The sequence below is a fragment of the Hydra vulgaris genome, chromosome 12, assembly GCF_038396675.1.
Source record: "Hydra vulgaris chromosome 12, alternate assembly HydraT2T_AEP".
NCBI classification, from domain to species: domain Eukaryota; kingdom Metazoa; phylum Cnidaria; class Hydrozoa; order Anthoathecata; family Hydridae; genus Hydra; species Hydra vulgaris.
Window position 1 is genome coordinate 56,291,800 of NC_088931.1, and position 144,179 is coordinate 56,435,978.

The 144,179-nt window shown below is 28.2% G+C and overlaps 4 protein-coding genes and 1 long non-coding RNA gene across 5 annotated transcripts; 4 read left to right on the forward strand and 1 right to left on the reverse strand.

The window, feature by feature from the left end:
- The first annotated feature begins 1,552 nt into the window (after positions 1-1,552).
- On the forward strand, positions 1,553-18,502 carry LOC101238080 (uncharacterized). Its single transcript, XM_065813791.1, has 6 exons — positions 1,553-2,037; positions 2,113-2,309; positions 2,386-2,512; positions 7,192-7,283; positions 17,555-17,972; positions 18,128-18,502. Exons 1-6 carry the CDS (start codon positions 1,827-1,829, stop codon positions 18,424-18,426), a joined length of 1,344 nt encoding a protein of 447 aa, XP_065669863.1. The 5' UTR covers positions 1,553-1,826; the 3' UTR covers positions 18,427-18,502.
- A 9,324-nt stretch (positions 18,503-27,826) lies between these two features.
- LOC136088848 (uncharacterized) lies at positions 27,827-30,622 on the reverse strand. The gene is made up of 2 exons (XM_065813792.1): positions 30,050-30,622; positions 27,827-29,598 (listed from the first exon to the last, which is right to left on the reverse strand). The coding sequence occupies exon 2, from the start codon at positions 29,344-29,346 to the stop codon at positions 28,690-28,692; it is 657 nt and encodes a 218-aa protein (XP_065669864.1). The 5' UTR covers positions 29,347-29,598; positions 30,050-30,622; the 3' UTR covers positions 27,827-28,689.
- A 24,631-nt stretch (positions 30,623-55,253) lies between these two features.
- Positions 55,254-56,208, forward strand: LOC136087836 (uncharacterized). The gene is made up of 3 exons (XR_010642115.1): positions 55,254-55,294; positions 55,531-55,571; positions 56,149-56,208. It is a non-coding gene; the product is annotated as an uncharacterized LOC136087836 (long non-coding RNA).
- Positions 56,209-67,433: 11,225 nt separating this feature from the next.
- Positions 67,434-95,902, forward strand: LOC105850855 (glutamate receptor ionotropic, NMDA 2A). The gene is made up of 6 exons (XM_065813793.1): positions 67,434-67,837; positions 81,960-82,492; positions 91,782-91,996; positions 93,714-94,504; positions 94,940-95,103; positions 95,174-95,902. Exons 1-6 carry the CDS (start codon positions 67,532-67,534, stop codon positions 95,697-95,699), a joined length of 2,535 nt encoding a protein of 844 aa, XP_065669865.1. The 5' UTR covers positions 67,434-67,531; the 3' UTR covers positions 95,700-95,902.
- Positions 95,903-107,981: 12,079 nt separating this feature from the next.
- On the forward strand, positions 107,982-111,041 carry LOC136088849 (uncharacterized). The gene is made up of 3 exons (XM_065813794.1): positions 107,982-108,249; positions 108,821-108,965; positions 109,326-111,041. The coding sequence occupies exon 3, from the start codon at positions 109,445-109,447 to the stop codon at positions 110,906-110,908; it is 1,464 nt and encodes a 487-aa protein (XP_065669866.1). The 5' UTR covers positions 107,982-108,249; positions 108,821-108,965; positions 109,326-109,444; the 3' UTR covers positions 110,909-111,041.
- Positions 111,042-144,179: the final 33,138 nt, after the last annotated feature.

Below are 144,179 nucleotides of genomic sequence, written 5' to 3' on the forward strand. Positions count from 1 at the left end.
TGACATACGAAAAAAAGAAGACTTTTACTTTGACCAAGTATAATATCTTGCATTTTCTATTTTCTGTTTTTTAAACATAATTAGTATATTAAAAAATATGAACGTGAGAAAAGTTTAGGTTTTTGTCTAAGATGCATAGACTGTTTGTTGTTGTACGATCGTGTACTGTTTGATAATAATCTAAAGATTACTGATCGTCAAGATCCAAATCAATCTTTTCAGATAGACAAGCAACGATGTTAAACCTAAAAATTTATATCTATCATGACTCCTACTATTATATGACTATTACCTAAAGCTAGAACAAGGAAAACAATAACCAACTGAGGTGGCAAAAAACTTGCCTCCAGCATTTTAAAATACTTCGGTGACAGAATCTTTACAAGTTGATCAAAATAACGCAAAGCTAATAAACAAAGAATTAAAGTAATGATTAAGAAAGTCAAAAGAAAAAAGTATCAAAAAACGAAATAAAAAAGCAACAAAACAAACAAATTCGAGTCGCAATTTTTTGTTTGTTTGTTTATTTCGCCGTTTAATAACCTTTACAATTTAAAAATATATAAATATAAACATTGTCGGGGCAAGAAGAAGACATTTTTTTGTATGCTTTACAAATTATTTATTGAAAACTATAAATGTAAAATAAATAATTATTTTAAGATATACTTAAAGAACAATACTTATGTTAAGAGTAATAATCAAGTAAACAAGAAAAATTGAAAAAAAAAATAATAATAATAATGATAATAATAAATAAATAAATTAAAGAGAACACGTATTTACAAGAACCGTAATATATACGTATACTTTACAACTATTTTATTGAAAAATATAAAAGTAAAATATATAACAGTTGTGGTTGGTTAAGTAAAAGTTTTAAAAACAATGTTTATTTAAAAAGTAACATTCAAGCAAATAACGAAATATTATACAAAAGTTATGATCATTCAGACATCTTAAACAGACTTATATCAGCATTTTTTGTATTTTCAGAAAAAATTAAACGAAGTTTTTAAAACTTATAATAAAATTTATAATTATTTCATTAAAAACTTTTTACTTTAAGAGGTACACTCCGAGAAAAAAAGTTAATAGAGAAAAAGGGACTAAGCTCTAGAGGATATTTTACTGTTTAAATAGAAACTTTGAACCTCCAAAAAAATAAAGTTAAATGTTTTTAATACATAATATGCAAAAATACAATTATAAAGTTTTTATAATTGTTACCATAGCTGCCATGATAAAATTTATTGATGTTGTTGTTTGGAGAACTAAGTTTTTTACATTCTATAAAGTTTACAATTGTTGTTAATATAATTCAACAGGAAATGTTACAACTCTAATTTTATAATTCTGCTAGAATGTTTTTACAAATTGCATACTGTTTTTTTGTAAAAATTTGTGTACTGTATACTTGTCTATTCCGTTAAAACTTTTTGAATAATCAAAATTAATCCCTATAAAATTAACTAAAGAAAAAGTCGAATAACTTACTCGTTAATTTTTTTTTAAAAATATATATAAAGACTTTAGATATGTCACATGTGACAAGTTATAATTAAATTATTTCTTTCAAAACAAAAGTCGCAGAGAATTTTAAATAAAATATTCTCAAAGTAATCATTTTAAAGCAAAATTTAACTATTAATAAATAAATTTTTAAAAATAAATAAGATATACAAGAATAATCTATGGATTAAAAAGTTTAAATATTAAGGTTAATCCAAATTAAAAGAAATTTGTACTTAAAGATTTTGAAAACAATCAAAACAAAGTCAGCCATGGTTTAAACAAAAACTATTAAGTTAAAACATTAAACAAATATGGCAAACTGGAAAATATTTTATTTTTTATTAACTTATGTGAAAAGTCAAACGTTAATAGTTAATCGGAATTCTACTGGTGATACTCTTAAATGCGATACTAGCGTTCGTTGTTCAGAGTTGAGCGCTAAGCAAATCAGCAAGAGTTTATGTTTGTGTTCAAATTCAGGGACTATTTTAACACCAAGTAATAGATGTTCAACAAATGGTGGTAACAATATAATTTTTTTTTAGTTTTATGTTTTATTAAATTTTAAATGGAAGTTTAATTTTAGTTTTATTGCAGGTTGCAAGTTTTATATTTATCCATTAAAGACTTCCATTTACACTATATCGTATAAACAAAATCTAAACGCTGTTTTGAAATCTAGTGACACCGTAAACAGTGAAAAGATTACCTCTGTTCAAATTTTAAACCAAAACATGGAATGGGAATATTTAAGTTTTCACGGTTTTAGCTTAGTTCGTGGTGGTGCGTTAATGGTATGCATTTGTGTTTTATTTTCAATGCTTTTTTGGTTTTGATATAACACATTTAAGTCTTCTTTTTCTTATTTAGTTAACAAATAATAGATATAGTAAAGGAGAACTTTTAAAAATTAATCTCAATTACAAATCAAACAATAATCAAAGTGATGAAAGCTGCGTTATGATAAAAATTGAAGGGGATCGTTATTGGAAAAACTGTAAGTAGAAATATTAGATGAAACTTTTATAAAAAATATTTTTCTGCCCCCAAATATGTATATCTTTTATCAATATCATATCACACTCTTAAACTATTTTTTTCTGTGTGTAAATATACTATACATTTAATATTTATGAAATTTAGTATATATTTTTTTAAATTTATTAAATGTAGTATATTTTTATTAAGTATTTGAAGTATTGAAGATCACTAGCGATATGTATATACATATGCATGTACATATTGGGTTTTTAGTTAGTGATTTTAAAACAATATGTTGGTTATTACATATCATAACTTTGTAACATGCTAAAACATAACAATAAATTTATAGGTTGTCTATACTGCAAGCAATTTACACCACATCTTTTTAAAACATATTATTATTATAAAAATTACAATATTAATATAATACAGCATTGAATGAACAAGATATACAATAATGTAATTTTTTGCTAGCTTACTTAGCTAGCAATCCTCGTGGTCAAATCTCTTTATTGTTACGAATATCGCTAGCTAGTCGCTAGCCAATATCCCACCGGGTGTAAGTTATAAATTAGCTTTTACCATATCTAAAACTTGGGCTATAAATTAGCTTTTATCAGACATTTGTACTAATCACACTAAATGATTCGTAAGGACTTTTGCATTACTTACATCATTTTTACAAGTAAATCAAAACTAAAGTTACTTATTTCAGTGGGGAGAGACACTAGAAAATGTAATACACTTTTGAATTTTTATTTTTAAAATTTTACCTTCTTTTTTACAAAAATTATAAATAAAAATTTGGAGTTTCACGAGGTTACAAAAAACTGGATTTTGCGTTTGTAACCTATTTAGATTTATACTGGTTTAAAATAATTCAATATGGCGAATGTACAAAGTTTCTTGTTACTACATAAAAGTTATCTTATTTTTATGAAAAAAAACAGCAAGCATGTCTTTGAAGATACTTTAAGTATCTATAGATACTTTAGGTAACTACAGTAAGTAATTTAGATATAAGTAGCTATAAAATACACAGGTTGTATCTTTACTAGGTACGGTATCTCTTTATGACTAGCTTTAATAGACGGTCTTAATCCGTCCCTCTTCAAGGCTATCTTTATAACTACTATAACTCTTCATGGCTATCTTTACTAGCTATAATACCTCTTTACCCCTTTACATCAAACCTTTTCGAATGATTGCTCTGATGTTCTAAATATGAAATATGTTATAAAATGACATTGGACTTTAAAAGTGTTTTTGCAAAAATATCTTTTAAGTGCACGGCAAAACATCCAAACTTCAAATTAAAAAAAATTATTTTATATGTTAAATTTCACAAGTTAATTTAAAAAAATTTAATTTCTATTTTAAAATTATTTGCCGAGCCAAGTGAAAATAAAAAATTATAAGAAATTATTGAAGTATCTTGGTGAAGAAGTTTGTATATCGAGCAAAATTATAACAAGCAAAATAAACACGCAAAAAAAAAAAAAATGAAATAAACTATATTCAATTCTAAAGGTGTCCCTAATAGAACTTCCGGCCGGATATTTGGGTCGAGTATTATACTCAGATACCGGATATCGGAAAATATACATACTCAGTATGTATATTTTTCGATATCCGATATCCGGCCGGATAATAAATTAATTCGGCTGGTTACGCCGGATATTTCATGTTAATAAATAATAAGAAAAAAATTTGTTTTATCAATTGCCCCAGGAAAAAAAGTTTTATAGAAATTCTATAAACTTTTGGAATATGGTCTATAGAAATTCTATAGAATTCTATAGAATTTCTATAGAACCTCTGTTTATTTCTATAGAAATTCCAATAGAGCTTTTTTTTCTACTTTTTATTTTATAGAAAAAAAGTTTTATAGCAATTTCTATAGAAATTAATAGACATTCTATAGAAATTCTATAGAATTCTATAGAATTTCTATAGACAATATGTCCCAAAAGTTTACAGAAATTCTATAAAACTTTTTTTCGTGGGGCTGCAGTCTTAAAGATACACGGAATAGATGTGCACATCTTTTCTAAATTACAGATTTTTCTCATTCATATATGAATTTATTTACTCAACTATGAATTTATTATAAAAAAGGACCTGGTCAGTTTGAAGAATACTACCTGGAAACAACTTCAAATTAAGTGAAGCCTTAAAAAAAAGAAAAGGGTCTAGAACATTAAGAAAGGTGATTGAGTGAAACAGTCGAAGCATGGTGATTAAGTGAAACAGTGCCAAGCAAAAGTACATAAAAGAATAGTCAGAGAATTCAAACTTTCACTTTCACTTTAGGTAATTTGACGCATAATAAAACGCCCAGCATAACCATAAAACTTAATGTCTCGATCCAGGGTCATTTTTCTAATAAAGGCAATAGTTTTCCACGATTGAAGCTCACTGATTCCTTATTTAGAACAGATCATACCCAGTAAGTACAAACACGTGTTTAAAACGTTTAAAAAATAGATTTTATAGATATGCTAAACACGTCTTGTGCTGATTAACTTCAAAAAAACGTCAGCTATAAAACGCATGATTTTTTGGATATTACAAAAAGTTTTTTTTAAATTATTAAAGCCAAAGTTTAGTGAGAATAGCTATAAATAATGATAAAAACTTTTACTTATCTTAAGTTCAATAATTGTTTAAAGTTAACAACCGCTCAAGACGTTGTTGTAGATAGTTTTTAATGATTCTAGAAGAAAAAAAAGCTATTTTTAAAATAGACCAAGGTCAGCAATGCAATTTTTTTAAAGTAATTACAAGTTACCATAACTTTATACGGTGATCATATATGATCACTGTATAAAGTTTTGGTAACTTGGTTTTTTATTATCATTATATTACTTTTTTATTACTATTATATTATTATTCTTATTATATTTTATATGTTACTCATTAAAAGATTCACATATATGTATAATAACATGTATGCATGATAGAATGTATGTATGATAGAATATATGTATGATAGCATGTGTCTATGGTGGCATGTATGGTAGCATGTATCGATAGATACATGCTACCATACATGTTTTCATAAATACATGAATATATCATACATATATTCTAGCATACATATATTCTATCATAAATACATTCTATCATACATACATGTTATTATACCAATATGATCCTTCTAATGAGTAATATAAGTTATATTTAGACATTAGATAATTGGTATCGTGTAAGTTGATACCAAGAAGAATGGTCTCGTATCGCGAGGTATCGCTTATATACTAATGTCGATACTATTAGTATTGGTTTGATACCATACAATACTAATATTAAAAAAAATCGTATGGTAATGATTATTCGCATAAGAAAAAAAAAAGAAAGTATGACCTTTTGAATTTATTATTAACAAAACACAAGAAAGATCGCTTTTTGGAGGTTTAGTTAATAATATTTAGTTAATGAGGGTATAAAAAACTTAATAAATGATGATTTATTGTTAGCTTATTTAAGTTTTAGGTTTTATTATTATTGATAGTTTACTTTAGTTATTAAATGTTGAATACAGAATAAAAGGCCATGCGATTAAAATACGGAAGCGATGCCACATAATTAAATTAAAATAACAATTCCAGATAATAAATTAAATTACGGAAGTCATACCACATAATTAATTGAATTGCGATACTATTTGAAACATTAAATGATAAATATGAAGTCATGCAATACTATACAATCCTTGAGAATTTCTATTAAACTAAATGAGTCAGTTTTATATGAAAGAGTGGGGAGAAGTGGGATGCAGGAAAAGTAGGACATCTCGAAGAATCCATTTAGAAGAGGTCTTTAATCAATATTATCTATTGTAAAGTATAAAATTTTTTTCCCCTTTATTTAGCAAACATCGTCTTGTCTCCATGTTTGTGGGAATAAATCACATTATTGAAAAGTACTTCTAAGAAACGATTTTTTGAGGGGTGAAATGGAAAAAATAAAATTAAACGATTGCCTATTTCTCCCATATCACTTTTGTAATTATATTATAGAAACCACTTGAACTTTTGAAGATTGCGTGATTTACGGCTTTAATAGTTTTTAATTAATAATTTTTGTTAATATGTTGTTAATTACTCGCTTATCCCACTTTACCCCATTACTGTCCCACTTTACCCCAATGGCACAATTCCTCTAAAATCAAAGATATATATATACTTTAGTATAACCTGCTGTCAATCTTAGGGAATGGATTCAGTGCCCAAAATGATGCTTTATTTGTTAAAACTTGTTCGGTGCAATACATATATTATATTAAAAAAGATTTAAAGTTATCTTAGCAATATTTTTTAATGTTTTCTCTAATCTCCCCTACATCTCTATTTCAAAAGTTATTATATAAGTTTACTATTTCAAATTGCTAATTGTTTATAAAAATATAATACAAATTCTCGTTAAGACCCGAGCTGCGATACCAAATGTTATTATCATCGGTTTTAAATTAGTACTATGTAGTGCGAATTTAAAACCGATGATCGATGTGCAATGATTGATGCTTTTATAAACTATGTTTTTATATTTCTTTTAATGGAACTTTTAATGGAACTTTAACATTTTTAAACTTAACTAGCTCCGATTTAATGCCACATTCTGCTCCTCGCTTCTTGTTTTTTTTAACTATGTTTCATTTATCTTAATTTGTATATAAAATTATTTATAAAGCTGATCTGGCAAAACCAATATGTGGCGCAGTGGAGAAACCAACCGCATATACCATCGCAAGGTTTAATCAGACGGAAAAAACAACAATTTTTGTAAGTAAAACAAATAGTGTTGATTTTAAAAAAAAAAGAAACAAATGTTGCACTCTCTAAATTAAAAAAAAAAAAATGTTGCACTCTCTAAATTAAAAAAAAAGAAATATTGCACTCTCTAAATTAAAAAAAAGAAATGTTGCACTCTCTAAATTAAAAATAAAATAAAATATTGCACTCTCTAAATTAAAAAATAAAAATAAATGTTGCACCCTCTAAATAAAAAATACTCTCAATGAAAAATAAAAAAGGGGAGGTTTGCACTCTCTAAATAGGTGTAGTTTATTTATTATGTGTAAACCTATATGTAAAAGTGTAAAATAAACTTTGAAGATTTATTATGTTTTAGATTTTAAAGAGTTTGATAAACATCTCTCCCACAATTTTTTTTTTTTTTTACGATAATAATTAAAAAACAAACCTGCGTGAAGAAAAAAATCACTCTTTCTTACAAATACAGAAAATAAGTTTACATAATTATAGTTAAAGGATAAAGCGCTGCAGAGAGAGAGAGAGAGAGAGAGAGAGAGAGAGAGAGAGAGAGAGAGAGAGAGAGAGAGAGAGAGAGAGAGAGAGAGAGAGAGAGAGAATACGCTTAAACACATTATGTTGATTTTGATTTGAGCAGCCGTGATATGTTAATTATGATATGAGCAACCGTGGCGCAGTGGTAGCGCACTTGCCTCAGAAACAAAGATCTGTGGTTCAAACCCAACCTCCGGGCAAGTTTTGTGACATCAGTTAGGAAGGAGGCGTAAACTTCCAATTAAATGCTCATCCGCGGTGCTCTGTGATAAGACCGTAGGGACTTCTTAGGGCACCTAAATAAAATTAAAAAAAAAAAAATGTGTCGATTGCTCCTTGAGTATAGCGTTTAACTAAGTTGAGTATAGTGTATATACTATGTTGTCTACGTTTTAAAAATCCATTTCCTTATCTTTGCTTTCGCTTTTATCTTTGTCAAGGTTATGTTTTACATTATTTAGCAAAAATAATTTGTCATTATTCATTAGCATAAATTATTATACATTAGCATAAATAGAGAATACTTAGTAAAGAGTAATGACTAATGTGATCATCAAAAATAATGAAACCAATAAATTACAACTACATATCAGGGTTCTTTTTTTAAACCTTTAACAAAAAATGCCAATCATTGGCTTGAAGGTGCTAAGCAGACATATATATTTTTATTACGTTTGCCTATCACCTCAATTTTTTTGTATTTTATAGTCATTTTTTTCTTAAAATAAATTAATGACCATACTTTGCATTTCCTTACGCTTTAAAAATTTGATTTAAAGCCATAATCCCAATAACGCCATAATCCCAATGACGCCAACGTCAAAATTTCTAACAAGGCTGCAAGCAACCACTAATAGGATTGGAAGATACTGAAAGAGGAAAGATCAAGTTTATAAAGTAAGATAACGATTAAAAGACGACTTAAAAGATTGCAAATTATATGAATCAGGAAAACAAGATGAAGAGAGTGAGTTCTAAAGAACTGATGTTTGAAGAAAAAACCAGTCGAATAGGAATTTTTGGAGCTCTTAGGAACATTCACAGTAAAAGGATGAGACTTAATTGATTGACAAGTACCACGTGAATAAGTTTTAGTTGATGATACAAGAGACGCTAACTGTTTAGAGCAGCGCCCATTATAGTATTTATAGAAAAGAGAAAGAGAAGCAAAATCACGACGATGTGACAATATTTGAAGGTTGGCTGCAAGAGCAGGTCCAAAACGCGATTACAATGCATTTTTACCACCGTTGATGTGAGAATTTTAGGGAGATTGTCAATGTAAATTAAGAAAAGTGTAGGGCCTAGGATAGAACCTTGAGGAGCCCCTGAAGTTACAGGAAATGAAGAAGATTACTATCCATTGAGGATAACTTTCATAGTACGATTGATAAGGAATGATTTAATAATCTTAAAGATGTTACCTGATACGCCGTAAGAAGAGAGTTTATAGAGGAGACCAGCATGCCAAACTTTTTCAAAGTCTTTAGAAATATCGAGGGCAATAGCCTTAGCCTCTCCAAATCTATCTAATGCACGATAAAACCCATCAGTTATTACTGTTAACAAATCAGCAGTAGAACAAGAAAATCAAAATCCATATTGATGATCAGAAAGTAATCTATTAGATTCAAGATGAGAGATTAAGTGTTGATTAATTAAAAACGCAAAAACCTTGTTCATGGTAGTAAGAAGTCTAATGGGTAGTAAGTCTTAATGGTAGTAAGACCATTCAGATCGCTCTCCAGATTTTTCGAAACAGATGCCACTTTCCGGCAGACTGGAAAACAAGACTCTTGTTTATTTTTGTCTTATTTTGAGATTGCAATTTAATTAACCATTATACTACCCTTTATTGTTTAATCGCAATATTTTTGATACTTCTGCGTAAAGAAAATATAGTTTTTTTTCATGAAAAATGATTTTTTGAAAGTAGTAAACAAATTCAGATAAATTTTTAATTGGATTTCCTTATGACTTTACAACCATTTTATTGTAAACTCATATGTGTTAAGTGTATGATAAAGTTGTTTTTTTGAGTTGGTTACAATATTTATAGAAGTTAATGGCATCAATATATCAACTGTACCTATTGGGGCACATTGATCATTAACTAGGCGGGGCTCACTGATTGGATGATCAAAGTGCCCCATATAACTTATATTATAAGACTTAAATATTTTATTTAAATTTTATACATTTGTACTTATGACAAATAAAAATTGTTAAATAAAAAATATAATTTTTAACAGTGTTTTAAACAAATTTGTAATAGTGTTAAAAACTAACATCAATTTTATTAGTTTTTAGTTTTACGTAAGTTTTACTATTAGTTTACATTATATTATAATATAAATAGTTTTTTTTTAAACAATTATTTTATTTTAAACTTTTTTTTTTAATTTTCAGATCTTAAATTGGTCAGGTAAAAAAAATAAAAAAACAGACAGAGTTGCTATACCATGTAATACAATGAAAGTAGCTGATAATGAAGTTTTAGAGGGCAGACCAGTAAAATGAAAAATAAATTTGCAGGGATTGATTGGTTGCAAGGTTTTATGAAAGACAATTAGAGTGGCCTTTATGAACACCTGAGGCAATTAACTTTGCTCGATCAACCGCCTTTAACCGACACATTGTAGGAGAATTTTTTCAAAGTCTCAAAAAAGTAAGAAAGCAATATAAATTTGATCCTTATATCATATAATGTATTGATGAAACTAATTCCACAACAGTACAAAAGCCAGTAAAAATTTTAGCAGGTAAAGGAAGTAAATAAGTCTGAAAGGTCGTCTTGGATGCGTGGAATTTGTAAATCCTTCTGGTTGGATGAATTCAGACATTTTTATAGAATGGATAGAACATTTTGTGAGGTATTTAAACTGTTTTTATGAATCTCCAGTTTTTTTACTTTTGGGCAGCCTTAAAAGTTATATTTTTGTTAGAGCTTTGGATCTTGCAATTCAACATGGAACTAGAATGCTAAGATATCCTCCCTATTGCACACATAAATTGGTACCATTGGATAGAGCTGTTTTCAAACCATTGAAAAGGTTCTACAATGTTGCATGTGATAATTGGATAGTCACAAATGCAAGACCTATGACCATTTACGATATTGTTTCAATAGTTCGCGAACCATTTACAAAAACTTTCTCACCATCTAATAGACAGAGAGAATTTCAAGTAGCTGGCATTGAACCATTTAATTCAGAAATTTTTGAAGATGATGAATATTTACCATCATCAGTTACAGATTGTGCTGCTCCAAATGAAGTAATTCTTGGAACCTGAAATGAATGTAATACATGTTAAAGAATCGAGTCTTACATGCCTGTAATAATCATGAAACAATTTTTTTGAACACAGTGTCACTAAGCATTTCTTCATTACTCTCACGCGAAGTTTTGAAACATTACCTGAAAGCATCGGCTAAAAAAAGAAGTGTTAAAAGTAGGAAACTAAAAATTTTGAATGATACTCGAATCAGAAATGAAATTTGTTTGTCAGAAGAAAAGAAAACCCTAAACCAAACTAACCAAAATCACTCATCAAACAAAAAAACCACTCATCATAAAAAAATAAAAAAAGGGGAGAAGTTAAACCTATTGCTTAGGAATAAAAAACAATGTAAAGTAAAAGCATGACTTGACTTTGACAAATGATGATAATATAAAAAGATAATCTTGTAAACTTTTAATCTTAATAAAAGTCTTGTATGAATCTTATATATTCTTTGGAAACTTAAAATACTGTATTCTTATAGACTTTATAAGCTTCAAGTTTTGAAAATCTTTACACATATATATGTTAGTAGTATATAACGGTCTTATTTTCATTCAGACAACTGTCGTAATTCTTCTAATGAAAAATTTACTTTAAAACTTTATAGACCAGTGTATATTAAGTTGTGATAATATATATATTTTTATAATAATTTTACTTTTTTTTAGATGTTCACTAATACTCTTCAACTAAAGCGTTTATAGCACTTAGATAGAGCAGTATTAAACACGTAAATAATGTTACTCATATAAGATCAAAGTCAGAGATCATAGTACCCCATTGCATAGGGTATTTTGATCTTTTGCGAAGATTGTTGTAATGTTAAATTATATTATTCTCATCAATTTTTTTAATTAAAATATCTATTTTTACTTAAAGACAGATTGTTCTAGTTTAGCTTAGTAATTAATAAGTTTTTATATCTATATTGGGTTGTTCGCAGTTTACAAAATACTGCTACGGCGATCAATGCGCCCCCATCTCCCGTTGGACGAATGTCGAGCAATGGATCAACCTGTTATCTTTATCATGTAGAATGTGATTAGTGGAATCAATAGATAAAATTGATAAAAAGTTCTTAGCAAACAATTCAGCTTTATCTTTAGGTGAGATGAAAAAATCTAAACCATTGCAAGAGAGGTGGAATAACAGATTTGCCGTTATTGTAGATACTTTTAAAGATTCTCCAGAAGTCTCTGGAGTTTTTGAAATGAAATACGAGGTTTTGTGACCTGATAATAGCAAACTTTGACGTTAGAAAAATTTTTTTTACAATGGTTTCTCGCAATAGTAAACACACGCCTGTTTTCTGAAGAATTATTTTGGCGATAGATATAGAAGAAATGGTTGCGATTACATATTGCAGCAGCACAATGAGAATAAAACCATGGAGAAGAGAGAGGCTTTACTTTAAGGTAGTTGTAAGAGGTACAATGGTAGGGGGATCCTGATGATGATGAAGAATGAGATAATAGTTTTAGAAAGATTAAACCGTAATCAGAAGCACCTAAGGGTGAATGTGGAGAAACTGAGCACTGACAAGGATCAGAAGCAAGACATAAGTTGAGTAGAGAAGATAAATGATTCAGATTGTCTGGAAAGCGCGTTGGAAAGTTGACTATTTGTGTTAGAGATTAAGAAAGGTAAAAGTTGTGAATCTTAATACCTGCAGAGTCACTGACACTAGAACCAAGCCATTCAGTGTGATGAGCATTAAAATTACCAACAACAACGATATTGGCTGAAGAATGAAGAGAAAGAGCTTGGTCAACCTGATCATAAATAACATAAAGAAGAGCGATATAGAACAAAGAAGAAGGTAATAGAATAGTTAATTAATAGAAAATTAATAGAATGAAGTGGTGCTAAACAAAAGCACATAAAAGAATATTCTGTGGATTCAAATCTAGTTTTCCAACAAATGGGTGAGTTCTTTCAAATGTAAATGCCTAGGCCAAGTATGTGACTATTAAAGCCTTTACAAATTAAAGGAAGATAATCATCAACACTAAGTTCATAAGATAAGACAGCTGAACTCAAATAAGTCTCAAAAAGAACATAGGTCTGGTGAACAAAAGATAGAACTCAACAAAAGAAAAATTACTCCAAAGACCACGAATATTAGTGAAATTTAGAAAACTTGGTGGTGACGATAGTTTTTTGTGTATTATAGCTTTTGAAAGTATCATATATAGTCATTTTTCAAATTGGTTAAAGAACTTGATTCAAAGCAGATTGGTCAACAGATTAATGAAGGTGCGAAGCTGGTCAACAGATTAATGAAGGTGCGAAGCTGGTCAACAGATAGAATTTGTTAACCTCTTAAGTATTACTTTTTCAGATTAATGTTTTGAAAATTGTTTAAGATTTTTATTGTTAAACTGGTTTATCAACCATTTAATTAATTTATTGTTTTATTAAATTGATTTGTTTGACTATTTGTAAAATAAATGTTATATATTGTGATCGTGATATATAGTAATCGTGATTGTGATATATAGGGATCATGATTGAGTGTGATAAACTAACACAGTAATATTTTGCAAACAAAGAAAGTTTATACAAAATGCATTATAATCAATTATGGAAATCATAGCTGATAAACTATGTATAAAGTGTTGCATAAAGAAAAATGATCAATCATTGATATAAAATGTAAAGATCAGCTTTAATGAATTACCCTTTGATTCCATCTCCAAATAAACATGTATAAACTGTTGATGGAAACAGTTATAACCTTTAAACAAACTCAGACTCATAAGAACAGCAAGTTTAAAACGAGGTTAGACATAAATGAACGGCAACCTTTAAACAAAGTTTTTGTTATTACTATTTTTACAAAATTGCTTTCGAGCAAATGTAAACCAAAGTGCCAAGAAGTTGATCCTTCTTGCATTGATAACAGCTTATTATGCACAGATATAAATAATAATTTAACAAAATACAGTGAACGCTCTATATAAGCAACCTCTCTAGAAGCAACATTCTTTATAAGAAACCTTTATACAACCATTTTTTTTCGTTCAACTGTTCTGTATAAGCAAATTATCTTTTTAAAGCTAAATATTTGAGTTAAGTTCAGGCTAATTCAGAAGTAAAATTAGCTTTTTACAACAACATAACCTCAAATTATACAAAATTATGCTATTGGAGTATGTTTGTGTTTTTTGCAGCCAGTATTGAAGTGAATTTCTGTTAAATAGAATAGTTACTTGAATTTTGTTAGTTTCTGTTAGGTAATAAATTAAATAATATTTTTGTGCTTTAAATTCAACCATAAAATTTGAATCAGAAGAAAAAAAGACGTTCAATATTGCTAAAAGATAAACTATCCATTTAAAAAACATTGAAAATGGTGAGAAAACAAAGGACATTGGTAACGAAGTTGATAAATTTACAATAAGTAGAGTAAAAAAAATAAAGAAAATTTAGAAGAATGTGCAACCAAAACGTATGTGAATCAGAGTAAGATTAAGCGAATGAAGACAACAAAATATAGTGAAATCAACTTTTCTTGGTTCTTGGAGCGGCGACAATTAAACAATTTACTTCTAAATGAAATGATAAAATTATAAGCACTCGATATAAATAGATTACATAACGAATCTGAAACATTTTTTGCAAGTGATGAATGGTTAACGAAATTTAAAAAAATGCCACGGTTAACAGATTTTCTCTGTTTGTGGAGAAAGTATGTCTTGCAATGTGGAGTTAGCTAATTCATTTAGAAAATTTTTTTTTAATTATATTGCTGAAAATGGCTTTTTGCCTAAACAAATATATAATTGCGACAAAACTGGTCTCGTCTATAAAAACTTGACCAATAAAACCAATGTTACAAATATTTTGAAAAATCCGCTGCTGAAAGAAAAGCTATGAAGGAAAGAGTAACAATTATGCCATGCGTAAAAGTATGCATAAACTAGATTTGATGATGAAAGGGAAATCAAAATCTTCTCGTTGCTTCAAAAGTATGAATTTGCCAGTATATTACAAATCATCCAAAAAGGCTTGGCAAATTTATACATTTTTTAACCACTGGTATGATGATATATTCATACCTTCAGTAACTCGACACTCGGAAACTAAAAGCTTTCTTATAAAAGCCTTACTCTTAGTAGATAGTGCAACTTACCTTGGGTCTGAGAATAATTTTATAGGTTACCCGAATTTCAACCACTAGATCAAATTGTGATAAAATCATTAAAACAACGCTATCGCAAACATCTATTTGGATGTCTTGCAGCCTTAGGTGCAGAAGATGGAATAGTTTCAGCACTGAAAAATATAAATTTTAAAGTTATTTATTTAGCGGTGCAGGCATGATATGAAATTCTCGAGTCAGTTATACAAAATTCATTTAAACATCTTTTTTCGTCAAGTGATGAAATTTAACACAATATTCCTTCCGATAACTTTTCAGAAGAACATGATATTTCCTTGGCAAGATTGTATAATTCCATATTTAATTATTGTAATTTAATAGATACTGAAGTTATGGAGTGGGCAAGTGGAACAAGCGAAGCAAATCATTTACCTTGAAGAAAATCACCTTGACGAAAATCCCGAAGTAGAAAGTGAAACTACTCCTGCTGAAGATAATGAAAAAACGTTGGATGACTCCAATAAAAACATCAATGATGTTATAAATTCTTTTTAATTGGTGATAGAATGCGCAAAAGAAATGAGGTTCTTTTGTTACTATAAATAAGAGAAAAAGCTATCATGAACAAATATGTTTAATTGTTTTTGTTTGTTTCGACAGTTTGTGCAGTACAAAACCAAAGATTTAAAACTTGATTGTTTAATTTTTTTTTAATTATTAACTACGCTTATTTGATAATAATAATAATAATAAAATATTTTCTTTTTCAAAATAAAACTTAATTTATTTATTCTACACGGTTTAGTAAAAGAAATAACGGTAAATACTTTCGTACTCCATTTTTCCCTATTAGCAACTTTTCGCAAGAAACTTTTTTTATTGATATTGGTTCAAATGAGTTGCTTATATTGAGCGTTCACTGAATTGATTATATTAATTGAGCGTTCACTGTATTTTAAATATAGATGTAAGTATTGATGATCAACTTTTATAAAGACTTTAGAAAATTGGTTTCAAATGCCAAAAGTTAAATAACAGTAAAACACATTAATGTATTGTTTGTTAAAATATTACTCTATTTTGTTGTTGTAATTCTATAAAATATTCACTACTCTTCTACATTAGATAAATTTTATTCTAAATAAGGTTAGATATAAAATATACAATGCGAAAAACTTATTTTTGTGCCCTCAAACATTATTTTCATGTTTGATTTGATATAAAACGTCAATATTAGCTTTTCGTGACTATAAGTCACTAAAATATTGCAAATAATAATAATATTAGGGCATGTTATTTAACCCTTTATTCCCTTTTCTTGGTAATAAATCACATAGTCAGCTTTTGTACGCAAATATTTCATGGATCAGCAACCGCAAAACGAAAATAATAAAATTATAAAGTCTGCAAAACCATGCAGTATAAAGGCTAATTCGCATTTTTTTGTTAAAACGGCAAACTAAATTGCATCTTCTCAATTCCTGTCGTGTATTTTAAATTTTATAGTACTCTGCAACATGTTTGTATTATAATTTTTGTAAATTTTTACACCAAATAGTTTTACAAACTTTATTTAGTTAGTGTATTCGTATTTTTATTGTAAAAAAAAATTACATTTCACTAAGTACACTGTAAGGGCTCTTTGAAAAGATTGTGAAATAATTCTTACCTATGTTTGAGTTTATAGAGGAATTTAAATATTATTACTTTAAATTTAAAAATACGACTATAATCAGCGATTTTAGGCTTTTAGAGCCCCAAAATGACTACTTTGGATAAAAAAAATTAAAGGTTTATTACCTGCTTTAGGTTTCTACAAGTAATAATAATCGGTTTAAAATAATCTTGTATTACTTATTGGCAAAAAAGAAAAAAAACCATAAAATGTTTCTAAAAGGCAAATTTTCACCGCTTTTTGACGTGAATGGAAATGTATGGAAATGAACGGAAATGTATAGAAGTGAACGAAAATGTATGGGCGAAATTAATCTCAAGACCATGTTTCGCATTTAAAATGCATACTTGATTATTTTTCCTTCCATTTCCCCTTCTTGCCGAAAAACGGATATGGCCTATAATAATATTTAAAAATAAAATTATTTCGCATAAATTATTTCTGCACGAGTTTTAGTTAATACCTGTTAATATGTATATATATATATATATATATATATATATATATATATATATATATATATATATATATATATATATATATATATATTTATATATATATATATATATATATATATTGTAAATAATTTTTTTTTACAAAGACATTTAAATAAAAAAATTTTCTTTTGTAGACTGACCAGACTCCCGTTTTTTTTATTCTAATATGCAATATTTCTTTTAGCATACAAAAACAGCTTTTGCAGAAAGCACGACAAAATCAAAACCGAGTACGCAGCCCAGGACATTAAATCCAAATCCAGAAACACAAACTACAACTGCAAGTTCAACACCAAATACGAAAATAAAGACAACAAGTGCAGACAAACAGTTTAACAATATGCCACAAAATGAAACGCATGACACACAGACAAAATCAGCAAGTTTTACAACAAGCATACTAGCAGAGACAGCTACACCAAGTTTGCATAATAAAGTAGCAAGTACATCAAAAGTGATTGGGTTGACAGTTACAGCAGTTTTTTTATTGATAATAGTATTGTTTGCAACGTTGTGCATTGTAATTTGCGTAAAGCGTAGAAAAACCAAGCCTTCTTTACAAAAATCCTCTGAGCCTGATATTCAAGAGGAAAGTCCATACGGTATTCTAGCTGCTTTTTTAAATAATGAATTATATTGATAACTATTTGTTTAAAAAATTAACTTTCATAAAAATAATTTTGATTTTTTGCATAAATAAGATCTCAAAAAACTTTTTAAATAAAACTATTCTTGTTCTTGATTCAAAATATTCTAGATTCAGCAGAAGGATACACAGCATTTCAAAATCAAAATTATCTCGCTTCAATTCCTTTATGTGAGCAAAGTAAATTGAAAACTGAAATAAAGACGAATATCGATGAAAGGCAAAAAAATCAAAATGTCGATGAAGGCGAATACAGCACTCTTTTTCAAACCGATTTGCCGAAAAAAAATATGAATAAAGAATATTTTTCTCTTGAAAATAATTCTTCAAACTATTCATCGTTAAATGATAATAACGAAATTACTTCATATACTTCACTGAATCAACCGGAGTATCAGTGCATAAATTAAATTATTACATATAATTTAAAAATAAATAATTTTTAACTGCTATTAATTTTTTACAAGATTACTTACGTACAAACCACACAGTGTTTTGGTTTGGGCAGGCAATCTATCAATTTAAAAAAGTATTTTTTATTTTTTTTTTACGGGGTATTTTTTTCTAGGTGATTTTTTCTTATTGGGATTTTTCCGAGGGGGAGGGGGGGTTGGTTTACAAGAAACTTTTTCTGAGTGCTAATAAATGCTGCAAATGATTATAAAGTTTATTTTTTTTGGGGGAGTTGAAAATTGGGTGACATAAATTATTGGGGGATGGGGAGTTGAAAATTGGGTGAAATAATTTATGGACAACCCCTAAAAAAAATTTTTTGACTGCTAATAATACTTCAAGTATTCATAAAAACTACTTTAAAACCAAAAGTTTTCATTAAAGACATAAAAGAAACAATAATTTTGATCCAAAAAAAGTATTATAAAACACAGACCTTCAAAATCACATATGCAACATAGAAACATCCCATGGGATGGGCGCCCATTTGCAACGTTTTGCTTTTCAATGAAAAAATGTTTGGTTAATAAAAATATAACTTATATCATTAGGAAATATACATTTTTTTAAAATTATAACTAAATTATTTTGGATTTAGCCTTATATTATAAGGCTAAATCCAAATTATTTAGTTAAATTTATAACTGCGTTTTTAAAAAAACTGTATATTTCCAAATGATAGAAACGTGTTTTCAGATATTAGTTTGTTTTATAAAAAAATTACCCAACCATAATCAAATTTCTGAAATTTTCTTGTCAACTGTCATCTCCATACCTTTTTATACAAACTAATCAGCAATCTTTTTATAGTTTGTATGTCTTCTACAGTTTCTTTTATCAGCTTTGAAAGATTCAGAGGCTTTTTTGAAGCTGGGAAGGATGAAGAGAGATAAAATTAGGAAGGGTCCCAGCATAGCACACATAGGTTGATAAAACGTTAGAACAATGTTGCGCGTTGCGTTGCTCATGGTGTGCCAAAAGTCAAAATTTTTTTTATTGAATTTTTGTGTAAAAAACTACTATTCAATGAACGTAACATATTGGTTTACATAAAAACATAAGGATTGTAAATCAAAAAATGCGCCTTCACTAAAATTCTTTAATTTTATGTTGTCACCGTGAACAATATTTTTAGCGGTCAAGCGCTTTTCTTAAAAAGTTTAGAAAAATATTTTTTTTATAAGTTTTGCCATTTAATGTTAAGTAATTTATATTACTACGAATTTGAATTGTAGTTTTAATACATATATTGGCTATCAATTGGCACTTCTGTTTATCTTCTTGAACGTATTTGACTCATTTTATGATCAATCAAAGATAGTGTGTTCGAAAAAATTGCGTTTTTCTTTTGCTAATACTTTGCTTATATTTTTTCGGCCATGTTTGGCCAGGATTTTTATGGCTGATATTAACTGAAAAAAATATATTTAATGAGTTAAAAACAGTTTTGATTGCAGATACTTGCAGATGTAGACTATGTAACTAAAACATTACACATGATTTTATATCGTGAAAACTGTCAATGAGACATTTTTTTTAATATTACTATATGTAGGTACGTAAAATTCCGCGTTTTACGGAACCGATATTTGTGCTAAAATTCTGTGCCACGCTTTTTGAAGTTAGTATTTCGCCAGTGATGAAAAAGCATATTTTGTTGTTTTAATTTATTGAATTATATATTAACATAGATATTTTTCAGAAACTAGAGGAATTAAACTTTGTTAACCTGTATATTTGAAATACAATAAAGATTATTTTAATTGGATTTTTTAATAACAAAATCTTTGTTGTACTTCGTTCATTAAGTAAATGTTGAAGATATGCTCACTTTTTTTTCTAACCTTTCACTAAGTTAAGTTTACATATTTTCTTTACATCTGCCAAATTTATATATATATATATATATATATATATATATATATATATATATATATATATATATATATATATATATATATATATATATATATATATATATATATATATATATATATATATATATATATATATATATATATATATATATATATATACATATATATATATATATACATATATATATACATATATATATATACATATATATATATATATATACATATATATATATATATATATATGTATATACATATGTATATATACATATATACATACATATATACATATGTATATATACATACATATCTACATACATATATATATACATACATATATATATATATACATACATATATACATACATACATATATACATACATATATACATATGTATATATACATATATATATATATGTATATACATATATATATATATATATTATATATATATATATATATATATATATATATATATATATATACATTTTTAGATTTCATTTAAAAATATTTTAGCGTTCAAAAATTATGACCATATAAAGTTTAAACCCCCCTCAATTTGAGGGGGTTGCTTATTTTATATAGTAATAATTTTTAAACGCTAATAGATAATACTATGAAACTTAAAATTTATCGATGAATATAAGTCTAGTTAAGAATAGTACAAAAAATACTTCATCAACTTGTTGCTCTCACGTTTGGGGCAGGGGGGCGAAAATTTTGGGGCTTTTTTGTTCCCAGCCTCCAATCATCGCAATTTTTTGCAAACCCTCATTATTTGACATAAGTATAAACATATAAATGTTTGGAGTTTGCTCCATGTCTGGAAGTTACCTATCTCGAACACCAAAAAATTCTTTCTACGCCTCTGTATATACGTATATAACATAAACACTGTAACATAAACACTGTATCTTCAATTTTTTCATCATTAGAAAACAATGTGTTATCTACAGTAAATAATAAATCTTTATTTTCACCAAGCCAAATTGTAAATTCAGAAATTAGGAAGAATTCAAGAGAAAAATTAACTCCAAAAAAAAAAGTTAATGAATAGGTTGTCTTATTTGTCTTCAAAATTAGCTAGCTCTTCGAAAGAATACAAAAATAAAATAGATTTAGTAAAGTCTAAAATGAAGACCATGCCATATAAGCTGAAAGTGTTAAGGCAAAGTGTCAAAAGAAAAGAAGGTATTATAAAAGCTTTAAAAGAAGAAGTTAGAGACTTAAAACGGAAATTGCAAACATATTATTACAGTAGGCGTATTCGCAACCTTATTAATACAAAAAAAGCTGTACAAATTAAAGAGAAAGAAAAATTAAGGCAAATTAACCTCAAAAATAATAAAATTATTAGGGAAAAAAAAGCATTAGCTAGTTTAGAAAATGGTATAATCCAGATGGAGGAGGAAATTATAGCAAATTTAGTTGCGTCAGAAGATAGCAAGTCTTATGCATTACAAACTAGATTGTTAATTTATTGCATGTTGTTGTCTAATGTGCCAGCAGGTAATATTCCATTCCTATTGGAGAAAATTAAACAATATTTTGGTGTTGATATTTTGTATATTCCCCAACGCATTACTGTTGAGCAAATAGCTCGTGAGCTTGGCAGTATATCTGACCTACAAGCAGCAGAATGGGCCTTCGGTAACAAAAATCTAACTCTTAGGTTTGATGCAACAACACAAGAAGGAGTCCATATCAACAGCATTCACTTGACATCAAAGGATAAATGTCAAGTCATTACTTTGGACCAATTACCTGGAGGTACATCAGATGATTATCAAAAACACATATGTAACGCAGTGGATTATATGGCGTTAATTTATTCAGATTATCACTCGTTTTCATTTGACGAATGTCGTAAGTCAATTATCTCAAATATATCAAACACAATGACAGACAGAGTTGCAGCAAACCATCTTACTATAACCAAAATATGTGAAACCTGGTGTAAGAGTTTGAATGAGCTAAACTGTCATTTGCACCCACTTGACACAATAGCTATTTCCTGTCGTTCGGCATTACAATCTCTGGAAATAGAAACTTATTTGGATATGATTGTATGACCGTTAGAATTGTTTTAGCAATGATCAAATTGAATACAACTGTCATAAAAAAAATGTGCGTGCTAGCAATATTTTCCAAACTACTTACTGGACCCTGGATGAAAACATTTTATGTATCAGCTGACAAAGCAAGTTTTGATCATATTGCCGGTATCCAGGTAGTTAAAAGTGTTTTGCAAACAATTAAAAGTTGCATTTCTAAACCAAGTGCACCGTTAAAAAAAAAAATGATTTTTTTGGAAATCCTCTTAAACCAAATGTATTAGAACCTATAAATAATTATGCTCCATTGCTCTATATATTATTATAAATAATTATGCTCCAATGCTCCATTGATGAGGAGCTTGTTGGCATGATTAAAGCTTGTCTTATTGCGGTAATGGATGTTTTGAAACATCAATATGAGAGATATTTCTCCCTTTCCATTACAGGGACACTCAAAGAGGATACAGCTAGTGCAAGGCTTCACAACATAGATAATGAAGAGTTAATGGGTATGTTTAGTGAAGTTAAATGTAGATCCCCTAATGCAACAATATGTTAAATATCTTGCAAAATAAGATCAAAAAAGATTAAGACTATGAATTATTTAGTTAGTCTTGACCAAGTATCTAGGGAAAATGTAGGTAAGTAGTCAATGCAAGCAGCTCGTAAAAAACGGCTAAACAATTGGTTAAATCATACAGCGTTACGAGCAGAAATTTCAAAAAGAAAGACATGCAAAAGGCAGAAAATGGATGAAAAAGAAAAAAAAAAGCTTGAACGAGACCTGCGTCAACTATCTTTTAATGATATAAAAAAATTTATACAAGCACTTATCTACCAAACAACTTGAAAACTTAGGTGACATAATGTCAGAAAGAATTGTTGGCAGAGAACTCTGCCATGAATGGTTTGTAACTGATAAGTCTGTCATGTATGATGGACAAGTAGAAAAAGTAAATAAAAGAAAAGAAGACAGAATTTATACTATTTCTTACTGGAAAAAAGATGAAAATGATTCAGAAGCAGTTGACTATTGTATGAAAAAGTTTCAGCTTGCTGCTGATGTCATAGCAGGAGAGTTGAACTTTTCATAATTTGACAATTATGATATAAAAAAGGGTGACTTGCAAAAAAGTACAGCGAGTGGTGTGACTTGCAAAAAAAGTACTGCAAGTGGTGTGACTTGCAAAAAAACTACCGCAAGTGGTGTGACTTGCAAAACAGGTACAGAAAGTGGTGTGGCTTGCAAAAAAAAGTACTGCAAGTGGTGTGACTTGTAAAAAAAGTAATGCAAGTGGTATGACTTGCAATATATTTGATAGACGGCTCTGGCTTACGTTCTCGTCATGTCTATCATAAAAAATGATTGCTATTAAGTTTCATTAATGGAATTTAAATTTACAATCATTCACTAAAAGCCAAGACACAAATTACTAATAATATTATGAAAGAAAGGATACACTTACTTGTCTAGAAATGTGGTGCATATGTTTTTACATTACTTCGTATCATTTAAAATAGTCTTTTCGATTTTTTTTTATCTTTTTTTGCGCTCTTTTTGGCCCCATTTAGCCCCCTTAATACATCAAGTGGTTAGAGGTCAATAAAAATTTTCATTATATATTAATTGTATCAAAATTAGAATATCATTTTGTATATAGAAATGACTAATTTCACAAAAAAGATGCTCTACAATGGACGAACCATTTTTGGCAGCGAGTTTGGAAGTTCAGTACCCCCTCTAGCCCCCTGGATACTACCTGCCGTTAAAGTCTTTTAATGTTGTAAAATATGTTTAGCTTATATCTAGAGTCTTGTAATGTGGTAAGATATTTTTTTATGTTAATTTCTTATATTAATTTTATTTATTTTTCATATAAAATTCTATACATAATCACATTTTATGCCTTTTTTTTACTTTATTTAGGTTGGAGGGGGATGGCACATACCCTTTTTCCTAAATCAATGTATTCATCACTAGTATATATTGTAAAGTAGTAAAATATGATTTTTATTTATATCAATAGATTTCCTTTTTATTGTAAAGATAAAAATATTTATAAGAATGAATTGTTTTTGATAATAGGGTGTGTTGACTATCTCCTTCATATCCATCCCAACACAAAGATACACCTTTTATTATAATTTGCTCCTACACCACCTGTGGTGGTGGTGTAGGAGCAAATTATAATAAAAGTTATATAGAAATGACTAATTTCAAAAAAAGACGCTCTATTATGGAAAATAAATGTTTTTGGGTGGTATAGGTGGTGGTTCGGCACACCCTCTAGCCCCCTGGGTAGGCCCAGTGAGCAGAGGCCATTTTAATTTTGTAGCCCACTGTTACACCTATCTTATGATACCAAGTTATAGGCTTTTTGATAATAATGAGCAGAATTATAACAATTTAGGTAAAGAAAAACTAAATTTTGACCACAATTTCTTCAACAAATCCACACATCAAAATTTTGGTACTAAAAACGACATAACTTTTTGCTTAATTGTTCGTTTTTTATAATTTTTTCACCTTTAAAATACTGTATTAAAGGGCTTTCTAATGATATATAACATTTTAGTATACGATTGTTTTAAAATTTTTATGCTATATATATTTATATACATTATATATATATATATATATATATATATATATATATATATATATATATATATATATATATATAATATATAATATATAATATATAAATATATATAGCATAAAAATTTTAAAACAATTGTTTTAAGATTTTCATGTTACGTACCTACTATATGTAAATGATTATACAAAAACCAAATATAAATAGGTTGCTTAGATATTGTTAGTAAATTAATCGCCAACTGTATTTAACTTATATTATATTAGATTATGCAATATATATATATATATATATATATATATATATATATATATATATATATATATATATATATATATATATATATATATATATATATATATACAGTATTGGACAAAACATTTGCAACCAACATCGATTAATGCTAAAAAGTGTTCCTAATTTTACATGTCTTAAAAACGAAACGAACTATACTACCACAGCAAACAGTTCAGGAGTCTGGAGTCATAGCATGCCATGACATGAGCAATCAGCTGACAGGTGAAGGCACACAGGCAGAATTTCGTTGACAAGTGCAATTTTGAAGCGGACAAAACAAGTGCAACTTTTTTGGTTTGTTTCATTTTCTTAAGTCTGGTCCGTGTCAACGTCACGGAAGTTTTTTAATAGTTAAAGGAAGTATCCAGAAGTTTCCAGAAGCATGCTGAAGCTTCCAGAAGTTTCCAGAAGAAGCATCTGGAAGCATCCAGTAGCATCCAGAAATATTCAGAAACATTCAGAAGCATCCAGACGCATCCAGAAGCTTCTAGAAGCATCGAAAAGAAGCATCTAGAATCTTCCAGAACAGGTTCACACAGGTTCTATATAAGAGACATGTAAATCGACATGTAATTCAGTCAGTATATGGAAGTCAATCAGTCAGTATTATCAAGACAGTTTATCGAAGGGAATTTTATCAAAGTGTTTTATCGAAGAACGTCAATACAAGAAGTGAAATACAACAAGTGTTTCATTACATCAATACAGTCCACATCCAACCAAGACGTTGTGTTCCACAGAGCATTATTGTATCATCACAAGGTAAATGTAACACGGTAAGCCTTGAGAAGCGTGATTATTTATTTTTATTATTTTTATGACTTCAAGTGCAAAAATGGCTCCCGACAGTCTTGGATTGGAACTATGAAAGAAAATTATTGGCGATTACGTAAGTGGAATGTCACAAAAAAGTATTTGTGATAAATATCGCGTGAAAAAATGGATCGTATCAAGACTATGTTCCAAATATCGTTCTACTGGGAAGTTGGCAGCAGATAACAAAGGTGGAAGACCGCATTCTCCCACTTCTAGAGAGGATTCTATCCGTCATATCCGTCAGATCCGTCAAGAAGGATCCCTGGATATCATCAGTCGAGATACAAAAGCAATTATAGCTGCCTGTATCGGACCGAACAATCAGATGACGTGTTGTTGAAGCCGGATTGTTTTCTCAACGCCCTGCAAAGAAACCGCTGATTTCACTAAAAAACCAGAAGAAAAGACTCCTGTTTGCTACATCTCATATTGACTGGAATGTGGAGAAATGGCGAACTGTCCTGTTTAGTGATGAATCGAAGTTCAACATCATTGGGAGCGATGGCATTTGCCGTGTACGTCGATCGGCCGGAAAACGCCTCGATTTACGTTACTGCCATAAGACCGTGAAGCATGGTGGAGGCAATGTAATGGTCTGGGGGTAATTTTCTGCTCAAACATCAAAGCGATGGAATAATGGACCGTTTCATGTATAAAAATATCCTGAAAGATGTTATGTTACCTCATGCTGAATGGAATATGCCAATAAAATGGGTTTTTCAGCAAGACAACGATCCGAAACACACTGCAAAAGTAGTCAAGCAGTGATTTCAAGACAACCACCTATCGGTGATAATTTGGCCGCCTCAATCTCCGGATCTCAACCCTATCGAGAAGCTGTGGGAGATCGTCAACCGCAGAATTAATCGTGAACGTGTTCGTAATAAGGATCAACTGTTTGAACAAATTCAAAAAACCTGGGCAGCGATTCCACAACCTTTCATTGATCATTTGATCGAATCTATGCCTCGAAGATGCAAGGCTGTGATCGACAACAAAGGATTCGCCACGAAATATTGATAGCGAAAACCAGCTTGGTCAACATTTTGTCGAGTTGCACATGTTTTGTCCAGAAGAAAATCAACTTTTTTTAAATATTTTTGATTAATTTATTAGTTTTCGTGTACAAATAATGAACTTTGTGATGAATAAAACTTAAAGAACTTTGTCTCTAAACAGTTACATAGTTATTTCTTTAAATTGAAAAAATGTAGCACTTTTTTATAAAAAAACTAAATTAGCATTATTTGGTTGCACTCGTTTTGTCCGATACTGTATATATATATATATATATATATATATATATATATATATATATATATATATATATATATATATATATATATATATATATATATATATATATATATATATATATATATATATATATATATATATATATATAGGGGAGAGTTGCCTTAATTGGAACACTTTAGGAAAAAATATTTATTAACCAAAGATGGCTTAACTATGAAAACATTTATGAATTAAATAATATAGATATACAACCCTACTATGCTTTTATTAATGATTCGACTCTATTGATCGCACCCTTATTGGATATAAACTTTGATTTTTCAAGGCACCATTTTGTTCCAATAAAGGCAACTGGTCTCCTTGAATGGAACACATATATTCTTTAATTAGAACAGTTCTAATATTTGAATAAATTACAGGTATAAAACTTATGGCTCAAAGGAAAAATTAATTGATTAGCTTTTTAATAAAAGATATTTAAAAGATATAATAACAAATAAAAATTACAACAAATATTTAATCCTTTTTTCGCAATTCATAAGTCTTTTTTTCTTGCAGCTTCTGCACTTGGGATGGTAGTGGTGATATGTGGTGTGCTGAGGTGGCGATGGTGATTTTATTTGATGTGCTCAATTTCATTTGGTCCATGGTGATTGAGTCAAGTGCTACTTTGCTTTCCTGTGGTTTTTGCAATAGTTTGGCAGTTATTGGATTTAGTGTGAGCTTTTTTTTGTAGATTTTTTAATTTGTTTGGAAGCTATTTGATTTAGCGTGTGCTTTTGATTTCTTGGTGTAATTTCTAGAGCACATCTATATGGGGAGCTTGTAAGATCAGCCGCCTGAGTTGATCCTGATCTTCTTTTTTTGTTTTTTACTTCAAGTGAAACCACTGGCAAAAGAGACTAAATTGAAACTGAAACATGACATTTTAATTTTTTTTCACTTGATTTATCTGTAGATAATTTTGTCATGCCATCTATACTTTCAGATGACTGAAGATTGTTTGAAGGACCAACATCAGTAAATGAAGAGGCTGTAAAATCAGAATCAGTGAATACATTTATGTCCAAAGGCCACAACCCACTAGCCTGAAATCCTTTCATAGCAATTCTCAATGATGCTGCCTGACTATATGCGTCACCAAATAATTCTGCAACTTGCCAAGTTGTTACTGGTTGTGATATATGTGACCGCATCCATTTTCGCATAGCTTCATCATAGTATGTACCAAGTGGTCCAAAGAACGCAACGTCTAATGGTTGCAGTGTGTGTGTAGTATGGGGAGGTAGTGATACCATACGCACTCCAGCATTTCGTGCTAGATATATCGCTGCCAATTTTTTGAATGTGTAACATGACCATCAAGTATCAACAAAACTTTTGATTGTGTTAAAGGTTTAACAACTTTAATGAAATGATTGAGCCAATCTAAAAAACCTTCATTTGACATCCATCCTTTCTCTTTAGTACTAAATACAGTTCCTAGAGGTGCACCATTTGTTATTTCTGGCTTCATTCTTTTGCATTTATATATCAACATTGGTGGAACATAAAATCCTGCTGCAGATACACAAACTACAGCTGTTACTGAATTTCCTCGTTCACTACTAGTCATAATTCCAACTCGTTTTTTGCCCCTTGCACTAATAATTTTTATCTGACCATCTTGTACTGTTGATAAACTAGTTTCATCCATATTATAAAGTCTGTCTGGAGTTAACTTTTCTTCCATGTATAACTTTGAAAGTAAATTAAAGAAAGATTGCACTCGCTCTTTATTAAAACCTTGTGCACGTGCAATTGATGTTGATTCAGGCCCACGAAGCGACAGTTGTGGGTGCCTTTGCATAAATGCATAATACCACTTTTTTCCTGCTATTCGTGTTTGTTTGTTAAAATTATGTGTGATGTTGTTAGCTTCCGCAATATCAAATGCTAGACGACGAAGATCATCAATCCTTAATCCAAAGTACATTGATTCTAATAATAAACAGTGATCAGCTAGTTCTGTTTCAATTTCATTAGGTAAGGAGGTAAGTCGACCATGAAATTTCACATTTGCAACAGCAACTTTGTTTTTTTCATTTATATGCCTTGACAAAGTTGCTTTTGGAATACAAAATTCATAAGCGGCTTCATTTAAGCTGATTTCTCCTTGTTTTATTGCTTTAACAGCCTTTTTCGAGTTTTCTACTTTCCATTTTCCATATTTTCGTGGTGTTTGTATCTAAAATAAAAGCAAATTACTATGAAGATACATAAGTAGAGTTTTATAATCTTATTACAGGCTTATTTTTTCATATATTTATTTGTTATTCATATATGATTAAGTTAATTATATACTCATTATATAATCATTATTTTTCATCATTTTTGTTTAGTTAATCATTAACTATATAAATCAAAATCTATATAAACTATATAAAGTTTGCAACTTTATATATTAACTTCTATATACAGTAAAAAACTTATGCTGGGTATATACTTTGTGTTGTCTTACAAGTTTATCCGTTAAATAGAAATGTATAACTTTTGTAAAACTTTTACATTTTATTTTTTACTAAAAGATAAAATGATTTGTTAATTAAAGTATACGATGTTTACAGTCAACTTTATATCCTTAGACTATGACTAGACTTTAGACTATGAAAAAAATTTTGTGAAAAATCATTTCATACTTTAAAGCAAGACTAAATACCAATTCCAAAAAAGCAACAAATGTCTAACAATAATACTATGTCTATAAAAGAAATTCGCTTTAAAAAATATTATACAGTCGGACTAATGAAATTTTCTGATAATTCGGACGTCAAGTAGCGTGTTATGAGATGACATCGTTTCAATTACGGCAACTTTTGAAGTTCCATTCTGGGCAACATAGGACCATGGTGTTGTAGCAAAATATTTACATACAAGTAACAACTTACGATATAAGCTCTTAATATCACATAGACTTGAAACCCTTAAAATTTAAAATGTAAAAAAAATTATCATCAAACTCAATATCGTTAAGCTTCTGTAATCGTTTAAATGCAACGATAAAATTAGATCGCAAAAATTTTTTTCTTTTAAAAAAAGTAATTTTATTCACATACGTGCAGTTTTTAAGTTTAAATACCAGAAGTTTCAAAAAATAAAGAAAATTATTTTCTTTACAAGAAAAAATATTCATGAAAGTAGAATAAGTTCCAGTTTCTAAATAAAGCTAAGTGTTCCAATTAAGGAGCTGTTCCAATTTCGGCAACTCTCCCCTATATCTGGCCTAATCGGGAAAGGCGTGCGATTGCAATCTGATCTTGACCACGCATACAATATTTAGTTGTGACAACTTGCCCACGACTTCATAGATGCTTTGAGAACATTTCAAAAACTAATCAAGCGCAAAAAAGTTTAACTGGACCGATGAGAAACAATTACAAAAATTAAAAGCTGCCTGATTAAATTGTTATAAAATAAGTTTAGAATAATTAATAAACTTCGTCTTTTATAATTAAGCGACACTCTTTTATATAAAGTAAAAACTTACTATTAATAATTGTTTAATAAAGAAACAATTGTTATTCAATTTATCAAAGAGTTTAGTATAATTTCTTTTATTTGAGTACTTCTGATTTATTTCAACAAGATTCTAATAAACAAACGTTTGTTGATTTGTTTAATAAATAAAAAAAGTCAATCTTTTTTTAACGATTTCGCGCCTTGCGTAGTTGGCCTGTTTTTACAAATTACATACAATTCTTTGTAGTACGACGAACAAAAGAAACAGTTAAATCATTCAGTTACTATGACAATGTAAGAACATTGTTTTTAGCAGAGTAATTCCACGTCAAAACAACCAATTTTTTTAAACATGTAATCCTATGGCCTTAGATTTTTTTTTATTTTTACCATAGTACATTATAAATAAGATAAATCCCAAAATTTCAAAGTCTAACTCCCAACGGTTCGTGAGTAATGGTTGTTTTAATTTTGGCTACTATTATTGTTTTGGTCATTTTCCGCCATTTTTAAATTTACATTTCTCCTTATAACATCAAGTCTATAAACATGTGAGTTCTAAAAATAAGTGACTTAGTTAATTTCTAGGTGAGGAATTTGAATATATAAATAAAAAACTCATTTTATAACTAATAAGTACCTAAATATCAATTATAAATGTTAAAATAATGGACACCTGCCCCAGTAAAATTTTTAGGTGTGCAGTAAACTTTTTATGTTTATAATTTTAAATTAGATCATTATATGTTTGAAGAACATTGTGTAAAAAATTCATTTCTGTCAAATACATAGTTTAAAAATTAAATGAAAACTATTACAAAAATAGAAAATATTGCAGATTTCGCTTATCGCATCATCCAAAATAAATAAAAATGATGCATACTTGAATTGATATACAATTTTTTATAATATATCCATTAAAAATTAATGATTTACAAATACATACTTATTAATTTTGTTAAAATCTTTTTTTGAAAGTTCATATTTGTCTGATATTATTTTTGGTGCACTTTTTAATGTTATTACATTGGTGATTGGTATCCAACAATAATCATCCCTTTTCGGCCAGAAAAACTGTTAAGATAGACTGTGTGGATGCATAAAATCTTATTTTTATATCATTATATTCTTCATCTTTTTCTTCGACTACTGCAATCCACCAAAACGAGTCATATGTACATGCGTAATAATTGTATTTCTGCAATAGCTCAAAAGTTATTAAACTTAAATTTTGGTAACTTGATTTTTTAGTTACATTAATAGATTTTGGATTTATATCGTTACTAGTTTTTTTAAATAACATAGATGTTTTCGAAACTGGTATGCAATGGTGAAATCCTCGACTTCCTGATATTGTTTTTCCCTTCTCAAATCGTTTATTTTATGTAGCTCTAACATTAACCATAGTTCCTTTATCAATTTTAAAGAACTTTATTGTGAGCATTTTTTGAGTGCAAAATTCAAAAATTGCATCGATTGTTAGTATTTGATTTTTCTTTGGACGTTCTCTTGCTGTTGTTCGTATTACTGTACCACCTATTGCGTCACAAGAAGATTTTCCATGACTGTTTGCAAAAAATGTCCATTCAGCTTCCAATAAAAAATCTTCTGATCGATTGCATAGATTTAGAAAATTTTTATAATTTTTATACTGTCCTCCTCCACATACATCAGAAAAGCAATACAATTTGAAAATTAAAGAAGGGTTTCTTCAATATAATTACATAAAATATATTTGAAATCAAATTACCTTTTATTTTTTTTATTTTTTTATGCACTTTATAAGCATTACAACAATTGCCATTTTTCTTTTCAAATCCTATTCCAAAGTAGTGAAAATGGTGATTACAAATGCTGAATAGTTCTTCACAAGCACACAACTCGGATCTCCATAAAATGTTTTGACGAGTATCAGTGTCTAGGTCATGAAGTAAAAAAATCTCTTTATGTCTAGAATATGAAGTTTTATGGCATTCTGACTTCAAAACTTTACCAATATCATATGAAATCATTTTGATAATGAATTAAATGTTATACTTGCATATTTAAAAATGCACAAGTTTAATTACATTATTTATGTAGAATTAATTGCAACATTTAAATTAGATGAATATATCTGAATTCAGCAATTAAACTTTGATAATTGGAAAAGACAAGGAACCAAGGAACGAAAAAGAAATAAAAAAATACATTAAAAAAACTTTCATAACTTAAGAACCACTTCGATTTAGATAGGAGTTATCATTTTTTCCTAAAGTACTTTGGCGAAAATTGAAAAAAAAAAATCAGAGAATTTCGGGTTGTATTTTAAGTAACTTCCAGTTAAGTTCTATACTCCAAACCTTTGAATGTTCATACTTATGTCATTTAAAGATGTTTTGCAAAAATTTGCGCTACAAAGAACCTGGGAACAAAAATACCCTAAAAATTAGAAATCTAAAACGTGGGGGAAATTTATTTTTTGAAATACGAATTCTAATATCCTAAATTAGGTAGAAATTTCTTTAAGGTAATAAAATTTCATTGAAAAATAATGATATGGAAAATAATGATTTTTACAACCCCCTCGTTTTGAGGGGGTTGTAAACTTTACATGGTTATACATTTTGAATGCCAAATGACTTTTTGACAAAATTTTAAAAATATGTACAATTTTTAGTCTTATTAAATCAAGTAATTTTTCTGTTTGGAAAAATCAATTCCCCTCACGTTTGGGCGGATGATTTCTACTTTTTAGGGTATTTTTGTTCCCAGGCTCTTTGCAGCGCAATTTTTTGCAAAACATCTTTAAATGACTTAAGTATGAACATTCAAAGGTTTGGAGTATAGAACTTACCTGGAAAGTATTTAACTCAAACACCGAAAAATCGCGGTCCGCCCCTGCAATTATATATACATTTTTATTACAAAAGTATAATATTTACAAAACTATGCATTTGGCATAAATGAATTTTTCACACAATGTTCTTCAAACATACAATGATCTTATTCGAAATTTTAAGCTTAAAAAATTTACCGCACACCTAAAAATTTTACAGTGGCAGGTGTCCATTATTTTAACATTTATAATTGATATTTATGTACTTTTTAATTATAAACTGAGTTTTTTATTTATATATTCAAATTCCTCACCTAGAAATTAACTAAGTCACTTATTTTTAGAACTCACATGTTTATAGACTTGATTTTATATGGAGAAATGTAAATTTAAAAATGGCGTAAAATGACCAAAACAATAATAATAGCCAAAATTAAAACAACCATTACTCACGAACCGTTGGGAGTTAGACCTTGAAATTTTGGGATTTATCTTATTTTATAATTTTCTATGGTAAAAATATAAAGAAAATCCAAGGACATAGGGTTGCATGGCCTGGTTGTTTTGACATGGAATTACTCAGCAGTATCTTTAAAAATGTTAAAAACAATTCCGCAATGTGCTAGACCCCTGAATTAGCGGTCTATAATGATCAGTATCCAAACAAATTACATTCCAAATGAATTATATTTTTATTTTTTATTTTACTAACCAAAATCAAATTTTAAATACGTCAAACTATGTGAAAGCATTTTTTATGATTAAACTCAAAAGGTAGAAATAAATTACGAGGAGGAAGCGGAACTGTTTTACCACTGATTATGAATAGTGAGTGGGCTTTTTTTTTTATTTTTATTTTAATAAGTATTTAAAACAGAAATAAGGAAATTTAAGTTTAAGTATAACAAATTTGTAAGAATGACATCTGAAGCAAAAAAAATTAAAGATAGTAAACCAATATCTAAGAACTTAAAAACTTTTCTTTCGTGGGGGAAAGAATCAGTTATTGGATACACGGAAGAAAATGGCTTAGTTGTCAAAATATGGTGTAAGATTTGTGCTAGGACCAAACTGAAATTTTAACGGATGCTTTAGTTAAAGGAGTATCGAATAATTCTTTGACAGCGTTTACGGAGGAAACTTGTGCGGTGACAAAGTATCAGGTAAAATTAAAATAATTAGCTTGTTCTTAATTTGTGACTCCAGGAATTAATTTAAACATAATTTTTCTACCATTATATAACTTATAACTGTAGTTATCTTATAATTTACTATATTACTAAGTGAATAAATTTTTTAGAGAATTGCTTAATTTGAACCGTGATTTTTTCTTTGATAATAATAAAGGTTGATCGCCATCTTAGAGGGCAAAGCCATAGATTAGCGGTGCTGATTGATAATGGTAACTCAGAAGATCCTGGAAGTAGTTGTGTTGCTAACCTCGATATGGAAAACTTGTTACCTATTACACAAGACAACCGCGAAGCGTTATTAAAGATGATTAGAACAGCCTATGAAATGGCTCTAAATCCGAGCATGCCACATAGCCATTTCAAGACACTGATCAAATGCCAAAGACTCAATGGTGTACTCCTTTTAGAAGGAAAAGTCAACTATAAAGCAGGTTATTGATTTTTAAGTTTAGTTTCTTTTTCGTAATTTGATAAAACAATTTAAATGAAAAAATCAAATTAAAGTTACGTTACTATTATAATGAAAGTTTAAATTTTTTTTTCAAGATTTTACATCCGAATGGTCTTATCCTTTTGATTTATCCATTTGGTTTTATAATTTGAAAAATATTAGTTATATTATTATTTTTTTATTGTTTTTTAATTTCATTTTTAGCACGTGAATATATCTCATGCATTGCCAGTGCCATTAAAGAAAAAGTTGCTAAAATTGTCAATGAAACAAACTTTTTCTCCATTCTTACCGATAGTTCTCAGGCTAGAAAAACAAAGGATGAAAAAGAATTGATTCTTGTGCGCGTTGAACGCGAGGGGACCCCTGCCTGTTTTGTAGTTTCTTTAATTGATATGAAAAATTTGGGTGGTATGAGTGCCAATACCATTAAAAAGGCTATTGATAGCATTTTTATTGAAACCAGTAGTGTTCCTTCAACTGCGTCAGCTTACAAATACAAACTTGTAAGCGCTACGGACGACGGAGCTTGCGTTAATTTTGGAATTTATAATGGCGTGTTAACACAATTAAAAAAAGATAGAATGTGGCTGATAAAAATTCACTGCGTAAACCATCGTTTAGAATTAGCAATAAAAGATGCTGTGAAAGATATTTTCCCAGTATAAAGAGTGTGAACGTTTTTACATTTCCATATTTAATTTATTTTGCAATTCTGGAAAACTAAAATGCGCAGTTAAAAAAGGCTTTGAACATTACACATTACACCTTGCCTAAAATATTTGGAACGCGCTTTATAAGTCACAGGAGACGCGGCTTTACAAAACTTTAACATAATTGGCCTTCACTTAGTGTGGGTTTCGATAATGCTCTTGCTGATCGCGACACTAAAGCAGATATGCGTGCTAAACTTTCTGGATTGTCCAAACGGTTGCATGACTACAGACTATTACGTATGGTTTGTAGTTATTTGGACATCTTAGAAAAGTTATCACCATTATCATTGGTTTTTGAAAAACAAATGTTAATGGTGAATGAGTTAAAACCAGCGTTTTTTGATCTTTGAGATAGCTAACTTCCAGACATGGAGCAAACTCCAAACATTTATATGTTTATACATATGTCAAATAAGGATGCTTTGCAAAAAATTGCGATGATTGGAGGCTGGGAACAAGAAAGCCCCAAATTTTGTGCCCCCCCTGCCCCAAACGTGAGAGCAACAAGTTAATGAAATATTTTTTGTACTGTTCTCAACTAGACTTATATTCATCCATAAATTTTAAGTTTCATAGTATTATCTTTCAGCGTTTAAAAATAATGACCATATAAAATTTATAACCCCCTCAAATTGAGGGGGGTTTAAACTTTATATGGTCATAATTTTTGAAAGCTAGAATATTTTACTATGAAATTTAAAATTTATCGATGAATATAAGTCTAGTTAAAAACAGTACAAAAAATATTTCATTAACTTGTTGCTCTCACGTTTGGGGCAGGGGGAGGGGCACAAAATTTAGGGCTTTTTTGTTCCCAGCCTCCAATCATCGCAATTTTTTGCAAAGCATCCTTATTTGACATATGTATAAACATATAAATGTTTGGAGTTTGCTCCATGTCTAGAAGTTATACATATATATATATATATATATATATATATATATATATATATATATATATATATATATATATATATATATATATATTATGCATACATAACATATATAGCATTATATATATGATATCTTTGATTGTCATATTCTCGTTATACGATTGCATAAATAAGTTGAATTTAATAAAAAGGCAGCGTATAAGCTAATATATGTATATATTATATGCTGTATATATAAAACTTTTTAATAGATCAAAATATGTTATTAAAAAGTTTATACGCTGCCATTTTATTAAATCTTTTAAATATCTGTGTGTGTGTGGCTCCAACAATAAGTCAACGTATTAAAATAAAACAAGTTTATATTAGCGAATTTTTTAAAGCATTCGCCAATATAAAATCATTTAATTAGTTAAGATTAAAGTTAAAAAGTTAATTTTTTTGCGTGTATTTTTAAAACTTTTTGTTATGCGGACAAACATGGAAACATACTTGAATGTTCTCAAAACATCTATGAAGCCATGGGCAAGTTGTCACAACTACATATTGTATGCGTGGTCAAGATCAGAGTGCGATCGCACGCCTTTTCCGACCGAGCCTGATATATACATATATATATATATATATATATATATATATATATATATATATATATATATATATATATATATATATATATATATATATATATATATATATATATATATATATATATATATATATATATATATATATATATATATATATATATATATATATATATGTGTATATATATATATATATATATATATATATATATATATATATATATATATATATATATATATTGACTTATATATTTATATATAGGTTGACTTATATATTTATATATAGGTTGACTTTTTCATTTATAGAATAAATAATAATATAACAATGAAATACCATTATGTATACAACTGCATTAGATCCAATATATGTCTATACAAGATCCAGCAATTTATGATCAATTAGTTGTCAAGTTAGACTTAAATGATTCTGAAATTATAAGAAACAATTTAATTGCATTCCTAAAGAACTTGAAGTCTCATTGGAATGGTGTTAACCGCAAAGCTGCAGCACTTGAGAAAAAATATGCAAAATGGTTGGATTCTGACTTTATACCTTTTGCATATGTTCCACTTACTTCTCCAACAACTGTTACTACTCCTCTTGGTAGGCCTAATTTAAATTTTGATGAGTCCCTCTTTGAGATCTAAGTATAGAAAAGTTGCTGATATGGATTAATACTCAGCTAATCGACTAATATTTGCAACTAAATTCAAATTCGGAAAAAATAATGAGCCTAAAAAAGTCAAACTAGCAGAAAAATTAATAGTAGATACTATATCCCCATCTTGTATGTCTACTGATGAAGCTTTGGCCCTAATATTAGGTAGTAATTTGACAAAGGCATCTTATTAACTTATGAAAGCAAAGCTGATGAAAAGGAATGCAATCTCTATCCAGCATATAATAATGTTAGAGTGACAAAAGATCAATGCTATCCTAAAAACATTAGCGTAACTGACTATTCTGCTAGTGTTCCACTTCAAGATCTACTGGATCACACTAAAACAAGGCTTTTGGAGACACAGGCTGGTGTTTTAAATGCAAATGAGTGTAATAGACTTACTCTAATATACAAAGCTGGTTTGATGGCTCAAATTGGCATAGTATTTATAAACAAACATGTAATGATGATGAGTGTGCTAGGAATCTGAAGGGTGAGGATATTGTCGATGATAAAAAGATTATTCTTTGGAGAAGTTCTAAACCATCATCTACTTTTTACTGTCGGCCTTTGCGATTTAAATTTGTAGAGGAAACTGCAGACCTTCTTCGTAGTAAGGAATTGACATTAAAAAATGAGATCATACAGCTAACTAAAACAAGCTATATCCTACATAATGGTAAGTCTATTGATGTTGACCATAAAATTGAAATTACTATGATTAACGGCAAAGCCCATACTGCATTACCAGATGTAACAGACTCATCACAGTGCTGCTCTCTATGTGGTGTTAGTCCTAAAGAAATGAACGATATTGACAAGGTGTATAGAAAATATTTTCTACACAAGTACACATTTATGTGTATATATACATATGAATATATATATGTATGTATATATATATATATATATATATATATATATATATATATATATATGTATATATATATATATATATATATACATATATATATATATATATATATATATATATATATATATATATATATATATATATATATATATATATATATATATATATATATATATATATATATATATTAGGGGTGTCCAAAAAAATTTTTTTTTGAATTAAATGTTGCACAGTTTTAAATATTGTTTTTCAAAATTCGTAAAAAAAACTTCTGTGCAAAATCTTAGGTGTTTTGGATAATATTTAGTGGTTGCTCAAGGAAAATATAAATTCACTGTGTTGTAAACTCAATTACCAAAACTATATTATCTGAACAGGAAGAAAAAAAAGCGTGAAAAGAACATTATCGTTTTTGGAATTCCAGAATCAAAAAAAATAAATGAACTTGAAAAAAACAACGACGACAAAAAAATAATTGACGAGATATTTGAGGAAATTGGTAAAGCCAATGAAAAACCTATTAAAATAATCAGAATAAAAAACAAAAAAGACTCAAAAACTCCTCCGCCCATTATTGCAGTACTTCCTGAAAACAGCGAACGTAATAAAGTTTTACTTGCCGCTAGGGAATTGCGCAAAAAGATAAAATATACAAACGTCTTCATTAATCCAGATATGACACTCGCCGAAAGGCAAATCGATTCTCAACTTAGAAAAGAAAGAAATAAGAAAAACCAAATTCTCCTTGAAAATGAACCAAACTCACCCTTTCGATGGTGCATTAGGCGCAACGAAGTCATCAAACTTAATTTCAGTAAACAAAAAATATAAAAAACTATAAAAAATTGGATTAATTTTCAAACCATTAAAAAAGTTACTGAAATTAAATCCGTCAAAGCTATATACACAAACATTGACTCCTTCCTAAATAAACGCTACGAGCTCAAACAAATTGTAAACAATCTGAAATCCGAAATTATTTTTTTAACAGAAACTCTGCCTAAAAATAAAAAAATTGAAGTTAATGATCTCGAGTTTGCTATTGAAAATTACTTACTACATACAAATCACAAGAATAGTTCACCCTAATAAACCTAGATATATTTCCATCTGAATCGCTCAGTTGTGAAATTGCAACAAAAACTTCTAAGTTATTGTTAAGTTTATATTACAGATCACCAAATAGTAACGATGAAAACACTAACTGCATAAATCAACATATTGCCAAACTTTCAAACAAATATCCAAACATTCTTATTATAGGAGATTTTAACTACCCAGATATCATCTGGCAAAATCCAAAACAGCCTATTACAAATTCCTCTAAATCAATTAAATTTGCTGAAAATATTCGCGATTCTTTTTTAACCCAACATATTTCAAATGCAACACACATCAGACAAAATCAAAATCCTTCTACAATTGACCTCTTCTTTACTTCTGATGAAAACATGATCTCCTTTTTAACTCATCTAGCACCCATTGGCAAAAGTCATCATCAACTACTCTACTTTGCTGTATCGATTGAATCTATTATAAATTTACCACAATACCATACAAAGCATTTATACACAAAAGGAAACTATGACAAAATTAATGAAGACCTTGCAAATATTAAACTCTGTCCAACATCCAACTCAGACCAACTATGGAGAATCTTTTTCAATAAACTTAAAACTACTATCAACAATAATATCCCAAAATCTAACTTTAATAATAAAAAACGCTCAAAGTGGATTGACTTTCAAATAATCAACGAACTTAAATTTAAACGAGATAAATATCGTCAATATATATTGAACAGAAATGAAGAAACATATAATGAGTACCGCATTTCACGAAACAAAGCAAAAACTGCGTGCAGAAAAGCAATTATTGAATTTGAAAAAAAACTGGCGAGAGACATAGACCAAAATCCAAAAGCATTTTACTCGTATGTCAAATCAAAAAGAAAAAACAAAGAAGCATTCCCTGACATCCAATACAATAATATTGTTGCAACTACTGATCTAGATAAAGGTCATCTATTCAATATTTGTTTTGCTGATACTTTTTCAAACAAAAAAATAACAGCAACACCACCATTTAACCTAACATATAAAAATGTAAATCCACTAACAAACAATATTGATCTAAGTCCGGAAAATATCGAAACATACCTCAAAAGTTTAAACTCATCTAAATCACCAGGCCCTGATGCATTACACCCAATAATATTTAAGAAAACTTGCTTTCAAATGTCTTTAACAAAGTACTTGAGAGTGGATCAATACCCCAAATATGGAAAGACGCAACAATTACACCCATATTCAAAAAAGGAGACAGATCAAAAGCACTTGATTATAGACCTATTAGTATAACTTGTACTTTAATAAAAATCTTTGAAAAAATTGTAAAAAATCATATTATGACACTGATTAAAAATAACTTATTAAGTCCACACCAATATGGATTTCGTCCAGATCATTCCTGCTTAACTAACCTTTTGCCTGTAATTAATTATTGGACGTCATCACTTGATAATAATATTCCCATCGACAACATTTATCTTGATTTTGAAAAAGCCTTTGACAAAGTTCCACATAAATTTCTTATTTCGAAACTTAAAGCTTATGGTATAAATGGATCAATACTATATTGGATTAAAAACTTTTTGAAAAACCGTAGACAAAGAGTTGTTGTTAATGGAAATTATTCAAACTGGGTACCCGTTAAAAGTGGAGTTCCCCAAGGCTCCGTCCTTTCAGCTTTACTTTTTATTATATATGTCAACGATATCCCTGAAGTAATCAAATCAAAAGCTGCTCTTTTTGCTGACGATACCAAAATCTTCCGTTCTATTGAAAATACTCAATCTGCCCAAGAATTACAAAATGACATCGACGCTCTTGTTACATGGTCTCAAAAATGGGGAATGAAATTTAACATTGATAAATGTTCTGTAATGCACTTAGGAAACAACAACAAATCCCATACTTATAATATGCATGATCCAGAAAAAAATATAAGAGTAAACATTAAAACCACAAATTGCGAACGAGATTTAGGTGTTCACATAGATTCGAACTTATTATTTTCCAAACACACAACTATTCAAGTCAACAAAGCCACACAAATAATAGGAATAATAAAAAGAACATTTACATCATATCCAGACTTATTATCCTTCAAAAAACTATTTTCAGCACTAGTCCGCCCTCACCTAGAATACTGTGGATCAATCTGTAACCCTGGACTTCTCAAAGACAAACGGCAACTAGAAAATGTGTTAAGAAGAGCTTCGAAACGAATCAATGGATTACAGGATCTACCGTATGAACAAAGATTGTTGGCATTAAATATGACAACTGTAAAATACAGGCTACTTCGTGCAGACCTAATCAACGTCTACAAATGGTGCAAAAACAACAATAGTGACAGAAGTCTTTTTGAAATAGATAGTAAATTTATTACTCGTGGTCATATATATAAACTAAAAAAACAATCTTCGCGATTAAATTTACGTATGAATTTTTTTTCTCTAAGAATAATAAATAAATGGAACTCTCTTCCTAATCACATTGTATCAGCGTTATCTTTAAAAACGTTTAAACTGCTTCTAGACAATCATCTAAAAAATGAATGGCTTCTCTATGACTAATCCACATTTTATTTTCTATTAGTTATACAAACTCTGTAATTGTCAAGTATTATATAATTAGGTTGACAGGCAGTTTATGCCTACACAATTTATTGTAAAACCTTAATTTAAAAAAAAAAAAAAAAAAAAAAAAAAAACATTTGCCGCAACAACAATATTTAAAAAACTTGAGTTATAACTATGATATACAATTAATCATTTTCAAAAAATTCTTTAAATAATGCAAGTAACATTCAAATGTTGCACTATTTATAAGATCAAAAGTTTAGTCTGTAGCATCAAAAGTTTAGTCTGTAGTGGCATATGTCATCAAGATGCTTTTGCGGCAATCTGGAATGCGTTTTCTGTTGTCCTCAACAACTTGTATTAGTTTCTGCATTTCAAATTCAATTTTTGTGATGGATTGATTAAATGTGCTCATAAGAGCAACAGAATGCTCAACAGTGCCATTTATAGTATAAAGAAATTCAGCAATTTCCTCCCAGGTCTTTGGATCGGTTCCAGATAAAATAGTTACATCGAGACCAAGTGACTGCAAAGCAGCAGTTGATGATGATGTAACAAGCTCATGAAGTTGCTTCTTTTCCAACTTGTTTAATTCTGCTGCTGGACACTTTATACTCCTGACACTCCAATCAGCTCCACTTCAACTTTTTTTCTGTCACAAACCCTGTCAGAAAATAATGAAAGTGGAATCATTTCTGACCCAAGGTACCATTTGTGATTTTGAAGCTTCTTCATAGCAGCATTTGAAATGACCTAGCTGATCTCAGAATATTGTTTAATTCTTGTGAAGAGCATCAGATCATTTGCTGGAGCATCACTTGCAATTGGACAGGCAATCCATGCTGGTACATAGATATGAGCAGCAACGATAAAAAATTCGCACAAGATTTCTGATAAGAAAGGCTGCAGAAAGCAACCAGCCTCTGATCTAAGTTGCTGAAGCTGTGGTTCAGCAAGATAGGCATCATCTAATGGAGCATAATTGGCTTGATTTATGCTTGGCCAACAGTTCTGAAATCGTTCAAATAGAGCTATGTTAGGCCCACTGCTAAGTCCAAGCAAAACTGAGTATATTTCCCCAATAATTACTTTATGCATATGGTGACGGCAAGCAAAGTAGAGAAGATTTTTCTCTATCAACATCTCTAGCAAGATGCACGCACCATTTTTGGAACCCGTGTTTGACGCTGTTGTGTCAGAACACATACCGACAATATAATTTGCAACATTCCATATGGTCAGTAACTGGAAGGTTGCTTTTGCTTGTGCCAGTCCAGTGCCAGACGATATCTTTACAATACCCAGTATTTTCTCCAGATTACGACCAGTCACATCAATAGCAATTCTATCAAGATTGAATTTTGGATTTTCATAGTTAATGCTGTCTCTCATCATCTTACCATCCCAGTGGACGATCATATATTGTTTCTCACTTGACATAAATTTCTGCCAAATATGATTTTCAGTTGATGAACGGTGCATAATGCGTTGGCGGCGGACTGTTAGTCTTGATAATGGTGTACTTTAGAGGTCCTCTCTACTTGCTCTAGCAATTGCAGCTGCCAATATAGTGAATTTTTGGTCACATAAATTGATTCAATTAAGTGTGGATGATACATCTGGAGAAGACAAAATTTCATTGAGAATATGTGGCTTTTTATTTTTAAGACCTTGTTCACAGTCAGTTGTCTGGGTTACTAGTTTTTTGTGATAAACCGGAATTTCTATTTCATAATCATCATTGTCATCAGGAATGTCACTGACTTCTGTTGCTTTGCTATCACTATCACAATCAAGACTAAATTGGTTACAGCTAGGGGTAAGGACAGCATTTGCTTTTTGTCTTCTCTCTTCCTCATTCTGCTTTCTTTTTGTTTCTGCTTGTTGATGCTCTGCTGTTCGCTTTTCTTGTTGAGATAATTTTACATCTTCTCCAGCCATCTTCATCATACGAGCATTCTTTTGGTCTTCCAGAAATATTTTATCTTCATCAATTTTAATTAGCTTATTTGCATCCTTGTGTGAAATGTCGAACAGTAAATCTAATTTGATACTAAAATCTTTCTCTCTAGAATTCTGTGACTTACTAGCTCTTCCTTTATTCTTTTTAATTAAATTATATTCATCAACACATGCTTTCACTTTTGATACAATATGAGGCTGGTAAGTCATTGGAATTCTGGCTTTTTTCTAGATGTGAGCTAAACCATTAGATGTTGCTTTTGCACTGGCTGGAACTGTTTGTTTCAATGCTTTGCGATACACTCTAAAAAAACTAACGCCAAAATAACAAAAAAAATAAAACGCCAGAGTTGAGCAAATATAACGCCAGTTATCCGTTATATTAGCGTTATATTGGCGTTATATTGCCGTTATATTGGTGTTATTTTGGCGTTAGTTTTATCCGTTATATTTGCTCAACTCTGGCGTTATATTGGCGTTATATTGAAGAGAAGATGACCTAACGGCAAATGCGTTATATTTGGCATTATATTTATTATACTGATACTACTCTTACGAGCACATTAAAAAACAAGAACAAAAACGTTTTAAGATAATAATCACTATATAAATAATTTAATTTACTATGATCAGTTAAATTATTATTTTATTTTCAGTTAAATTATTGTTACATGTATTGGTTGTGAACATATAGAAATGTAATAAAATTAGTAAAATTAATTAAAAAATAATTGCAACAGTGTCTAAAGTTTACATATACAATTTATAAGCATTTAAAAAATGTATAATATATAACCTTAAAATTGGGTACAAGATGTTGACACCACTCAAAATTACAAAACGAAAAAAGATAACCAATATATATCATGTGTGTTTTATAATATATTTTCATTTAATTGATGATTTATAAGTATTTTAAAAAGGTATAACCTTACCATTGTTACTTGATTTTGATGCCACTAAATAAAGGTAAAATATATATTAAAAAGGTATAATATATATTAATTTTAACATTTGTTTATAATTATTTTTCAAAGTTATAACATTACTATAGCTTCGAAGTGTCGATGCCACTAAAGATATAAAATTAAAAGAATAATAAGCAAATGACACCTTAATAATTTATCGAATATAAACTCGTATTGAAAAGATACATGTACCTTTAAATGCTACTAAATGCTGTTGCCACTAAAGGTTACAAAATAAAATGAACAATAATTTAAAAAAGGCATCTTCTTTTACGAAGTCATTTATAATCATTATGAAAAGATACAACCTTATCATTGCTAACAGATATCAATGCCATTAAAGACTGCAAAATACAAAAAATAACAAGAAAAAAAACATCTTCAAAATGTCATTTATAATGATTTTAAAAGACATCATCGGTAAGATTATCATTGAAAAAACACATTATAAAATAAGGTATAACATAAAATCATAAACATTTTAATGGTTATTTACAGATATTTCGAAAAGATATAACTTTATCATTGCTACTGATGTCACAATTGCCATTGATATCACTCATAAATAAAAGAAAAAAAGAAAAAAGAAAACAGGCAGACAACCTCATCAAAATATATGGATTATATACTTACAGTGAAAAGATACTTGTGACTTATAGCACCAGATGTTGATCCGTCAGTAATAAATGTTGCAGCCACTAAATAACACAAATTAAAAATTTGTATAATATTTATTAATTTAAATAGTTGTTTATAATAATTTTTCGAAAATATAACATTACCATGGCTACTAAGTTTCGATGCAACTTAAGAATTTAAAATAAAAAGTTTAAGATGCAAATAACACCTTAATAGTTTATGGGACACAAACTCGTGTAGAAACATACATGCAGCTTTACCACTAGTGCTAAATGCTGTTGGCACTAAAGATTACAAACTAAAATGAGCAATAAAAAAAGATATCTTCTCATACTAAGTCATTTGTATCATTTTATTTATGATTTCCTTATTTCATTTATGTCATAACAATCATTTTTGATAAGATATAACCTTACCATTGCTAACAGATGTCATTTAGACTACAAAATAGAAAAGATAAAAAGCACAAAATTATCTTCAAAATGTTTAATTTAATTGGTTTTTTACAACTATTTTGAAAAGATATAACTTTACCATTGCTACTAGATGTTGATGCCACTAATAAATACAAAAAAACAAACAAGTAACCAACCCCTTTAAAATTTATGGAGAATATACTTGTAGTGAAAAGATACATGTAACTTTACCACTGGTACCAGATGTTGATAATACTTGAATCTATGTAATAAAAAAGTTGATAATTAAATGATACTTTTAAAATTTATGAAATGTTTACTCATACTGAAAAGATAACCGCTGATACAAAATGTTGTTGCTAACTAAAGATTATTAAAAATAATTAATTTAATTTAAAAAGTTAATTTAAAAAGTCATTGAAACTAATTATAAAAAGATGTAATATATAACATTATTATTGGTACAAGATATTATTCCCACTAAAAAATACATTTTTTTAATAAAATGTACTATATAACCGAACCAATAACATCTCCAGACACAGGTACTATTTTTAGGGTTATAAAGTTTTTATATTCATTAATTATTGGTATTTAGTAAAACAAAAGCATAAATAATATCACACACACAGACACAAACACACACACAGATATAGTTTGGAGTCAATAAAAAATCTTTTCTTCAAAGCTATATTTATTATTTTACAAGGTCATACACGTTATGGTTTATTAAAATTTATAGGACTTTCGTAAGTAATTTTAATCAAATTTAATTATAAAATAATGTGAAGTTTTTTTTTTTTTTTTGATATTATCAGCTTTGAACATTTGTCAACAATATTATAACAAAAACTCAAAGACCAAAAACAATATTAAGACTAATTAAAAGAAATTAATCACATTCTTAATTATAAGCTATTGATTTGTAGCACATTTCTTGATGCAGCCTTTGATTTGTACGGATATTTAACTTTTAAGATGGTTTCTTGGAAAATCCCGAGTAATTGGGCAAAACAAGATGGATAAGATAAATCTTTAAGATAATAAACTGCTACAATAGCAGCTAAAACCTCTTCCATGCATGTTAATTGAGAACTACATAATTCTTCTCCAGCTCGTGAACGAATACCATAAAAAAAATCATTTATCACTACCTGTGGTCCATACAATGAGGGCAGAGTAAGTTCAGCATCAATGCTATCAGACTAAAGGAAAAAAATAGAAATGTTTATGTATTTTATATAAAATAAACATGTAATTAATAATTTTGGTAACCAAATATGAAACTTATACTTTATTTTGTTAGAAAGTCAGGTACAACCAAAAATAAAACATATTAATAAGATAACAAAGAAGCTTTTTTTTTTTTTTTAATTCACCTCCTCAAGGCTGAGAAGGCCACTGCAGATGAGGAGGCTACTTAATAGTGGTTATAACCCTCTCTCAACTCTATAACTCTGAAACACAAACCTTGACGAACAAGGCTGCTGCGCAGAAAAACAAGTTGAGTGCGGTTACTACCAGGGATGTGGTGAGGATCGAACTCGGAACCTCTTGCTTATGAAACGAGTGCTTTACCACTACACCATTACCGCATTTTAACTTATTTTTACTTACATGTGATAACAAAAAAAGAACATCTTTGCTTTTTTTAGAAATAAACATTTTTTGCAGTTCCATTATGCTTGAAACAACATTCACATTATCACTAAATGCGGCCTTAAGAAACCATCTAGAATTAGTAACAATATTTTCATGTTGGGGAAAAAACCTTTTAAATTCTTCAATAAGAAGAGATGGAGCTATTCGAAGTCTATGCGGAATTTGATCAAATATTTGATGATGAAATAGGCTTCTGTTGAGGATGCTCAATATAGCAACAGATGGAACAGCTTTTGCAAGTTCATTCTGTAATAAAAATAATTCAAATAATTAATAGTTCAGTAACATTTAAAAAAAAAAGATATCATTGATTAAAATAGTACTTTGGCTATCAATAACATCTTTTGTATCAATACAGAAAATAAATCACTTGTAAACTAACTGTTAATATCTTGAGCTCTAACTCAGCTTCAGTTATTGATAAAACTGGTTCAGCAAGTGTCCCGATATCTTTGATGGCTAAACTATTATTCCCTCTAGCTAGTTGTAAAAATTTTGGGGAACTTTCATTCATCTTAGACCATCTTTGTTGACGGAGATTGTTGCTTATCTGCCGAAATAATGGTTCCTAAATACAGAAATAATGGTTCCTAAAACATAGGCTTAAACCAAATACAATTATTAAACAGTTATCCTTTTTTCATCATATCTAATCATTGTACTTCCATAATCAATTGTTTTGTTCAAAACAAGCTTAACAAAAAAACTACCAAAACAATGGAAACCTCACAAATTAACCAATCAAAATCGATGAAAAATTCCTAAACAATCTATGGAGACTACATAATGTTGTTACATTGGATGTGTGCTTTATTTTATAAACCAACAAGTCAGACACAAATTTATTAATAAACGCAAGTTAAGTTGGTGAATGTGAATGACAGAAAACAATATATAAAAGCTATTTCAGGCCTTGTCTTAAGCGTTTTAAGCAATTTACATACACATTAAACTATTTTAAGCAGTAAGAAACTTCGGTTGAGCAGTTTTTTTGTTATTATTATTATTAACAAAAAATTTTATTATTATTAATACATTTTTTATAAAATGAAAGAGTTACAACAAGAAAAAAGTATGTGGAAAATTACTTATAAAAAACATACCCATTCATCCTTGAACTCAGGATAGAGGTTTCTTAAAGTAGTCTTGAGTCGCGAGAAGAACTCTCTGTTACCAAATGGGTCATTGCCAGTCACCTTTAATGCTGAAAATTGAGTAGGAGCATTCTTTAGTTCTTTCATAACATAAACGTTATTAACTCCATTGAGCAATTCTATAATTGGCTTAGAAAAATAAGTTAACAGAAGATCCACATCCGATTGAGGAAGTTTGACTTTAGACATCTAAAAATATCCTAATTTTAAAACATTATAAACAAGAACTTTTCAATCTCAACATTAAAAAGTAAACTAACAACATTAGAAAATAGTAAAAAAGTCATTTTTTACAGCAATATTTTATGTATCACATATAAGTGAAAAAAAAAATTGTTTATAACATTTAACAATACAACTTTTTACTGTAAAACTTTAAGTTGAGTTTATTAAAAAGTTGGAAGCCAGAGAGTTACTCGATAAAATGTTTCATAATCCTAGATTAATACTAGTATCTTATTCAACATGTTAGTAGATTTAGCACTACTAAATTGGTTGTACTATTTTTATATATAAAGAATATCTAACTATCCATCATAATAAAGTCATCTAGTCTATAACACTATAAAACATATAAACTTTTATTCAACTATTTAAACTTCTATAAGTGGTTTAAAAACTAAATCTATCAAAATATATTAAAATCTAAATTTATTAAAAGATTTTATATTTCTTTATCGCCATTATTATCTAATAATTACAAAATAAATAAAACAGAGTTTTAGTATTCCTAATATTTATTATTATTTAGCTTTTAGTGTATATATAAACTCTTTTTAAAAACTTTAATGAACATTGGTTTAAAATATGATCTTGAACAGTCTTAAAGATAATAAATTCCACCAATTTTATTGTATTTGCTGATTTGAAACACTAGTAAAAGATAAATTTGGAATAGCAAGTGGAAATACAAGGATGACATCATCAACTGATAGTGTAATTGTGCACCATGGAAACTGTAAATTCTCAGGAACTACAATATTCCTTGAAGAAAATGCAGGCAATCTGCAGGTGGAATAAACGTTAAAATGCACAATGTTTAACTTGATCGTTTCAAAGTGTCTCTTTCCAGATTTTGATATTATTTTAGTGATTTGATTGAAAATAAGCTGGTCATTTTCAAAAACAGTTATAACTGATCCAATTTTATATAAAATGCCATCAATTTTCGCACTTTGTATTGCTCCTGACATATATTTTAACTCATCCTCCTCACAATAAATATCAGTTTTAATTATACCTATTGAATTAAAAAATTGTGCAGTGGTGTTTGCTATCATTGCCTTACATGCTGTGTATGCAATGTTCTTAAAGTTAAAATGTCGATAATTTTTAACCACTTGATGTTTTCGCTCAAAAGCCATGCACATGTGCTCTCTTAATGGTCCTGATGTAGATGCCTGAACTGGATAGTGTTTTAGGAAATGAAGCTTTGGTATAAATCTAAGAGGATATAAACCCAAAAATAGTTCACGATGCACAGCAATGATTTCTTTTAAATCAGTAAGATATTTTTCTGATATCATTGGAGACATACATAGCTGAACTATTTGTATCAACTTTAGCAAGCATTTAAGATGTTCATTATGAGGTAAAATATTTTTTAATAAAAAAAAAGGTAAAACTCTTGTGAGAGTCAGTATTTGACCACTTCCAAAACTTCCTTTAATTTTACATGTTTTTAAAATTAGACCAGGTTTTTCAATCCCAACTGGATAGATAAATGATTGTAGCCATGTATTTAGTGATGATACTGTTATAAAATTACTTTTAACTGCGTATGCAAGTAACAGTTCTAACTGAAGAGGAACAACACCTTCTAAAAGATCGTGCATAGGGTCAAATAAAATTTGTTTGGTTACATCAAATAATGGAATTGATAAAAGCACACTTGAAGAGGATATCCCATAATATTTTGACCACTTAATTCTATCTTTAGGTCTTAGTCCAGAATCTAACTCTTTTAATCTAATTAAATGTTCTTTTAAATCACGTATAGAACATTGCTCGTGTCTAGTATTTGCATACATCTCCCCTCTAGTTGAATTACACACTCTGCAGCACCTAACAGTCTTCCTGCTAAAGCCTTCTTTAAATCCACCAATGGCATTTGCAGCTAATGAATCACCAGAAAAATAACACAACTTACCTGTTATTACTTTAGGAACTCCTAATACTGTTTACTCTATCCCTGTCGTAAGTTTTGACATCACATCAAAAAAATCACATAACAGCTCACAAAGGAAGAAACTGTCTTTCACCATCTTGCTACCTGTAAATGCTAAAGGAAATATGGTTGATGTTCTGCCACGGTATTTTGCAGGAATATTAGGAATTTGAAAATACATTGCCCAAAGTTTGTGTTTAGATCGAGCTTTACCAATTGGATTTGTGATACCGAGATCATCACAGTAAATAGCTATACTAATTTTATGATCAATAAATTTAGCAATCTCAGAAGATTGAAGTAAAAAAGACAATGTGTCTAAAAATAGTACAATACAACCTTGTTTCTTCAGTCCAACAGATTTAACTAAAGGCATTTTGAATACTTTCACAAAATACTTCTCACGACAATTTTGAGATGATAAAATTTCACAGCAAGATTTTAGTTTAGAATCATTAATATCTGGCACTGACAGCATTTCCTTTAGATGCAAAAAAAGTGAATCTAAAATGTTTATAGCACACCTGTGCTTACCTTGAAGATGCAAAGCTAATGCTCCTAAGTAATCGTCAGTTACTTGATATTCTTCTACTTCTTCAATTATTTCAACATCAAGATTATTTTCTACAAGTGCTGAACATTGCTCGGTATTCTTTTGAAATCCATAGAGTGTCTTAAACTTTGAAAAACATATATCACAAATAATAGAAGCTTTGTTTCCATGAATTTGTAAGTGATTCTTCATCAAACAATACCTAAAAGTCGTAAAAGTACAGCAATTACATTTATATGAAAATACCTTTCGTTTTGAACTTAAAGTATCTGTCAACTGATTGGTATTTGAAGATAAATTTGCTGTTGAACATGGTTGAGCTTGATTTTTGGTGACATCAATTGGGGTTGCAAAATTGATTTGAACTGATGGAGTTGATGGAAAAGGAACAGGAGAAAAATCATTAAGGCGTCTTTGCTTGCGACTACTAATATCTTCAGAAAAAATATCGTTGTTTTGTAATTCATTAAGAAAGCTGAATAACGTGGAGCATGATGATTGAAGATCAGAATGAGAACCTGAAGATTGAGATGGAGATTGGTTATTAAAGGTATCTGTTTGTTGGATGTCGACCACAAACTCCAGTGATTGTTCATTTAATAATGCATTAAAATTTGTTTCATTAACTGGGCATCCAAGCCCTTTCAAACCAATAATTTCAATGACTTTGAATGTCAGACAAACTAAGAAATATAATTATATATATATATATATATATATATATATATATATATATATATATATATATATATATATATATGTATATATATATGTATATATAAATGTATATATATATATATTTTATATATATATATATATGTATATGTATATATATGTATATATATATATATATATATATATTTTATATATATATATATGTATATACATATATATATATATATATTATATATATATATATATATATATATACATATATATATACATATATATATATACATATATATATACATATATATATATATATATATATATATATATATATATATATATATATATATATATATATATATATATATATATATATATATATATATACATATATATATATATATAAAAAATATATATATATATATACACATATATATATATATATATATATATATATATATATATATATATATATATATATATATATATATATATTATATATGTATATATATATATATTAGGTACGTGGAAATCGCGATTAACGGAACCGATTTTTATGCTAAAATTTTGGTTCTCGTTTTTTTAACTCTTTTTTAGACAGCGTGAGACAGACGTAGTTTTGTGGAGTTTCTTTTTAGAAACATATATACACATAGATACTTTTTGGAAAGAAGAAAAGCTAATCTTGATTTTTTAAATACTTTTATGCATGGTTAATAACTTTTTTATGGGAAATTTCGCTCTGGAATATTAGGTTGATGTTCTCTCATGAATTTGTGGTCAAAGAAATGTAGAGTCCGCCTTTTTTATTATTAAAATAGTTTGCTTCATGCATTTTCTATGCACATGCCAAATTTCAACGAAAAATAATTATAAGCAATTAGTTTATTTAGTGTTATACCAAGTATACCACTTTTTTCAGGTAGCCTTAGGCAAACGGTTTTTTGATGTGGTTCTTTTTAGAAACATATATAAACCTTGACAACTTTTGAAAAGAAGAAAACTTTGGCTTGATTTTTATATAAATATTGTGTATTGCTACCATACTTTTTTATGGAGTATTTTGCTGAGAATTTTGCATGAAAATTTGGATGATGTTGTCACTTGGATTTGTAGTCCAAGAAATGTAGAGTCCGCTTTTTTTATTATTAAAATAGTTTGCTTTATGCATTTTCTATGAACATGCCAAATTTCAACGAAAAATAATTATAAGCAATTAGTCTAATTAGTGTTGGACTTTAGGTACCTAATTTCGGTTTTTCTGTTTGTTTATTTTTTGGTAAGCGAAATCCGGGTGGGGCCGAAATCCGGATAAGGGGGCGATTCAAATAAAAATCTTATTTTAAATTATTTTAATTTATATTATTAGATTTAATTTAATATGGACAAGCTTAATAAAACTGTTTGAGATGCACTAACAGATAGTAAGTTTAATTTTCTTTATTAATGACAATAGTATTAATAACTATTTTCAAATCCAAAATATAATGATTAATGTTAAAAGTTTTTTATGTAACATTTAAAAAAAGATTAATGTTTCAGATTAAAACTGTTGGTATTCAATTACAACAGTTTTTATATTTTAAAACACTAACATTTAATATTTTAAAAACACTAAGAAGTTTTTTGTTAAGATTAAATTAATGAAGTATGTAATATACTTATTTATATGTGGTTTATAATAGCCTATTAAACTATTGAATTGATTGTTAACTGTTAGTACCAGTTGAAAATTTTATTAAGATATCACATATAAATAAAAATATTTCATACTTCATTAGTTTAATCTTAACAAAAAACTTCTTCGTGTTTTTAAAATATAACAAAAGATATCATTATTATTGTCTTATATTATTTTTGGATTATATACTTCTTTATCTTTGGGTTATTGATTAAATCATTATACAAGCATGTCTAATATTTATTTATTTTTTAGATCCAACCTGGCTTTTTGTAGATTTTTTGAGATTTCATTAGTATAAATCAGATAAATTTTGGGTTTATTTATTAAAAAAACATTACCATAATCACAAAGAGAAAATAGTTTACAAAAAGTTAATGTTATTAAACATTTATAATATCTTTCTAATATAGAAACACTTAAAAAACTTAAGTTAATGTTTTTTACTTATTGTATACTATCTTTATCTGTGTTTGTTGTTTACATAAGTTTATAACTATTCCTAATGTTATCTTGTTGCTTATAAATAAATTATCTTTATATTTTAATAGTTATATTTTCATTGCTTTATTTTATTTTGTTAGTATAGTTGTTGCACCTTAAGCAGAACAGGTTTGACGGTTGTTACATTTGTAACTTACTGTTAATAATTTCAAATTATTTTGTATACAACTTTTTTGTTACTTTTAGTCGAATCTACACAGCCTATTGCTGGTAAGTTTGTATCAGTTTGTATATGTTAATGATTATAGAATTTGCTAAAACTTTTTAGTCTGTGAATAGATTTTAAAGATTACTAGTTTCAAAGTCATTATTTGCAATATTTATTTTTTATTACAAATTTTGAATTTTAATTACATCTTTGTCTTCAACGAATTGTAAGTTTCCCAATTATTACTTTTTAATATGTGTATATATTTTCGACGACTGAAATATAAATTTTTTATTAGGTATTTTTTAACCTCAGTTCTTTCTACATCTGCTATAAGTGGTATGTTTACAAATTTTTACTTTTTATTATGTTTATGCATATCTTGGCAGTTACAATATTTATTTTTAATTACAACTTTGAAATCATTAGTTACATCTTCAGCGACTACTATGATTAGTAAGTTTAAAAACTATTATTTGCAAACATGTACACACCTTTCTTATCAATTACAAATTTTTATAAAAACTTTTTTTATCTTTAGTTCCACGTGCACAACCTTCTGCTTGTAAATTTATGATTTAGAAATGTTTCTAAATGATTATTGAATTTATGTTTCTATTTATATACATTATTTAATGCATTAGTATTGTGTTATCCCTCAAAGTGCAGTGGAACGAAATTTTTACTCTCATTAACATTTTTTAAGCTATCATTGATTAATACGTTGTTCATATTATTTATTCAGTCTATCACTTTCACAATTAATTGTTTTATATTAAATTTTATATAAAATTGTTTTATATTAAATTGTTTTATATTACATTTTAAAGCAGAACAGCTTTGACGATTGTTAAATTTGTAACTTACTGTTGACAATTTCAAATTATATTGTGTACAATTTTTTTGTTATTTTTAGTCGAATCTACACAGCCTATCACTGGTAAGTTTGTATCAGTTTGTATATGTTTATCACTGGTAAGTTTATATCAATTTGTATATACTTATTTACTATTCTTGTTTTAGTTTATTTAAACTGTTTGTTTGACTTTGTTAATAGTTATTTGATTTTAAATTAGTTTACCTTATGTTTACAGTTCCTAAAAATTACATTTGCATTATTGATGTTGAAATAATATTTTCTTTTTTTACATTATTTATAATGTTATTAATTTCTAATAAATTATTATATATTATTCCTTTGTTTAGGCAAATTGAATTGAAACTTTAATATATTAAGTTTTTATATATACTTTTTAGAGGCATTTTAGGGTGGATACTCCAACTTGCATCTTGTAATGTGGTAAGATTTGTAAAGTTATTTCTCCCTTTTCAAATAAACACAATTTAAAATTTTTTTTTTAATTTTCATTGACATTTTTTTCAAGTTTGAATAAGAAGGAGTGGGGGGGGGGGTCATTGGGCGTGGCACACGCCCCTCCTCTAGTAAAATAATCTTGAATACTTATTTCTCTTTTTCAATAAACTCAATTTAAAACCTTTTTTCAAATATCTTATAAATCTTTTTTTTAAATTGGATAAGACTGGAAGGGGAGGGGGAGGGGTCATTGGGGGTGGCACATGTCCCACCTCTAATGTCAATTTATACACCACTTGTATATGATGTAAAATAAGAAAATGTAATTTAAACTTTTTAACACAAAATATAATCAATGTTTTTTAGGTTAAAATATTTATAAAAATGTAACATTTCACTACGAGGGTGTTTAAACGTAACAAAGACATCCACCCTTTAATCTAAAATAGACCACTAATATTTGGAAATGGAATGGAAGCAAATCAGATTAACTTTTTATGTATAAAGATAACATATTTTATCAGAAAAACACTCTTTCGTGTGAAAAACTTGTATTTTTTTAAAGTTACGATGGTTTTCCGGTACCCCCTCTGGCCCTCTAAACGCCCCTTTATCTATAGAGTTATGTGAACTTATAGTCTACTCTTACATCTCTCTTTTGATACCAAGGTATAGGCATTTGGATAAGATTTGACAAAGTTATAACAATTTCAGTGGAAAAAAGAAATTTTTTAGAACCAGTTTCTTCAATAAATCCATATATCGAAAATTCGCTACTAAAAACGTCATAACTTTTTTTTAAATTGTTCGTTTTTAATAATTTTTTCACCTTTAAAATACTGTACTGAAGGGCTTTCCAATGATATATAACATTCTAGGATATGCTCAATCTAAAAAAATCAGCCCACGTACCTATATATATATATATATATATATATATATATATATATATATATATATATAACCCATGTGTACATACATTTATATAAGCCATATGTATGTCTATTACAAATTATAGTAATACATACAATAATTGTATCTATAATTTATAATATATGTAAATACATATAAGTTATTGATATAACAACACAAATACATACTTTGTTGAACAAACGCAAACAAATCGGAACTCGCCACAACTATTTCGCTACGATTTTTATAAGTAACTTTTATAGCTTTCATATTTTTTTTATTTTAAATATATAACTCTTATATTTATTAAACTTTATTATTATATTTATTTATTAATATAGTTATCACTTCAGAGATTCTTTTCAAGCGTTTGGATGAAGAAGAGCCTAAGAACGAAAAAATATAACGCATAAAATAAGGAATAAATATAACGGATAAATATAACGGATGAATACATCGGATAGACTTTACCATTTGTAGGGAATTGATCAAGCATACAGAAATTATGACGCACACAAAAAAATATAACGCCAATATAACGCCAATATAACGCCAATGTAACGGATAGTGTTTATTTTTTTCAAAATCATCCGTTATATTGGCGTTAGTTTTTTTAGAGTGTAGTGGAAAAACGTCCTTAACACATCAACCATCGTTGGAAGGACATTGTTTGGTAGGTTTTTCTCAGGTTGATAATCAACCATATTTCGGTTCGATTACGTGTCAAAGGAAAATTTGAAGAACTTATCTTTTCACTCATTTTCAGCAAAAAGCTAAAATTAAATGATACCAAATTAAACTCAACTTGAGAAATTAAATATTAATTTGCAAACATAAATTAAAATATGTGATCAATATGAATGTGATGAAATCATAAGTATTACAAAACTGCAAACACTAAAGTAAGTTAAGTCACCCAATAATATTTAACACTAAAAAACAAGATATTGGCATAACAGCTATAATATGTAGAAAATCAATTAACAAAAGTTTTTCATTTAGCACTGTCTTTCATCAATAAAGACTCATCAGAAATGATGCATTTCTGATGAGTCTTTATTGATGAAACACTGTTAAATGAAAAAATTTTGTTAAGCGATTTTCTTCAAATTTAATTTATTATTGCTCTGTTCTTTTAAGAATATTGAGCACTCTATTTTGTAAAATACATTTTAAAATTTGTATATAATATTTATATATATATATATATATATATATATATATATATATATATATATATATATATATATATATATATATATATACACACACAGTTAAAATTTAGTTTTTTATTTATTACAGGTGTTACTGAAGTTGCACATTAAAAATGGGTTACAATATGGGATTTCAATTCTACATGCATGGATACGAACATTTGAAAGCTTAATCCTCATTGCTTATAAATTGCTAATCAAGAAATGGTCTTCAAGATTAACAGCTGACAAGCAACAAATTGAAGTGCAAAAGAAAAAAATTCAACTTGCTTTTCAAGAGAAAATGAGACTTAATGTCGATAGGCCTAAGGCTAGCGGCTCAGGAACATCTAATGATGGCAACATCTCCAGAAGAGCCTTTCAGAATGAACGATTGGTTTCTGAAATAACAGGACTTAGTTTTGAACTTATAAAAGTGGTCCATGTTGTTCTGACTTGTAGTATTTCATGTGGTTTTGAGCTTGATGCAAATTTATTCAGGGAATACTGTACACATACAGCTTGGTTTTATGTGGAGTGCTATCCATGGTACTATATGCCGCAGAGCATTCACAAAATCTTAATTCATGCTCCCAGTGTTGTTTTTTACATGACCTTACCAATTGGGCTCTTAAGTGAAGAAACTATAGAGGCCCGGAAAAGATTTTAAAAAGTATCGTGAGCATTTTACACGCAAGTGTAAAATCCAGTATACACCACTGCTGTACCAAATGTAATGAAGATTTATTTAAGCGATTATTTTGATCTAGTGATCCAGTCATTTCTTCACTAAGAACAATAGTTAGTACTAAGAAGAAGGTTTTGCCAGAAGGTGTTCTGCAATTGTTAAAAAACAGTGTTTAGATGTTCTTATGGATTTTTACATGCCAAATTTTGGTTTCTTGCTTTGATTATTATTAAAATTCAAATTTATGCATTGCAAATTAAAATTGTCAGTATTCTATAATTAAGATAAATTAAAAAGTTCCCACATACATTTATTTGGAACACCAGAGCATTAAAAATCCTATTTTTTTAATAACTTGCAGTAAATAAGTCAAGAATTGGTATAAAATTGATTGTCACTGCAAAAAGCTTGTTGCTATGCATAATAAGGTATCCATATCAACCAAAATTAATATCATCATATAAAATGCATACCTCGTATTAGTGCTCTTACCAAATTTAGTATATATGACACAAGTAGGTTAATGCTACGCCAAAATAGGTATCCATAGCAACGAAATAAAAAATAACTCCTTCATAAGAAGCGCAGACCTTGCACTGGTGCTCGTGGCAAACTTATTATGTATAGCACACATAACAAGTCTGCAACTACGAAAAGTAGGTCGTTGCTATGCAATATTTAGGTATGCATAGAATCCAAATAAATAATAACACCTTAATAAGAGGCGCAGATCTTGCACTAGTGCTCATGCCAAATTTAGTGTATATAACACACAACAAGTCTACAACTACAAAAAGTAGGTTGTTGCTATGCAAAAAAATAGGTATCCATAGCAACTAAATAAAAAATAACACCTTCACAAGAAGCTCAAACCTTATATTGGTACTCATGGCAAAAATAGTGAATGTAGCACTACTATTAAATAAGTTATTAATTTTGTCTCAAATTTGGCCACTGTGTGTTGGCATAACATCGACTGCCAATGTTTTTTTTTTAAATATCATTTTGGTTACAAATGCGACGTCAATAACAACCAAAAAATAACTTTGGCCCAACGTTGTATTTTAAGTCGGCATTGCGTCATATTTTACGTTGATTCAACATTGTATTATATGTTGGCACATTGTATTTTATGACAGCGAAACATTGTATGTAAAGTTGATTCAACATTATATTTAACGTTTGCACAAAGTTATATTTAACTTTTATCGGAATTAATGTTATTTGTTTTTTATTTTAGTATATATATATATATATATATATATATATATATATATATATATATATATATATATATATATATATATATATATGTATAAACATTAAAAATTACATATTTATGCGCGTATATGATTGAATAGATGCGTATATATATTTATAATATGTATATAATATATGTATTATATATATATATAATATGTATAAAATATATTTCCTTTTATATATATATATATATATATATATATATTATATATATATATATATATATATATATATATATATATATATATATATATATATTATCCACTATAGTGGGTATTGTGGTTTATCCTCCTCCGGCTAATTGCCATATAGAGGTCACATACCCGGCCAGCGAAGACAAGTTCAGCTCACTAATGAGTATCATCACCTGCATCGCTAACCAAGAGTAAGTGAATTTAGGAAAAACGAACTAAGTTAGAGAATGTCAGAAGAAGCCGAGTTAGAAAGATAGAATAGAGAAAGCGGACAGCTATTGCACGACACGTTAGAATGTGCAATTTAAATTATATATATGTGTCTTACTATACATACAAGTAGTTATGTATCTATAGTAAGACAATGACATTGCTCCACTTAAGTGAATTTACATTAGATTTATTTTACGAAAAGATATGCATCTGATTAGTTATAAATTTTTCAAGTTTCGTTTTACTTGTGGGTTAACATTTTGTTATATAAGAAAGAGAAAAATATATTAACAAAATATATTTCCATAATCAACTGAAAAATTTGGATGAAAAATACTTCTTATAAATTTTACAAATATATATTTGTATATCTGCCTTATCTCGATGCAAACACAACGTTGATCCCACTCTCAACGCGGTTAATGCAAGTTCTCAAACTTTTTTGTCTTGTTTGTTCTCGGTGATAACAAACATATTTTTTTTCCGGTCTGCAACATTTGTTTATAAACAATATACGTTAAGTTTAAAAGGATATGTTAAGTTTAAATAATATCTATATATATATTGTTTAAAACTCAACATATCTTTTGCGATGGAGTAAGAAAATATGTATACACATTTTCTACAAAAAAAAATTAAATATATATATATATATATTCAAATAAAATATATATCTAAGAGGCCATAACCATAAACCAGAACGTCAGATGGTAAAAAACTGCGAGGAGCGGTATAACTTTTTTTCAAATAGAATTGTCGCCCCCATGGAATGCGCTTTCGCAAGAAGCAGTGAACGCTCAATCCATCAACGCTTTCAAAAACAACATAAGAAAGTAACTTTATAGATACAATTGCTGCTTTGTCTGTAGCTTCTGTATCTCCATGTTCGTCAGCATAGGGGGGCCTGGTGTAGCACCTCTTCATCAAATTATAAATAGATTATTGTATTTGTATTTGATCGCTAAATAATAATAATAATAATAATAATAATAATAATAATAATAATAATATATTAATCTATGGTAATTTAAAGACCGGAATTTTAGTTTAATAGTTTTATGCCATTATAAAATAGGGGTGGTTCACATCACAGTAATGTTTATATTTTGAGCTTAGACTTTTAAATAAACCTTAAAAGGTTTAACTATAAAAGTTTAACTAGTCGTATGTCAATTTGTGTGTTCTTTACACTCATATTAATAAAAACTTTCATTTAAGTGGAAAAAACAGATTTTAAACTTAAAATAACTAATTTTTTTCGACCTTTAATATGTTTGCAGACATATGACTGGTTAGAAATTAAAAATATAACTTAAAACTTGTTTGAAAAAGTTGTTTTCTCAATTTAATTTTTTATCTTCATTGAGAACAGCACCATTTCATACCAAAATATGGTTCATCAACTATAAAGCAAAATTTTATATCTAAACTTAAGTAATTTAAGAAAAATATAACTTTGTTTGATTTTAGACAAACTAAAGCGCTAGGAGAAAAATAAAATTAAAAAAAAATTATTCGGGCTCAAAAAATGCAGTGAAACATAACCTTTTTATAAAAACGCAAAACTCGTGTATTTTCCAGTACATGCATTAACGGCGTACAGCTGTATATAATCCAACGTTATTCCAATGTATAAAGAGCAACGTTGATCCACTGTATATAACCCAATGTTAATCAATACACATAAGATTAACGTTGGGTTATGAACATTGGATCAACGTTAATCCATGTATATGGAGTTATGCACATTTGGTCAACGTTGATCCATATACATCGAATCAATGTTAATCCCTATACATTGGATTAAAGTTGAGCCCTATACATCGGATCAACGTTGGGTTTAGATTGGAAAAACAACCAACAACAAAAGGGATGTTTTTACATACGTTAAACTAACTGAATTTTCCTAAGTATTTTTAATCACGTTGTTATTCAGGTTTTCATCAATATAAATATAAAAAAACTAACATTGTATCAACGTTGTATTTGCATCGGAGAAAACAGCCGACGTTCGCGATGTATTTACATACGTTGGCGCAACGTAAGTGTGCTAGCTGGGGTTGATCTACAATTGTCAAAACCACTCCTCAGGGAGATCGAATTAAGAAAAAGACTGCAACAGAAAGTAATCTACTAAAAAAATGTGAGACAGAATTGATATAAAAAAAACTACTCAAATAAGACAATTCTAACTTAGACCACTTCACGATCACAGATATAGAAGGTTTAATAAAGTTAAAAAATAATTTACTTTCAAGAAAGGAAGATTTGTATTAGCTAAATTTGAAATAACAAATAAAATCTTGTATTGTGAAATAGAAAATTTTCTGTGTTTAAATCCTGCCATAATAGTTAGATCCAGTTTTATTCAAAAAGCTGTTAGCATTTCTGTGATGCATGGTTACGCGCATTTTGCTTTTTAACCCAACCAACGTTTTAATTTTTTACCCATAGGAACTTGTTTTAGCAATATTGTTTTGGTTGGTATTAGATGTAGGTTGGTATAGGTTGATATATCTTACAGTGATTTATAATTTTTTTCTGATAACATTTAACGAAAATTTAATAAAGGAATTTTTTTTCTTAATTTTAAATTAAAAAGTTGTATTTATTGAACATTTATAAATTTAATCACATCAGTTTTATAAGAAATTTTATTTATAATAAATTGTATTTATAACAAATTGTATTTATAACAAATTATATTTATAAGAAATTATATTTATAAGAAATTATATTCATAAGAAAGTTTACTTGTACTGTAAGTTGTGTATATAACTTTTTTTATAATTTTAAAAATATTTGAAAAGTTTTGATTAATAAATTATTTAATATTAGTTATGTAACTTATTGATGTTCATTTTTAAAAAAACTTATATGTGATATAAGTTTAATTTTAAAGTTTATATATTTTCTTAATTTTATTTTTAGAGAATTCTGTATTTACTTAAAATTGCTTATAAAGAAAATTATGATTGGTATTTAATATTAAAAGATACCTCCTAAAACGAACTATTTTGTAGGTTTTATGTGGATTTTAATGTTCAGCTTCTCTGCTGTGAAAAATCTATAGCCACAAATATAAATAGATATGATCTCATCAGTAAATTAAAAAAAATAACGAAAGAATTAAAAGCATTGTTTTTTGGTGAATCCTAATGTCATCCTGTTTGAATTTTCTGACTCCTGTTCCAAGTTTTTCTAACAATACAGCAAATGATTCAGCAAGACAAAATGTTCAAAAAAGTAAAAAAAATTTTAAAGAAAAATTTTCAGTTTTTTTTTTTTAATTATTTTATCAATCTTTAATTTTAATTATTTTGTGCATCTAAAAAGTTTTGAAGATTTTGAAGGAAAGATTTTGAAGATTTTGAGAAAAAGTCAATCTGCAAATATTTGTTTTAAAAAACTTTTTAATTGAAACAAAAAAAAAAAAAGAAGAAAAATACTAAATAAAAATAACTAGGTTATTAAACTTAATTATATTATTAGATGTATAATATAGGTTATTAAACTTGATTATATTATTAGATGTATAATATAATAGATTTTAAAACAATATAGTAAAAGAACAATGCATTCCAGTTTAAAGAATAACTTGTAATAGATTACAGAATAACACATTATAGGTTACAGAATAAGACATAACTGATTACAGAACAAAAAGTAGATTAAAAAATCCTTAAATGCTACATAATTATATCACAAGCCCAAAATGTAAACTTGTGACACATAAACCAATATAAAAAAAGGACTTTTGTTTATAATATATAGGTGACATTGGTATGAAGGGAGGCATAAACTTCCTGGTTAAATGCTTCTCCGCGGTGCTATGTGATTTTTTTTTTTAGTTATTTAGGTGCTTTTTGGAGCACCTTAATAACTAAAAAAAAAAAAAAAAAAAAAAAAGTAATAACTTGTTTTATTTATTAATACAAAAAGTGATTTTTTCAGAAGGGTCTTTTTTTACCTTTATCTTGTATTGATTGTACTAACGCTATTTTTCAGAAGGGTTTTTTTTACCCCTATCTTGTATCGATTGTACTAAACAGTATTTCCATTTTTTAAAATAGTTCAAAAAATCTCCGATATTAATTGCTAAACATATGTAAATACTAAAATTCTAAAAGTGTTTAATATCATTATAAGTATATAATCCATTAATAGTTTCTTTTAAGATGCGTTTCACATCGTTTAATTTAATGTATGCTCAATTAAATCAAACATAAAATGTTATTTGTTAAGTTTAAATTTACTGCTTAAACTTTATTAAACTAATTTTAAATCTCATGGGATCTTCATAAGGTATTCAGGACCTTTTATTTTTCCACTTCAATTAGCAGGATATTCTAAATACAGTTGGTAAAAATGCGTTTTGATCCAAAGATATAACTAATTGTAGTTTCTAATGACATCGAATGAGTAATCCATACCAAACACAAAAAGTTAGTTTCATATTTATTTATATGTATATATATGGTTCAATAACACCAAAAGAATGCTTTGGAATGAGAAAAGGATGGACGATAATATTACAAAGCAATATAATGCAAAAGGTTTAAAAAAAAACTTATCAGAATTTTTTAATAAAATTCAAAGAACCTACTCGAACAAACCTCTTTCGCGTTCAACTTCAGTCGCAACTGGCTTAAATGAAAAAGTTAGAAATGAAAGAAAATACAGTGGAAACTTATTCGATGTTAAAAGTACGTATTCTAAATCTGTTATTGCACTAAATTTGGAAACAAATAATGCATGCAATAATGCATGTAACAAAGATATTTCAAAAAACCTTTTTTTGAAAAAAACGACCCGTAAAAGCTCAAATACTTCATTAAGCTCTGGTTACTCTTCGGTAAAACCTTATAGCATTAGTTCTTACGCTTCAATATCTGAAGTAGACGAAGACGAGTACTTAAAAAAAAAGAGTAAACTAACAAACACGCAAAACTTTGATAAAAACTTCCTTCTTGTTAATCTTAAAGCAAAATTTAGCAACATACAACAGCATAACAACCAATTAAATAACAACGAGTTTTATAACGACAACGTATCGCATAACAACCATTCACAAAACGAAAAAATTAGCTTATCGCAAAAGTTATTTGAACCTAACAACTTTGTAACCACCGATAAAATTAATCTTCGTGAAGTAAATGATAAGATTTTTTACAATAATTTTAATGGTAAGCAAATAAAAAGTAGCAATGCGAACGCAAAAGAAAAAAGTGCAGCTACTGATGACGCCACTATAAGCGAAAGCAATCTGTCTAAATTTGATGTTGAACTAAGAAAAATGGAAGAAAAGTCGTTCAATTTATCAAATAACAAAAAACATCACCGATACAACAGCATAAATCAAAGTCAGACGCCGAATTCCTGTAATGATCACTCTAGCACCATAATTTCAAGAAAAAACATGTTTTCTTTGTTTCCTTCTGAAAATTCGCAAGTAACATTTACTGAAGCTATGTTTAAAGTTTTAATTTTTAACGAAACAAAAGCTATTACTTCGAACAAAATGTTACGCGACATGAAAATATCCAGCATTTGCAGAAAGATCTCCAAAAGAATAATGGAATCAGTAAAAAGAAACACTAAAGATAATTTTAAAATTGTATGTAACACTTATATGGGTGCTAAAATAGATTCGATAAACAATTTTGTGCATGTTTCAACATCATGTCAAGCCGAGTCCACAAAAGATATTTTTTTGACAATACCATACGAAGCCGACGATTACTTTATATGGGTAACATTAATAATCAATGCCATAGGATAATTAAATTTTATTTTTTCATTTTATGTAAAGTTATTTCAAGTATAAAGATGCGTTAGCGAAAAAAAGTTGGATAATTAATACATTTTATTTGGGTAAACCTGTAGTAGCTTTTTATATATATAATATATACATAATATAAATATTTAATATATGCAGTGTGCTTAAAGAAGAATAAAAAATTTTTATAAACAATAAATGCTTTTAAATCTTATAAAATTTCTTACAGTCACAAAAATTGTATTTGAATAAATCGGAAATAATTGTTTCGTTAAGGTGGTACCGTTTAAAACTTTAAGTGAGAAATTTATTTGACAGTTTAACAAATAATAATATATTTTTCTATTTGATACTTCAGAAATAAATTAAAAGTTTAAATTTAAACAATACTAGACATTGCTGTATTAAATGTCTTTGTGGCAACCTATACTTTCTAGACAATACTAATTTTTGATACGATAGTGTAACATTCAAGTTTTTCCTTTTTCCATTTTCCAAAAGTAATGGGAATTCTTCAATAGAAATAATATATTAGGATTGTTTATTTAATTTAAAACAATTTTATTCAATTATTTAAATTTTTTTATTAAAATCTAATTTTAAAAATAAGCTTTTGAGTTTAATATATCAAAAAATTAAAAGAAGAAACAAAAACACTACGTGGTACGATTTTACTTTCAGCGATATCGTAAAAAAAGCTCTTAATATTTACATATATAAAACGCAGGATCTAACTTAAGAGATGGGTATTGTTGCGAAAGTTTATGTCCATCTATGCTTAAGCACAATTATAAGTTGTAAATATCTATTTATAAGTGACGAAGTCTGCCTAAAAACGTATACTGAAAGAAACGAGAATTTATCTCGTTTTGAGATCTTAAAAATAACCAACAAAACAACCGTTGATAGTTTAACAGCATTCTTTAAAAACTACGGCGACAACATTACGGCTGTGTTCTCTTTTACTGAACACGCTCAACTTATCAAAAGCATACATTTTTCTAACTATGAACGTTATTACAGTTTCGGAAGTAATCGAGCGCATTCCGTAAGTTTATATCTTTTTATAACTTTATAGTTACCTTTGTTTTTGAGCTTTATATGGCGTTACTTTTTGCCATTGTTTGATAGACTTCATGCTAATGGATTTACCTTCTTATAAAAAACCTTTTTTTTTATATTACTTCTTTTTCTTAGATTTTTAAAGCAAATTATAGTAGCTTTTAAAGTACTAACTGTTTACTGAAGCTAACAAAAATATAATAAAAAGTTCCATTAAAAACTCAACTAAATAATAAAAGTTGTTAATTTAAAAAAATTTCACTTTGTTTTATAAGTAAACTACGCAATCAACTATATTTTAGGTGATTGATAACTGGTTTTAACTGGTTGATAACTGGTTTTTTAATTTATTTTTACTCTATACTAAGTTTGTCATTTTCAGTTGATGAACTTTATTTTATTTTATTTTATTTTTTTCTTTTATTACAAAATAATAAATATTTACAATTTTTTATAACATTAACTAAGTTTTTATGTTTTTACAATATATGGTATTACAAAGCTAGCGTAAATATATACATTTTTTGTTTTTTTAAATTTTATTACATTATTTTTGAATTTTTAATTTTTTATTTTTTTATGTTTTTTGATTTTACATTTTTTTGCGTTTTTTGGTTTTATATTTTTTTGTATTTTTTTGTTTTTAATTTTTTTTTGCCGTTCAAAATAGGTTAAGGAGAGGTTCATAAGGAAAAAGAAAGATTTATATCTAAAAAAATTTAAAAAAGGAATTACAGGACTTTTACATAAACATTACGTTACGAACACTATAGATAAAAAAATTAATGTGCTAAAATAATATTTCATATATTAAGGTCTGGCAGTGATTTGCTAATTTTATATAATAATAAGTTTGTTGTATAACATAAAAAAATTGCAAGAGGGAAGAAAGTCTTTACTAAACATACCACGAGCCGTTGTTTTATTTCAGCTCATATGTTTAGTTTCAGACTTCCATTCTCTACTTGACAGAAAACATTTTTTATACAAAAATACTCACAGAAAATGTCCGCGGTGTTTCTGCGGACATGATAATTATATTTTAAGGTAATAATATGCCTGATGTTCCTGATTATTACCCTGATCACTGCCATTGGGTCAATTTTTTTGTTACTAAACATGTGGTGGCATCTACTGTTCCATATTGCACTCATGATGGTTTGAGTGAGTGTCAACAGCAGCTGCGAAGTGGGGCTTTTCTCCGATAAACTCGCTGTTTCAATCGAGAAAATCGAATTTATCGGAGAAAAGTTGTTTCGGGATGTCAAGGAGTTATATATATGTTTAAAATATTCCCAAATTTCGACAGAAGGAGGACAGTAGGCAAAGATATGCATGTTGTCCTCGATTTTACCACAAGTTTTGCATTTGTTATTTTTGACGATCTGTTGCCTTGTGCTTTTGGCTAGCAAGGCCGCAGAAGGTAAACTGTTGTGTAAGAAACGAAAGAGGATGTTTTGAGTCGGTCCGCATGCGTGGGAGGTGAAGTTTTTTTTCCAAATTTGGGTCCACGGCATTGTTGTTTTTGTTGAACTGTTCCAAAAAAGTTCTGCTGGCACGACTGTCTTTTTGTTTTTTGCCACTTCTAAGTAAAATTTTTTTGTTGTTTTTAGGGGGATGTTAAAAAGGGACCCGTTTTTGCCTAATATTTCTATTGTTGTTTTGTAGTACTGAGACGTTTTGTTGTCCCAGTGTTTTGGAAAATTGTTCTGCTTTAAAAAGTTCCAGCTTAGGTTTTGGTTCGTAAATTTTATAAGTGAACTCGCCAACCAATACTTTGAAAAGTAGTAATAATCGTGAGCTTTGTCCTCTTCGCATTCTTTCAGTTGAAAGAGTGTTTTGAGGCCAAGTGCAAGACTTTGCTCCTTCGGTGATAAAATTCCGAGACCCCCGCTTTTGACGGGTAAGAAAAGTGTCTCTCTCTTGACCGGATTGTAATTGGTCTTTTGCCACAGATTTTCGAAAATGGCTCTGTGCAGACGTTCTATTACCCATTCGGGAACGGGCAGCACGTTTGCCAGAAACCATCCTTTTGACATTGCTAACGTATTTATCAACATAGTCTTTCCCCTAAGTGACAAAGTACGTAGTCCCAGAAACTTGAGTTTTTTCTCTATTTTGTTTAGAGTTACTAACCAGTTGAAATTGGTAGTATCGCTCAGTCTGGTGTAAAAAGTAACACCTAAAATTTTGAAACCGGTGTTGTTGTTCCACTCTATGCCGTCCAATTCCGGGTACATTTTGGGATCAAAACCCCCTAGGGCGAGACCCTTGGTTTTTGAGGCATTGATCACTGAACCACTTGCTTTTTCAAACAGTTTTACTTTTTCGAAGAAACAACGGACTGATTTTACGTCCCTGGCAAAAAAGTTCGAATCGTCTGCGTACTGCTGTATTTTAAGGGGTTTAGGTGTACCTGGTAGCGGGAAACCCTCTATTCTGCCATCTGCTCTGATCACCAAAGCGAGAGCTTCGGCGACAAAAACATACAGCAAGAGAGAGAGGGGATCACCCTGTCTTTTATTCCTTTATTTTATTTATACTTTATTTTATTCCTTTATGTTATCGAAATAAAAATGTTTAACTGTACAGTAGTTAAGCTGACAATTAAAAAAATCAAATTGTATTATTACTTGAAAGACGCATAAACAGGTTTTATAAAACTTGTGGTTGCAAAAGTTATTTATTATAGTTGTTGCTGTCCTTTTTATGTACACAAGTATTTTGATTTTAGTACCTCTTTTAATAAAGAATACATAAAGCAAATTGCAATACTTCGAAAGTTTAAAAAACGGTTTTAATGCACAGTTTTCCAAGATTTTGCATTTTTGCGGCAGACTAAGTGCGGCAAAAATAGTGTTTCTTTACTAGGTGTTTAAGTCTGTTATGTTAATTATACGATTGCCAGTGAAGATTATTGTACAATTTTGTGACTGTCTTTTACCTGTAAGCAGGAATTTTGTTTTATAAATGTGTAGTTTTATATAATTTGACTTGCAATAAACGTTATAAGTATTTATTATTTTTTTAAGACCAGATAGAGTTATGTTTAGAAGTACGACAATATACTTTTTTGGTTTTAGCACAAGTGATGATAGCTCACTTGAGCAGAGACCATGGTAGTATTTGTAGAAAAAAGAAAGAGATTTAACTTTACAAAGATGGACTCCAGCTTGGAAACTAGAACAGGTCAAAAAAAAATCAGGAGTGAGAATATAATGAGCAAAATATAGAAATGCAACCTTACAAGTTCTAGCTTTGCAGTGAATTTTATACATGGCTTCCATAAGATGTCTGATCGCTTTAATATTGCGATATGAAAGGAATTAATTTTACAATTTTTAAAGGTTTAACTTGATACACCATAGGAGGCATATTTATGGAGAAGATATTATCAAAAGTCTTTGATATACCAAGAGCAATAGCCTTATTTTCCATTATAACGGGTAATAAGTCACTCGTAGAACAATATGATTGAATTTATATTGATTGTCAGAGAGTAAAATGTTAGACTCAAGATGAGATATTAAAAGTTTATTAATTAAATTTTTGAATACTTTGCTAATAGTAGTGAGAAAACTGGAAAATAGTTACATGGGTCTGAGATCCAGTTTTTTTTTACATTGGAACCACAGATGTCATCTTCTAGCAGGAAGTAAAATAAATTTCAGTCACTTGCTAAATAGTGTAGAGTGTAATAAAGAGAGTTCTGAAAAGACTTTGAAAGAATTGTGGCAAAGCTGTAATTACTAAAAAAAAACTTTAGCCACAGAAGCAGAAGTTATGTAGATGTCTAACAGTGGATAAATTTTCTTTTTTTTTGAGATGACAGGAAGAGCGTAATTGTTAGATTCAAAATATAAGATAGAGTAATAGACCTTTGCAAAGATTTTTTTTTTCCTTCTCCTTTAGAGAGGTAATAAGATTAGATTTATGTATAAGAAATGTATATGAAACGAGACACAATTCAACAATTGAAGGTAAGTTATTAGGGTTCTCTAAAAATTGAGTCACAAATTAACTCATAACTTTAATCTTTTATTAAGATTAAGAAAAAATATATGTCTTTCTTAATCTTAATAAGAGATTAAGAAAACAATTTTAAGCTTTTTTTTCAGCAATGTCATTGGTACTTGATGAGTATTAAAGTCACCGATAGCAACAATAGTGACCAAGGAAAAAAAAGGAAGGGCTCGATTGTTTCGATCTGAAACTACATCGAATAGAGTGCATTTTTTGGAATAAATAAATAAATAAAGAACAATAAAGAAAGAAAAAAATAATAGAGCAAAAAGAAGAATAAATAAACAACAAAAAACCCAGCCGTTATTTGATATCGTTTAAATGATATTGGTGCCCCCCCCCCCCCAAAAAAAAAAAACGTAAACAATATTATTGTTTATTACTTTATTAATTTTAAAGTATTATAACAAGCAAGTTTTTGTTACAAATGCTCAACCAACATTCTGTTTATTTTAGCTAGTTCATATTGTTTTAAAGACTAAATTAATAAATAAAAACTCCTAGAAAGAATATTAAATTGCGTTAAATGTCAAATGAATGAAAATCGCGCTAAATTATATGTCGAATGAATGAAAATTAAATTTTGAATGACCTTTATTTTCTGAATAATATGACTTTTTGGTCAAATCATTCACAGGTCATTCATAGCCATTTGCTATGAACAAAAATCACCTCTTTGGTTGTTGTTTTTTTACTCAATAGAAAAATGAAAGAACGAAACGGAACAAAAACTTTATTAGAACCTCCGTTGTTGTTTTTTTCATAATTTTTTAGACTAAATGAAAATAATGATTACAATTACTTGCATAACAAAATTCTAATCTATACGGCTTAAATAGTAAATCCAAGTTATTTAATCTACAATTATATATATATATATATATATATATATATATATATATATATATATATATATATATATATATATATATATATATATATATATATATATATATATATATATATATATATATATATATATATATATATATATATATAATTGTAGAGTTATATTTAAAATATATAATTAAAACTGTTTATAGAACAGTTTTGTAGTTTTTTTTACTAAATAAAATTTTATTAGTTAAATGTTTAAAATACTTTAAACATTTGGTCACCAATAGCAACGTAAACGATTGACCATCAACACATAATAGTCAATACAAAAATTGACCATCAATACAAACTAATAGAAACTTAAAGTTTATTAAAATTGTATTTTTAAAAGATTTTAATATTCTCAAAAAAAATACTTTCAAATAAAATTTTTAATGACATTTTTAATAACATAGTTAATTGATGTGTAACTAAATTAAAAACTTCTTTTATGGATTAAACCAATGCCCGGAGCTATTTTACAGCAGGAGGCCCCTTTTCATGTTAGCATTGGATACTTAGTATAAAAAAAACAAAAAACAAAAACAAATCAATTTTAGTTACATACCAGTCTTTAAATCACTAACATATTTATAATAAAAAATAAACCTCAATAAATTTATAGAAAATGGTTTATTAACTAAACCAGGCGACACCAAACTAACATAAGTAAAATATAAAAACAAGGATTGCAGCATCGCACAGTGGGCCAAGATTGGCATAAAATAGACAAAAAATCATAATTCTTTTATTTTTGAAGTTGTCAAATTGAAATTTTTATCAGTGACTCTAGTCATCAATGAGATCTTTTTGCCTGCATCTGCAAAAAGAAAAGTTTTTTTTTTTCCAGATGCAGGCAACCTAAACACCCAAATAGAAAAGGGTGTAAAAGGCAATAGAGATTTTAGACATTTGGTTGTTTATAGAAACAGTTTTTCGCAGATTCTAAGCATTAATTGATTAAAATGTTTGCTACGTGTTAGACCCCTTTTTATAAACAAAGAAAAGTTTATTAATTAGTTTATTTTATCAGAAATCAGCGTAAAAAATGTTTAAAACTTAAAATTAAAAAAAGTTACAATAAAAGTTTATATCTTTGTTTCAAGTTTTTTAATACACCTCGAACTCTTTCTACGAGAGCCAATAATTGGATCTGAACTGCATAATAATCTTTGCAAAACATCTTCAATAGTAACTTTTCTTGAATATTTTCTCGTATAGTGTTCCTATAATTTTTGATGACTTTGTTTCAACACTCTTAGGCTTCCTCAGAAAGAAGACCTACTAGTACTGGTTTATCTTTTACAACTTGAGAACTAGGAATTAGAATTTTATGTACAATTTTAGGCATTTGGAACCATGGATACAGAAAAACGTAGAGCTCTGCTGTCTCTTTGGTATATTTTTCAAGTTCATCAGCGTTAATTTGATGTTTGCACAATAAAACACAAAGAATTACGTAGAAACATTTCATAGATTTTTATCTAAGACAAGTATTTCAGGAGACAAATTATAGTTTCGGAATACTTTTTGTGCCTTATTTCCATTATTTGTTGAACCTGAACCGCTGCTTTTTGGTACATCTGCAAATAAAACTAAGTTGTTTTTCCTTAATTAATTAAACCTAAGCCATCTTTTGTTGAACAATAATTTTTTTTATAACAATTTCTTTAGCATCCTCTCCCCTAACTTGCCAATTTCCTAATTCAATTCTATAACTTACATGAAGGCAGCATTCAAAGCACCTAATTCATGCATGTAATGCGCTCAATCCAAGCTCAGTGGAAAATATACTAGAGATTTTTTTGAGAAAAGAGCGTTTTTATTTGAAGGGGTTAGTCCACGATTGTTTATATTTGAAGGGGTCAGTCCACGAATACTTGAAAAAAATTACTTAAAGGCGAAACTATAGTAGCCATTTTTCCATGAATCATTGTGCATTCTAACTTATTTTATATATAACTATATTTGCTAACTTATTTTATATATGCTAACTTATTTTATATATAACTATATTTGCTAATAATGCTTCCTCTCCAGTATACATTGTTGTTGAATTAACTGCACAATCATTCTCTGGTTTTAATACTTGCTTCACAACTTAAAGTGTAAAAATTTAAACTTGAAGATTGAGATGAATATAATCCAATAAGAAAATTTATCACCTGTAGTATTTTTGAGATTTTTTTAAATAATATGTGATAAATTAAAAATGACTATAGTATAGATGATAATGTATCTTAGCATCGCTGAACCTTCTTTTTCTTTTTTAGTTTCAAAGTAAGTAAGTAAAATAGTTCTTCTCTTTCGACAGCAATGTTTTTTTTTTCTGAATGATATGGAATTGCACCTGTTGATCTTTCATTGACAACTAATTTAAACTAATTTAAAGTATCTGATTATTGTATTTAGTGTTAACACTTGCTATTACACAATTAAATAGTAAAAAATAATATGAATTCATTACTTTAATTTATGAAATATCATACCTAAATTGTGAAAAGAAGTAGGAAAACCCAAGCCCTAGTTTTGACTCTCGTCTAGTTTATCTGTTTCAAAACATGCATCACTTGTTTGTAGTTCTTTTTCTAACTAGGTTTCGTAATACAACTCAAATCTATCCTTGTGTATGTTTACTTTATTCCATTTTTTGTTAAATTGTTTCAAAAATAATTTGAAGTCTGCTTCAGAGATCACTGTAACTTTATAAGCATCAGGGTCGGTAACTTACTTGATTAAGTTGTTTTCCTAAGCATGAAACAAATTTCAAGTAATTTTTTATTTTTCATATATGAAAAATATATCATTATGCATAATGATTGGTAGTAAAAAGTTTCAATTTAAAAATATAATTATAGTTTTTTAAAGCTTTTAAATAGTATTCATAAAGTATCTAAGGTACCTCCTCCACCTTTTTTTTTTTCAATAAACTTTTTTATTGAAAAAAAAAATGCTTATAAAGTTACAGTGATCTCTGAAGCAGACTTCAAATTATTTTCGAAACAATTTAACAAAAAATGGAATAAAGTAAACATACACAAGGATAGATTTGAGTTGTATTACAAAACCTCAAGTCAAAACAAGGGCTTGGGTTTTCCTACTTCTCACAATTTAGGTATGATATTTCATAAATTAAAGTAATGAATTTAGAATGTTTTTTTACTATTTAATTGTGTTATAGCAAGTGTTTATACTAAATACAATAATCAGATACTTTAGTTTAAATTAGTTGTCAATGAAAGACCAGCAGGTGTAATTCCATACCATTCAGAAGAAAAAAACATTGCTGTCGAAAGAGAAGAACTATTTTACTTAATTATTTTGAAACTAAAAAAGAAAAAAAAGGTTCAGCGATTTATACAACCCGAAAGCCCTTTGTTTGCGGCACAGAGATCCCAATTTAAAAAACGTCTTTAAATATATACAAATATTAATTTTGATAAAATTACTAATTAACTTGTGTGTGCTTATTCGTGAGATTAATGTTACGAACTTAAATTGCGGAGACCGGAGTTCAATTCCCGGTTATGTCATATTGTATAATCTTTTGTTTAAATGACGGATCAAATAAAAATAAACTATACTTAAGGCGGATGTTTTTTTCAGATACCCCTCTTTAAAAAGTCCGTAAAAAACAAGTCTTAAGCGAGATCAATAATATTGAAAACAAAGTCTAAACCCAGTGTCGAGGGTAGACTACCCATACCCCTTAATACGATGGGGAGAAGCAGCAAATTTTATGCCCTTTTGCTAATTTAAGAAGTTTTTTATTTTAGCAAAACCTAGTGGTAAAATTTTGGAAGATTTTGAGACCCTAATGACAAGTTTTTTTTTTTTTGAGGGGGGGGGGGGGGAAGAGGAAAGAGGGGAGGGCACCCAACGCATTAGCCATGGCAAAACCTAGCGGTAAAATTTGGAAGATTTTGAGACCCTAATGGCATGTTTGTTTTTTTGTTGTTGTTGTTTTTTTTTTTTGGGGGGGGAGGGGGAGAGGGAGGGCACCCAACGCATTAGCCATGGCACTACTAAAACCTGTTTTTTTGTCGACTCAAAAAATAGATTACCTGAAATACGCTTTACTCAGGGCTAGAATATAAAAGGTGGCATGTGTGCATAGACGCCCGTAGGATTCTTTGATGTTCCAGATAGAACACTTTCACACATTGTGCAAACTCCAAACTTAAGTATGTTTATACCTATGCCAAATGAGGAGCCTTGTAAAAAATGGGATGGGGGAGGCCTGGAAACAAAAATCCCTAAAACGCTTGCCCACCCCCTCCCCTGCCCATATGTGAGGGCACTAATGTAGTAAAATTTTTAAATTTACTATCTAAAACTAAATTTAAATTTATCGACAGATTTTAAATTTCGTAGAAAAATATTGTAAATTACAAAAGTTGTGACCATTCAAAATTTTCACCCCCTCATTTTGGGGATCAATGTATGAAAGTGTCCTATCTGGAACATCAAAAAATTCTACGGGCGCTCATGCATGTATTTGCATAGAGAGAAACTATAACCTCTACTCTTTATACCATACATCTTTTATGTTGGCAAACTAGGATCTTTAGTCAGTATTTTAACTTTTGTATTAATAAGCTGGTAAATTGTGATAAATTAGAAAATCAAAGTACGTACTTTTAAATTGAACCCAACACGCTTTTCCCCAACGCTTTCGTACGCTTTTTGAAGACCTCCCCCCTCCTCCCTTATAGCGTACGTACTTTATGGACGATCCCTTACGTAGTGAAATTCAATTTTATAAGTATTTTCTCTTTTTTTTTAGAAAAAAAATGCATTTTAAATGAACAAGCTTAAAAATTTTCCCAGGACTCCTAAAACAAAAATGAAAATATTTAAACTACAGATTTTTTTATTGTGGGGTACTTTTAAAACTTTGCAAAAAAAAAAGTTTCGACAAATGAGTTTTTTTTTCCACAAAAAAAACAACAACTCATCTTGGCACTTATGCCAATCTCTGGCCCATTGTGCACCAGTTTATATCTGGGAAAGGGTGGGGGGATGCATAGTGAGTCAGAATTCACTTTTACTAGATAAAATTCATAACTAATTCAATATCTAATTTTGCTTAGCAACAATATATTTTTGGTATTTGCTGATATTTTACAAGTGCTCTACTCATTAAACTTGGCATGAGTATCAATATGAGGTTGCACTTCTTATAAAAGTAATGTTTCTCTTATTTAGTTGCTATGGATAGCAATATTGCTTAATAACAGATACTTTCCTTAGTTACATAAAGTGTAAAGTGATTTTTAAATAAATTTTATCGGGTTTTCAATCTACCTTTTTTGAATAACAACTAAAAATTTAGGTAACGAAAACAAAAAATAGTGCAAGAAAACATTGTTAATTTGAAATTTGTGTAGCAGTAATATCATTTGGAGATTGTTTACACTATTAAACATCTGAAAGAAAAGTTTTATGATTTGTTTGGTGTGGTCTTGATATATGCAGTGATGAAATAACAGAGTCACTGGAAACAAGAAGTCTATTAATGAGATCAGTATTTGTTGCTCTTCTGGATGTTTTTCGGATGAATTTTTGCGATAAGTCTTTATTTAAAGCCTCTTGAGATTCTTCTTAAATAAGTTCTATAGGTAAGGTAAGTCTTCGAACTTTACCGTTTCCATGTATCAATAATTTGTGCACATTTGAGATACGTAATACCATAAAAAAAGGGACACATATTGTTTAAGAGTGATAAAAAGTTTGTAACAGTTATAAAAAATTTGTAATACTGTCTTCAATAGATGAGATTTCTGAAGATATTACCAAGACAATGTAAAATCTGAATAAAAGGTTTTGATCAATTCCCATAATCCCATCTGCTCGTTCTTATACTGCAAACATTGAAGTATTGCCATCAGTCATTGAACATTGCCATCAGGCATTGAACATTGCCATCAGTCATTGAACATTGCCATCAGTCATTGAACATTGCCATCAGTCATTGAACATTGCCATTAGTTTTTTGCCTAATCACAGATACCTTTTCTTTGTGTTCTTCAGACTTTTCTTCCCACTTTCTTGATTCTTTTTATATGCAATGTGCATAATCATCTCATAAATTGAATCTATGCATGTAGACTGGAAAGTCCATAATTGAACTTTTTATGAGTATAATCTGTATTTAAGATATTCATACATTTTAGAGAGACACTACACGTTAAACAACATTGGAGGAATTAGTTTTTCCATATAACGTTGCTTAAATCTTCCTATCAATTATTTTATCTTCAGTAATACAATTTACTTCAATAAGAGATTACCAAACGTCTTATAAAACTTTACCTAAGCTTTTTTATCTCATCTAAATGTACTTCTTCAAGCAAGATTGATCTTCTTTAAGCAAGATCGAAAACAACTACCAAAAAAATGTTATTTCGATGCTATGCAAATTTGATATCCATAACAACCAAATAAATATATTATCTTTGCAAGAAGTGTGAATCTAATTTTGATAGTCTACTTAGCGCAAATAAAACTGTTATAGCAACTTTAATGTAAAAATAGGTTGTTGCTATGCAAAACTATGTACCAAAGCAACCAAATTGAAACTTATAAAATCAGAACGGGGACTTAGACAGACAAGTACCTAATGGAAACTTGAATAAGGCATTAAATACCTCAAACAAATATTAGATAGAAAAATTTATGTGAATCATTAGCTATAGTGCAGCTATAAAGTTTTTTCTTAAAGATTTTTTTTTTAAATAGTGTGATTATTAAAGTCTTACTGAGACAACAAGCTATGAAAAATTTATGCAACAAAATGGTTTTTCTTACCTCCGAATAATCTAAAATAGCATGTACCAATTTGGTGTTTAGACAACACAGATGTAATTGAAATATCACTCAATGTTGATCTCACCAAAGTTACTTATATATAGTTATAATTTTTTTTTAATTTCAATTTTCAAATGCTCAGAGTTCCCGTAACTAAAAGGTTTCGACCCCTCCCCTTTTAATTCTGCGATCTATGTATCCCCAATTTCAAAAGCCTTTCTGCAAGACAGTAGACAGATGCAGTTAACATCTGCCTAAGAATCGTTTCCCTAACAACCTTAATCACATAACTTCACTCCTTAATATGTATCTTGTCTCTGGCTTAAGATAGTGTTAAATTTCTATCATATCACCCTATCATACCACTACTTGCTACTACTCTAAAGATGAAAGACTATTCTTTTTGTGACTTTCTTTGTGACTGTTCTTGGGCTGATGCCTTTCATTTTTCCGCTGATAAATTATAATTTGAAATAATAAATAAATAATATATAAATAAATAAATAATAAAAAATATTCTTAACTTTCCGTCTCCTACATGGTCTTCTAGATCCATGCAGGATCTAGGAGATTATGTAGGAGGAAATATTTGTCTTTTCTCGTAAGTTTAAATTTGAGCCTTATTTTATTGCATGGTTTCTTGTTTACCTTCTTGAGCAGTTGCTATTTCTAATTCCAATCATTTTTATATCGTTTTTTCAAAAATAATTTTTGTTATTTTTAATTAATTAATTTTAATTTAAAATTAGTAAAATATGTTTTTCAATAAAACCTTGATTATAAAATGGTAAAATTTTCACTAAACTATACTCTTAGTTAATTTAGCAATAGTTTAATCATAAAGAGGTAGTGTTAACAAACTTTACTACCTATTACCAAACTTTACTACCTATTATTACAGCAAAAAATCAATGCAAAAAGGTGCTGTCTAATGCTAAGCTCTAATATTCTTAGTTTACTAAATTTCGTATCTTATTAGAGAAGTTCTAGAGACTTTTGGAAAAAATCTTAAACAGTGTCATTTAAAAAGGCGTCAAACACACCATTTGTTAAACATGGATCTAATCTTGTAACATAAAATAAAACATATTTACAACCTGTGATCCAGACAATATGCTTGTCATTGTCTTACAAAAGTATTTTTGAGAATTCTTTTCAATTTTCGCTAAACTATTAATTAAGTACTTGGCTGAATCTTGTTTTTCTACCTACTGGAAAATAGCATTTCTAATTCCAATTTTTCATAAACTCTGGAGAACGCACCTACTCCTCCAACTATGTTCCAATCAGTCTCCCTATTATTAGCAGAATTTTTGAGTCTTTAATCAACAAATTTCTAATATCACAAATTTCTAATATCAACCAATATGGATTTTAATCCTCGTGTTCTACAGCTGACTAGCTAACAGCAAAATGTTTCTATCGCACATTACATAGAGGCAGCGAGACAAAAGGTGATATGTAAAAAGCAATTAACATATCAAAAGCTTTCAATAAAGTTTGGCATTCCGGTCATAAGTTTTTTTTGTGTTGTGTATACGAGAAAGTTTTTGAGGTTATTTAATTATTTCTTTCTAGCCGCAGTTTTAAATGTCTTCCTTAAAAGCCAATATTCTTCGTTCTTAGTAACTTCTGGGATATTGGAAGATTCTATTCAGTGTTGTATCTTATTTACATTAATTATCTTATTAAAAATCTTACCTCTAAAGTGGCTTTTTGATGACGATTCAATTTTATGCTCCTTTTTTGACAAGAAATTTTCTCTTTTTGATTGCTTGGAACGTGCAACCGATCTTAAATTGGATTTCTATTCTGTAAACACCTGAGGCTTGCAGTATCTTGTGAATTTTTAGTTGAAAAAAACTTAGCTATTTACTTCAAACAACTTTCACATTGTTGTTGACATTCCTATAATGATAAAGGGCACTGAGTCATCTACTTTAAATCTGCTATACGCTGCTTTACGTCTCTTTACGTCTACTCTAGTCTTTAGGGATATTATAAGTTAAGTCTGTCTACAATTGTCTGGTAAAAAATATATTATTCGCCCCTAAATGGATCACTATTGTCAAATTTGGGCTGGTTCTTCTAACAATATTTTTTTCCAAATTAAAAAAAAGGATAAAAAATATTTTTTTTATGTTTCTTAAAAAAGCATTCAAAATGTTTTTTGGTTTGGTATTTTCAATTATGACTTATTGCTTGCATAATTTATTGTTTCTATTGCAAAAAAAGAAGATAAGAATATAAAATGACAGATAAAAAATACAACATTAGAAATTATAAAGATAAAAGTTATCAGTTGACCTGTTCATCTTATAATCTGTATTTCTTATCTGATGATCATTATTTGTCATCTGATGATCATTTGACATTTTAATTAAACTTTTATTTTTCAGGAAGCTCTGCAGAGGAATCTACCATCTGGTGTTTGTTTTCGTTTAAATCAACTTTACAAAGAAATTCTTACAGCTTTTGTAAAAAACATGTGGATAAAAAATAATGCCGCAATTATAGAAAACAGCTACTGTTCGAAAAACTTTTTACATACAATCTTAAAAGATCTTGAAACGAGTTACAACTCAAATATTGCATATAGTTGGACAATAATTGCTATAGACTTTAGGAAAGACAATAACACAATAATATTTGAGAAACTTTATCCATTAAGAACCACTCTTGTCAATATAGTACTAGTATTAACACCTATAGAACACTTTAGTAAGATAACGAGCAATTTAAATCTCATAAATTCTCCGAACATTTGGTTAATTCCAGACTATGAGAAAAATGTGACATTATTTCAAAATTTTCAGAAGGTTATATACTTCGATATATCAGATAATTTTGAATTACTATTTTATTCCCAAACAAACTTATCTCTTCATTTGCTTTTAAATACATATGAAGAAAGCTTAAACAACTCAAAGTAGTAAGTTTTCTCTACAATTTTTGTTAATGTACACTTCATAACTAATGATATACATGTTCATATTTTAAAATAATAGTTATTTAGTTAAAGGAATCCTTTTAATAAGTATTAACAAATTTTGAAGTAAATTGTTATTGTATTTACAAGGCCAAAAGAATTAGACATTGATTTTTTTTAAAAACAACGTCTGAAGTCCTTTTGTTTTGTCGGTTTTTTTTAAAAACAACGTCTGAAGTCCTTTTGCTTTGTCGGTTTTGAAAAAATATAATGAGAAAAGTAAAAATTAAAACAAAAATTATTATTAAATTTATTTTTACTTATTGTATGTTTACAAGACCAATCTTGACAACCATTTGAGACTAATGGGATAAACTATTTGAGACTAATGTGATAAACTATTTGAGACTAATGTGATAAACCATTTGAGACTAATGTCGTAATATCTCACTAAAATTTAAAGAAGTAAAGCCAAAACAAGATTTTTCCTTTTCACCTTTTTTTTTCCATTTTTTTTCTTTTTCTTTTTCTTTTTTATAACATGTGTTTTCTACTAAAATTTGCCTTTGGCTGAGCCTTTGATATGTATATCAAAATAAATAATGGTCCGATTACACATTTGACCGAAAAGTTTATTTTTTTATTTTATTTTGGTAGGAAGCAATCATTAAAATGTTTGTTAAATTACTTTTTTATTTAAAAGTTATTTTATTCATGTCTTGCAAACATTAGGGCACAATTTAAATAGAATTGACTTATAAACGAGAAAATTTATAAACTGAGATGCATTTTAGCTGATAACCATAGTTTTTTTGAAATTTTTATGTGTATATATATATGAAAATAATATGTAAAGGGCGGTTAAATTTTAAGGGCCGATGTTGAATGTGAACCAAACCTAAACGTACACTATTTTTCTGTATTTAATTTGTCATTTCTCAATTTCAGACTGACTCAATTTGAACCATGGAAAGTTACACAATTGAGCAACGCATTAAAGTTATTCAGGCCTATTATGAATATGGGCGTTCAAATCAAAATGCATATCGTGCACTTCGTGAGTTTTTCGGTCAATTTAATCGTCCAAATGTGCGTACAATCGGAAAAATCGTGCATAAATTTGAGCAAACCGGGTCTGTAGGAGATGTGAAAAGACCAGCGCATGCTCGTACAGCTCGTACTGCCGAAAATATCGCTACTGTTCGCGACAGTGTGGCTGAAGAGCCGTCCACATCAACTCGTCGTCGTAGCCAACAATTGCACCTATCACGCTCGTCGATGATGAATATTATGCATAAAGACTTGCGTTTACACGCTTACAAGGTGCAGTTGACCCAAGAACTAAAGCCCACTGACCATCTCAAACGTCGTCAATGGTCAGAATGGTGGCAAGAAAAGGCAACCATCGATGATCAATTTCCGACGAAAATCATCTTCAGTGATGAGGCCCATTTTCACCTTAGTGGCTTCGTCAACAAGCAGAATTCCCGCATTTGGGCGAATTTTAATCCGAGAGTGATTGTCGGAAAACCAATGCACCCACAAAGAGCGACTGTTTGGTGTGGTTTATGGGCTGGCGGCATCATCGGACCATATTTTTTCCAAAATGATGCCGGTCTGGCAGTTAGTGTGAATGGTGTTCGCTATCGTGAGATGATAACGAACTTTTTATGGCCCGAATTGGACCATATGGATGTGGAGGATATGTGGTTTCAACAGGACGGTGCCACTTGCCACACAGCTAACAAAACAAAGGCTCTTTTGCGCGAAAAATTTAATGGCCGTGTTATCTCACATCGTGGCGATGTCAATTGGTCGCCAAGATCATGTGATTTGACACCGTTGGACTTCTTTCTTTGGGGGTATTTAAAAGAAAAGGTGTGCGTTGATAAGCCAGCAACAATTCAAGAGCTAAAGGATGAGATAATTCGGCACATTAACGGCATAGAACCTCAGTTATGCCTCAGCGTCATCGAAAATTTGCACCATCGGATGGAGGTGTGCCGCCGAGGTCGTGGCGCCCATTTGGCCAATATTTTATTCCATACATAATTGAATCATACCATATTATCATAATAAAAAGATGTTACAATAAATTCCTTAATAATTTGTGTTTTATTCAAATTTAACATCGGCCACTAACCACCCTTTATATGTATAAAAATTCTAAACTTATTATATTCCAAGTGTCGGTGACCGCCAGACCTACGTTACTTTGTAAAGGTTGAAATTTTTCTGCACAAGCTTCCATCACAAGTAGGTCAACTATGGTCAACGATGGTTAACTATGTACTTTAGATTATAATGGTTTAAGCTGCTAGCAGGTACTAAAGGTATTAAAAGTACCGGTTAAATTAGGTCACATTATAAGCGTAATTTTCTTATGATTATCTTCGCAGTAGTATTAGAAATCATGTCATCTATTGCCAGAAACTTATCATGGTGGCAACTTCTTGCCAGACATCCTTAAACTTCAAAAGTTTGTAACGGTACTTACGTTATTGTATAAAAGTGGACATTTATACATGTTAGTACATTATACATGGACATTATACAAGTTACTTGGGTAACTATTAGAAAATAATTCGTCATTAGCGAGGCATTTTCTACAGTTCTAATCTTTATTCAGACAAGCATATATGTTAGCAATATTGTTAGTTTTATATCTAAAGACGTAAGAGCGTAAATCTTTGTTACTTAGCTCAACTGAAAACACAGTTAATTCCCGGTAAGTCAAACACCGGTTAACGCGAACTTTTGTTATCTCGAACTGTTTCACTTGGTCCCTTAAAATCGTCTAATTGATTACTATTAAAATTCTTCTAATAAGCCGAACCTCGGATAACTCAAACTTTGGTAAGTCGAACTAATTTTTTGTCCTCTTATATATCTTTTAGTTTAATTTGTTCCTTATTATCAGTTTGATTATATCGTCTGATAACGATAATACAAGTTCGTGATCAGATGTAGAACTAATTATACATAAAACAGTTACAAAATAAGTCATAACATAATAAAGTTTGAAAAGCAATTATTTTATAGTTTTAGTGAATTTCCTAGTAAAAGTTTGCTTTTATACGTAATTTTATTTTCAAATAATAAGGAAGTCTTTGTGTCAGTGCAGACAAAACTGAGGGAGAGGAAGAGAAGCCAGGGGACACCTTTTTTTCAAAAGACCTTTTTTTTTTAAGACTTTTCTAGAGAAAGATAACTTCTTTGGGTGTGCTCCTCTACTTCGGAACCCGTGTTGTCGGCCCTGTGTTAAACTTTTTTTAAAGTAATAGCATTAAAAAAAGTTATAAAAAAAGATAATTATCTTTTGAGTGTACAGCGTGAATATAATACGTAACTTTTTCTATGAAACATTTCTCCATTTTTTTGTTAGTATAATGGTATGTATATTTTTTTTATATATATGTATATATATATATATATATATATATATATATATATATATATATATATTATATATATATATATAAATTAGTAAAAACACTCATCTAATTTTTGATTACTTCAACACTGTGTTTCACCATCAGTAGGTTCATCAGGAAGAATCTTCCTGATTCCTGAAAAAAAACCTACTAAAATTTATTATTGCTCTGTTCTTTTAGAACATTGATCACTCTGTGTGTAGTATACACTAACATAATTTATATATATATATATATATATATATATATATATATATATATATATATATAATTATATACATATATAAAATATATATATATATATATATATATACATATATATATATAATTATATACATATATATAATATATATATATATATATATATATATATATATATATATACATATATATATAATTATATATATTATATATATTTTCGCGTCACGGTAAGGAAGGAGGCGTGAACTTTCTGGTTAAATGCACTTCCGCGGTGCTCTGTCACAAGACCGTTAGGTCTTCTTGGGGCACCTAAATAACAAAAAATATTAAAATTTACCGGTAAATTTTGAATAAAATTTTACCGGAAAATTTTCATTATTAATATATATAGGGGAGAGTGGGGCACCATGATACATGGGGCACCATGAAACAATGTAACTGTGGAGGCATCTTAAGAGTTGTGACAACGGCTTTCATATAGTGAAACAGTTACTACTAGAGCTATGTTTTGAAAAAATAATTACATCATTTGATATCATTAGGCACGCGAGGGGTCGAAATTTGTGTTTTTTTGATGGCAAAGTAATTTATTAGTTTTTAAAGTTCATAAGCTTTAAGGTATCTTATTCAATGTGTCTATCAGTATGTAACATTATTTTGTAAACTGCAATCCATAGGCTTTTTACTTTATTAAACAAAATCATTGAAAAAACAAGTTGATACTAAAAATAAAGCAATTGTTTTCTATTAGCAAGTATGGGGTAACTTTATACAGCATTTGTGGGGGGCCCTAAAACTGTAGAATAATACTCCATTGTGTCATAAACAATTCTAAAAATCATTTCCTTTAATATTTATAGTCAATTTTAAAAAGATTTATGTAAATATAACACAAGGAGATCCCATAAATTTATTCTACAAACTAAACAAATCACCTAAAAAAAGCGTATTTAAAAAATTGTTACGAAGCAAAAACCAAAAGTGTGTGTTTGTGCCCCACTCTCACCTCTCTCTCTCTCTCTCTCTCTCTCTCTCTCTCTCTCTCTCTCTCTCTCTCTCTCTCTCTATATATATATATATATATATATATATATATATATATATATATATATATATATATATATATATATATATATATATATACATATATATATATATATATATATATATATATATATATATATATATATATATATATATATATATATATATATATATATATATATATATATATATATATATATATATATATATATATATACAGTATTATAAAATAATTTCAAAACCAAATCAAAAACGTTTTATATTCATTTTTATTACAATTTTATTCATAATATAACATTATTTTTAGCACTGCTTCATATATATTTATATTGACACGAATCGACTGAATTAATTAAAGATTGGCACATTGAAGTGTTCATATATTGACTAAGGGTTTTAATTTGGACAGGCAGATTTTAGGTTTTTAAACTTTTTTTTTTCTTGCTACTTAAAATTTTTTTAAAAGATTTTCTTTCCATTATCAGGGTCATTGAGATTGTTTTTGTTTTGTTTTTTATTTTGAAAAAAATAGTTTTCAAAACCATCTTTTGAATTCATTTTTATTTCAATTTTATTACATTTTTATTACAATTTTTCATCTTAAATTGTTAAAATTTTTCATCTTAAACTGTTTTTTAATGTAAATAGAAACCAATTCTTTTTTTAACGCAATCAAACAGCAATTACTATCAGTTAAGTTACGTAAACTGAGATTTTTCTCCAAAAAACTAACATTATTGATAACAATGTGCTTGTCTAGTGAGGGTTTTTTTGAAGTTTTGAAGTAGGGGAGAGTGTGTATGAAAGAGCCAGGTTTTGAAGGAGTCAATACCATTATTTCTAACTTACTGGCATCCGATCCTAATTGTATTTAACTCTTTGTGTGGCAACACTGGATACCTGTAACCCACAAAAAATGTACAGTTCTACAAAAATAAATAGCGTCATAAGGGAGCACTAAAGATTTTGAAAATGAAAAGTAATTTTTTGGTGGTTTACTTATTTATTTTTAAGATTAAGCGTAATGTTTTATTTGATAAAAGAAACATGCAGCATTCTTATATATATATATATTTGCCCTTCATTTACACAAAAAATATTAGATTAAAGCTTTTGTCAAAATTGTTTAATTTAAGCCGACTGTTTATGCTATGAATAAGCCGATTTTTTTATTCACCTTTTTTTTATACTATATAATCGTTTTGCGCTTTAAGGACTTCATAAATTTTTCGTAATGCTTCATTGAGCTTATTCTATTGAAATTAGTTTTTTAATGACTTTTCCTAAAGTTGTAAAACATAGTTCCGTTTGAATTAAAAATAATATTTAATGAAATTTTTAAAAGTCAAAGTTCTGATAAAGTCATTTTTTTTTTAAAGTTTAAATAATTTTTTAAAACTTTTTTTGTATTGTTTGATTCATTTTATTATATTCTATTATGTATTTATTATATTATTATGTATTTTTATTATTATGTTATTTCATTATTTTCATTCTGATTTAATTTTTTGATTTTGAATAATTTCTGAAACTATTATTAAAGCTGTTTTATCATTGATTATCATAAAGTTATGATAATCAATGATAAAACAGTTATGATAATCAATGATAAAAACAATGTTTTTTTAGAAGTCTATTTAACAGTTTAATATTTTTAAAAGACTTGATAGTGTTCAAAAAAAAGTTACGAGTGATAGTCATTCGAAAAAAGTTACGGCTTTTTCATGGCACAGAGGTGGCTCTTTCATTGACGCAATGTTACGAAAGAGCTGTTTTCTTTCTTTTTTTAAAACAGGTGTATGATAGATTATTAGCATTGTTATCCAATTTTTTTTAGTTTTAAAATATTACCCAATAATGTAATTATTGAATTAAAAAAAAAAAAAAAAATAGTTATTACAATTGAGTTTTTTTCACGCCATTTTAAAACTGGCTCTTTCATACACACTCTCCCCTAGACACCTTTAAATTTCAAAAAATTGTTACCGTACCTACGTTTTAGTATAAAAATAGAAATTTATACAGATTACTTGGGTAACTATTAGAAGATGTTTCCTTATTAGCCAGACACTTTCTGTAGTTCTAACCCCTTACCACACAAGCATATATGGTTTGTATATATATATATATATATATATATATATATATATATATATATATATACATATATATATATATATATATATATATATATATATATATATATATATATATGTATATATATATATATATATATATATATATATATATATATATATGTGTGTGTGTATATATATATATATATATATATATATATATATATATATATATATATATATATATACAAACCATATATTCCAGAGAAAAGGTCCACGATAAGATATACAAAACTGAGCTTGTTTATTATTGCAAAAAGGTTTTTCTAAAATGCTATTATTACGTTGGTTATCTTTGTTTCGGAGTTTAATTTTGTAAAGGTTTACAAAAACATCGGGGAACATAAATTCTTTACATTTGTACATAAAACGCAAAACATTAAATACATTTAGTTGATAAATATTTAAGGCGTCTATTTCTTTAAAAAGCGGTCCAGAGTTCTCTGTTTATATTATTAAAAAGTACGTTTACATTTTCATGTGACTGAAACAATTTTGTGTCGTCAGCAAAAATTATAGTCTTTAAATTGGATGCTTTGTCAAGATCATTTATATATGTAATGATGTATTACAATTATATATATAATGATATATATATATATATATATATATATATATATATATATATATATATATATATATATATATATATATATATCATTATATATATATATATATATATATATATATACAAGGGATTGCCACCATGATCAGTGTCTGGCAATTGAAAGCATGATTTAGAATACTACTTCAAAGAAAAGTTTAAGAAAACTACGCATTATAATTTAACGTAATTGCCGGTATTTTAAACACTTATGGTATCTGTTATAATGACCTAAAGAACATAGTAGAACATCGTCAACTATGTACTCTACGTCATAACTACGTTATATAACGTAGGTGGCCAAAGGTTCATAGACTATTAGATACCACATTGATCTAACATGCTATTGAAAAAATTTTATTTAAATGTTTTTTAAGTTGACCTATTGTTTTCATTCGATTTTTTTGGCTAGTTTTGCAAGGAAATAAAGCAAAAGAAATAAGTTCGGTTTAATTAGAATAATTATCTTTTAAATGTTTTAAAGATTGTGGCAACCAGATTATAAAAATCATTTTTATGATCAGTTTGCATGTTTTCGATACTATCGAGTCAATAGTATCGAGTCAATAGTATCGAGTCAATAGTATTGAGTCAATAGTATTGAAAAAATACAACGCGGTAGCTAAGTAATCTTAACGTGGAGAGAAGAAATCACATAGTAAAAATTTAATAAAGTTTTATGAAGTGAATAAAAACCCAATACCAAATTTTTTTTACCCGGAAATAAAAACTTATTATTATTTAAAAACTTAGTAGTATAGACACCATTGTGCACCAGAATTTATATTGTAAAAAAATCTTCATAGCTATGTAGATTTTTTACTAAATAAAGCCTTTTATTAATGATGAATAAATAACTTCTCAAATTTTTTTAAATATTATAACGCCGGTTTGTTCCAATGAGTCTTCATATATATATATATATATATATATATATATATATATATATATATATATATATATATATATATATATATATATATATATATATATATATATATATATATATATATATATATATATATATATATATATATATATATATATATATATATATATATACATAGGCGTAGAAAGAATTTTTTGGTGTTCGAGATAGGTAACTTCTAGACATGGAGCAAACTCCAAACATTTATATGCTTATACTTATGTCAAATAATGACGGTTTGCAAAAAATTGCGATGATTGGAGGCTGGGTACAAAAAAGCCCCAAAATTTTCGCCCCCCTGCCCCAAACGTGAGAGCATCAAGTTGATGAAGTATTTTTTGTACTATTCTTAACTAGACTTATATTCATCGATAAATTTTAGATTTCATTTTAAAATATTTTAGCGTTCAAAAATTATGACCATATAAAGTTTAAACCCCCTCAACTTGAGGGGGCTGCAAATTTTATATGGTAATAATTTCTAAACGCTATTAGATAATACTATGAAACTTAAAATTTATCGATGAATATAAGTCTAGTTAAGAATAGTACAAAAAATACTTCATCAACTTGTTGCTCTCACGGTTGGGGCAGGGGGGGGCGAAAATTTTGAGGCTTTTTTGTTCCCAGCTTCCAATCATCGCAATTTTTTGCAAACCGTCATTATTTGACATAAGTATAAACATATAAATGTTTGGAGTTTGCTCCATGTCTAGAAGTTACCTATCTCGAACACCAAAAAATTCTTTCTACGCCTCTGTATATATATATATATATATATATATATATATATATATATATATATATATATATATATATATATATATATATATATATATATATATATATATATATTGAGTTGCTATGATGATGCTATTTTTTAAACAAAAAATATTTTTGTTTTTCAGTTTTATGTTGAATGTTTAGATAATGATGCTATTTTTAGTGATAACTTAGGTTATTGCTTGGAATGCAGACTTGCTGAAACAGTTATTACGCAAATGGAAAAGTTCGAAAGGAAAAGGTATCCATTAAAAATACACCAAATTTCAAAAAGCGCAACAGGAAGTTTAATCTATGCAAACTCTAGTGCAGAAATTAATATAGGGCATTTGTCAATCTCTGATCAAAATGGATTATCAGCTTTCCGTTTTTTACCAGGTATTAAAGTTCAGATATTAGACATATATTTAATATTAAACAGCATTAAATATTAGCATCAACAAAAAATCGCGAGGTTAAAATAATTTTATTCTCCACAAATCAATAAAATTGAGTTAGGTAAATTTTTTTCTTTTTATAGATAAAATATTTATTTTTTACAAATAAATTTAAAAAAACAAATTACCTTAATATACCTGACATTGCATTTTGTTCCATCTCCCTAATCCTGTTCATAAATTAAAATTATAATGTGCTTCCCTTTTTATCTTCTCCGTTTTATCCAACCACAAGTTTTTACGTCAAAATGGTAGCTGCAGAAGTTTTTATTACAGAACAACAACAAAACTTGAAAGGTAAAATATGCACCTAAAACTTTCTCACACATGTGAGAAACGGCAGCTTGGACAATCTGATCAGCCGTATAAAAATAGAAGGAGAGAAAATGTTCCATGCAAGTCTATAACCAAAAAAAATGTCAGTGATGAAAAATGAACACGCATATTTGTTGATTTTTGGTCTATGGACGACATGCTGAACTGCACAACTTTAGAGGAAACTTCATCAAACCATCAATAAAGTAGTCATTTTCCCATCGCCTTATGTTATTTTTTGATATGTTACCCAAAAATCAGAGTAATTTATTAAAAGTTTTGAAACAGGAAATTCTAGTATACAAAAGGTTGACAACATTCATAGTCACATTGGTAGAGCACTCGCTCCTGTTGAAATATTTAGTCCCCTTGGTTTAATCAGAGCAATTCCTGCTCTTCATAAAATAATTTTTTTTTCCGTCTAAAATTAGATTTCAAACATTTTTCAGCTATTGCATGCTATTTTAATTTTAAGGTTGTTCCCTATATCCAGATAAAGCATCTAGCATTAAGATCGTATATACTACAGAAAGTCATTTTCTGATGTTTGTTTAAAAGCATAAATTAAGCCTCCAACAATCTACGATCTTTGTCATGGCAGTTGTACTAATGGCTTCTACCTTGAATCAGCGTGCTCAAATTTTAAATGATTAAGCCAATGTCCTTCAAAGCATGTTCAAATATATGTCTGCTGTAAATATTGCATTTTATATGAGCATTTTAAAGTAGTTCATTTTATTGTCAAAATACTTATGCTATATATTTTATATTTTTAAATGGGCTTCTTACTAAAATGTTATGTTTTAGATAATATATTACTCTGTTGAATTGAATTTTAGGCAGAATAGCGTGTTTATGTAACTTGTTCACTAGTGTAGAATAAGTCTTCTATCTAATAAAATAGATGTGTGCCTTGTTGTACTTTAATTGCCAAAATATACATTTATCTTGCCACATTATATATGAAAAATACTAGTTTGTATTATGTTTTCTTAACAGAAAATGGAGATAGAACAAAATAAATTGTATTTTATAAAAAAGCGAGTATTTCATTGTTCTATCTCCAAATCAGGGTGTAGTAATTCATACACCTGCACTATGAAGTGTTTTAAAATATATATACATTTTAAAACACTTTCTTTGAAAATGTTGTTGCTTTATAGGAAATTAATACAAATCGGTTTTGTTTGCGTTTTTTATGTTATTTGGTCTTTAGGTCCATTTAAAACTTTGAACTTGATTTTCTCAGTTCGGAAAAACATGGAGTTAAAACAAAATAATTCTAACCTCGCGAAATTTCGAAATGATAACATATGATTTATATATTAATTAAATTAATTTAGATGAACTATTTCGAGAAAAGTTGCGAGTTGTTACTTTAATAGAGCCGCCATTTACATTTATGGTTGACACTAAAAAAGATACTAACGATGAAACATGCAATGGAATTATTTGCAGAATATTTGAAAAGGAAAATTCAGAATGGAAACAAGTTTGTTGCCTAGGATACGGCATTTCTTTATTACTATCTATCATGAACTATATAAATGTTGAAGTGGATATGTACATTGTTAAGGACTCAAAGTACGGCGAACTTGTAAAAGACGAGTGGAATGGACTTATAGGTGAATTAGTAAGGGGCAACGCTGACATGGCTTTAGCTATACTGACAGTTACCGAAGAAAGATCGAAATTCGTAGACTTCACAATACCTTTCATGGAACAATACACTGGCATAATAACAAAACCGGAAGCTCTTCAATTATCGTTTTTTAATTGGGAGTTTATGGAGCCCCTTTCTGGAACTATTCAACTTATTGTTTGGTTTTTAGTTATTGGAATGATAGTGATAAATTATTTGTTTGAAAACATTATTTATATAGCAAGTTTGCGAGATCAAAAGTTTGCTCATGAAATATATTATACTTTAAACGAAAGCATGATATATATAGCCGGAGTTACCCTGCAAAAAGATATGGATCCAGTTAATCCAGTGAAAGCAGGTGCAAGATTAACAGCACTAGTATATACGTTTGGAATGGTTATTCTTGTTAGCACTTACACTGCAAAGCTTGCAGAATATAATATTCAAATACAGGAGAAAAATCCGTTTCTAGGATTAAAAGATGAAAGGGTTAAAATAAATTATGTTGTTTATATATCTTATAAGTTATAAAATTACGCTCTTACTATATAAAATATTTTAGTTTCTTTGTAAAATGTAAGAAAATGTGCTTTTTTTAACATTTTTTTTTACTTGAAATGTGATTTGAACACTAAAAGATAATTAACTTCAAAAGTTATTTATTTTGAACATTAAAAAAATAATTAACTTTAAAAGTTACTTATTTTAAACACACAAATATTCTGCAAAGCACTTTGAATAACGTATATGTCTCGCATAAAAAGATGATATGTTTTTTTGAACATTTTATTCTTATTTTTTATTTGATCTGCTTTACTTTACATGATCTGCTTTATTTATTTTTTTTGCTTAAGCTTTCAAAATTCTTTCAATTATCAAAAAATCACTAGATTTTTAAAAATTCTTTTTATGTAAATTTTTCAGATTCGTAACCCAACTCCAAGTTTTAAATTTGCAACAGTAAAAAGCACAAGCTTTGTATCATTCTTCAGGTCTTCTGACATACCTGAATACCAAAGAATCGGTAAGTTCATGGATGCGAACAACGTAAACACGTTAAAAGAAGGAGTAGATCGAGTAAAAAATGGGTAAGTATATAAATTTAAATTTAAGTTCAAACTAAAAAATTTATTTTTATTTATTCAATTTTATTTTAAGTTCATTAGATGCATTCATAAATGATTATATCTTTATGTTTTGGTACGCATCAAATGACCACGATTGCCAACTTCGGTTGTTCAAAGATCAGATTGCTAAATTTATTAACTCATTTGCCTTAAAAAAAAACTCGCCTTATTTGGAAGAAATTAACAATGCAATTCAACGCCTAATAGACGAAGAAAAAATTATAGACATGCAGAATAAATGGATGTCTAAATTTTGCCAACCAGTTTTTTTTGTTCAAACTAAAACTCCACTTGGTATTAAAAATTTTGGCGGACTAATTATGGTTCTTGTTGTAACTATGGTTTTATGCTTTCCACTCTTGGTTTCAGAGACTTTTTATTACAAGTATCACATTCATCAAACACTAGCAACGCTTTTTAAAACAAAATTTGGTCCAACTAATAATGCAACTGTAGAAGAAATGTGCGGCGAGCAATTAAATTCTTCTGTTGCAGTTAATCGTTTGGGCGTCGTTACATTTAAAAATGCAAAGAAAATAGAGTTCTCTAGTTTTTAAATACTTAATTTAAACGGAAAATTTTAATTTTAATTTATTGTTTATCGATTTTATGTAACTCTTATAATTTTTTGCTGTAAATGCCCTTGTAACATTTGTTATAGTTACGTTTATGAAGCTTTTTTATTACAGTTTTTGTAATACCTTTGTTGTTACTTAATGACTTTTTTAATCATTTAATTACAAATACATTTTAATATTCATTATTGCTACTAAACACTGGCGTTAACGCATTGGCGGTTTGCACAAAAGCGGTTTTTTGATTCTGCAATAAAAAACGATTTAAAATCGCTTTAAATCGCACGCATTTATTTCGATAAGAATGGGTTCTCGAAAAACTGTTCGCATGTCATTCGAAAAAAAACATATCACAATTACCTAAATTTATTAACTAAATACTGCATCGTAGTAATTCTATAATGAATCGTAACGATGCCGTAACACCTGTGCACAGTGGGTCAGAGTGTAACAAAAGTACAAAAAAAAGTTTACAGGAATTATGCAAAACAGTAATATTAATTATCCAGTAGATTAAAGCATAGGAAATTAGTACTTTCATAGTACTATAAAGGTTGTAGAACAATATATATCATATTTATTTGAAAAGACTTTAGAGTACTAAAAATTTTATAAAATAATAAATCACCATTGACAATGTTGATAAGCAACAATTTTAAATGTTATAACCGCGAAATATATTTTGTAATTTTTTTAATAAACCTACTAGTTTTCAATTTCTACAATTTACAATTATTTATTAAGGTAAAATAGACTTTAATTTTGTCAATCATGTTGCTATATCAAAAAATAAAAAAATATTGATATCTTTAAATTATTTTGTAAGATCGATTTTATATCAAAAAATGGACACCCACAGGATTTTTTGATGTTTCAGATGGGACACTTTCACACATTGTGATAACTCCAAACTTAAGTATGTTTATACCTGTGTCAATTGAGGAAGCCTTGCAAAAATTTGGAATGGCGGAGGCCTGAGTCGATTAATCTGTTTTTGGTAACTGTCAGTATAGCTAAAGCCCCTTAGTATAGTCAGTATAGCTAAAAACCCCTTTTTTTGACAACTATCAGTATAGCTAGAGCCATGTCAGCGTTGCCCCTTACTAATTCACCTATAAGTCCATTCCACTCGTCTTTTACAAGTTCGCCGTACTTTGAGTCCTTAACAATGTACATATCCACTTCAACATTTATATAGTTCATGATAGATAGTAATAAAGAAATGCCGTATCCTAGGCAACAAACTTGTTTCCATTCTGAATTTTCCTTTTCAAATATTCTGCAAATAATTCCATTGCATGTTTCATCGTTAGTATCTTTTTTAGTGTCAACCATAAATGTAAATGGCGGCTCTATTAAAGTAACAACTCGCAACTTTTCTCGAAATAGTTCATCTAAATTAATTTAATTAATATATAAATCATATGTTATCATTTCGAAATTTCGCGAGGTTAGAATTATTTTGTTTTAACTCCATGTTTTTCCGAACTGAGAAAATCAAGTTCAAAGTTTTAAATGGACCTAAAGACCAAATAACATAAAAAACGCAAACAAAACCGATTTGTATTAATTTCCTATAAAGCAACAACATTTTCAAAGAAAGTGTTTTAAAATGTATATATATTTTAAAACACTTCATAGTGCAGGTGTATGAATTACTACACCCTGATTTGGAGATAGAACAATGAAATACTCGCTTTTTTATAAAATACAATTTATTTTGTTCTATCTCCATTTTCTGTTAAGAAAACATAATACAAACTAGTATTTTTCATATATAATGTGGCAAGATAAATGTATATTTTGGCAATTAAAGTACAACAAGGCACACATCTATTTTATTAGATAGAAGACTTATTCTACACTAGTGAACAAGTTACATAAACACGCTATTCTGCCTAAAATTCAATTCAACAGAGTAATATATTATCTAAAACATAACATTTTAGTAAGAAGCCCATTTAAAAATATAAAATATATAGCATAAGTATTTTGACAATAAAATGAACTACTTTAAAATGCTCATATAAAATGCAATATTTACAGCAGACATATATTTGAACATGCTTTGAAGGACATTGGCTTAATCATTTAAAATTTGAGCACGCTGATTCAAGGTAGAAGCCATTAGTACAACTGCCATGACAAAGATCGTAGATTGTTGGAGGCTTAATTTATGCTTTTAAACAAACATCAGAAAATGACTTTCTGTAGTATATACGATCTTAATGCTAGATGCTTTATCTGGATATAGGGAACAACCTTAAAATTAAAATAGCATGCAATAGCTGAAAAATGTTTGAAATCTAATTTTAGACGGAAAAAAAAATTATTTTATGAAGAGCAGGAATTGCTCTGATTAAACCAAGGGGACTAAATATTTCAACAGGAGCGAGTGCTCTACCAATGTGACTATGAATGTTGTCAACCTTTTGTATACTAGAATTTCCTGTTTCAAAACTTTTAATAAATTACTCTGATTTTTGGGTAACATATCAAAAAATAACATAAGGCGATGGGAAAATGACTACTTTATTGATGGTTTGATGAAGTTTCCTCTAAAGTTGTGCAGTTCAGCATGTCGTCCATAGACCAAAAATCAACAAATATGCGTGTTCATTTTTCATCACTGACATTTTTTTTGGTTATAGACTTGCATGGAACATTTTCTCTCCTTCTATTTTTATACGGCTGATCAGATGCATTTCTTTTGAAAACTTTGTAAAATTAGGAAAGCTGCTGACCAACGAAATCTATTGAAACTTGTTTGTAGTTGAACTTTATTTTATGGTTTTCAATGCTATTTAAAGATCGGTTTGCGCTTTTTGCGAACTTTGAAAGCGTTGCAAGTAAACGACACAAATATCTTTTTTTCTTAATAGCGATTCGTATAGCGATGTTTAATTTATGAGCTGCGCAAGAAAACATTGGTAGTTTTGATGTTTCTATTTCAATTTCGAGATCTTTAATAACCTCCGCACCATAAAGATTGTATTCATTTTTTTTGTTAAAGCTATAAGTGATATTTACTTCCTCGGCTGTTTTGGCTTGCTAAATAACAATAGTAACGTCACAAGTAATATCTTTTAAATAGTTTGTAAGTAATCAATAAATTCATTGTGATTGCAGTAATTAAAGCGATAAAATTAAGAAAAAAAAATTTGTTTTGGAGGTATAGGTATTAATAATCTTTTCAACTCCGATTTTAATATTTTCTGCATTTTTAAAATATAAATACTAAACATATTTGTTTCAGCTGCTTTTATGACGCTGCCCCGTCGCGTTTTATGTATTTTAGTGGTAGCTTTGTTTTATTTTATGCTTTGGTTAAAAAAGGATTTATAAAAAAATAATAAATTACATAAGAAAAGTTTAAACTCTACTTTTTAAAAATATATAACAGTAATAGTCAAAAATTAGCGGAAAACACAAAAATTAAAGTTAAAAAATGTAAATTTTTGTTTTTTAGAAATGCAAATCGTTCGGATCTCTCCTTAACTACGCTGAGAATGTTGCACCGACGGCAATAAAACCTAACATTTTAGGAGATGTCCATATATTACTAAATAAAGTGACAACCAGTGCATCGTATAATTTTTCTTTAATTATGCTTGATGATTTTGCAATTGTTTCTAATATCAAGCTTTCTTTAAAACTTTTTGCACAAGGAAGTGGAGCCTTGACTATTTTCCTCAGAAAAGGATTATTAAATGCATTAATCCAACAGTTCGATGTAATAAAGAACTTGATAGCGTTCAAAATATCGATATCTAGCCTGTTTCGCTTTTTATTTGATTTATTTAGTGTGTCATATGATTCAAACCACTTACCCATGTCGTGATGTTTTCTTTTTAAATGCTTCCTAATGTTCGATGTTCAACTAATACGAGCTGTGAGCTTTTGATTACGAGTATGCAGAAAAACTCGACATCATCTTGTCATTTATTTATTCGAGTATCAGATATAGTGAAATAAAGATATGAAGTATACTCCTAAAATATATAAAAATACACGCATACAAATCCAAGAAAAAGTAAATTAAATACCCGTTCAATTAAATTCAGAATAAACCTTTTTTCGGAAAAATGTTTCTTTGACCAAATTCTTGCATTTTGTTTATCGAATTGCACGAGTCTTCAGATAATTTTACCAAAAAACTTTAACACTGAAACCTTAATCTTGGGTCTTGCTGAATAGGCGAAATAGAAATATTGGAAATTGAGGTATTATTTGAAAACCTTGCTGATAATGATAAACACTGCACTTGTTGTCTGCTTAGAAGGTTTTTTTGTTTTTGTAAGATTCACAGATCTTGTTTTCTTTGAAATTGTTTCTCCAGATTAGATGAAGACGAACTTTGAGATAAATAAGGTTGTAATTGCAACTGTTGTTATTGCGATATTTTTTCTTTATGTTGCTTTTTTGAACTTTTTTTCCTCATGATAGATCTTACTCTTGCGAGATTGATATTATATTAAATATTTATGAAAAGATTAAGTAAAACTTGGTTTTCTTTCCTTAACTTATTTTTATACTATATATGTGTATGCCGCATATCCTTACATCATAAGTAAATGCCTATAGGAACTGCCTTATGTTGTAAGGAAATACCATTAGACATATCCTTTTAAACAAATTATTACGTGACTTAACCTGTTTTTAAGTCATTTTATAATGAATCAAAAAAGAATTATTGCTTAAATTTGTTAAAAATGATATTTAATTTCTCATTATAATAACTCCTTTTAAAATGATATATATATATATATAATATAATAATTTCAAATTGAGTGAACGTAGTCAGATTTTCATAATAATCGAATTGAGCTTACTAATTAAAGGTATTAAGTTATACTTTTTTCTAAAAATAGTTTTGCTTAAAATAATAGTGCCGTATACAACTGAGTATTATTGTGTTCAACTTGTGAGCAGAAAATAAGTTTTTTTCTTTGTTTTAAGCAATTTTTAAAGTATGCGTGTGCGCTGACCAATCGCATAGTGTTTTTGTAGTTGGTTGCTCATTTTAAACAATCCTTTTTTATATGGAAAAAAAAGAAGTTAAAAAGTTCGACGCTCACTCATACTTTATGCATAAAGTACCCGCGTGCGTTCACCGCTCCTAAAATTAATTTTTAAACCGTTAAAATACGAGTTTGTTCTCAAATTACGTGGGGTAATAAATTTGTGGCATTTGAAGGAAGTAGTAGGAAATTTGTGACGTCACAGCTAGTTTGATCAAGTTCTTAAACTATTTATAGCTCTAAATAATGACTTAATTTTACTTATGTATTGGTAATGTAATGACATTGGATTACTTATGTATTGTTAATGTAATGGCATTGAATTACTTATGTATTGTTAATGTAATGGCATTAGATTGTATTGCAAGTTTTTGAAAAAAAAATCAACAAGTAAATAATAAACGGATAAGTAAAAAAAAAGAAAACAAAGAAAATTTTTAAAAGCGGAAAAAAAGGAAAATAAAAGAGAAACAAACAATTTTAATTAGAAAGCAGGGTATTGTGGGCATGATGCCTATCTTCCTTAAAAACTTTATTGCGCACAATAAATAATTTTCCTATTTAAATGTTTTTTTTTAGTATCAACGTTTACTTAGAAGAGAAAACATTGGAAACTACTTTATTACTTGTAGTATATTAAAAAAATAAAAAAACATGCAATGGTCTCAATAACCATACAATGGTCTCAATTATACAAAGGAATTAATTGCCCATGCCTGGGAAAAGGTCTACAAAAATAATAAAATCTCAAAAAATAATTTTTTTACAAATAGAATAACATAGTATTTAGTAAAAAGGGGAAAATGCCCTTTTTTGTGTCAGGTAAAACACCTTGTAAATATTTAGTTTTAATACTTATGTATTGTTTTAAAAGAATTCAACTAGCCTAAAAATTTTTGAAACTAAATAATGACAGGACTTTTTGCCACACAAAAAAAAAGGGCATTTGCCTTCACACCAAACTAGCTAATTGCAAAGTTTTATTAATTAAGTTTTAGAGCTCTTATACTTTAGAATATTATGGACTAAATTATCTACAAAAATAACACTTCTTTATCATTATAACACAAATAATAATAATACATCTGATTTTTTTACTGGTGCAAGATGTTCCTAAAGTCAAGTCCTTTGTGCATTTGTGAGATCTAGGTAGATTAATTTTGTTTAATTCCTTATAAACTGTTGTTTTTAACATTTATATATAAAGTTATAACTTTTTTAGTAATTTGCTAACTAAGTTCATTAAAAAGTTATAACTTGATTAAAACCAATTATTTCGATTTGAAATTATAAATCTTTGACTTAATTTTACATTAAGATTAAGTCAAAGATTACTAATAAAATTAAGAAACTCATAAACAAATATTTTGGATCAATGTTTTCTCTGGTTTATGCATTATCAAAAATCTTCTTAGAATACCGTCTACCGCTTGTTCATCTTGCACCTGTTTGTGCAACATCATCTTTTACATTCGTATCCTGATCGTTTGATTTCATAACCTGATTTGTAACCGCAAAAAACTAGGGTAAAATAGACAGCATTTTAAATGTAAATTTATAAATCAAAATTGGAATTACACAGAAAAACTTTACATATAGAGGATTTTATGAATGCAAGTTTCTGAAATTTTTTGTACCATCCATGTTTATTTCTGACATTAAAAAATTAGTAACGTCGTGACATAACATATGCAGTGGTTTTTACCAGCTCTGTTCCACCAATTTTCTTTGGCAAATGAGCTTTTTAACTTCCATGAATTAAAATGGCGCATCCGACACTCGTTTATTATTTATTTATCAGTCGTTTTGCTTTCAGTTGTAGTAATGAAGTGAATCTTGAAAACTTCTAATTTAATTATTTAGCTAATAAAAAATTACTTTTTATAAGGTTTTATTTCGTTTTAATTATGCCTATTTAAACCGCGTGACTTAAGCTGTAATGCTATATTACTATATTATAATATAATAAACGTTTATTAAACGTCGATCAAACGTTTAGAATAACGACTTATATTAATTGATATTGTAAACGTTTGATCGACGTTTAATAAACGTATATTTTAAAAGATTTAAAGTGTATATTTTAAATCTATAAATGTTTACGTTAAATTAAGGTCGATTAAAGGTTTACAATATTGACTAATGTAAGTTGATATTCGTTAGATCGATGTTTAGTAAACGTATATATAAAAAAGTTTGAAATATACATTTCAAATCAAGTGTCGATTTTTGGTCAATAATAGGTCGCAAAACGTTTTATCCATTTTTCGACCGATTTCGATTAAATATTGACCAATTCTGAATTAATCTGTGTTTACTGGGATATATATGCAATATATGTACGATCTTTCTTATTGTAAATTTTATTATACAGCAAAGGAAAAGGAACATATATATATATATATATATATTTATATTTTATATATATATATATATATATATTTATATTTTATATATATATATATATATATATATATATATATATATATATATGTATATATATATATATATATATATATATATATATATATATATATATATATATATATATATATATATATATATATATATATATATATATATTATGGCCCACTGTGCTTATTTGCTACTTTGTTTTTTGCCTTTTTCTTATTATATAGTTAATATCTATATCTTATTATATAGTTAATATCTAATAATATATATATTTATATATGTATGTGTATATATATATATATATATATATATATATATATATATATATATATATATATATATTTATATATGTATGTGTATATATATATATATATATATATATATATATATATATCAGTTAATATACGTAAAGTAAAAATTTATATACGTAAGATAAAAATTTATATACCTGAAGTAAAGATTTACGTGATATACGTGAAATAAAGATTTGTATACGTTGAAGAATGAATAAAATGAAATAATAAAGTTGACAAAGCCTATGGATAACAAAAGGATTCATTTAATCGTTTAAGAAAAAATTTTTTTAATACTTTTGAAAAAATATATTGTATATATGTATGAATATATATATATATATATATATATATATATATATATATATATATATATATATATATATATATATATATATATATATATATATATATATATATATATTTTATATATATATATATATATATATATATATATATATATATATATATATATTTATATATGTATGTGTATATATATATATATATATATATTTATATATGTATGTGTATATATATATATATATATATATATATATATATATATATATATATATATATATAGCAATGTTTCTTTATTCAAATAAAAACATGAGTTGGTGGTTCATACGCTTTAACTAACTGGTGCTGCCATGCAATGAACAGGATACCCTTCAATTACTGTTTGCTCCTAAACAGAAGATAAAAGGTCAGTCGCTTTTTGGAAGTAATCTATCAATTTTTTGTTGATTGCCTTTCAGTAAGAACTAAAATGATTGTCAAACTAATTATGTAAAAATACCTTTACAGTTTTTTTTCAAACAAAATTAATTTAGAAGAGCTCTCTAACATCGGAAGCATGTATAAAAGCATTCAATTTATTGTGTTCTTTCTCTGTGAGATTTTTTGACGTAATAGTTTCACTGTAAAAGGTGTTTCCACATCGAAGTAAAGACAAAAGTAAAAACCACTTTTGGTTAAGTTAAAGCTTATAAACATAAACTTCTGTCTGAAGTTCATGTAAGGTGGAAACGTAAAGAAGACATTCAATATTTGACGGTCATCTACTACGGATAAATTTCGCACAATTTTTGTAAATACTGGTTAAAGTTCTGGCTAATGAAGTTTAAACCGCGGCTAACCATGGTGGTTACAGTTAAACTATTTCAAAGCACTTTATGTTTAAGAGTTGTTTTGACATACTGTTTTGATGCCCTCTTTAAGTTTTTTTCTTTGTTTATCTTTGTCAAACCGATTCACATATCAATTAGTAGCGTAACAAACGGCCCGCAGCAGCAGGGGAAGCATTGCAGCAGCATAGAGTTATTAGGGACCCAAAATCGACCAATTTTTTTTTTTTAGTTTTAAAAAGTTATTCACTGTAAGTAATAGTATGGATGTAATATATAATATATATGTATAAACATATCAACATTAACAGTTTGTACTATTATTATGTAGCTGTACTATTATTATGTAGCTGATAAAAGCAAACTCTTTTTCATATTATTTTTTTAGATTTAATAATAACCTTGATTAATACTACAAACAGTGAGCAACTTTTTTTTATTTATATTTAAAAAATCAAAACAAGCTTCGCTAATTCATAAATAATAAAATAGTATACAATTTTAGTAAACTGCAAATATGATGTTGTAACGTTAAGCTAAGTACGATAATTTAGTCAAGATAACGGAAAACTGTATGTCTGCGCCAGACCTCTTAACTATTGAATTTTTACACCAATTTGCAGCTATGAAGCCAAGAAAAAAACAATTTCATTACATTTTCAACATAAAAGACTTACACTGCAACATTCTAGTTTCTATGTTATAAATTTGAAATTGTGTTTATAAATAAGGTTTTTATTTTCATGTATAACTTTTTTGTCAAGAAAGGCATTTCGTGTCGCTACGCTACTGAAATCAGTCTGAAAAAAAAGTTGAAAATTTTTTTGGTTCTGTTATAAAACCTCTAACTTTTAACTCTTCCTGGATTTTTGCAATTTTTCAAAAGAATTTGAAAGTAAGTATAAAAGTTTAAAAAACTCTTTTGAAAAAATAAGGAAACAATCAAAAAAAAAATTATTTAAAATACAAAGTAACATTAGAAATAACGATAAAAAAACATACTACAAAGGAATAGGATAAAAAAAAAGATGTAGAAGAAATAGGGTAGAGCGGGGCATGTAGGGACGCTTAAGAAACAAATGCTTGCAGTTAAACTAAGTATAGTTTTTCACTCTTTTTTATAAACTTCCTAAAAAGTCATTGATATTAGATAATCATAAGATAATGAAAAAACAAAAAAAAATTTCTAAAAATAGGCTATGACAACCAAAGTGACGGAACACTAGACTAGCAAAATTTCTATATTTTGCAAATGGATGGGGCAAAGCGGGACAGTTAAAAAGCAGCAGTTATTCGTTAATTGTAAATCTTCAAAAGTGATAAAAAAATGAAGGCATTTTATCATTTAAACATGTTCAGACATCAAAATCTTGAAAAAGTAACATATTTTTACAAACTACACGCCCATACACCCATACACCACCAAAAAAAAATAAATAATAATAATAACAACCAAAATAAATAAAAATTTTGTGTTTTAATATAAAATACTCTTAAACAAATAAACTTAAGAAATTATTTTAAAATTTAGGTAGGGAAAAACTAGTATATATCATTAAATTGGTAACTACTACTTAATTTAAATTAAACAAAAAATATTATGGATCGCATAAATCACACAAAAAATATCATGAGACTATTTGGTAAAATTTTTGATGAGCTGGCTTGTTAGCTTTATGCTAATGTGGAGCAAATTTAAATATGCCATAGGTATTAGCAGCTTTTCGAGTTCTAAGTTTCTTTCTGTTCACACCTAAAACTATTGATTGATTTTTCGTATATAATTTCTTACCATCGTTGTTTACATTAAACACTATAATTAATAAAAGTTAAGTTATAAAAATAACAATTTCTTTGAATTTATTACTAATATTGCTTTTCTAAATAATGAAAATTATATTTTAAATTAAAAATAAAATCATCAAGCTATAAATAAAATGGTAGTAATATAGTCAATTATATATATAAATAACTGGTTGTCCCAAAATGCCCCACAAAAATCACTTTACTGAAATTAAAACTATTCAAAAAACCAGATTCTAAAAGAGGATAAAAAACACTGTCTGAAAAGTATAAACTTTTTATAAATAAAGCAAATTAGCAATAGTTCAAGATAAATTTTTTGTCGTTGTATCGCTTAAGAAAATACGCAAATTTTGTTTTTCGCAAACTTACTGATGCATTTTGGTACTTTTAATGCATTTCGGTACTTCTAAAATTAATGCATTTCGGTACTTCTAATGCATTTCGGTACTTCTAAAATTAATGCATTTCGGTACTTCTAAAATTTAATGCATTTCGGTACTTCTAAAATTTAATGCATTTCTGTACTTCTAAATTTAATGCATTTCGGTACTTCTAATGCATTTCGGTACTTCTAAAATTAATGCATTTCGGTACTTCTAAAATTAATGCATTTCGGTACTTCTAAAATTAATGCATTTCGGTACTTCTAAAATTAATGCATTTCGGTACTTCTAAAATTAATGCATTTCGGTACTTCTAAAATTTAATGCATTTCGGTACTTCTAAAATTAATGCATTTCGGTACTTCTAAAATTAATGCATTTCGGTACTTCTAAAATTAATGCATTTCGGTACTTCTAAAATTTAATGCATTTCGGTACTTCTAAAATTAATGCATTTCGGTACTTCTAAAATTAATGCATTTCGGTACTTCTAAAATGAATTTTTTTTTTTACAACAATGAAGCACAATAATTAAAAATGCTTTCTCAAAAAAAGTTTTGGAAAAAAATTATTTTTAGCTGAGATATAAGGCTTCAGGCATGTTGTCCGTTATGCCCCACTGTTCCGATATGCCCCATTCGCATATATTGAGACCCTATTGAGGCTCAGAATAGGCAGAAATATAAGTAATCTGATTCGCTGATTTTGAAGAAAAAAAAAGTGCTTTAGTTTTCATGTTTTGTTTCAACTTTAGTTTTGAGGAGACTGATATTTTTTATGCTACATAACTCTAATAAATGTTCGTCCTGAAACCATTAAACACTTTTTGAAGGTTTAGAAAAAGTTTGGAAAGCTACATTAACTTATATATAAAAGATGACAATGGATATTAATACTCTATTTGAAATTTTTAACAAAAAAGTAAAATTCACATGTTTGTCTACTGAAAAGTAATTTTTTGTACAGTTATATTTAAACACCAACCACTGTTCTCCAAATTGACCACCAGGTTGAAACTCTCCCCACTCCCAATTTTTTTGCATTATATCAATCATATGCAATAGTAAACACAATTTATGTTGCCAAAAAAATCTGAACTAAGTGCTAAGTATGTAAATTTTAAAAATTAAAACATATCATTTTTTGCTTTTTTTTCCCTGTATTTTAAATATAGTCAGCCATTATGGCATTCAAAATAAATTATTTACGGCTTCTTTCCAGATATAATTATTATTTTCCAACATGGCGACAGAATTTAAAATGTGTACTTGTGCAGTTTGCTTGACAAATAAAGGTATCGGATCAAAATGTCTAACGCTTATAACACCCTCGGTATGCAAAAATATTCAAGAATACATTTGGCCAAACTTTGATATTGATCTTGATATTTGTCCTTCAGTAGTTTGTTCCAACTGCAGAAGAAATTTGTTTAGTCTAAACAAAGGAGAAACTGCATATCTTTCCAACTGGTTAGAGAGTATACAAAGGTACTTTTGTATGAGTTAATTATTACTTATATATATGTATATGTATATATACATATATATAACTATATGTATATATACATATATATACATATATATACATATATATACATATATATACATATATATATATATATATATATATATATATATATATATATATATATATATATATATATATATATATATATATATATATATATATATATAAATTAAATTAGTAAAAAACACTTATCTAACTTTTTCTTCTACTTGAAGTTTCATCATTGCTGGATCATCAGGAAGAGTTCCTTCCTGATACTCTTCCTGTACTTTTCCTGATGATCCAGCAATGGTGAAACTTCAAGTAGAAGAAAAAGTTAGATAAGTGTTTTTTACTAATTTATTATTTCTCTGTTCTTTAAGAACATTGAGCACTCTATTTGTAAAATACACTAACATAATTTACATATATATATATATATATATATATATATATATATATATATATATATATATATATAGATATATATATATATATATATATATATATATATATATATATATATATATATATATATATACATATATATAGGTTGATAGAAGCAGTATTAGACGAACCTCCTCACTGCTAGTTATCCAAAAAAATGTTGATACAGAGCCAAATACAACTGAGATACATGTTGATACAGAGCCAAATACAACTGAGAAAATCTGTAGTCTTTGCTATTTAAATCTTGGTATGAATAATAAATATTACGGTTTTATAATTTAAATAAATTTTATTGAAATGTATTTTTCCTTTATTTTTTATCAATCAAATCTGTTATATAAAAAAGTTTATAATGTAGAAATAATCCACAACTATTTAGATTCTTTTTACAAGTGCAAATATTTTGCACTTTGTAGATATTGTTAACTTGTTTGTTCAAATAAATTTTTAAAAATTTATATTGTTTTTAATAACTTTAAAATTCTATATTGTTTGATAAATTTTAAAATCAAACTGTAAAGTTTGATTTAATAGTTTTATTGTTTTATTTCTTATTCAATTTTTAGTTATTTTAAAATACTTGTTAAATTATCACTGTTAATTTTAGGCAGAGGAGTTCCTCATACTTGTTGCAAAAGTAACGCTGTAAGCAATATCATAGATATCAGTGAGTCGCTTAAAGAGAAAAATGCAGAACAAATAGTTTCTGGATTGTTAAAACGCAAAATGGAACGTGAAAACATTGTAAGCGGAGAGCAGTTCATGTTGTCTACAGGTGGAAATCTTCTCTCGGTTACAGTTGGAGTTAATAAAATTAAGTCAAAAAGAAAGAAAGTAAACCAGATCTCATTCCAAACTATTATGGAGCTATCGAATGAATTAGAACTTTCTAAAAACAAAACAAAAAAATTATGTTCTACTTTACGGAGGAACGTAACTGGTGTTGTAGAATCAAGTATTAATATTAAAATGACTGAATTAGAGGAAACTCTTGATTCTTTATATGAATGCAAAACAGAGGAACTGGTTGACGGAGATCAGACAGTTTTTAGAGATATAGTTTATGTAAAAAATACAACAGAATTTATAAAATTTATAACAGAAAAAAGAGGTATCGATAACCTTAATGCAATGGTAAGAATTTCTATATATGGTGGTCAAAACTTTTTAAAAGTTATCATTTATGTTTTTGATCCAAAAAATCACTATTCTTCATCTGAAATATATGAAGATTCTGGCGTAAAACGTTGTTATATTCTTGCCATTGTGGAGTTGGTTTCAGAGGACAATGGCAATCTCCAAAAATTATTGGCTCCTCTAAAACTTGAAGAAGTAAATTTTAGTCTTGCATTTGATTTAAAGTGTGCAAACAGTATTTTTGGACTATCAGGTCACTCTGGTAAATATGCCTGTTTGTATTGTGAAGGAGAATGCTCGCTAGAAACAGGAAAACTTAGAACTTTAGGCTCCATAGACCTGTGTTATGATCAATATGTATGTGATGGGAAAAAAAGATTGAAAATACAGGAATACAAAAATGTTATCAATCCTCGTTTAATTTACTTACAAGAAGAACAAGAAACTCTTCTTGAACACATTGTTCCTCCACCTGAGCTCCACATTTTGATGGGAGTTGTAGATAAATTTTGTACTTTACTTTTGTGTGTTTGGCCACCTTTTGAAAATTGGTTGAAAACACATTACATACTAATGAGAGGGTATCATGGTGTAGGTTTAGATGGAAACAATGCAAATAGATTAATGTCCTTGCTAGATGTTTTAGAGAGAGATGTCACCTTTGCTGCAGCAATTAATGATTTTCCGATATTTAATTGTTTGCGTAAATTTTTATTAATAAAATCAGCAGTGTTCGGTTTGGAACTGGGTATAGATATTTCTGTTAAAATTGAAGACTTCAAAAGTTCATTTTTTAATCTTCAACTGTATACCAAAGATATTTTTGACTACAATTTAACAGTTTCATGGAAAATTCATATTTTAGTGTGTCACATTCTCCCTTTTGTAGAACACAATAATACTAGCTTAGGTAACTATGCAGAACAATGTGGTGAAGCTGTTCATCACAAATTTAAAAAAACTTGGGTGAATTATAAAAGAACTATTGGACACAAAAATTATGCAGAAAAGCTAAAATCTGCTGTAGTGAATTTCAATTTAAACAAACAATAGTGAAAATATCATTTGTGTTATAAATATATTTATTGAGTGTTTTTTTTAAATATAATAGATAAATATTATTGTGTTATTTTGACAACCATAATGGCTGACTTTATTTTAACTTTAAAAGAAAAAAAGAAAGAAATGATGCGTTTTAATTTTTAAATTTTACATACTTAGCACTTAGTTCAGATTTTTTTGGCAACATAATTTGTGTTTACTATTGCATATGATTGATATAATGCAAAAAAATTGGGAGTGGGGAGAGTTTCAACCTGGTGGTCAATTTGGAGAACAGTGCAACATACAAGCAAGAAAAAGTATTGAAGTCAAACAAGTTGACCAAATAAAAGTGAATTGTGGCATCAAAAAAATAATAATGGTTGCTACATTTGTTTTTATTGTAATAATTAAAAAAAAGATTAAAAAAAAACAAAATTATTTGGTAAAAATTAAATGTTTTAATGAAAAAAGAGTATAAAGAAAAGACAAAATTTTTAGAAAAAAGAAGTCAGTCGTCATGCGATGTGTTTTTGTTATTATAAAATGTATTTGTATAAACTCTTGAAATATTCAACGTGAATTTGCGCATGCGTGCAATATTTCTTTTTTACCTCTTCACCCTCGGTTCTCCATTAAGATGTGGTACAACGTTAAAAATTCTCCATTAAGATGTGGTACAACGTTTAGAAATTCTCCATTAAGATGTGGTACAACGTTTAGAAATTCAAAAAAAGCGCGCTTTTTTTATTGGTTACACCAAAAATTACATAACGAAACTATTTATAAAATTCGTAAATACAGAATACATTTTATTAAAAAAAGATTTAAATTTTTTTTAGAGATTTTTTTTTTCTTCAGGAAAATTTAATGTAAAATAAATTTATAGCATAATAAACATAAAATTTATCAAAATTTGTTGCTTTATTTAATATTATTTACCATCAGTTGCTATTTGAGGGTAAACATTTTTTACCAATTATAGAGTTCAATAACCAATTTTTTTTTTAGATTAACAAATAAATATCAATAAACATGTGTTTTATATGCATTGACTTTTGAAATTGAAATAAATTACAACATGTAGTCATGGGCGCCCACATGATTTTGACATTTCAGATATGGCACTTTCACATATTGTCACAGTTTGTAGATTTTTGATCTAACCCCAACGAAAACACCCGGAAAAATCCTTTTGAGGGATGATAGTACATACCAATAGGAGTTCATAGCAATAAATCTTAAAATCAGGGATTACCGTCCGTGGGACTTTTTTGCATTTAAAGTTCTAAATTAGAGTGAAAGTTAGTTTTCTTTATTTTCCGAATTCAATAATTAGTTTTACAAAAAACTTTATAAAACAAAAAATGTTCTACATAAAATTCTAAACAACTCTTATCTTATTCATATTTTCCAAAATTTGATTAGTTTTCCTTGAAAAAACATTTTTCTATAAGTTCGAATATTCTTCTTCAACTTCATTGGGTTTGGCTCGTTCTCACTTGATTCTTTGACATTTTTGTTCTTTCTTGTTACCTTTCCTTTAGTTCTAGAGGAAACTGAAAAAAAAGCTTTGGATTATTCTCTGAAATCATTTTTGATCTGTGTTTTCCCCCAAATTTACGTTTTTTTTTAAAATGCAACTTAGCAATCTGTAGCTATAACTTACCATTGACCTGCTGAGACTAGATTTTTTTGCTATTGTATTCAATGACACAAGAGAGGAGATGCTTGGAATAATCAGTATTCTCTGGATTTCTTTTGTATCTGTTCCAGAAGGGCTTAAAATTTGAGTGAAGAGCCTCAGTTGCTTGTTCGCTGAAAAGTTCTAGTCCCATATTTTTTCTCTTGATGAACTGAGGAACATGATGAAAGACAGCATGTACTTTGGGAGTAATAGAGACTGGAAGATTAATGTAGCTCTGTTTAAAGCTTTCAATTTTTGCTTCAAAATCAGGATCCAAAGTGGTTCCAAAACAAGATGTAACAACATCTTTGAACAGAGACAAAGTTTGAATAAATCCATCGGCCTGTTTGAAGTGTTTTTGCTCTGCAATTTGCTTCAGGCAATCTAATCCTCTCAGCAGCTTAAGGCAATCATTTCCATTAAAATGGCCCCCATGGAATGGTTGAATAGAAAGGTGCAGTGTGGTTGGCCATTGCTTTGCATCTGGCCAAAGATCGCAGAGGTTTTTGAAGAGATGGTTGACCCACCAAGAAGTAGATTAAACTCCATAGGTGGGATGGCTTCCAGCACAAGCATGTCATCATGAAAATCAAGCAAGGGCAGATAAACAACATTTTTAAAATCTCTCGACTTGCGAATGTCACCGCCTGATTTCATGAACTCTGCGAATTGCTTCCGAATTTGACCGAAGGTTCTTGGATGGCCACATCTGATGAGGTTTGTGTTCTCTGCCTCACACCAGCAGCAAGTGTGTTTGCTACTATGTGATTGAATTCCACAGAGGCTGTTAGCAAGCTTCAAATCACAGGAAATAACCAAAGAGTCTAGCAAAGACTTCTCATGGATTTTGATGAGACCAAAAATCTGCTTGACATTCTGGTAAGTTTCAGGTGTGTCTTGAGAGAGAGCAACAAGCATTTGCTGCTTGACACTTGTTGCTTTGGCTGAAAGTGGAGAAGTTAGTTTCTCATTCTTTTCCAGTTTAATGTGAGTGAAACTGACCTTCAAAAATGATCCACCTCCATCTATTCCCAGCTTCAAGATGAATGAATCTCCCAAGTTTCTTGAAACTTGTACGTTGACACTGAGGTCAATGAGACTATGGCAGTGCACAACCTCCCTGGTCTGGTTGTCTTCTGACAAGTTCATGCTGCTAATTGTAAAGTGGTCTGCTACTTTTGTCTTGCCTGAGCAAATTTCAGTTGAAAGTTGGGTTCTACCAACCGTAAGGGACTTATTTGATTCAAAGTGGAGCCAAGCTTTCGCATATCATTATTGGAGAGTCCAGTGTTTTGCTGAATGTGAACCATATCCTGAGTAGAAAGCGGGGTTTTAAACAGCTGTTGTGCTACTGATGCCCCTCTTCGCAGTGGAATGGCTTTGCCTCCAGCTTGTTGAGTTAGACGAATTGTTCTATTAGGAGATGATTCTTTTGAAGCAATAACTGCTGAAGCTACTAGCTCTGCGCCCTTTCCATCAGCTTCAGCAATTTTTTTCAAATTTTCATGGCGAGTCCCCGGTGTGCAGTTGTGAGGGAGTCCACGACCAATTAATGAAAGACATTTGGTGCATCTCTTTTCAACGCTCTGGTTTTCAGGCTTGATTGATTTTTCAGAGGAGTCCTCAAGTTTGTTCAGAGGATGTTGCTCCTTTCCTCTCAGCTTACCTATTTGGCAGATCAAACAATCACAAAGAAGTGATGAGCGAGTTGAAGGCTTTTTGAGATGTTCTGAAAGTTGAAAAGTGTTGGAACTTTTTTCATGGAGCCATCCAATTTTCCGAGTTGAAATCTGCAGTTGACACAAATTCCTAATGGAACCCTGTCATCATTGAAGTCTAAATCAGGTTCAATGAATTGAAGAATCTTTTCCTTTGCTGCAACTGTCAGTTCTCTATCACTTTTTTTCATGCACACAACACATACAGATTTTCTGCATTCATCATGTGTTTTTGATGCATTAGGCATTTTGGTCGTAATGAGTCAAAAGTTAAAGCTTAGTCAAGCTTTTCAAGTGCCATTTCCCAAAACAAAGTGTTGTTTTTCCGTGCGACTAGATGAGATCGTCAAAAAATCGTTTTTCAGTGTGACACGATGGTTGTAAAAGATATTTTTTTAGCGTGACATTTTGGTAGACAAAATACCGCTTTTTTGTCTCGAATTTTGAAGGTTAAAAACGCGTTTTTGTGAAAATATGAATAAGGTAAGAGTTGTTTAGAATTTTATGTAGAACATTTTTTGTTTTATAAAGTTTTTTTGTAAAACTAATTATTGATTTCGGAAAATAAAGAAAACTAACTTTCACTCTAATTTAGAACTTTAAACGTAAAAAAGTCCCACGGACGGTAATCGCTGATTTTAAGATTTATTGCTATGTACTATCATCCTATTGGTATGTACTATCATCCCTCAAAAGGATTTTTCCGGGTGTTTTCGTTGGGGTTAGGTCAAAAATCTACAAACTGTGTTGTGCTAACTCCAAAGTTTAACCCCTCCAGGCCTCCATCATCGCAAATTTTTGAAAAACCTCCTTATTTGGCATATGCATGAACATACTTAAGTTTGGAGTTGGCACCATTCGTGAAAGTGTCATATCTGAAACATCAAAAAATCTTGTGGGCGCCCATCCATGTAGTTTTCTTGTTTCTAACTTTTACAATTAGTTCTTCATAAAGGTGTAGTAAGTTAAGAGTTATTCTTTTTTAGTAATCAATTAACTATATCAAAACACACTTGTAGATATCAAGTTATTTTTTCTCATGGTTTATTATGTTACAATGTTTTGTAATCTTTTATTACTAAAATACCTAAGGCAATCCAAATCAGCTCTTGCTTACAATTGCTTTTAATTTGAGAGTGTTTCAAAATATATGAGCTAGCTATAACAACCAATAAGTAATATTCTCAAACTTAAAATGTTTTAGTAAGATATATAATTTATATATGGGAGTAATTAGTGTAAAGTTCTGAAAAGAAATTAGGGAATTTTTAAAAATATTTCACTATCAGAATAATAGGATTAATGGGAACTTAATGTGAAAAAAATCAATTATAATAATAGTAATGTTGATAAATATCACATATAAATGTTAAACAATTTAAATAAGTAATAATGTTAATTAACATCACATATAATAATAAGACTAATAACAACAGTAATAATAATCTATTATGAGCCTACCATTTTAAATACAGTATTTTTTTAACAAATAGTCAAAAAGACGGTTTTTAAATTGTGAAAGAGTTGAGTGATTGGAAACGAAGTGGTAAATCATTCCACGAATTTACGCATTGGTTTGTAATTGTATTATCACCGTATTTTACCGAACAGCAGTATGGGATAGATAATTTTAAGTTACTAAAAGATCGAAGTTAATAACGAGAACTTTTTTTAGTGATGAAAAAATTGAAGAATGAAGGAGTTTTACTTGTTTATGATTCCAGACAAGTAGACAATTTAATAGATAAACAAGATCACATAATATGAGTATTTTTGATAGAATTAAAAGATGAATTAGAATGATACTGTTGAAAAAATATCATTTTTAAAGCCTTGTTTTGTAGGCTAGATAATCTTAAAAAAACCTTAGACTTGCTTTGTCCCAAATCTGACAAGCATATCTAAGATGTGATCCAAAAATAGCATGGTATATATTAAATAAAGTTTCATAATTGACATAATGGCGAATTTTGACTAGCATCCCATTTGATCTACACAAATTTTAAGATGAGAGGAAAAGGGTAGATTTGAGTTAATTTGGATTCCAAGATATTTTAATGAAGCTACGAGAAAGATTTTTTGGCCACTTAGTCTAAAGTTTAGGTTTTTAAAGATTTTAGATTGACTCGATTTGAATATAATGAGTATAATGATAGAAAAATTATACTTTTTGCCTTAATATTATGTGATTTTTTTATGCAATTATTCAATTTCAATTGTATTATCCAGGTTTTTGACATTTGTTTTGACTTTAACATACGCGTAAAAGCCTCTCTTTCAAAATCAGCCTGTATAGGGTTTCAAAATATGCGCCCCGTTTTACCCTAGTAACAGAAAAGAATAGGTTGAATCAAAAATATTTATATTTATATCTACTGTTAACAAAAACATCATTTTTAATGGTCAGGCAGACTTGAACATTATTTTACAAACTGAAAAATGAAAGACTTTAGTTGAAAAACTAAAAGTAAGAACTAAAACTAAAAAGGAAGAAATATTTAAATCATACTCATAAAAAACGTGACTTTGTAATAGATGAGTTTAACTTATTTACAATGAGTTTTGAAATGTTTTAAAAGAAAAAAATTTAGAAAAAAAAGACCACTTGCGTAACACTTGACCAACGCATAGTTCTAATATTTAAATGCTGAGTTGACTCCCTCATAAAATTATAGATCTCTATACTCCTTAGGTTTTCAAAACTTCTAGTGTGCATGCTATATAATAAACTCCTCTAAAACCGTGATACCTTTTATTATAACCAATACGGATTTAAAAAAAGGTCATTCAACTAAACACGCTGTAATAACACTCTCAACGAAAACGAACAGGTTTGACAAAAACATTATACCTTTGAAATATTTATCAATCAGTCAAACGCTTTTAGCTTTAGTAATAACAGTATTATAAATAAAAATTTAAAATGGTTTAGTTAATATTCAATCAGTTTAGTTAATATTCAATTCAGTTAATAGTACAATCAAAAATTGAAATCATTACATGTTGCTAAAGAACCTATTTTGAAACTTTCGCCTTTTTTTTTAACCAATATCAGTTAAATATTTTGTCATTAATAAACTGAACTTCGTCTTTTTCAATGAAGTTTTTAAAATTATAACATAAAAATTCATAAGCTTGAAAAGTTACGCAATTGATTTAAAGCCTTTCATTGAACATAGAACATTGAAGTCTTTTATTTTTTTTGTCAAAAAAAAACTTTTTTTACAAAACCATTATTCGTGCACATTAAAACCGATGTCTTAGTTGACAAAACAAAAATAGGACTTTTAGAGACTTCAATTTCTAGAAGTAAATTGCTAAATGAGCAAAAAATATCTGAAACGGTTGGAAGTATGCATAACACTTTTTTAATAAAGTTATTCTAAAATGTTTCTATTTTACATTTATTCATAGCTACCTTAGTAGCTGCAATATTGCTTGGGTAACCTCAACTTTACTGAGAGTTTCTTGTCTTTAACATTGCTTTTAAAATCTTGAAAATATTTGACTATCATCTTCTGCCGTTCTTGTTCCGTTTTTTGTTCTCTTCTATCTTCCATTTGATCCAGTCATATTTTAAGCGCCCCTCTAGTTTTTTTAATATTCCTTCAAAAAACTAGAGAGGCGCTTAAAACATATTTAACAACTTAACAGTTATTATGCGAAAAAAAAAAAATTAGTAACAACTTCTAAATGCCTATTTTGAAAAAATAAATAATTTAAAAATATAGTATTTCAGCGGAGCTCTGATTGAATACTCGCGATATTATAAAACATTTAGTATTCAAGTAACTTGACGAAAGAAACATTTCAACAGAATTATTTTTGTTTGTGATTATTTAAATAAGTGCAATTATTGGATTGCTGCTATCGGTAGATTGAAAAGAGTCAAAACGACCTGTTTATGGAGGAATTTGTAAAAATACTATTCGAAAACGCTCCATTACCTTTGTACGTAATTTCGTTGTTCCTTCATTCTCTAGGAATTTATTTATTGACAGTTGCACAAAAGAAATGCAGAATACAAGATGTCATGTTTGTCAACTTAAGTATTGCAGAGATTTTCATGTGTTGCTTTGATTTGACGCAAAATTTTGCGTCAAGATATAAAATGAGTTCAGTTGTTATTGACTATCTTACAATAATACAATGTTCACTTTTTGTAATTCCTTGTATATGGATTATGGCTGTGCTGGCTATAAACCGCTTTCTTGAAATTTATTTGAATATTAGGTACAACGTTGTTATCAACAAAAAACAAGTACACGTTGTCATGGCAATTGTATGGGCTGGGGGTGCTCTGACTTTATTATTGCTGGTATGTTTACGAACAAAAAAAATAAATATTTCTTTGGTTATTTACAAGTTTTGTTTTCCAATAAATGAAACATGCGTTTTTTTAATAGCTTTAGTGTCATATTCTTATATATGGATTAAGGTTAGAGAACACAGAACTAAAGTTAGCAAAAGATTCCAACAATTTCAAGTGCAGCAAAAAAGATATTTGAAAAAAAATTTTTTCCCTCCACTTCTCATTATTATTTCGTTTATAGCTTTTGTCTTAATTCCTGATATGCTAAACTTAATATTTGTATATACCATGAAGCTAACGGCAACCGATATAATAAAGAACATCCTTCTCGTGTTTTATTCCACAGGTTTTATATGTGATGCACTTATTTATATCTTTTTTCAACCTCACGTTACCCGTTTATTGTACAATAAAATAAGAATTTCGTTTAACTTGTCTGGAAAAAGCTCATATTTGTTCAGAAGTTATCCCGACCGATTTGAAAGCAATAAAACTATTTCCAGCTATACTTCTAACTTCAACATTGCAGTATTGCAACCATAAAACTAAAGTAAAAATAGACAGATTAAATTTAAAAGCTGTAAAGAAAATAACTTTTATCGTTTAGAGAATACTGTATGTAGAAGTTTAAGATAGTGAAAAAGTTAAAACAACGCATGCTTAAGTTTTATAACTTAGTAATAACATTAAATATTGCTTAAAAAATATAGTTGAGGTGTTTTTTTTTATATTGAAGATATTGATTTAAAAGCTTAGATCCTCTCTCAAGAGAAAAAAAATTAAAACAAAAGTCCTCTAACTTAAGACGAAATTAAAATTTATAGGTTTATGTACATATAAGCATATTTTGACTAAAAAAGTAATAACAACTAAAAACAAAAGGGATGTTACCAGATCAAACGTTTTTGGTTAAAAAAAATGAAGTAAAAATGTTTTGAAAAAAAAAGAGGTTAACAGCGCTTTAACCAACACAAGTGAAATAGCAAGAGTCATTAGCACCCGGGGCTAAAGTAGCAAAAAGGCGCCTTTTTAGAGTAAAAAATTAATTTTTAAGAAAAAAGCTTATTTTTTGCTTCCTTTTTTTTTTTTTTTAACTCTTTTTTAATTATTTGCACTCGAGTCAAAAGCCCCTTTGACCCCCGTCTCGCTAACAGTGACAGATACAGAAATTTGTGGTGGAGGAGGGGGTGGATGAGGAGGATTTTGAAACATTTTATGTATTTGTGTAACATTAGCGTCTCCAAAAACAAAAAAAAAGGTCCTCCATTTTCAAGATATTTTAAGACTTTTACGGCGGTAAAGTCGGAATAGCTTTTCTTGCTTAACTTTTCTTTTTCACAAAAATTTGTTAATAAATAATGAAAAAAGCTTGGTTTTTTCTTAATCAAAAGATTAATCTTAAGATTACTTAAACTATTAATGGGTGGTCTATAAAGTACGTACGCCAAAAATTAAGAAATTTGATCACCCCTCTCCCCTCTGTTCCCATGCATACTTTTTAAGTTTCTTCCCCCCCCCCCCAATCCATTACTTCTATGAACGCTTTTTGCAGATCCTCCCCAACCCCCCCCCCCCTTTACCCCTAATCTCATTTAGATACTTTATAGGACCCCAAAGCCCTTTGTTTCGGTACAGGATTCCAACTTGAAAGACATCTATATCTTCAAATATATATATATATATATATATATATATATATATATATATATATATATATATAAATATATACATATAGATGTATAGATATATAGATATATAGATATATAGATGTGTATATATATATATATATATATATATATATATATATATATATATATATATATATATATATATATATAGATAGATAGATAGATAGATAGATAGATAGATAGATAGATAGATAGGTAGATAGATAGATAGATAGATAGATAGATAGATAGATAGATAGATAGATAGATAGATAGATAGATGTATAGATGTATATAACAAATATTTATTTTAATAAAGTTAACTTACTTGCAAGTTTGTTAAGCCGAGAGCTTAATGCGAGCAACTCCAAGTTGGAGATCGAACCACATTCAATTCAAGATTTACTTTTATTTTAAAAAAAATTTGTTGACAAATCGAATAAAAATAAACTTTACTTAGGGCAGGTAAAATAGTTGAAAATTGCTGAAAAGTTGACCGGCTTTAAGTTTTATCACACGTCATACACCAACTCATTAAGTTTAAATATAAAAATAAAAACGATGGAGTTACGAATTTATTTAATATGGAGTTGCTTTAGATAGTTATAGCTATAATTTATTATAGAAATAATAACAAGGTTCAGGTATTGATAAAGAAATAATAACAAGGTTCAGGTATTGGTAAAGAAATAAAAACAAGGTTCAGGTATTGATAAAGAAATAAAAACAAGGTTCAGGTATTGGTAAAGAAATAATAACAAGGTTCAGGTATTGATAAAGAAATAATAACAAGGTTCAGGTATTGATAAAGAAATAATAACAAGGTTCAGGTATTGGTAAAGAAATAAAAACAAGGTTCAAGTATTGGTAAAGAAATAATAACAAGGTATAGGTATTGATAAAGAAATAATAACAAGGTTCGGGTATTGATAAAGAAATAGTATCAAGGTTCAGGTATTGATAAAGAAATAATAACAAGGTTCAGGTATTGATAAAGAAATAATAACAAGGTTCAGGTATTGATAAAGAAATAATAACAAGGTTCAGGTATTGATAAAGAAATAATAACAAGGTTCAGGTATTGATAAAGAAATAATAACAAGGTTCAGGTATTGATAAAGAAATAATAACAAGGTTCAGGTATTGATAAAGAAATAATAACAAGGTTCAGGTATTGATAAAGAAATAATAACAAGGTTCAGGTATTGGTAAAGAAATAAAAACAAGGTTCAAGTATTGGTAAAGAAATAATAACAAGGTTTAGGTATTGATAAAGAAATAATAACAAGGTTCGGGTATTGATAAAGAAATAGTATCAAGGTTCAGGTATTGATAAAGAAATAATAACAAGGTTCAGGTATTGATAAAGAAATAATAACAAGGTTCAGGTATTGATAAATAAATAATAACAAGGTTCAGGTATTGATAAAGAAATAATAACAAGGTTCAGGTATTGATAAAATGTATATCAATATAATAAAACCAGTTTTTAAAAGTTTTCTTTATTTTTTTAATATTTAAATAAAAAATTTGTAAAAATTCTTTTGTTTTAAGTCTTAATTCTTAGGACTTGATGTCATTTATCTGTTGTAAACTGATAGCAATTTATAAACTCCTGAAGTTCTTCAGATTAATTGGGGCTAAATTGCGGCTTTTTTTGTTCCAACATGACGGTAAATCAAAGTATCAAAGTATTTAATACTTTCATAATAAATAATAACTATCAGTTTTTTCATTATTTGTTTTGTACTGACTATTAGCATTTCGTCAGGTTAGAATTATTTTGTTTTGACTCTGCATTTGTTTAAACTGAGATAAATCAAGTTGAAGTTTTACACTGTAATGCAGTAGAATTGGCAATGTATTTTTCATTAATGAAAACTTTTTTCAATACTTGGCTATATACTAAAAATAATTATTTGTTTAAAAAAAAAAAGTAAGTTGCTCAAATTGCTTTTATGGCCTGACCCTGTTTGGAGATAATTTCGATAGATACATTTTGCGTTAATATTATTTTGTGCTATCTCCATATTTTAGTAAAAACAATTTAAACGTTTTGCGTAAAGAAAATGATTTACAACAAATTACTTTTAACTTAGGGATTTAAACTCAAATATAGAAACCTAAAACACTTCGTTGAAAAACTTAAATGGATGGGATGATATAATTAGCTTTCTTATTGCTACTTAGACAGAATTCATCTGATATTGCTTCTGGAAGGATGGGCAGTTTTTAACAAAAGCTATATTATTTAAAGAAAATCATTTCTATCTAAAAAGATTTATTGAACTTAAACAAACAAAGTTTTTAATACAAATAACATGTTAATAACAGTTTGAATGAACCTTATACAACTTATACAACTTATAAAACTGAATGTTGCATAACATAACTAAAGTATATAAATAAAACAATTAAAATGAAATTTGTTTCCGGATGAAGAGTTGAAAAAAAACTACTGAAATAAGGTTTTATAGAAACAAACATCTACACCTGGCATGTATGGGTACATAGAAACAATGTCTTTTACTTTCTCACTAGAAATTTTAATATTATGTGATTAAACAAGATGCCAATGGAATTGATGGTTATTCAAGATTACTTCCTGATCCTCTAGTGTTTTTTGGCTTCGACAGCCGTGCCTCTTTATAAATATCTGTAAAACGATTCTTGAAATACACATGACCAGAAGCATTAGACCTATATACAAGTGTTTTGACATTAAAGTACGGAACCTTTTTGTAGTTCGTAAGACAAGCAATTTTTGAGAAATTTTTGATGTCCTTTTTTTGCATTTGGTATACAAAAAATGTTTTACGTTGGTTAACATTTAACATTGCTTTTACTAACTCGGGAGGGCTGAATATTTCTGCCGAATGTAATGATTTCTCAATCTGACTATGTATATTATCACATTCCTGAATGGAGCTATGCCCTGGCTCACAATACTTTTGTTCAACGATTTCAATATTTGGATGATCAATAAGAAACTCACGCAATGCAGCTGACATATGACTGTTTCTATTTTGTGGAACACAAGAATCAAACCAAAGTAAAAACTTGTCAATATTAGAAAGATCCTTGTAAACTTGATTTAGCATACATATCATAGCACTAGCAATATCGTTACCAGAACGACCAGACATACCTTCATGCCATAATACACAATATACTTTTTTGTTCAGTGAAAGTAAGCTGTTAAATTATAACAACTGAGCTTTCTTTTACAAAAGAAGTTTCCCATGTTACTTTTTGGCAAGCTCGAGACATTTTGTAGATCAATACAAAATATGGTTGTGGTAGGGGAGTTCAACTTTCGATCCTTATCTCTCTCGATCTTTGTTTCATTTTTTGATGCAATATGTTTGTTATACTTTTGGATTTGCTCTTCATTTTCATTTTCAATAATGCAAAATTGGTAGCATGTATCACTCAGATCATTTTTTGGCTTTTAAAATTCAATATTAAATTTAGTGTTAAAAATATTGTGGTACATACATTCCTTTGCTGGTAAAATTTTATATTGAGTGCAATATGTTAAATATAAATCATAAAGTTTCTTCAAATTTAATGAACCATCAAAGTATTGTTTGCAGGAAATGCTTTGACAATAATGTGACTCAATTCGTGGAAACAAGTTAATATGGTTTTCTATACTCTGTTTAGTCATTTCAAGAACTTTTTTTTACAGTGTTTCCCCATTTTGTAGGGGCGGGAATATCAGTTTCAAGCTTATTTTCATGATAGTATGATATTTGTCTGCTGCTGATGTCTAATGTAGACAAATAAAACACCTTACATACACGATGTTTGACATTATCAACAAAGAAATTGTAAAAATAAGTATATTTTCTTCTCGATTTGCTTACTTTATTGGTCTGAGTTGTTTTTTTATCTAATCTTTCAGTAGTTTTACTAAAAGAGTGTTGCTTTTCAATCTGAGACATTCCCCACAGTCCATTAAATAATATTTTTCTCTCGTTTTCTGAAATTTTCACGGACCACTTAAACTTGCAACAATTTCCACAATCTTTTTTATTTTTAATACTTTTTGTTTGAATGACCGTGCCTCTGATATTTATAAACTCTTTTCCTGAATGCCTTAGTCGCTTTCTTTTTGACTGTTTCTAGCTATAACAGTTTGCCTTACCTTTTCTTGTTTTCCCACCGTGCGTAGGTAATCGCAGTTGAGTAGCAATTAAAGGATGTGTTGAAACATAGAGAGTAACCATGTAAGTAACCATGGGAGTAACCATGATATTAGCTTGTTGTGGGTAAACTAAAAATAAAAGTTAAACATAAAAAAGTTATGCAATGCAAATAGGTGAAAATAAAATAATTTTTTCCACATGTGAAGCGATTCATTTAAATTTGAATCTTTATTAATTTAGTATATACAACAAATAGAGTGCTCAATATATATATATATATATATATATATATATATATATATATATATATATATATATATATATATATATATATATATATATATATATATATATATATATATATATATATATATATTTTTAAAGAACAGAGCAATAATAAATTAGTAAAAACACTTATCTAATATTCTTCAACACTGTGTTTCACCATCAGTAGGTTCATCAAGAAGAATCTTCCTGATTCTTCCTGATGAACCTACTGATGATGCAACACAGTGTTGTGAAACACACACACACACACATACACACACAAATATATATATATATATTTTCCTTTTATTATTTTTAGTTCTTTGTTTAACTCTGCAAGCCTTCGTCATTGTAGAAAATTTATGATATATTTATGAGCTTTCCGGTAACTGTTTTTATACTAACTAGTAAATCAAAAAAAAATTCTTTTTTCAAATCCATGCTTTATGCAAGCAGAATTCTATTGGGCCTAGAAATTCTTTTTTTGTTATCTTTTGTAGAAGGAAAAATTACTGTTTTTTTTTTTTTTAATTTAAAAATTACTGTTTTTACTAAATTTTTGTTTTTTAACTTAATAACTTAAGACTTATTACTTAATAACTTAAAACAATAGGTTTTGAATCGCTGCGCTTTAATGTCTTCGAAACTGCAAATAATTTGCAAATCAATGATTTTTGTGACGTAATACGCAATTCATATCAAATACATAAAATGTATGGGAAAATACAAATTAAATTTTCGTTAACTTAATTAACTTTTTTTGGTCACATTTTTCCATTTCCTTGTATTGTCATCGAAAATGATTAAGTGTGCAAAATTTGAGCAAAATCGGTTGAGAAAAAAGCTTTCAAAAATTGATTTCAAATTTTGTGGCACACAAACATATATATATATATATATATATATATATATATATATATATATATATATATATATATATATATATATATATATATATATATATATATATATATATATATATATATATATATATATATATATATATATATATATATATATATATATATATATATATATATATATATGTTTGTGTGCCACAAAATTTGAAATCAATTTTTGAAAGCTTTTTTCTCAACCAATTTTGCTCAAATTTTGCACACTTAATCATTTTCGATGACAATACAAGGAAATGGAAAAATGTGACCAAAAAAAGTTAATTAAGTTAACGAAAATTTAATTTGTATTTTCCCATACATTTTATGTATTTGATATGAATTGCGTATTACGTCACAAAAATCATTGATTTGCAAATTATTTGCAGTTTCGAAGACATTAAAGCGCAGCGATTCAAAACCTATTGTTTTAAGTTATTAAGTAATAAGTCTTAAGTTATTAAGTTAAAAAACAAAAATTTAGTAAAAACAGTAATTTTTAAATTAAAAAAAAAAAAAAACAGTAATTTTTCCTTCTACAAAAGATAACAAAAAAAGAATTTCTAGGCCCAATAGAATTCTGCTTGTATAACATATAACAAAAAATTTTTTTTTGGGGTAAAATGATAGCTGTAGCAGGTGCCAAAAACACCAAAATATTGAAAGACCCCGCCCAACGTATCTAAAGATGTACACAATTTTAACAAAATCTTTTTTGCATACTTGTTCTAACAAGGTAGTTCTGTGATATGAGCGAAGCAGACTTTTCATAATAATTTTCTATAGGCTTATATACTGGACCGAAGTACATGTAAAAAATTTGACCAAATTGTATGAATTTGTTGACCTATTTAAAGACTGGATTCAATTTTTAAAAAAATCTGTCACGTTTAAATTACAGAAGACAATCAAACAAATTCATACTTAAAATTTTAGCTTAACACCACTTTTAGTTATTTAGATATGATGGCCGGGGTCTTAAAAACTCTTCATCTGAGAAAAACAGCTTTTAAAAATGCTAACATAAAAAATTTCTAAATAGTGTAAATAAATATGCAAATCTATATATAATAAAAAAAGTTAAATCTTAAAATGCACCAGTTTGATATGGGTTTTGCTCTTTTTCAATAAATTTGTCATATCGACTCTTCTTTTTACCACGAATTACTTGTCTGCGTTTCTTTGCTCGTTCTGTGTTTTTATATATGGCTAAGTATAATCGCTTTTGATTAATTTTTCTACATCCTTCTAACAAATACTTTTCAGGTCTTAAATTCATTTTTTCTAAAACTAAAACACTAGCTTGTCTACCAATGTTAAAATAGGCAACTGCATCAAAAGTGCCAAATTGAAGATGTGTAAGTGAGACATAATGGCCTTTTGGTATACGCTCCCATATTGTCATGTTAAAAGACTCATTGTTATTTTGGGTAAGGCCATGCAGATATTTTTTTAAAAGAATGCCACTACTTAATTCATCATAAATTGGCTTAAGTTTCCAAACAATAGATATTGGTGGGCCAGGACCAGGTCTTTATGTTGAGGTATGGTTTGCTTTGTCACGATTATACCGACACCAACTATCTGAACCTTCTGGACAGCGAGGAAAATGTAAATTTCCATTTTTTGATGAAGCAACATGATAAAGTGTAGCTCTTACAGCAGATTTCATAGCATTTAATTTATTTTTGTTTTGGCGAATTGCAATGCCATAATAATTTTGGAGAGGATCGATAGTTGTATCGGTCAATTTTCCACGACCACCAAGACCTTTTTCTTTTTTTTTAATTACGTAAACGTGTTCCAACTCTTTTTTGCACATGGCTAACACATTCAAGTTTATTTATAAGAACACCTTGATAAACATTTTTTACAGCATCATAACCTTTGCCATCTCCATCACCATAAAAATCAGTATATCTTAGATTATGTTTTTCAATAGATCTACTCCATATTCTGCGGGCTCCCTCATCCCACCAGGTAGTCCTTGGTAATTAAAAGCACATTTATGTTTATCATGCCATTTTTCATAGGCTAATGGGTTTTCTTTCTTTAGATGTTCTTTATGAAAACATGCTTTACATACCTATATATTGAGAAAAACATATTAAAATCTGAAGTATGTAACATCAAATAGATTTTAATAATTTAAAAAATACCAATCTTTTATAATATGTAATATATATATATATATAATATAGTATGTAATATATATATAATGTAGTATGTAATATATATATATATAATATAGTATGTAATATATATATATATATTTATATATATATATATATATATATATATATATATATGTATATATATATATATGTATATATATATATATATATATATATATATATATATATATATATATATATATATATATATATATATATATATATATATGTATTGTGTATACATATATATCAGACAAACATATATATGCATATAAGCATATAATATATATGCATATATGCAAGTCTAAAAAAACAAACAAATTGTATACTTAACTTGTTCATAGCTTCAACATCTATTACTTTGCCTGTTTCCATCGAAATAACAGAAACAACATCATTGTTTGAAGAATAGCCTCGTCGCTGCCAAGTGCCATCACATGATACTGCAACATCAACAACATTGGGCACATAGTCGGGAATATAATTTAAAATAAGATTACTCTTCAAGTCTTTTAATTCTTGAGCAGCATCCATCATAGTGTCTTCAGCTACAGATTTTACTGCATTAGTTAGTTTTATAACAATTTTATTATAATTATTAGCAGTCATTGGTTTAGTCATGTCCATTAATGAGACAAATCTTGAGAATCCAGAATAGCCTTGACCACATGATCTTATAGCATATACAGCCCTGGTATTAATATCAAAACTTTTTTGTATATTCAATGTTGAGGTGTAAAATTCTCTTGAATAATCACATACACAGCAGTTAACATAATGACAAGACGCTAGACCTTTTCTCTTGTTTTTATTTTTAGAGAGAAACAACTTAGATGACATGCATATAAGTTACTGGACATATAAGGGTAGAAATTACAGAATTTAGAATTTCTAAATCTATAAAACGGTATCCAGTAACTATATTACTAGATAACTTTGGTTTTGATGACGAAATTTTTTTATTTTTCTAGCAGAAGCACATATTTCATTAGAATTAATAAAGTTAAAATCAACTGGTTTCTCCATATATATATTTACATCTGCAACACTTGTAGTAACACTTATGTTCATATCTACAATATTTGATTTCATATTTACATCCATATCAACATTATTTACAACTAACTTTTTTTTTACATTGAAAATTTTTTGGCGCTACTGCAGTTTCTCCCCCCACCCTTTATTTTTATTGCTGATTATGATAGAGAATTTTATGCTGATTAAGAATCGTATAAAAACATAGGTCTGAAAATCAACAAAAAGTGCTCTAAATCGCTGTTGAAGTTTAAAAAATTACACTAAAAAACGCTAATATTCGCCATTTTTTTTAAAACGTTTTACATTTTAGCTTACATTTTGAAATCAATTGCTTAGAAAATCTTTTTTTAATTACGCAACCCGGTTTTTATTGTCGTCAAAATTAAATTATATTTAAATTAAATGTTTTTATTAATATATTTTATATATTTTTAATTAATTTTTCAAAAATTCGTTTAAGATTTTACTTTTTAAATGTACATAAATCGGCTGATAAATAGGGATTGGCGCCAGGGACGAGGTGGCACCTAAAAAGCAGGTACGAATTTCCAGAAGAAGGGCCCGATGAAGTACTTTTAACGAGAGACAAATACGCGATCAAGAAAAATGATATTTATACTAAAAAAGTTTTTAATGGATACAAAATATTGCGTAACTCATTTGTATCAGCGTAGTTTTTTGTTATGTCTAAATGCGTCAAATTCCACATTTTCTCATGTTCCATTGACAAGAGAATACAATCCCCAACATGCTCTAATGTCAACCGATTTGCTGGACGAGTTTTGACAAGTTTCAGTTTGCTGAAAACTCTCTCGCACTCTGCTGAATTTGCTGGAATTGTACTGAATATCTTGTATAGAACTGTAACTGAGGGGAATACAGCATCTAACATAATCTTCAGCATAAAACTTTAAATGGTGAGGAAAGAAGGCAAAGTTTTGTTATCCTTCTCATCAGCCTTTCTTGTTATCTTCACAAAATTAACCATTTCAGTAGCGAATTTATTTAAACTGATACCAATTTTGAATTTTTTAAGCACTGATTGAATTTTTTCTTGTGAATTAGTGTTATGAAAATTATGACTAAAAATTTCCGCTGTGAAGAAAATTTGTTAACAGGAATTGCAGTTGCTGAATCCACTACAGTATAAAACACTTCTGCTAGCCACTGATCTTTAGCCTGAGTAAGCCGTTCATCTTCTGTTTCATCGAAGTTCAATCGTTTCTTTTTGCGAGTCCTTTTCTCAACAAATGTTTGCTGTTCAAGCTGAGTTTCAGTTGAAATTTTAACAGTAGATAAAATAGCATTTTGGCTAGTACTGTCTCTTTGTACTTGAAGCATTTCCAGTGATACAAAGATAGAAATTATAGCAATGGAAAAATCAGGTGTTTCTCCTTGAAGAATTTTATTTAGGGACCCAAGATAGTAAAAATTTCTTTGAAGAGATATGTCACAACTGCTTCATATGACTGAAATCGGGATAAAAGACCTCGTGCTTCACTTCATTTCATTTGAAATTTGTTCAAGGTAATTGATTACTGCAGGGTATAGTGTCAGCATTTGGTCTGTAGCATTTTTTAAGGAACTGAAACGAACACTGTGGGTAGCAGCCAGTTCAAGAGACTGATCCACATCCTCAAGAAGAGGTTCGCAATTCTAAAATATATTATTTCGTTTCCTTGAGTTTCTGTATAGAAAAGTCTTTCATTTCTGTACATCACCAGGCTTGTTTTCTGTTCCAAAAAGGTTAACAGAAACAACAGAAGATTTTGCACAAGCTTTCATAACCAGATTTGTTCCATGAGATCGACAATAAATATTTATTGCCGTGGGAGAATACTGCATCAAGTGTGTTGCAACTCATTTGTTTATTCCTTGCATATTGCTCGCACCATCAAAATATATACCCACACACTTTTAAATATCTACGTTATTTAATTTGAGTTCATCTTTGATTTTTTCACTTATTTCTTCGCCAGTAGTTGTTTTAGTTTCAACCATTGAAATCAGATGCTCCTTTACAACGGCCTCTTCTGCAGCAAGCGTAAAATAACGTAGTACAATAGAAGTTTGCTGACAGAGTGTTATCTCAGTGGTGCCATCAGCTGATAGTGAAAAGAGTACTGAATTATTTACCTCTTCTGAAATATCCTTCTTGACCATCTGTGTCATAGTATGAATTAGCTTGTGTTGTGTATAATTAGAAAAAAACGTAAAAAATTAGAAATTTTTTGCATTATTTGGATTGCTTTGCAAACAATGCAAAAAACTTTGTCTAGTGATAGAGAGTAGGTTAGCCATGACCTTTTATGCACAACTTCAATGTCATTAACTTTAACTGATTCAGTGTAATACTCAGATAACCTTGAATGTTTTGTTGGCTGATTTGGCCCTAATACAATAAATTGCTTTTTATCAATCATCTTTTCAATTTTTAGCTCTAGAAATTTTGCTAGATCATTTTCATTGACATTTACAATGTTATCTGGTTGCTTCTAATAATCTTTTCTGCTAGAGTTAGGTCCATCGCTGCAGTTACAGGCACTTCATAATTACCCATTTCTACAGTCACTTACTCAGTTTTAGTAATGTTTCAGTTTCTGAATGTTTCTAAATATTGTAGTTCTACTCCTTTATCTGCTGCAATTATGTCGTCTTGATTGTTGTCTGTTTCTTGTACAGATGATTGGTCACTAATCTCTGTGATTGGCTCTGTTTCAATAATAGGGTTACTTGTTATATTCACAGCAGATTTTGATTTTAATTCTACATTCTCTGTTGCTGTAAAAGATGTCCCAGATTTTTCTCTGTATTTGTTGCACTTGCATTGACGCGAGACCTGCCGTTAACTTTAATTGTTTTAGATCATTACCAGCTGCTTTCAGTTCGCCAGATTTGTATTTCCATGTTGCCTCTTTTTTTTTTTCTTCCTTTATTTCACCTGAAACATAAATAAATATAAAGTTTAAAATATGTCCTATGATAGAAACCAGGGCATTAGTTTCTTTGAGTTATAACTATTATCGGTCCATGGAATTTATAAATAGTAGCACTATTTATAAATTCCATGGACTGATAGGGAATGGACTGGAGCATATTGAGTAGTAGTGAATGAAAGTAATCGCAAAAATTCATTAGGCACACAATTTTATTTATCAAACATATATTAACCATATTTATCAATGCAAAGCATATGAATTCATGCATTTTATATATTTATTGTTTTGAACTTTCCAATAACAATTTTCTCTTTTTTCTGTTCATGGGATGGTTAATTTCATCAGATAAAGAGGAGAACATCGTTTAATCGTTCGTCACTACAATGCTTGTTTTCGGTATCCTTTTCGTTTAGCAATACTGCCTAACCTTCTTCTGTTTCACCCATCCTTGCGTCAACATATCGTTCTCTTCGTTTTTTTAGCCGAAATGCTAGTTGTTCAGCTGATTCATTTGCTCTAGCTTGAAATTTCCTATCTCTTTCTCGAGCAAGACAAGCTAATCGATTAATTTCAGTTTCCAGCTTTCTTTGTATATTTAGCTATCTTCTTTATATTTCTACGTTTATAAGATATTTACTTTAAAAACTTTATTATTTTTAATTACTATTTATAAGTAAAGATCAAAGTATTACTTACTTTTTTACAGTATAAAATCTATCAATTTCAGGTCAACAACGTTTTTTATTATTATTATTCTACAGCGACTTTATTTATTTACGCTAAACAAAGTTTTTTGTTTTTTGTTTGTTTCAATTACTTTTCTTAACAAATTTTTTATTTACGCAAAAGTTTAGCGTATTTCTTTTATTATTACCGCTTACCTAGTGTTTGTTTTGCGCGGACACCAAACAAACAAACAAACCGACGTGAAAGCAAGTTAAATAAAATGTTGTAAAAAATGCCCTGATAGAAACTTATAGAACTAAAATAAACTTTTTCTCTTTGAGGATTGGGGGCCTAATTTCTTTTTGGGGGCCCAGTTTCCTGAGACAGAATCAGGGCCCAGTACAAGTCCTCGTACCCTCGTACTGGGCCACCACGTCCCTGATTGGCGCAATTAAATGTACATGCATCGACTGAAAAATAGGGATTGGCGCAATTGAATGTACATACATCGACTGACAAATAGGGATTGGCACAACTAAATACACATACATCGACTGACAAATAGGGATTGGCGCGATTAAAAGTACATGATTTGAGACAGGGTTAGGGTTTGGGTCAGAGATAAATCAGAAAATGATGCGCTCAGCATTTTTTAACAGTTTTGCTTTATATTTTTGATAGAAACCAGGCTTTTTTAAATTCGTCGTTGAAAAGAGTTTTATTTATAAACGAGTATGAAAAAATGGCGAATATAAGCGTTTTTTAAGGTAATTTTTTAAACTTCAACAGCGATTTAGAGCACTTTTTGTTGATTTTCAGACCTATGTTTTTATACTCTTCTTAATCAGCATAAAATTCTCTTTCATAATCAGCAATAAAAAAAAGTAGCGCCATATAAACATTATCTTATTAGATCCTCACGGATTCTGTTATATATGTGACAGAATCCGTGAGGTTCTAATAATATATATATATATATATATATATATATATATATACATACATACATATATATATATATATATATATATATATATATATATATATATATATATATATATATATATATATATATATATATATATATATGTATGTATGTATGTATGTATGTATGTATGTATGTATGTATGTATGTATGTATGTATGTATGTATGTATGTATGTATGTATGTATGTATGTATGTATGTATGTATGTATGTATGTATGTATATATATATATATATATTTATTATTAGAACCTCACGGATTCTGTTATATATGTGACATACACACGCTAGTGTATATGTCACATATATAACAGAATCCGTGAGGTTCTAATAAGATAATAACACATTTCCTACTAAAATAATGTGCTGAATTTTTATTAATTACTAAAAAAAGCCGATTAGCACTAGAATATATAAGAAAATACCTGTATTTTGGTTTATTACTCCAAGACATAGGGGAAAGGCGCCTATGATGGCATAGCGCCTATGATGGCATACCGGTCATATTTCCATTAAAATTGGTTTTGGTAAAAAAACTACATGACTATACTGACTTTACATTAGTTTTAGTGAAAAAACGTCCCTTGTAAGGAAAATGATGAATTTTACCCATGATGACATACTGACGAGTTGGGGATGTTGAAATATTGACGAGTTGGGAAAACCTTTTTTTTATAAGAAAAACTTATTTTTAAGTTTAAAAGAAAGCGATGCTCCAAAATTTTTTTTTGGTCCAAAAAATACGTAAAACGCAATATATCCTATGCGCATGCGCAAAATTTTACAATGCTGGTGTGTAGCATGAAATGGTAAATTAGGATGGTTTCGAGTAATTTCTGGCTTTTCTGAGGGAAGACTCTAGGGTTAAATGAAATCATTAAGTTACCCTCGATCCTAACTAGCCCCATCCTCCCCTATGCCATCATAGAAGCAGTGGTTGCCTATGATGGCATACTGGTGCTTTTTTTTACAATAAGAATAACTTATAAAAAAATAAAACTGATGAAAACTCCCAGGGCAATTATTGTTCTAGATGTAACAAGGAATGTATCCATATCAAAAATTTTATTATTGGTCTTCAGGATACTGAATAATGAATCTTCAAAGTTAAGTATGCCATCATAGGCGCCTTTCCCCTACATTTATATTTTCCGCCATTGTAAAATTTTAAAGAGGAAATAAACAGGAACGTATTATTTAATGTGATTTATAAACAATTTTATTGGTTGTTGGAAATAGAACAAAAAAATATTAATAACTATCGCTATTTTGCATATAGAACAATCGGTTGCACCTAATTTGACACTATTTAGTTGTTTTTTTCAGTTTTAAAAATATTACAGCTAGAAAGAAAATAAAACAAAAAAAGAGAAAAAGGTATAAACTCATTTTTTTAAAATTTGGAGATAAAACAAAATAATTCTAACCTGACGATTTGTTAACATACGACATACTACGTTAACATGCGACATGCTACGGCTTTTTGTTGATTTTTATTTGCTGAATCTAGTTTTGATTGTTAAGTACTTCTCCAAGCAGTGATGCAGTAAGTATTGCAGTAACTAAGCAAGCGTATATATTAGTTAGTGCATTAACTATGAATAAATGCAAAATAGAAATTAATAGACTTTATTTAAAACATTTCTGTTTTTATGTTTTCTATGTTTTTACATAATTTGATTTCTAGTTACTTCGTGTGCTCTTTTTTAACTAATATGATTATCTCCTCGAAATTAAATTGAAAATGCTAACTGAATTCTAGTTTTGTTGACTAAAACATCTGGTATATTAACATGTACCATTTTCAAATGTATCCAAAAATAGTTTCAATCGAAAGAATGAAGGTTTTAAATCATTATCAAGCAAAACAATCTTATTTTTGAGATATGTTGAGAAACAAATTGATTAAACATTTTAATAAATAAAAATATGTTTTATTTATAGAACTATTATTTCTTAAAATGTTTTTTTAAAGTTTCTTAGTAAAGAAATCATTAAAACCTATTGGGCATACATCATGTTTCCACGTATAAATAAAATGTAAAACACATTTAGTTGGTATACATTCTAAATGAGTAATCTAATATGCATAATTTATACAACTATGAACAAATGTGTAATAAAGTTAAATATTTATTTAACTTTGGACTCAGGAATGGTGCGCTATGCGTCACAAACCTCTAGGGTACTTATTCACAACACTTTTATAAGTCAAAAATTCGCGTAAACTTTATGTTAGTCTTACTATAATAATACGAATTGCGAGTTCATATTCACAATTTTTCAAAGTTCATATTCACAAATTTCAAAAAATAATTCATAGAAACCTCGCGTAACCCCTTTCGAAAAAAACTTTTGAAATTCAAGTTTTAATTCTTTCAATTCCAACGTGATTTTTTGTTTACACAAAAATTCTAAAAAATGGTATTTACAAAATTTATTAATTTGCTCGGTAAATTTTTAGCAAGAAAAGATACGGCTGTTATTTACTGGCTTAAATTAGGCGTAACTTACAAACCATATAAATAATAAAATTGCGTTTATATTATTGTGAATCATCCCGTATCGTTTCATTCATCATCAAAAATACTATGAAACTAAATGATATATCGTCATAATATTGTTATTGAAGTTATATGATTTAAGCATATTTTGTATATATCAGACACATTTAATAATATGTTAATAACATATAAATACAACTTTTTTTAAAAATGTTGTTATTGAGTGTCGAGGGATTTTTACAGTCAAGACACACACTAAATTTTTCAATAATACCATTTAAAATGCCAAAATTTATAATAAATTCATCTGTGGTAATTTTATGGTCTGACTTAGCACGGCGTTAATTTTTGTTCAAAAATCTCCCGTCATAATTACGACGGATAAGCATATCGTAATTACGACACGCTTCGATTTTTAAAAAACTAGCACATGTTTTCCATATTGAATTTCGGTTAGTGTTGTTGTTGCATCGTTTTTTTTTTTTTTTTTTTTTTTTTTATGCTGGTTCTTTTTACCTTTGGTTTTTCAAATTTTTTTTTTTTTGGCATTTTCACTAATTACTAAATAAACAAGTTGTTAATGACATATATTGTGGAGTAACTAATATAAAAATAAATACACTCTTAGAAAAAAAAACACTGGTAGGAAATGCCAGTCAAGTCGATGAATAAATTTTGCACTAGAGTAATTCCATGTCAAAACAACCAGGCCATGCAACCCTATGTCCTTGGATTTTCTTTACATTTTTACCATAGTTAGTACATTATAAAATAAGATAAATCCAAAAATTTCAAGGTCTAACTCCCAACGGTTCGTGAGTAATTGTTGTTTTAATTTTAGCAACTATTATTGATTTGGTCATTTTCCGCCATTTTTAAATTTACATTTCTCCTTATAAAACCAAGACTATAAACATGTGAGTTCTAAAAATAAGTGACTTAGTTAATCTCTAGGTGAGGAATTTGAATATATAAATAAAAAAGTTTTTAATTAAAAAGTACATAAATATCAATTATAAATGTTAAATTAATGGACACCTGCCACTGTAAAATTTTTGGTGTGCTGTAAATTTTTTAAGCTTAAATTTTCAAATAAGATCATTGTATGTTTGAAGAACATTGTGTGAAAAAATCATTTATGCCAAATGCATAGTTTTGTAAATATTTTACTATTGTACTAAAAATATATATATAATTGCAGGGGCGGACCACGATTTTTTGGTGTTTGAGTTAAATAACTTCCAGGTAAGTTCTATACTCCAAACCTTTGAATGTTCATACTTATGTCATTTAAATATGTTTTGCGAAAAATTGCGCTGCAAAGAGCCTGGGAACAAAAATACCCTAAAAAGTAGAAATCATCCGCCCAAACGAGGGGAATTGATTTTTCCACACAAAAAAATTACTTGCTTTAATAAGACTAAAAATTGTACATATTTTTAAAATTTTGTCGAAAAATCATTTGGCATTCAAAATGTATAACCATGTAAAGTTTACAACCCCCTCAAAACGAGGGGGTTGTTCAACTAGGTATAATTTCTAAACAAATCATTATTTTTCAATGAGATTTTATTACCTTAAAGAAATTTCTATCTAGTTTAGGATATTAGAATTCATATTTCAAAAAATAAATTTCCCCCACGTTTTAGATTTCTAATTTTTAGGGTATTTTTGTTCCCAGGTTCTTTGTAGCGCAAATTTTTGCAAAACATCTTTAAATGACATAAGTATGAACATTCAAAGGTTTGGAGTATAGAACTTAACTGGAAGTTACTTAAAATACAACCCGAAATTCTCTGATTTTTTTTTTCAATTTTCACCAAAGTACTTTAGAAAAAAAGATAATTCCTATCTAAATCTTAAGTTTTTAAATCTTAAGGTTCTTAAGTTATGAAAGTTTTTTTGATGTATTTTTTTATTTCCTTTTTGTTCCCTTGGTTCCTTGTCTTTTCCAATTATCAAAGTTTAATTGCTGAATTCAGATATATTCATCTAAATTAAATGTTGCAATTAATTCTACATAAATAATGTAACTTATACTTGTGCATTTTTAAATTTGCAAGTATAACATTTTTTAATTCATTATCAAAATGATTTCATATGATATTGGTAAAGTTTTGAAGTTAGAATGCCATAAAACCTCATATTCTAGAAATAAAGAGATTTTTTTTACTATATGATCTTGACACTGATACTCGTCAAAACATTTTATGGAGATCTGAGTTGTGTACTTATGAAGAATTATTCAGCATTTGTAATCACCATTTTCACTACTTTGGAAAAAGATTTGAAAAGAAAAATGGCAATTGTTGTAATTTGGTTTCAAATATATTTTATGTAATTATATTGAAGAAACCCTTCTTTAATTTTCAAATTGTATTACTTTTCTGGTGTATGTGGAGGACAGTATAAAAATTATAAAAATTTTCTAAATCCATGCCATCGTTCAGAAGATTTTTTATTGGAAGCTGAATGGACATTTTTTGCAAACAGTCATGACAAATTTTCTTTTGATGCAATAGGTGGTATAGTAAAACGAACAACAGCAAGAGAACGAAGAAAAATCAAATGCTAACAATCGATGCAATGTTTGAATTTTGCACTCAAAAAATGCTCACAATAAAGTTCTTTAAAATTGATAAAGGAACTATGGTTAATGTTAGAGCTACATAAAATAAACGATTTGAGAAGGGGAAAACAATATCAGGAAGTCGAGGATTTCACCATTGCATACCAGTTTCGAAAACATCTATGTTATTTAAAAAAACTAGTAACGATATAAATCCAAAATCTATTAATATAACTAAAAAATCAAGTTACCAAAATTTAAGTTTAATAACTTTTGAGCTAATGCAGAAATACAAATATTACGCATGTACAAATGACTCGTTTTGGTGGATTGCAGTAGTCAAAGAAAAAGATGAAGAATATAATGATATAAAAATAAAGTTTATGCATCCACACGGTTCATATGAACAGTTTTTCTGGCCGAAAAGGGATGATTATTGTTGGATACCATTCACCAATTTAACAACATTAAAAAGTGCACCAAAAATAATATCAGACAAATATGAACTTTCAAAAAAAGATTTTAACAAAGTTAATAAGTATGTATTTGAAAATCACTAATTTTTAATGGATATATTATAAAAAATTGTATATCAATTCAAGTATGCATCATTTTTATTTATTTTGAATACTACGATAAGCGAAATATGCAACATTTGCTTTTTTTGTATTAATTTTTATTTAATTTTTAAACTATGCATTTGGCAGAGACGATTTTTTCACACAATGTTCTTCAAAGATATAATGATCTAATTTGAAATTTTAAGCATAAAAAGTTTACTGCACACCTAAAAATTATACTGGGGCAGGTGTCCATTAATTTAACATTTATAATTGATATTTATGTACTTTTTAATTATAAACTTTTTTATTTATATATTTAAATTCCTCACCTAGAGATTAACTAAGTCACTTATTTTTAGAACTCACATGTTTATAGTCTTGGTTTTATAAGGAGAAATGTAAATTTAAAAATGGCGGAAAATGACCAAAACAATAATAGTAACCAAAATTAAAACAACCATTACTCACGAACCGTTGGGAGTTAGACCTTGAAATTTTTGGATTTATCTTATTTTATAATGTACTAACTATGGTAAAAATATAAAAAAAATCCAAGGACATAGGGTTGCATTTTTAAAAAAAATTGTTTGTTTTGACGTGGAATTACTCACTAGTAAACAAATATGAAACATAGTTTGAAGTTTTATTTGAAACTAAGTTTGAAATCTACACAAGAAGCATTAAAGCAACTAGAAGGAATTAAAGAGGTTTTAAGATAACTAAAGAAAAGTAGAGAACCCTGAATTGTAGAAAACCTTTTTTTTTGTAAAAAATTTGTTACTAAAAATTTTGATTTTAATCAACATAAAAATTACTAAATTAAGTCTTTTATATTAAAAAATAATTGTTTTAAAAGTAAAATTCAAGTTTCTCTGTAAATTCTTTATAAAAATCAATAAAATTTTTTTTTTTGAAAAAATGTCTTTAAAAAAAGAATCTACTACCTTTAATATCATTTCAGTAGCCGTTCTCTCCGTTAAGCTTAACGTAGCGTTTAGTCAAAAATTTCTTTTAAATTACATTAGTAAAAAATTTATTTAAAATTATAATTTTTTAAACATAAATGTTTTATTTTGGTATAAGTTTTATTTTAACGAATTTATATAAATTTTCGTCATTTCTTTACTTAGAAATATTGTAATGAAATTTCAGACAAATGCTCCGTTAAGCTTAACGGAGAGATGAGAATACGGTCGCTGATCGTAAATAAATTTTAATTAACTTTAATTTGCTGAAGGATTGTTCAGCAGTAAACACAGTTACAGCAACAGTCAAATAAAAATCCAACTAAAAATCAAAGTCCAGTATAAGTGTTGGGGGAAATTTCATTATATTTTTATTTTACCATAAAAGTTAACAATTTTTCTTTTATTGTTTGTTGAAATAAAATTTTACTTCAAAAGACGTAATACTACTACTAATGATATTAATAATAACAAACCACAAAACTTATTTACATAGTCTGTTGCAGAGTGCATTTGTTTACGACAAGATAATAAAAAATTAAAAAAAAACAATTACAAGATCTGGTACAAATTTAAAATATTTTTTTATATAAAAAATCAAAGTATCTATCTGGATGGAGCCAGAAAAAATTTGTTCCTTTGGTAATTTTGTCAACACCAACTTTATCGAAAAAAAAAAAACAAAAAAAAAACGTTTTCCATTAGTTGTGTGACAAACAGGAAATTCAGGAGTCGCAATTATTTCTATAATAATGTTTTTAGTTTCTTCTAAAGAAATTTCATATAAATTATGTCTCAATCCTCCAAGTTCTTTTTTACTTAATGGATTAGTAATAAAGCAGCTTCTAAAGTCATAACTTTCTTTTGTAATAATTTATCAATTTTATGAAGAATACTTTAAATATCGTGCCTAACTAAAAGATAAATTGAAAAAGGTAATTTTAAAGTATTTTTTAATTGATTATACATTTTGGAAACAATTGAACAGTCTGGAAAGGTGTCACGAAGTTCGCATTGCACTCCCATCCAATCGCTTCGCTATATTATGATATTTTGAGGTATTTTGCATACGCCATATTTTCACATAAATATATTTTTATAGTATTTAAAATCACAAAGCTCATCAAGTGTCCAAAGTTACCTACTATTTGGGGCTACCCGACTTTACCGGTATATATATATATATATATATATATATATATATATATATATATATATATATATATATATATATATATATATATATTCATAAAATGTATAACTATAAAATTAGTTTGTACATATTAGTAAATATATCAAATATATTAATATATTAATAAAATGTAATAAAACTAGTTAAGAATAGAAAAAAATGTTTTTATCGGTTAGATTTAACAAATTTTTTTAAAAAATTTTTTAAATACTTTTATTGTGGTTATATATTTTATGTCATTATTTAGGATCGAGTTCCATAGACGTGGACCCCAATAAGTAATTGAGCAGTCCGATTTTTTAAATGTTGTTGACAGAATGTAAAAATTGGTAATGGAATGTCTTGTTTAGTATTTGTGATTAATTAAAGAGAAACGTGGCTGAAAATACAATGGAAGAATGTTGTTGTGAAGCAGGGGCGGATCCAGACCATCAAGTAAGGGTGGCAATTTTTCAGCAACCCCACAAATCTTTTTTATATAATTTTTGTTTGAATGTTTTTTCTCTCATACTCTTACAGTTATATTTATATATATTACTCTTTATTTTTTAATTTTAACCTATAATTCTAAATAAACTGCTTTAACCCATGTAACTATGAAATGACGTCATATATTGGTGTCTCAGTGGGCCGGTTTAAAATTTGTGCGGCACAACTTAATCGAATCACTTTTAAATAGTACGTTGAAAGTTTAAGGTGGTCTTATGGTATTAGAACTAAGTTTTTTTTGTATCTTTTAAAGGTGTATTCATGTTATATTTGTAGAAAGGATGTGACAAAAAAGAAATAATAACATCTTTAAAATTTCAATTTTTTTATTTCGGGACCCGGTTTGGTTTCAAAAATTTTTGGTGCTTATAAAAAGCTAATTTGTATCTGGAATTAAAATTAGAAAAATATGTTAATTACATAAGTTTTCACAACTAAATTTCCAAAATTAAAAAACTTAGACAAAAAATATTTACCCTAAAAAAAATTAAATAAGTTCTGATCATCCAAATAGAACGCTATCAATTCTAGACACCCTTCATGTAATGATAAACACCTCCTGAAAATTTCAACTTATTTCTATAAGGATTTTATAAGTTATGAACCATACCGGTTAAAAAATGTAAATTTTCAAAAAAACCATTTAAAGATTTTTATAATAAAATCTAAATAATAAATTACAACACTTCTAACTAAATTGACCAAAAGAAATTCTTTTTCACTAGTTTTGTCTTTAAAATCCTTCCTTTTATTAGGGTTTGGGTTTTATGATTGTATCTCCATCACCAAGTTATCCAATTTATCGCAAGCCTTTGAACTGTTCTAACATATGAAACTTATCGACTAGACCTCTAGATTCCATAAAACCAGATGATCCTTCGTGATTTATGTCACAAATGTGATTCTCAATAAAAGCATAGTATTTGTTGGAATCTTTTTTATTCTCCTAAGTAGTGCATATGGTACAATGCTTACTTTTAACAAGATAATCAATACATTTACCTGATTCAACAGAAGTTAACGAGTCCATTTAATGAAAAAAACTTCTTCTGCGATGACGCATCACCTGATACAGCTAGATCTGATATCCCAGTCATTTCCTTCAGTTCAGCTGCTACTTTTTTCATTGCCACTTCAGCAACAGATACATAAAAATTAGTAATTTCTGATTTATGCCTTGAAGAAGATGTTTTAAGACTGAACAACTTCAATCGTGTTTGTGGTGTCATTTGGCAAAGTTAGAGTTGCACTCAATTTTCGTCAAACCCCTTTGTATTACCTTCTAATAAATGACTTGTTTAGTCCCGTTATTCTTCTTTTTAATGGTCGAGCTTTCATTTTGTTTATTAAAGTTACAAAAGACAAAATTCTATCATCTATTTTACAAAACTACTATAGCTTTAAAGAATTACTAAATAGTAAACTTTTAAAATAAATTTATTATGTATTAAAAAGCATTATGGGAGCATATTTCTTTATAAACTTTTATTTAATATTTTTGTTTTTAAACGTATACTTCTTTATAAAGAGGCATATTTCTTTATAAATTTCCTAAAACACACGATAATCGTATAAAGCTCAAATAAAGCAAGGGAACAATATTAAATCTGCCAAATAACTACAACAAAGAAATTTTCTAAACATTGAATTCCAAATTATTTTTATTTAATTTGACGAGCTTCTAAATTTACCTATTTTTAAAAAAATATTAATTGTTATGAAAAAATAATCACAGATTTGGAATCTAGGATAAATTTTGAACAAAAATGAATATCATTAATTTTTTTTTTTCTTCAGATTTATGTACTTTTAATACCATAAGACCACCTTAAAAGCGAAAAAGAGTTTATAGGAATTTATGAATTCTAAATTCTTTTTATTTAATAACTTACTATGGTTTTCATTTTTGCGAATAAAACATTACAACACATTTTTATTTTAATATTTTACTTTTCATTTGGTTTTTCATTTACGACGCAATTTAACATTTTATTATTAATTTAATATTAGTAATGCTTGCTTCAAATATATTAAAAGTGACATAATAAGGCGAACGTTAGGGATAACTGAAATATAGAAACATTTATTAAGGTGTTTGGTTTCGCAACAGACTATTTTTTAAATGTTTTTTAGATTTTAGCTGTCTTGTTCTCTAAAATTCTTTTAAATAATTATCCTTACAATTATATCAGTTAATCTTATTGTTTTTTGTAATTTTAAAAGAATAATTTACGTAATATAAACCTGTTAAATTAATATGGCAGTTGTTTTGATAGAAACCAGTGCTTTTATTCAGCAGGTAAGCAGGTAACAGCAATTAATTTGAGTATATTGAATGATTAAGTAAAGTTTTTGATCAAACGTTATTGACTGAAACGACACTTAAACTAAATAGTAAAAAAAAATTTCTTTCAAAATTAGTAGTTTTGAACAAATTTGTAATATTAGTTTAATATCAGTTTACAATAAAAAAAAAAAAGTTATAGATTGTTAGCATAGTTAT

Bases quoted from the DNA above. Each gene is read 5' to 3' on its own strand.
- LOC136088848 (XM_065813792.1), bottom strand. From the start codon at position 29,346: ATGTACTTTGGATTAAGGATTGATGATCTTCGTCGTCTAGCATTTGAT.
- LOC101238080 (XM_065813791.1), top strand. From the start codon at position 1,827: ATGGCAAACTGGAAAATATTTTATTTTTTATTAACTTATGTGAAAAGT. The intron at 2,310-2,385 runs GTATGCATTTGT...TTTCTTATTTAG, and splicing joins TTCGTGGTGGTGCGTTAATG to TTAACAAATAATAGATATAG. The intron at 17,973-18,127 runs GTATTCTAGCTG...AAAATATTCTAG, and splicing joins TCAAGAGGAAAGTCCATACG to ATTCAGCAGAAGGATACACA.
- LOC136088849 (XM_065813794.1), top strand. From the start codon at position 109,445: ATGGAACGTGAAAACATTGTAAGCGGAGAGCAGTTCATGTTGTCTACA.
- LOC105850855 (XM_065813793.1), top strand. From the start codon at position 67,532: ATGGGTATTGTTGCGAAAGTTTATGTCCATCTATGCTTAAGCACAATT. The intron at 91,997-93,713 runs GTATTAAAGTTC...AAATTAATTTAG, and splicing joins AGCTTTCCGTTTTTTACCAG to ATGAACTATTTCGAGAAAAG. The intron at 94,505-94,939 runs GTTAAAATAAAT...TAAATTTTTCAG, and splicing joins TAGGATTAAAAGATGAAAGG to ATTCGTAACCCAACTCCAAG.